The sequence below is a fragment of the Gasterosteus aculeatus genome, chromosome 16, assembly GCF_964276395.1.
Source record: "Gasterosteus aculeatus chromosome 16, fGasAcu3.hap1.1, whole genome shotgun sequence".
Taxonomy (NCBI): Eukaryota; Metazoa; Chordata; class Actinopteri; order Perciformes; family Gasterosteidae; genus Gasterosteus; species Gasterosteus aculeatus.
The window spans coordinates 9,416,709-9,538,127 of record NC_135704.1 but is presented as its reverse complement, the minus strand read 5'-3'; the positions used below and the strand labels follow the sequence as shown (position 1 = coordinate 9,538,127).

At 43.7% G+C, this 121,419-nt stretch overlaps 10 protein-coding genes across 23 annotated transcripts; 7 read left to right on the top strand and 3 right to left on the bottom strand.

Annotated features, from left to right (window-relative positions):
- Positions 1-5,343: 5,343 nt before the first annotated feature.
- Positions 5,344-22,351, bottom strand: LOC120833813 (rho GTPase-activating protein 6). 2 transcript variants are annotated; one of them, XM_040201333.2, is made up of 13 exons: positions 21,906-22,351; positions 12,546-12,705; positions 11,994-12,065; positions 10,849-11,102; positions 10,488-10,683; positions 10,323-10,378; positions 9,642-9,792; positions 9,378-9,526; positions 8,423-8,602; positions 7,653-7,750; positions 7,277-7,536; positions 6,964-7,038; positions 5,344-6,878 (listed from the first exon to the last, which is right to left on the bottom strand). In XM_040201333.2, the coding sequence occupies exons 1-13, from the start codon at positions 22,098-22,100 to the stop codon at positions 6,316-6,318; spliced, it is 2,409 nt and encodes an 802-aa protein (XP_040057267.2). In that variant the 5' UTR covers positions 22,101-22,351; the 3' UTR covers positions 5,344-6,315. The 2 variants fall into 2 exon arrangements, with proteins under 2 accessions (XP_040057267.2, XP_040057268.2); XM_040201334.2 differs by lacking the exon at positions 21,906-22,351 and adding an exon at positions 16,782-17,145.
- A 5,806-nt stretch (positions 22,352-28,157) lies between these two features.
- LOC120833809 (FERM and PDZ domain-containing protein 4) lies at positions 28,158-56,443 on the top strand. 7 transcript variants are annotated; one of them, XM_078090388.1, is made up of 17 exons: positions 28,158-28,459; positions 38,809-38,925; positions 44,595-44,755; positions 45,051-45,153; positions 45,667-45,712; positions 46,564-46,668; positions 47,987-48,094; positions 48,481-48,612; positions 49,191-49,310; positions 49,528-49,664; positions 49,965-50,091; positions 50,315-50,404; positions 50,534-50,716; positions 50,838-50,961; positions 51,048-52,028; positions 52,573-53,748; positions 54,713-56,443. In XM_078090388.1, the coding sequence occupies exons 1-17, from the start codon at positions 28,416-28,418 to the stop codon at positions 55,939-55,941; spliced, it is 4,983 nt and encodes a 1,660-aa protein (XP_077946514.1). In that variant the 5' UTR covers positions 28,158-28,415; the 3' UTR covers positions 55,942-56,443. The 7 variants fall into 7 exon arrangements, with proteins under 7 accessions (XP_077946514.1, XP_040057260.2, XP_077946513.1 ...); XM_040201326.2 differs by having other exon boundaries at positions 45,051-45,171; XM_078090387.1 differs by having other exon boundaries at positions 28,226-28,459; positions 44,598-44,755; positions 45,051-45,171.
- Positions 56,444-57,176: 733 nt separating this feature from the next.
- On the top strand, positions 57,177-61,715 carry LOC120833811 (toll-like receptor 7). Its single transcript, XM_040201331.2, has 2 exons — positions 57,177-57,356; positions 57,592-61,715. Exons 1-2 carry the CDS (start codon positions 57,342-57,344, stop codon positions 60,742-60,744), a joined length of 3,168 nt encoding a protein of 1,055 aa, XP_040057265.2. The 5' UTR covers positions 57,177-57,341; the 3' UTR covers positions 60,745-61,715.
- On the top strand, positions 57,275-65,813 carry tlr8a (toll-like receptor 8a). Of its 2 annotated transcripts, none has more exons than XM_078090390.1 (2): positions 57,275-57,356; positions 62,509-65,813. In XM_078090390.1, exons 1-2 carry the CDS (start codon positions 57,342-57,344, stop codon positions 65,587-65,589), a joined length of 3,096 nt encoding a protein of 1,031 aa, XP_077946516.1. In that variant the 5' UTR covers positions 57,275-57,341; the 3' UTR covers positions 65,590-65,813. The 2 variants fall into 2 exon arrangements, with proteins under 2 accessions (XP_077946516.1, XP_040057266.2); XM_040201332.2 differs by lacking the exon at positions 57,275-57,356 and adding an exon at positions 61,128-61,397.
- A 794-nt stretch (positions 65,814-66,607) lies between these two features.
- tmsb4x (thymosin beta 4 X-linked) lies at positions 66,608-67,986 on the top strand. Its single transcript, XM_040201335.2, has 3 exons — positions 66,608-66,741; positions 67,404-67,517; positions 67,604-67,986. The coding sequence occupies exons 2-3, from the start codon at positions 67,418-67,420 to the stop codon at positions 67,627-67,629; spliced, it is 126 nt and encodes a 41-aa protein (XP_040057269.1). The 5' UTR covers positions 66,608-66,741; positions 67,404-67,417; the 3' UTR covers positions 67,630-67,986.
- A 9,801-nt stretch (positions 67,987-77,787) lies between these two features.
- egfl6 (EGF-like-domain, multiple 6) lies at positions 77,788-85,148 on the top strand. 2 transcript variants are annotated; one of them, XM_040201310.2, is made up of 13 exons: positions 77,842-78,239; positions 79,377-79,483; positions 79,705-79,797; positions 79,972-80,091; positions 80,182-80,301; positions 81,174-81,308; positions 81,380-81,502; positions 81,908-81,970; positions 82,344-82,601; positions 83,848-83,922; positions 84,009-84,101; positions 84,189-84,451; positions 84,585-85,148. In XM_040201310.2, exons 1-13 carry the CDS (start codon positions 78,163-78,165, stop codon positions 84,690-84,692), a joined length of 1,635 nt encoding a protein of 544 aa, XP_040057244.2. In that variant the 5' UTR covers positions 77,842-78,162; the 3' UTR covers positions 84,693-85,148. The 2 variants fall into 2 exon arrangements, with proteins under 2 accessions (XP_040057245.2, XP_040057244.2); XM_040201311.2 differs by lacking the exon at positions 81,908-81,970 and having other exon boundaries at positions 77,788-78,239.
- A 1,215-nt stretch (positions 85,149-86,363) lies between these two features.
- On the top strand, positions 86,364-87,882 carry rab9a (RAB9A, member RAS oncogene family). The gene has a single exon (XM_040201320.2). It carries the CDS (start codon positions 86,364-86,366, stop codon positions 86,970-86,972), a length of 609 nt encoding a protein of 202 aa, XP_040057254.2. The 3' UTR covers positions 86,973-87,882.
- A 77-nt stretch (positions 87,883-87,959) lies between these two features.
- Positions 87,960-90,123, bottom strand: trappc2 (trafficking protein particle complex subunit 2). Of its 2 annotated transcripts, none has more exons than XM_078090385.1 (5): positions 89,767-90,123; positions 89,379-89,505; positions 89,017-89,159; positions 88,400-88,487; positions 87,960-88,298 (listed from the first exon to the last, which is right to left on the bottom strand). In XM_078090385.1, the coding sequence occupies exons 2-5, from the start codon at positions 89,469-89,471 to the stop codon at positions 88,200-88,202; spliced, it is 423 nt and encodes a 140-aa protein (XP_077946511.1). In that variant the 5' UTR covers positions 89,472-89,505; positions 89,767-90,123; the 3' UTR covers positions 87,960-88,199. The 2 variants fall into 2 exon arrangements, with proteins under 2 accessions (XP_077946511.1, XP_077946512.1); XM_078090386.1 differs by having other exon boundaries at positions 89,719-89,801.
- Positions 89,991-97,902, top strand: ofd1 (OFD1 centriole and centriolar satellite protein). Of its 3 annotated transcripts, none has more exons than XM_040201308.2 (23): positions 89,991-90,085; positions 90,302-90,423; positions 90,509-90,712; positions 90,821-90,889; positions 91,002-91,029; positions 91,120-91,227; positions 91,309-91,445; positions 91,737-91,910; positions 92,080-92,186; positions 92,284-92,403; positions 92,964-93,037; positions 93,114-93,205; positions 93,402-93,591; positions 94,049-94,179; positions 94,375-94,486; positions 94,730-95,443; positions 95,608-95,758; positions 95,857-95,948; positions 96,486-96,614; positions 96,817-96,968; positions 97,058-97,240; positions 97,372-97,442; positions 97,690-97,902. In XM_040201308.2, the coding sequence occupies exons 2-23, from the start codon at positions 90,328-90,330 to the stop codon at positions 97,736-97,738; spliced, it is 3,183 nt and encodes a 1,060-aa protein (XP_040057242.2). In that variant the 5' UTR covers positions 89,991-90,085; positions 90,302-90,327; the 3' UTR covers positions 97,739-97,902. The 3 variants fall into 3 exon arrangements, with proteins under 3 accessions (XP_040057242.2, XP_077946510.1, XP_077946509.1); XM_078090384.1 differs by having other exon boundaries at positions 89,995-90,081; positions 95,611-95,758; XM_078090383.1 differs by having other exon boundaries at positions 89,995-90,081.
- A 75-nt stretch (positions 97,903-97,977) lies between these two features.
- Positions 97,978-120,984, bottom strand: gpm6bb (glycoprotein M6Bb). Of its 2 annotated transcripts, none has more exons than XM_040201315.2 (7): positions 120,722-120,877; positions 103,776-103,962; positions 102,974-103,130; positions 102,684-102,852; positions 102,243-102,316; positions 102,062-102,127; positions 97,978-100,032 (listed from the first exon to the last, which is right to left on the bottom strand). In XM_040201315.2, the coding sequence occupies exons 1-7, from the start codon at positions 120,723-120,725 to the stop codon at positions 99,883-99,885; spliced, it is 807 nt and encodes a 268-aa protein (XP_040057249.1). In that variant the 5' UTR covers positions 120,726-120,877; the 3' UTR covers positions 97,978-99,882. The 2 variants fall into 2 exon arrangements, with proteins under 2 accessions (XP_040057249.1, XP_040057250.1); XM_040201316.2 differs by lacking the exon at positions 97,978-100,032 and adding an exon at positions 100,410-101,735 and having other exon boundaries at positions 120,722-120,984.
- Between the last annotated feature and the right edge of the window lie 435 nt (positions 120,985-121,419).

Below are 121,419 nucleotides of genomic sequence, written 5' to 3'. Positions count from 1 at the left end.
CATTGAGTTACCAGGCGTTCTGTTACTCCATTGAGCTACCCGGCGTTCAGTTACTCCACTGAGCTACCAGGCGTTCAGTTACTCCACTGAGCTACCAGGCGTTCAGTTACTCCACTGAGCTACCAGGCATTATGTTACTCCATTGAGTTACCAGGCGTTCAGTTACTCCACTAACTTACCAGGCATTCAGTTTCTCCACTAAGTTACCAGGCATTATGTTACTCCACTGAGCTACCAGGCGTTCTGTTACTCCACTGAGCTACCAGGCGTTCAGTTACTCCACTGAGTTACCAGGCATTATGTTACTCCATTGAGTTACCAGGCGTTCTGTTACTCCATTGAGCTACCCGGCGTTCAGTTACTCCACTAAGTTACCAGGCATTCAGTTACTCCACTAAGTTACCAGGCATTCAGTTACTCCACTAAGTTACCAGGCATTATGTTACTCCATTGAGCTACCAGGCGTTCAGTTACTCCACTAAGTTACCAGGCATTATGTTACTCCACTGAGCTACCAGGCGTTCAGTTACTCCACTAAGTTACCAGGCATTATGTTACTCCATTGAGTTACCAGACGTTCTGTTACTCCACTAAGTTACCAGGCATTCAGTTACTCCACTAAGTTACCAGGCGTTCAGTTACTCCACTGAGTAAAGACGAATTAAACAAGAGAGAATTGGTTTTCTCCACCCTAATGAGAATTCATCTTGCGAGATGGATGAGTCAGCGTGAAAACACTATTCCATACTTGCAATAATGAGATCATTTTTTAACGAATTGGGTGTTCATTCCTGGAGTGAAAAAAAGTCAAGGTTACCAAAAATTTTACTGAGGAATTCCCTCTTTTTCATCCCTAATGAAATAAAACGGTTATATATGAAGATTTATTGTGTCTGTGTGTCAGAATAACTTATGTGAGGCTGTACTAGTCACCGTGTTGGAAAGATTGCACGGACATAATCATTTATGGGGCGAGGCGTTTGAGTTCCGTGTCCGGGCAAGCATTAGCAAGCACTGAAATCTAACCCTAAAAATGGATTGGAGAGATGTAGAAATAGATTAAATCAACTTACTTGCACTGGATGTCGAATCAGAGTGAACCTCGCTGGTAGCAGTTTTTCTGTCCCTATATTAAAGGGCCACATTAAAGACGGTTCACACAGAAGTGCACTGGTGTTGCACTTTTGTTCAGCATCAGTGTTTGAATTATTCCGATAGCTGATCATTAGATAGATAGTCACTACCTTTTTAACATAGCTTTAATCTAAAGTATAGGGAAAGTTGCTGTCTACATATCATAAGAAAAACAAGGAGGGACTCGGGGGACTTTTTCCACACCTGTTATGGTGGGATGATTACACCTTGACAGCATGATTCATTAAGATGCGGTTTGATGACAGCACATTTCCCGCATAGCAAACCCCCACCATCGACCAGCAGCAGATGTTTGATGGGTCGGACTGAAAGGTTTGGGTGTGCAGAACTTTGACGCATTAACTACAAATCTGCATCATCAAATAATGTGCCACTAAGGGCCAGTAGTCTGAAATGTATGTGTCCAAAATGATTATGATAACAATATGAGAGAGGATACTGATGTGAATGAGATACAAAAACAATGATGCATCTATGCTTTGCATTTAACTTTTCATACAGAATTGAGTCGGCCAGTGTGAGATTTATGATACAGTGGAACATTTCCCAATCATTTGCTTTGAAGATCACAACAAATGTGTAGCCGACTGCAGACGAAATTGTTTGGCAATTTGTTCTTCTCTGAACACAAAGACGGAGAAAAAAGCTTTAGAAAAATCCCAGAAGGCCACAGCACCGTCACTTCTGAAGCATGCACTCAATTCTGTTTTTGTAATTTCATGCTCTTGGTGCCGGAAATGGAACGAGGACATCCATTCAAAGTCAAATAACGATGAAATCAACAAACCAAAACAATTGGTGTTTGTTGGTTATTCATGCAAACCCTGTGAGTGTTCGCTGCTGTGCTCTTGTGTTTGACCTCTGCAAAGTTACATTCGGTTAAGAAAAGGCAGCTTTTGAAACCTGCGCTCGTGTGAAGCTTGTGTGAACTTCTGAAAATCTAAAGATGTAATGGTTGATAATTACACAGGAATGTTTTCAACACTTTTTAACTGTGTTTGGTGTCCAAATGGTTGGGCTACTGTAACTACTAGCTTGATTACTATTCATTGCTTTTTAATTAAAGTATAAATTACAGATGGCACTTTAAAAACAGTTTTTTTTTATGATTTTAATTAGCTTTTTTAAAAGTTATCTGAGGCTGACACACAGGAGAGGGAGGGGCTCATGTAGAGCTAAGAACTAGAACTACACGGTTTCTTGTGTGGGTGTGTGACTGCCTGCTTTGCTCATTATTTGTGGTTGCTATGGCTACCTATAATATACAAATATCACTACTAATGAAAATCTCCCTTCATCTGTTGGGTAAAACCTTAAGAGAAGAGAGAATGGAGAAGTATGATGCGGCGTATTATGTGAATCTGCTAAATCAGCGTTTTTCTGAAAGCATTTCTGTTCTATTAAGAAGGGAATTAAGGCCAAACAGAGATAGCTGGAGGGGAACATCTGCCAGCAGGAGATTGGAGAGGAGAATGTTCAGAGGGAACTTCTAGTGCTGCTCACTGACTTCCTTGGAACAATGGTGTGACATTTTTCGTTTGCTGATAAAAACCTTTCCTCTCTCATGGGAACACAGTCGTGCTGCCAAAGAGTTTGTGTGTTTGCATTTTGAGTGCATAAGGCCGCCTTTCACTCTGTGATAATTACCTAGTTCGATCCTCTACTTAAGTATTAACTGCTGGCACTTTCTTTGAAGCTGAAAACCAGCATGATAACATGTTTGATGCTACGTGTTTCTCTTGCCGTCAGCGTTCAGAGGGGAATTTTAACAAAAATTGCCCGCAGCGCGCTAATGTTCTCTCCAAGAAATCAACAACTTGAAATATATTTAAACTATGGAACAAGTTTTCCATGTAAGTTCAGTCTCTTATCAGTTGCAAAGTGGACATTTTCAAACTTGACACCCTTATCCGAACACAACAGGAAACCCATTCACAGACAACACACGCACACAGACATGCGAAATGTACAAAATGAAAGCATCTGTATGTGTTCATAGCTGCCCCGTAAAATACGCTTGATAACAACCAGCTTCGATGGAAAACATCTGGATGCTTAAATTCAGTTGAATGGGAGATACATGGGAGTCATTGCTTCTGCAGCATAATGTGTTTGTTGCGCAAGTTTGTAGGTTGATTGAGCCTGCCTCCCACATCCATCTCTGAACCGTGTGGACTCAAGGAGGGAAGGGGGAACATTGCTGGCAACTTGAGCACTAAAAGTCACGGTGTAATAAGGGCAGAACAATGACACACTCTGTTTCATAGCCTTCTTGCATACCGATCAGTTGAACACAAACATCGAAATGCAACACGTTTGGGGACAATACGATCACCTTTTTATAAGGGAGAAACATTGATCAAATCAGAGTAGATTTTCTTCACAGCGGTTTTTCTTCAACACCTTCCAACGAATAGAAGGGAAGGGTTAAATATGGTCAAAAATTGCACCAACTTATTCTTGTCTCATCAGTGAAACACTCGGCATGTTATTGTTTATAAAATGTTGAACGTTCTTCTGAAATATCTTCCATGAAATAATGGCCATTGTGCACACTCGTCATGGACACGCTGTCCTTCACTACTATAGGCCTTGGATGCACATTTGCACATACAACGGAGCAAAAGTGCAATCATTAATCAGTGTGTAATGGATTATTGTCTAAGCTTTTGGAAATCTAAATGCGACACACAACACTAATGCAGCGATTGTGTTTGACTTGTTAAAGAAAATGTTGAATACAAGTTAAAGCCATGGAGCAAATCCTTCAGCACTTAAGATGACAGTATACATCAGATCACCACATTAAGCAGCTCAGAGTTGCTACCCAAAATAACGGAAATAGACTGATGCTTTCAAAGTGCCATGTGGCATAACCGACAGCTAAATGAGCTCTCACTCAGCCCCATTTTGTCCTTTGCAGAGATTTGTGTTTCCATCTCGACCTTGAAACACCGAGGGGCAGCGCTCCCCGGTTTCTGGACATTCAGCCTCACTTTCGTTGTGACCTTCCTCTGTCCTCCCTGCAGCTGCTCCTGATGCCAGCGAGCAGACTCAGACAGGACGGACTCCCTGTCGGGAACAGCCGCTGCTCTCTGCCAGAGGATCTACTTACATCCTCCAATGCTGCAGAGATAACATGTGAAATTAAATCTTTGATCTTGATTGTTTTGCTTTTGGGAGGCAGGTCAAAAATTAAGGGGGGGGGGGGGGGGGCAATCATCTCCAGGCCGTTTCTTTTTTTGTTTCTCAATGCTGCTTTCAGTGGGATACTGAATGCAAACTGCAATTTTGCATTTGCAGTGCAGATGCAGAAGGGTAGGAAAACGACACGTGTTCTGTAAAACACAACCAGACAGCCTGTTCTGTCTCTTCGGTCAGAACGGGATTGTGTGCTGGCCAAATGCAGCTTGGCGCACACGTGTGCAGCCAGATACGGCCTAGGAGGTTCAGCCACATGCCTCTGTGCTGAGCAAATCTCCAGGCTTTTCTTAACAAGGGAAGTGTTTATTATCAGGGAGATGATGCCTATTGTCAAAACATATTGGGAGTCCTTACTTTAAAACACAAACCTATAAACGCAATGTCTTGAATTCAATCAGTTACAACACTTTAGGGCAAATTAAAATACTGTTGTTTCCTCAAAACGGCATTCGCAGATTGTTATACACCACCGGTAATCTGTGCCACATTTCAATAGTGGCCATTTCCTGCATAATTGCATACTTCTGTGGGCACTTCTTGCAATTCCAGTAGTATAAAATGCCAAATGTTATTGTTATCGTCTCCGCTCAGATCTCTCTTTTTTTATTCATATGGAGCAAGATTGCTGCTGATAAAAGAGGTACTCTTCACTAGAGAGACAAGAGTGAAAGATTAGATCTTTACGTAAAAAGCAATCGTCCATAACACATGTAATCCCCGACATCCCGATCATAGGGTCCACTAAGAAAGAAACTGAACTAATAGCTTTTCAGTGTGTAATGAGTCATTAAAACCCAGTGCATACCCACATTGCATTACAATTAGGGGAAGAAAAGGAAATTGAAAACCATTTCCTGGTCTCATACTTCCCTCTTGTGGCCATTTCAGGTAATTGTTTCAATGTTTTATGACTAGACTCCATGAGATCTGTGTCATTTGCAAGTGCCTTCATCATTTCAAGTGTTTGACTGTAAAACAATTTTCTAAGTAAACATTTAATTTAACTTCATGTAAATTTCTGAATTAGATTCTATGTGAAAAGATCAAATTCTTATGTTCCCATGCATCAGAACACACAGTTGTTATAGGTATTCAATATGCACCCTGATTACTTTTACATCCTTTTCTACATTGTTGATTAGTTAGTTTGTGGCTGTGGACGATTTGAGATCAACTTGTAAGATATGGGTAATTACATGGCAATGGGCAAAAAGATTACGACAACTAACCCTCAAGGGAAGAGATGCCTCACTGAATATTAAACAATCTTACAAAAAAATGTATGTCCTGACCTCCACCACTTTGCAATCACTTATCCCATTATGTTACAATAGGATGGTCTCACACCATACCACAGAAATAAACTCCATGCAGCCAACTTCCTACGCGTATAATTTGTGTCAAAACTTTGGATGATATACAAAATCTGAAATTGCAGCAGCATTTCTACAAGTAGTTTATAGTTGGATTTAAACTGAATAAAACTAAATCTTAAAAGAAGCCAAGGTACCTTATACGGTACACATTTAAAGCAATATGACAATATAGGCATAATAGAGTTACATTCAGCTTAAAGACATTCATGTTTCAAATGAATACCTTTCAAGTCTAATTGTGACAATATGTCAGGTGTAAATAGAAGTTTTTCATGATTGTATTTCAAATAATCTCTGCGTTGATGGCGACAACTCATTCAAATATACACAAAAAAAATATAATTTATGTAATGATGACACATTAATATGAATATATAAACACTTACACAAGCGCCTTTGAAAAAATAACAGCAATATCACCACCATCTTAAGTGGTGGTCAATGAAAGGCCCATCTGTCCATCAATGAGACACATTAGCTAACACTGCATATACGGACCAACGGCGGCATTTTCGTCGACTGCTGCTGTGACAGGAGAATGACCCCTTGACCACGTTGTTCAACACAGTCACAGGGTGCATCAAACCAACGTCTCGGGCAGAGCGTCTGCATTGTCTTTTGACAGTATATTCCATATATGCCACCTCTCCGTCTGCCAGTTCGGTGTACCGAGGCGCTTTTGTAGTCCGGGCCCCGAGGCGTCTGCGCTACCTGCGGCCTGAGGGGCGGGGCTTTGCTGCTGCTGCTGCTGCTGCTGGGTTTGTGCGTCGGGCTGATGAGAGAAGAGAGAGGGCGTGGACCGAGACATGTGGGTCTCCCTCAGCCGCCCAGAGCAGCGAGGTCGAGACACACCGTCCGCCCCGACCTTAATCGATGCGCAGGCTCTCGTCTTTTCTGCCGGGCTTTCGGAGCTGAAGGCTGCTGATTGGCTGCTCGACCCCTGAGGTAATGACGTGGGTGGTCTCTGTCCTCTCTGGTCGTGAGGACCACTGCAGCTGCGAGTCACCGAGGGGTGTGGCCTTATTTCCATTACGCCCAATGGGGTTTGTGACTGTCTGACGGGCAGCTTGTTGTTACCTTGGTGACTGCTCAGCCCCTCTGAAGATCCGTCAGACTCACATTCCGACACGTCCCCGAGGGAGCCTGCGGGAAACCATTGGTTAACATGCAGCATCCATTTACACAGCTCGGAACCATCTGCAGCAACATGTACAAAACATTTATATACCAGTAAGATGATGGCCCGTAAAGTCCTTGCTGAATAGTTCGTGCCAGGTGTCCCAGAAATTGTCAGTTGAGGCCTCTGATAGGAAGAGAAAATGGTCACAATAGCAGTTTCAATAATTCGGTTTCTACTATACGTTTTCTTTTTTCGGAGCCCAACTATGTACATTTTACGTGTCACACCGCCGCCGTATTTACATGAGTGATAACTGAATTCCACAATTCTTTATATATATAAATATATATCAGCAAGAAACACAATTTTTCTTCTTTTTTTTTAATACCTAAAGTACATTTTGCAAAAGAAGGTAGTTCACCTTTATCTGTAGAAAGTGTAGGAGAGGCGCTGCCGGATCCGTCTTTACTACGGCTGCTGAGTTTGAACTGCCCAGAAAGTCTGGGGTCCCTTTCTGAGAGGCCGCTATCTTCGGGGTATTTACACAGCAGTCGATCAGACAGGACGGGAGAGTTGTTATCGTACGGAGACACCTCTCCACTAGACGCTTCGATGGAGTCGTTGGATACGCATCGCTCAGTCGGAGAGAAGGGATCCCCTGCACCGAGGAGGCCTGGCTCACTGCGGAGACAGGCAACATGTAATGCCGTCATCGTCACGTAGGGGGGATAATGTCATACATCTCAATGATTTGGAGGCTCGGGGATAGAAAGAGCGAGAGGAAGGTGGAAACTCACAAGTCCTGAGAGGCCTTCCTTCGCAGTAAGTAATCCACAACATCAGGGTCAGTTTCTTGCACACTCATTAGCACCTCGTTCTGAATGTCAGCAGGAACCTAGGAGAGAGCAACATTTCAAAAACTTTATCTATTACTCTACTTTATCTTTATCTATATTTATCACATTTCACTGCTATGAACTACTCTATTGAACCCAAAACAGATTATTGACTTCCCAGTTTATTTGGTTTATCCTGGGTGAGTGTACACAATGCGACTAGATACTCATGAAAGTAGTACTGTATCACCACAGAAGATAAAAAAAACACATCATGTTTGTGTTGAAGTGAAAACAATTAACATCCGTAAAGAAAGGCGGAACTAACGACGCAGAGCAAATGTGTGATGGGCTTTTTTTGCCCTCTGGCGCTCTAAAAAGATTGTTTTCAGACTCTTCAACTAAGTGCATCTGAACTTAATTTTGTGGTAACAAAAAAAAGCAGAAACGATAACAGATGAAGATCTTGCCCTCGCGCCCGATCGCGGTCTATAAAGCAAGCAGAAGCAGGAATGCCAGTTATTGACTTATCCGGTGAGGCATCTTACTTCCCACGCACTAAGAATATCCACTAAATATTCTTTTATATTAATATTATATTTTCTTCGTCTCAGAACGCAGAAAGCTGATGTTTACATTTCCTTTGGTTAAGCTCTGGAGAATACGTGAGTAATCCCATGGCTGTCTTCAGCTTCTTAGGATGCCTTTGTTTTGCAGTAAGGGTGGCTCACCATGAAAAGGTTATCATATGTATTGATCATCCTTTGGACCACGCTGATGACGGCTGAGCTCTCCTCCGCACGGGCAAAACTCTGGACCGCAAACTCTTTGTCGGAGTTTTTTTGCTTGTGCAAGAGGTTGGGTCCAAAGATGGTTGCCAGATTGAGTGATGTCATCTTGTTTCCTGTGATCTACACAAAACCGAGGGCAGAATTCATTTGTATGGACAGTCACACATTGACAAACACTAGTAAATATCTCACGCCCAAGGAACATTTTCTAATGTGATTACATAATTTGACCGCTGCATTCCCAAGATATATTTTCGAGACGTAACAGTATCTAAATTTAGCCTTGATCTTTTTTGAATCTGCCCACGGGCCTGCACACCGGAGTGAAACCTTTTACACAGAGTACTTTCGTTTCAGAGTCTTTTGTCGTGGTCGGACCCTCGTCGTCCTTGAAACGTTGGGAATGTGCGGCTGGCTCTTCTTTGACAATCAGACCACTTGTTCTCCGTGGCAGTATACGCGCTCGAGGGAGCGATGCCAAGAATAAGCTGGTTTCAGATCCGTGGGGGAAAAAAATCCTCTCCACTGCGAACTGCGAAATTTCTTCTCTTCGGTTGGTGCAAATATTGTAATTAGCTTTTTAAACGAGTGGTTGCACATAACTTACACTACTTTTGGTTTACACAAACTGTGGAGGGATGACGAAACAGTCAAATGTATGTAGAAGCACAGCTGCAGTGTTGTTTTGTATTTGTTGGTTGTGCTTCATTCCATCCAGAAACCCACGATGGATCATCGTGCATAAGTCGCCGCGCTTTGGCACTCACAGCAATGTTCCTCAAATAAAGAGGCTGCAGGAGCCTGTGATTACTGAATTCAGACTGGGTCTATCTCCATCACATTAGCTGGAACCGAATGAGCAGTTCTTTTACGTGGGGATGTGCAATTTCTTTACCCTCTCCCCGTCCTTTGTGAAGGTGTCGTCGGCGTGCGCGGCCACTGTGGACAGCAGGCGCAGGAGGCGCTGCAGCGTGTCGCTGTTACAGGGAGGAAGCAGAAACATCAGGAGCTGGATGGCGCTGTCTTGGTCCGAATCCTCCAGCACTGCAGAAGAAAAACGCAAACACATTGATGAAAAAAGAACAGCCACACAACTGGGAACTCTATCAAAACTGCAAACTGCTTTTTTTTTGGGGGGGGGGGGGGGTTTGCTCCTCACACATTGTGTTGATGAAGGCCGTGTAGAGTTCTCTTGTTAGCAGCGGGTCAGGCATGTCTCTGAGGAACTCTTTAAGCAACGCAGCTACATCATGGACGCTTTGATCCTCATCCAAATGCACCTCCCAGCCCTGGTCAAAATCCTTGCGCAGCTGGATGAAAGATTTTGATAATTATTACAGAAAATCGTTGCCCGTAGTTGACACAATTTAATCAACCCAGTCTCACAGCAAAACGTGTACTAGCTACGTTATGGAACGCGGTATTCTCACGAGAAAGTGACAATACAACGTTTTAGTTGCAACTAGGTCACGTGATGATCAACTTCCCCTCAGCTAAAAAAAGAAAACGGCGGACTGTCTATTATGTGTGAAAAACACAATATTTTAAGAAGGCATCAGCATTTGTATGCATTTCGATGGCATTTCTAGCGAGAAGTATGCGTTATATTTTCATAATCTTCTATCAGAGAATGTAGAAGACCTTCCGTTTATTAGTTTCTAGTGACGTAGTTGCAAGGCAATGTAAATGAACGGGCCGAAATAAAACGTGGTATTGTCACGATTTTGGGGATAAAGCGCGAGAATACCACGTTCCACAACGTAGCTACTACACGTTTTGCTGTGAGACTGGGTTGATTTAATCTAAATCAAAATGTCGGTTACAGCAAATGAAATTGTACCTGTCGCGCCCTCTTCTTGGAACTTCCAACACGGAAAATTCCAACCGTCTGCAGGCCTGTAAGCATCACATACTTTGAGTCATGTCCTTCCACAGAGAGAGTGGCTATTTTCCACACCATGTACTACGCACGGTCCTGTTAATGTTCAACTTTGATGATGCGTACCGTATTGTTCCAGGTGTCGGCAGCACAGATCCACCACCCTGGGCACCTGCCTGTAAATGGGGTTGAGGCTGAGTTTCTTGTCTCGTCGCTTCTCCCTGTTGCCGGCCGCCTCCGCCGGCAGAGAGAGCTGAAGGGCCTCCAAGAGCCGAGACTGGTTATCATCAAGGTCAGTGATGCAATCCACTGATACGCCACCCTGTCAAGCAGATGGGCGACAACCACACACTTTTTAATAGGCGATACAAGCGTAGTGCCACCCTCTGAACGAAAGAAAAAGAAAGAAAAATGTCACAAATCCCCTGACGAATTACATGCGCCAGTGTAATGTGACAGATTCAGGGGGGGGGGGGGGGACGCCTACCCGCCTGCGTGTCCGCGGGGCTGCGTCCGCTGTGCCGAGCCGAGGGGACTCATTGGGGGTCTCCGAGGTGGAGCTGAGGGACGAGCCGCTGCTGGACAGCTCCTTGTTGCCCCTTCTGAAGCTGTAGTTGAAGTTGAGGAAGGACAGCGTCAACTCGCCCTGCTCCCCCCGCGGGGGGTCGTGACGCTGCTTGCGCGCGCGGTCGTTGGATATGACCTGCAACAGAGGGATGCCGAACGCCTGGGGCACTGTCTCTGTGTGAGGAGAAAGGGCAGACTTTAAAAGTTCATCTCGTTGGCTCCACTGGGAGATGTCGAGTTAGATAAGAGACGTGTCAGTCACGTCGGCACGTTGTGGATGTCAGCCTTCGGGGGCTTAGATTTCCTGCACAGAGCACCAGTAACTTATCTCTGCGTTCAATAGTTTCGCCTTTTTAAGTGCTGCCGTTTATTGTTCTGTTCATATTCAAGGGGTTGAGGGGGAATGCGATAGAAATATTTGACAAACAAGCGTTGAGCGCCTGTCAAAATGTGAAAGTAAGAATAAAAAGCCTCGAACCGTAGTCTGCAGAGCAGTATTCACAGTCTCGGAGCGCATACTTTGTGAAGTGCCTCTGTAAACAGAAGGGGAAAGGAGGAAAGAGGAGAGGAGGAAAGCGGGGGCTGGCCGTGCTGGAGGACAGGCTGTAATGAATGAGCCACCACTTAAGATTGTTTTTGTTATTTCCCCGGACTGCCCGGCTGACAGAAAACATCCCTTTGCTGCCAGATTGTTGCGGCGGGCGGGGCGGCGCGGGGGCGGAAGATCACGGCTCCCCGTGAGACTTCTTTACCGTACTGCAGATTCGGATCGCTCCGCAGCTGAGCGTGTCTGCTTCAGTGAGTCAGTACGGCTTCAGCCAAAGGGGATCACAGAGTGTGTCTTCTTGGGTCTGGCGAGGCAGACCAGATTAGAAAGTGGAGGGGGATAAACTGACAGGACTCTCCCACAGACCTAAAAGCAGCTGTTTGTCTTCACTGGTTTGGAAAGGCGAACAATAATATAACTAAGTGGGGGTTAGATATTCTTATCTAAATGCAATTTCCAATGGGGAGCACTTCGATTCCCCTCACAGTAGGGAGTGTATCCGTTATATCCCACTATACCTTTGTCTTTACTCTTCTCCTTAGATAATGAATCTAACTTCCGCCTCAGTAACTTCTTGTGCTTGTGGCCATCTGAAAAGTGAAAAAAAAGAAGAAAGGACTAAAGTTAATATGCTCCACTTGACATGACATCCGGAATGTATGACCCTTACAGATGTGTACCTCACTTTGGCACCACTTTAGCATGTACAATGATATCATACCTTTTTAAAACACGATTTTGGTTTGACGATGTAGTTTGTGTTATATGTCAACAACGTATAGAATGTGCCGCAACCAGAATGACAGACTAATTCCTGAATAAATAAACATAGCATACGTCATTACAGAATGTTTAAGGAAGACAATCTCACTGCACGAAATCTATTAAGCCCCGAGAATGTTTTGCAATATATAGGGAGCACATGAAGGAAATACACCTTCTCATGTAAAATAAACAGAGAGAAAAACACTTTGTCGTTGTTTATCTAGTTTGCATGTGCTACAGAAGACACGTTGCTTATGACAGAACACAGAACAACTGGACCAATAGGGAACGGGGACTAGTAATACATTTAGGGATTGTGATGGGGCAGCCCGGGTCCCCGTCCCGCAGCAATCGTCTGAAGGCCACGTCCTGGAGACGAACCCTCTCCAACTCTGAGAGGCTTTGCAGAGGGACGGGCTTCAGGCCAACGTTACGTCCCGATACGCTGTTCCAGGTGAAGTCACCCTGAGGAGACACAAACGCACACAAACACACACGTCAGGTACATGTACCCTTGCTGTCACCTTCATCATTTTTCCTTTTGTGTGAACTGACAAAATACTTTTGCCGTGACAAAAACTGACCAAAATGTCCAAATGATATGAACTACTTGATGCTCGCTTGCAGCATTCAGCAGTACTTTTTGAATAACGTATTCTGACATGTTTCTTCATTTTCTGATTGTAGAAACGAGGACCGCGAGTTGTCGACGCTGGTAACCGTTTCCACCAGAACCTCTGTTCCCAGAATGGGGCCCGCCGCCTTATCAGAGCAAGGAGCAAGTACACAGATGATCCTATTTTACAAGTAGCAAGAACATTACTTATTAATAATGCAATCGCTATATCACAAGCTCCTGAATGCTAAATGCCTCATCTGAATTATGTCCCTGCACCGCTCAATAAAGTGAAACTGCATAGGTTATCCACAGATTAATGGATCATTTGTGGTCTAAATTAAAAACATTTTTATGAAATAAACCCTGTAGTAAACATTGCAAAGACGTTCTGAAGATTCCTTACTGTGGTAATGAGGGGACAAATAATCTGGTCTGAAAGCCTCAACCTTTGAGCATCTCAATGCTGGAGATTACGGCGCTTTGATCCAGTACGGTCAAGCCAATCATATGAGCCATGTTCCAAAGAGGCTTAGTCACTCATTATCAGGATAAGGCTTATACAGGATTGGCTCATGCACATTAAATGAGAATTAGGGCCGTGCGACAGTAGCGTACTGTTCTCTAGTGCAAATACAGTATGACAGAGTACAGAAAACGTGATAAGACGTGCAGGTTTTCTTTGGCCTAATGCCTTCTGTGCAAAGACAGCGGTCACTGGCCTGCAGCATTTCTGCATTTGGGAACCAAGTGGCGAATAATCATCGAATAATCAGCAATGGATGTTTTTTATTAGAGGAGAGTTGTTGGATTTAGTGAAGGGCACATACTGTAATGGCTAGAAAAAGGGTGTTAGTGTAAAATATATAACTACAGCAGATATGTTTGGTTTGCTGTCCATAGAATATATACTACGGTTACTTTTTGGTTTGATTACTCATTTTTAATAAAAAAAAGTAATAGTTCCAAAAGTCTGACTTGCAACATGCTTCTTTTTTCCTGTCAACAATCAGAAACCTCATTCTGAATTCACAGTTTCATACTATGGCAAAATAAAGTATAGCAAATCTTTCCCATTTTACTAGATGGAAGTATTAGTTTCAGTTTTATCTCACTAGTGACCTTTGAAGTTAAACAAGAACGCAGGACAATATCCTCTGAGCTAAAGAGATGGCGCCTTTATCAGGAAGGGAGGTTAGTGTGTCACTCAGCGATCTTTGAGTTTAACCGAGGTTTTCCTGTCAGGTTGCCATGGTGACCTAACCCGTGATCCAGATTCATGTTGTATGGATAAACTCCTCCTGAGCAGGTTAACTGTAAAGAATCAGATTAACAACCACAAACAGACAGGCACTGCCAAATAAATAGACAAATAATAAATATTATAAAGGAATATTATTTTGAACAGGAATCCTTTTCAAATTAAGATCTAAATGAGTCTTTATACTACCTACACACAATGATCGTGCTGCTTTTTAATTGTGCAAAGATCTTCCATGGTATGAAAGCAGTCCAACATGAACTTTTGCTTAAAATGTTTATCACAAATTAACAACGGTTTATTTATTATTAGACTAAAGAGCAAAACCAAACTCACCCTATACTTAAATGTAAGGCACTAATGTATAGCCTTACATTTAATATGATTTATCTCTTCCTCACTGAGAGCAAAACACACAAGATCCCGACTCTTTGCTGTCCTTGCTCCGAAATGGTGGAACGAGCTCTCTGAAGACACCAGGACCGCAGAGACTCTACCTCCACTAAAAGACTAACTAATTGTAGCACTTAAATTGTACTTAAAGTGCCACTTATCTATATCAAATTTGGCTTATTTGAGGAAATTGCACTTTCTTGTTCTTCTGAGTTTGTACCCCTGTGGTTGAATGCACTTATTGTAAGTCGCTTTGGATAAAAGCGTCAGCTAAATGACATGTAATGTAATTTATGTTTCGACTGCTTTGCAATAAGGCTTTTAATGAACTCAAATAGAATATAAATCTACAGAAGCTTGGGGATTGGACGGTGGGTGCTGGACGCACACAGGATGAAACTGTCGCAATTTCTGTTAATCCTATTTTATTTTTCTCTGGTTTTGCCTCATCACTTAAGCGCGACAACAGATCCTCAGGATGCAAGAATATAAGGAAATAACAGAGACAGTCTCTGCTGTGTGTCAATCTTTGTGTTGCAAAACCTCTGTAAAACTGCCAAATTGTCACGTTTGCAATTATCTACTCATGTCCAGACATTCCTCTTGTGTGACTCTCTGGGAGTGGAAACCTTTCCCCGTTCTGATGACGAGTGAGCTGGTTCCCACAGTTCACCTCTGTCGGGAGAGTGACGTTCTCAAATGACAGCTACTATAATTTTGTGCGAAATTCCATGAATTAGTTGGCCAGTCATTCTCAGACACTGATTCACGGCCCAAAGGTGAGTTGTAGGAGATTGGGTGGCGAAATAATTGAGCATAATTTCTTTTATATCCACAGCGGACATACGTGCAACACGCGGGAGCCTGAATGTTAGTATGGTGATGATAATTGAAGCCTACTTTTCACCATAAATATATTGAGAAAGGCTTGATTAAGAAAGGCTTGGGTACATAATGTCGGTTTTTATTGATATAAAGAGAGCATTTATAAAGTATTTGACTTCTAGGTTTTCAATGTCAAGTTAAACATATATGCAATTTGTCCAGTTTTCATCTCTTTGAAACCGTAGGTATTAAATATAATATAAAGGTAAAAATGGCAGTAAAAAGTCAATAATCAGTAATATTCATTGGCACAGAAATACGCTGTTATCATTATTTATAGATATTATGTTATTTAGACTATTGTGAGTTGGGACCAGATTGTTCATCATGTTTTTTTTAAAGTGGATACCCACAATGAAAGTTTGGTAAACAGTTTACTAAACATGCTTTTCCATAATCATCATTTGTTCATCCTCTCCAGAAGTTGAGTCCAGTTACTTTGGTACAATATTAAATCCTATTCATCCACTATTTATTTTCACCATAATTATCAAAAGATGCATGAGTGAAAATAGTATTTCTACATATTAATCCTAAATAATATTATATATTTTATTTTAAGCTGTGGATGACTAAAAAAAAAAAACACTTTTATAAGCTTTTCTATATTTGTGGGAGAAGGAAAGAAATTCAGATGTTCCTCGTTGTTACACAAACAGTCACTGATGAAGTTATTTTCTTATCCGACCTGAAGATCACAGTGATAAGTCCGTGCTTTATAGCCTAAAATGATTTGTATTCATCATTCATTCATACGGTAGTAACAAAGTCAGCATTAAAGTCAGCATTCTTATTGAAATGTTTCAACTCCTAATTTATCTCAGCACTCTGCTGTGCAAGTGCACACACGCAGCCATTTGGCTTTGTGCTAACTTCAATTTAAGACCTTGTTGTAACACAATGCTTTAGAGAGTGCCGACTGGAACACAATGAGAGGAACCGTGCAAGGTAGTTCCTACAATTCAGACAGATGCCAAAACCCAAATTGTATTGGCGTGTCCTTGACTGCTTGCAAATGACCAGAAACTGATTCAATCCTCACATCCTGCTATAAAATAACTAATTTGAACTCATAAATATGCTCTAATGAGTATTCGGGGGTGCATACGATTTTACTTTTAATGTCAACAACAATGAAAAAACTGTAGACCAGTTGGTTATGACCCACACTGCGTATGAGGAGTGGGGAGGAGAACTGATGGAGAACATAGTGTGCAAAAGGCCTTCTATCCCGATGAGCTGCTCGGGGAGAGGTTCAATCCAAATACATCGATCACTGTCAAAACAAATACACCAATTCACATCACCCTTTAATGTGAGGAATAAAACCGTTTGTCCCTCCACTTTTCTACACTATGTATCACACTGACAGCAGTGGGTACTCACGTGATGGGCGACGCATCGCTGGAGAGTTGGATCCCCCATCGCACAGAGACTCGATGTGTGTGTGTGTGTGTGTCCCACCTCTAACCCCCCCTCCAGCCCTTCAAACTTATCGGACCACCACTGAACGCGACTTCAGCCCTAAACGACTCCACGCAAAGCACGGGTCCGCGCGCTCACGCGCCGGGATCCCCAAAGAACGCAAAGAACGCGCGCTGATTCTGCGGCATCACGGTGACAGACGCGGTCCGGAGGAATAAAAAAAAGCCCAAATGTTGCTTGTGATCGGTGGATCGGGAGAGGCCGGGGAGGAAGGGTTGTGTCACAGCGGGGCGAGGGCGGTCGGGCACGAGTTCAGATAACCATCGCATTCACGTAACGCGATAGTTCCTTGAGTCGAGCGGGAGTACAGGGCTGTGATTGTGGTACTTGCAGAAGACAACGACCTGTGCTCTAAAAATCCACTTTCTTCTCAGAACGTTTTAGATTTGGAGATTGAACGCAAGGCTGCAATTAAAGTGCGTATCTCTTTTCTGTCGATGTATTCGGAAGCTTTGTCTTTTCAGTGCCAAAGAGACCACCGTGACACTAATCCTTTAAATCCCATGCTAGTGAGCATACTAATGCATTGAGGCAAATCTTTCAAAGGAGAAAGTCATTTACAAAGATATGGACAGGAAGAACTGGATTAATGTTTTGTCTACTAATTGAAAAGCAAATTGTAGTCGACAGCATGTGTATTTAATCCCATCTGCAGCTTTACACAGCTGCTGGTCTGCTTGCAATAAATTATACGATCATTTAAGCACCCAAGCTGCACTGCTGTCAAAGAGTTTTCTCGTGTGCCCCGGATTTGTATTCAAGCTGATTTAATTACATGAAGGATTAAGAATATTTGTTGAGTTTTATCTGTTCAATATCAATATCTGGTGAGGCATGCACACTATTTTGTACTGGACCTCTCTAAAATCTAAAGACACAGAGGCCGCTATCTGTATCTAAATGTATAAAACATGAAGCTACTCACATATTAATAATATGTTATACGTTAAACCATTTGTACCTGTTACAGACAGCTCATTGCTGAGCTTTACCATTTGGGAAGCCGAAGGCGCCGTTAGATTGAACGAGGATTTCTCCACCCAACATCGCCTTCCAAATGGTTTGTTTCTGTTGGATGTGCCGCTTCCTGTTTACCGTCTCCATGCCTAACAACCTCATTCAAGCCACTCAAAGCTCCTCCTGAGACGAATAGAAGAGGAAATTCCAAGCAGACAGAGGAAATTAATAGTATATAGTATCTTAATTTCTAAGACATCAACCGGAGGGAGGAAACTCCCTCTCCTCTTGTTGAGGAACGACATTATAGTTCTGGAATTCTGTAGTTTTATCAATAAATCTGCTGCCATTACTGTCTGACTATATAATCCATGCATGGTGCATTTTTCACTTACTCTGCCTAATAAGACTCTTATTACTTACTATCAGCACCGGTTGGATGATAGACTGTGACTCGATTGGCATCTCGGTCACTGTCTTGTCGCAACCAACTGAGGCCCCTAAATGGACCTCAGCCACCAGTGGCACCAATATCAAAAGCTCACTGGAATTTATTTTTTTTCTCTTTGATTTGCATGAGATTGAAGCTGCTTTGTTACAGAGAGAAGTTCTCCGTTTGCTCCACACTCGTTCTCCTTCAGGCCGTCTCTCCTCCATGGTGTTCTTTTCTTTCTCTGGATCATCAAATGATGCCACCAATATATTTAAGGGCCGATGACGGGACACCTTATTTCAAATGAGAATGCACAGCTAAATTACATCCTTTATGCGGAATTACATTCATAATCCAGTAACATGGTAATGGTTAAGAGAGATTTTCATACATATGAATTTCAAATATGTGGAACACGACCCATTGACGTTACATGCGGCATGTAGCAACGTGAATAGACATGTCCGTTTTATAAGACTTACAATTGTAAATTAAAGTTTTGCTTAAAACATGATGAGTGAGCACATGACAACAATCTACCTGCTGTTGAACCTTATTCACGGTTCTAGTGATGTGTTCCTTTATTTGAACACTGCATTACTGCAACAGAATAATGAATGGCTACCTCTAAAGGACGCGTCTGGCCCTGCAACTTACTGGCTTCCTTGGACATCCCGGAGCAGATGTGGACATATTTCATAGTTGAATATTTGTGATGGCTATTTAGAGTGACTTAGAAAGTAATTCCTCTGATGGGTTGTGCTTTTTATTAAACTACACGCCGCCTGGGGTTGTTTTTTTAAAACACCATTTTCCATGGACAAGATTTGAATTGTTAAAAGTTAGGTTTTTACAAAGGGGATTTAATCAAAGGGGAATATTTTCCAAAATCTCCCACGTTCTTCGTATCCATGTCCCAAATAAGCCCGAAATGAAAAGCGAAATCAGCATAAATTAATCCCCCACATGACTGTATCCAATGCAAGGCACTTATGTGGATCAGAGAAGGGCTCCACCAGTGATATTAAAACATAACAGACCTGCAGCGGAGCAGTCCGGCCATCTATCATGGCAGTGCAAGAGGTCCAAAACAATTTAAGATCAGTTCTGTTGTGCAATATACTGGCATGTACACAGGATGCAGATTACGGGTTGCTGTGAAACAGTTTGCTTGTGAAACATAATCAACTTGAGTGCATATTATAAGGATGCCTGTCTGTTTCTGTAGCTGTCTCAAAACCAACATAATCCCTAATGATCCTGACTCATTAAACCACTTCTGTGTCCTAAAAGTGTTTTATACAATATTCCGCACGCCAACACTTTCCGCCTGGCGTCGAGACACATGCTGGTTTCTCATAAGGACTAAATCATTTTGTTCAGTGCGGGCATCTTGCCGATGAGGCTGGGAATACCATTTCGACCAGAAGCGGATCATAAATTGACGTGAAGCATTAATTTACCATCCAAATCAGACACAAGGTGGATGCTGTGGGGCTGCTGGGTAAAGTCAGCAGGTTTGGTTGCAAACGGACCGTCTCCTGTGGGAAGAAATATGTGCCAGAGGGACCGTAGCCAGGATAAGGTCATGCTGCTCTACTGTGAGAAATAAGAGTGGAAGCCTTCTTCATGTAAGCCAGATGTCTCTGCGTTCCATCGCAGCACAAACTACCGAGACCCCGGGTGAGTACGACGCTAACAAGAGCACAACAATGTTCCACCTATGGAAAATACTGGGTCCCCTCGTACCGTAGATCAAAAATACCAAAGCGACACTGCTTTTCATACAGGGGATAGGATGTGTTCTCATGCCGAGATCAAGCTGCCATCGGTTATCGCTTTTAGAATAAGAGAATTATATGCATCCAAGACATATAATACCTTGATACGCTAGGACCAAACACATTACTACAATGTATTCCCAGGATTATAGACTCATCTTGAGGGTGCTGTGGCACCAGGTATGTCTTGCACATAACCGGTGGTTGCTGTGTTTCACTCTTTGCATCAGCACAATAACTGGATGGCATTTGAAAAAGAGAGGCCTGAACAGTCTGAGTTACAAGACAAGCAAGGCGCCGCCTCACTGTCGGTCTAAGCTGACAGCCTGATCATGTGAGTCCCCGGCTGGAGTTCTTCAGCATGTTGGAGCTACACAGTAGTAAAGATCTACTCTCTACATGTACCCTGTATGATATTAGTAGTAAAATATTGCCATTATGTGTCTGATTTTCAATATGTGTACATGGTTATCGTCTATAGTGGAGGGTGACTTTTACCATTTGATCAATGCTTCTTAAAAACCAGGCTTTAATGCAGCTCTCTGAGCATAATGGTGCACACAAGCACTCCCCAAAGTCCTAAATCACGTTAATGACACAGAGCTGTCTCCAATATTAATATTCTTCATTCAGATGTAGTGTGATTGCATTTTTAAGGGCTCTGGCTGTAGGATGTGGGTTGTTGTTGATGGCTGTCAAAGCTAACGGATACCTGGTATTTATTACACGCCTATTAAAATGTCAAGTCCCTATATTTCCGTTACATATAAAAAACACAGTGTCACCACGAGGACCAACTTTACAGCAGCACAAATCAGCTCAAATTATGAACCTGGGAGACTAGCGAGAACTACAACCCTCTAACTATAAAGCTATAGATTCCCAATGCATGCTGCTTCTCTTCACAGAGACAAACCCCATCGTCATTAATGATCAACGCTTGGGTGATTTGTTTCCTTTGGTGACAAAGAAAGGTTAGTATAAAATAAACTGTGAATTTACTGCAGTGCTACTGTCTGTTGCACAGCATGTTCATCTCTGAAGCAACTAATAAATAATACTGAATAACTTTGAGTGGAAACAATGAACTGTTTTGCCGAGGTGTACGGACCATTGGTGTTTTCAGGCTCATTGGGAATTAATGAATTAATACACATTGCACAGATTTTGGTAGACTGATATCATATGTCATTAGATGGCGTTTTGCTGTACGTATAAAGCTTCACTGCACAGGACATTTCTTAATCCACACAGCCCTTTCCAGACTGTTTGAAATATATTCGCTTCCCAGAACCCCACCTTAAAGTTTCTATTATAGTATGAGAAAATAAACTTTGTATTTGACCCGTGCCAATTGTGCCCGTTTTTTCCCCCATGTTCTCCAGACACACCTGGCAGCAGGTTGGCACAAGCGAAGGCTTCAAGCACCACTTCATCAAGAGGAATGAGTCATTGTTGTGTTAACGGTCCACACACAAAGCGAAAACAGAGACTTGTCATGGCACGTGTGTGTGTGGGGGCTCCTATGGTTTGACATTAAATGGGACTTGCAAAGTCTTTAGCTTCATCATCCTCAGGGAATTCCAGTCACTTCCGGATTCTGGACGCGGGCTTTACGCTGAGCTCAAGTTCGACCTCCTTGTAAGTTTTGCAACGTCCCAAATTTTGGAAACAAAATAGCGTTTTAAAAGGTCAAAGACACTCGCGACTCAGTCATTAATGCATTATCCGCATCATCAAAAGTCCTGCACATTTTGTGTTTTAACGCCAACAACAACGCGCGCACACGCGAACCCCGAATCGCCACTGACGTCACGCCTCCGCTCCACCACCACATCCAGCAGCTGGAATCACCTGCGCCGCCGAGCCGCCGGGCCGCCGCGAGCCTCCCGGGACGCCGACCTTCAGCGACGTCTCCTCCGCGTCGGTCCCGCAGTGCCTCGTCAGCGTCGAGTCCAAACTCCTGGTCTGTCGGAGGCTCCGTTTGGAGAGAGTTTTGGGGCTCAGCGAGCACGAGAACACGCTGCTCAGCAAGCCCTGCGCGGACATGACGTCTCCCCGAGCGCTGCTCCACTTGTGCCGAGGGCGAAGCGCGAGTCCTGCAGACAGAGCCGTGCGAGTCCCAACGGGTCCCAAGGAGCGTCACCGGGTTCCCAGCTGCGCCGCAGCGTCGCGCACTATGAGATCCTCTCCTGGTGAGGAGTCCCTGGAGGCCCACCTTCATCTCCTCCTCCTCCTCCTCCTCCCACGCACTCTGACTCAGTACTTCCTCCTTTCGGGGTTTTTAATAACGAACAACTGATGCTAAAGTTCCCCGAATCGACTGTTAACAAACAATGAGGCGGACTTGCGTGCGTCGGGGTGTCACCGTGTGCGCGTGTTTGTGTGAGTTGTGAAATAGTAGTACTACTTGATGAAAAAAAGGGTTCCAAAACTCAAGTAAAATCACCCACAAGTCCCTAATTCAGTTTATTTATCAGTGGAAACGCCTCGTTAGACAAGACATCACAAATTATCTGCATATAGTCAGTGTGAATGTTTTAATTCACAAAATTTAAAAGGCACACAAACTGAAGAGTTTATATTACCAAATAAGCATATTGTCCTCGGAAATGCTGCTTGTGTGAATCTTGTTATTTGACAAAACAAGTTTTAGGTATGGGTTGGTATTATTTTGATAGTGATATAATTCACTGTGGCAGTTTGTGGTCTGCGTGGATCCACAACATCTCTTTTAGTGGGGCTCTTTCTCAAACAACCCGTCACAACAAACTCCAAAACAACCTCATCTGCCCCTCTCTCTCGCGTGGAGTTGGACGGGGCCGTGCTAACGCATGGAAGCCGTTGAGCGAGGCCTTCCCCCACGGTGGACTCCTGAGCACGCCGTGCGCTTCCCTCGGCGTCAGGCGGTGGAGATATACGTGGCATGTAGTGCCCTGGGAACACGGCCTTCCTGTGGGAGCCCTTGGGAAGGGACCCGGTGATAAGATGACATGTAAACCAGCCCTGTGTGGACACGATAAGGATTCATCAGATGAGGGGTCCACCAAACAGACGGGGGGAAGCGGTGATAAGAGGGCGGCCTTAGCGTTTGATGCACATATTTGGTGGTGGCGAGGTTTGGAGAGATTCTCATCGCACTTCCCGTTATGTCATTTCTCGAGGGGGGCATAAGTTGAGCTTCGGGAGCTCACATCCACTTCCCAATTGAAGGATGTCAGAGAAAAACATTATTGTGTTCTATTTAGAATAACTTGCATAATAGTATTTATTTTCAGAGTCACTGCATTCATATTTTTTCTACTTATTTACTGGTACTACAGTTCAAATTCCTCCAGTTTCAGCGGACGTATGTGGGTGCTCACTTTTGCTCTTAATTTATTAGGTCAGTACTCTGGTAGGATTAGATTCTAAGGGGAACGGATGGAAACAAAGCTTCTTCTTTTGGGGGTATTTAGATTACCGTGCAGATTCCTCCATGTGAGGCTAAGATGACCACAGTGTTGGTCTGCACTGCAGGTGATCAAGTACAGACCAATCATTGCATATTTAAAAGCTAACACACCGGCTGCTGGCTGCAACAGACGTTTCACTTCAGGATGTAGTGGTTATTTGTGAAGGGCATTAAAAGGGAAGCACTGACTGTGTGTCGTTGACATGCTGTTAACGTCAATAAGCCAATAAAAAACTGTTTCCCATTGTGTTGACGAGCCCACCACGGAACGACGTGCCACTAGGTGGCGGTGGCACACACCCATTGCCTTCATGTATCAGCTGAGTCCGATTTTACACTAAATAAGACTGATCTGAAAAATGTACTTGGTTTGCTGCCATGAGCACATTTAGCTGCTCGGTTTCTCTTGAGCAAGGATGTATATGCTGAAAGCACATTAACTCTCCTCTTCCTGTAACAGTATTTATATGAAAGCAATGCACAGTACAGCCGCTGGTTTGCTGTCAGGTCATTTGATTAAACGAGGAATGATAAAATGTGAGACTTTGACACAGTTAGGCCAGAGGGCAGGACCTAGCTCAAGGTCGCTCTCATGCAACTGAGTAATGTAGTTGAGCGGTGTGTGATTAACATAGATCATATTGCTACGTGCTTTTTGGGGTGCCCTAGGTAATACAATGTCATCCTAAACTAAAGCAACAAACTCCCCCTCTGAGAGTCTTATATTATCTCAATTTAATTCACTGGGACATATATATACGTATCCAATGGTGCAAAATATAGAAATAAATCAGCCTGCGTCACTACCTTGTTTATAGAGAGAATTTGTCACTGCCCTTTAAGTTAAAGATAAGTGTTAAAAATGCCCAAATGCCATCTAAACAGTCTGCAGCCCTAAAAAGTGCTTTTATAATGACATCTCTGCATAAAACTGATGCTTTGCAAACAGAAAGGTAACATGGAGGAACGCTGCATTGTTAGACTAACTTAGTTTATCCTTAATCAAATGCAGTGGCTCCTTTCTTTCACTTGTCTGTGCTGGTGTGCTGTGACACTCGGATGTAGTGATAGCAGCCGGGGCGTCATCGTGTTCTGAACCTTTAATGATGCACCTTTAACATCTGTCCTGGTGTGAGACCTAAAGAGAGCTAAACCGCGCCTTTGGAGATGTTGCGTTTGCAATTCTGTTTATGACACCTCGAAGAAAAATCGTCCGGGTTCTGACTTAAATTATTGCTGTGAGTCGTAAAGATGGCCATTGTGGAGTCGGAATCGCCTCTTTGTGCTGCGTGTCTTCCTTTCTTTATTTAAGGTCTCAACACTTGTTAGGGTTCAGTTAAACACAGCAGAGATGCAACATAATTACTCGGTGAATCATCGCAGACACTCTATCACTTTTAGGGGACTGTACGGTCTGAGGATGCCTCTGAGAAAGGCTCACGTGTCTGCCTCCCTGCTGCAGACGCGTGCCACGCAGAAGTGAAAAACAACGCATTTGTCTTTTCAAATCTGGCCAAACGAGATTTACAATTCCTTCAGTAGAGTGCAACTACATCAAATGGGCGATTGCTATTATTAATTTGATTAGCGTCTTACATTTGATGCACATCTTCTCTATACTGACGGGGGGTAAATGGGAGTAATGGTGAGAGGAAAATGCAATCTGGATGTCAGACAAGCACAAGCAAACTGATCCTTCAAACATTACCGGCCACAAGGTATTGATTTTTCATTCCTCTCAATATCCCCTTGCCGTTAATAGCATTTACACCAGACTATCAATGTGTCAAGGAGGCCTCCCCCCCCCCTTACAGGACTGCTGGGATCATCCAACCCACAAGGAGGGCACATTATGCTTTCCTTCCATTAGCTCCACTTGGGAGCATCTACCTGAGAGAGAGAAGACATGGATATTGACAATTTAGGAAAACATAAAATTAGCTTGATCAGCAGTTTGGACCGAAAAACCAAGCAGCAGAGGTCAGTCTAAAGCTATTTCACTTCTTTATTCTTTATTCAATGATGAGCATTTTGGGATATTTATATATATATTGATGCAGATACATTTTCAAACAATACACTTTGTTTTTGCTGCTTTGGTTTTTTCAATACTCTTTGCCATCTTCATCTATATATATATATATATATATATATATATATATATATATATATATAAAATATAAAATATAATATAAATCCAATGTCTAACAATAAACACAGTTAACTAACATTCTGTGAAAAAAATCCTATTTTCAAATGAGCTGTATTAATAGTTGACTGAAATCTGAAATAATTTTCCATTCTACCGTGATCTTATGAAAAAAAAATCAATTATCATGCATATCGTCAGACTACTAATTATTGCAATCCGTGGCATTACAAGTGATGCGTATTCTCACAGATGTCGGCTGATGAGCCTGCAGCTTCTGATTCAGATGGCCACGTCGGCTCGGTGACCTTAGCAGCTTTCCATGGGCACATTGATTTTTCTCCCACGTTACAGATAATTGCTGGATGCTGTGAAATCTACCCTCCCAGGCCAGCAGGGAGGAGCTTCTGCAGTGTGTTGACACAAGAGCAGCTATCTGATTTGAGCAATGTGATATCCTGCAGTCTCATTGACTGGGAATGACTTCTGCGTACTTCCTGTCTACGGCGGGGGTGTTTTAGAGTTGTTTTTGTGCCTGTTGGGGTTTTTCGGTGTTCTATTTTCCTGACGGTTGATTGTGATTAAGAATATTAATGTACGTGTTGTATACACACACATATTTGATGAGCGCTGTTCTGAAAAAAAGTTTCTTTTTTTGCAGTTTTGTGTTAATGTTTGAGTAAACGGCAAGAAGACATTTCACACATTGAATTAATAATTTCTGTTTAACTCTGTTAATGGCATTCCAACTTTATTTATTATGCTGAATGACCTATTAGTAATCTTTGTGATGGCAAAGACATTTTGTGCGGCATTCGGGGCGGCTTTTAAAAATACATCTGTACCCTTTAGTGAGGGCCAAGAAGCAGCTCTTATTAATATGAGATTTGCTGTTCTGCATCGGGAAAATCTCATCATTTTATGCAAATGGTGGCATCTTCTGTTTGTTATGCTCCATAAAGTAATGAAAATGTCACTTCAAGCCTATTGTTATGTGAGGCACATATTTGCTTCAATGGACTGAAAATGAACTTGTATCTACGTGAAAGTACCAGCCCCTTTAGCTTTTGAATATTTGTTTCAGCCATTATTCATTCGCTTTTTTTTTTTTTGGAGCTCTTGGAATGTTTTTGAGACATATTTGACTAATTCATTAGAAATTGCAATGTTGCCGTCTTACAAGCTGTGGGAGAAACCCGCCAAGAAATACGCAGCGTCACATTGTTTCCAGGAAACAGCGAGCAGCACATTTAATCAGATGAGCACACACGCCGCCTATCACCACCATCTTAAGTCACCACTGTCTTCACCCCGGTACAACATGCTAAATGTGTCTCCCAGGCCGAGGGACACCGGGCCGGTTTATTCCACTGCGAACACCCCCCACCCCCCTCCCCATCTCTAAGTGGTGCGACCTGTGTGTCACGGAAAAACAGGCCACTGATGCAGCGCGCTGTGTCCCGGGGGCCAGTGTTAAGACCACATGATTAGATGGACGCACGTGCAGTATTTATCTTTTGGAATGGTCTGCTTCTTGTCTGACCTCACGCAGCGCTCCGTCGGGGGCCCACGTGGTCCTCGCAGAGGCCACCGTGCTGCATGCGCACGCGACTTGCGAACAGCGCGTTACTTTGCATAGCAAGGGGATGTCGTGGTGTCTTTTGCGTGTTGAGCGAAGCGGAACTTTCAGTCGTCGGAGGCATGGGATGTGTTACGCAAGCAGTTCTGTTTGCTCGCAGAGGCAAAGACACGTGCCTCGGTTCATAACTAATGGAAGACTGTGAATGCCATTCATGCATCAGAGAGCCTGCATGGTGCATACGATCCACCGTGAACTATCGTAATGTTAGACTGCCATGGCTTCGTGGGAGAATGCCTTTGAAAAACAACAAGAGAAGACTATAAAAATAGGAAATGTATTCATTATATTACAAAAACACAACGACAAGCTGCATCACATATTGACTGATGGGTTGCAATTATGAATAATAAAATAATACCTGATGCTGCTGTGTAACATTCAGGTTACGGTGTAATTTGGTGGTTTGTATAGGATTTAGGTTTGGCTCGGTTAAGGGTGACAGTTGGCAGATAACTGATAGCGTTTGGATTACGGTTGAAGCTTAATTTTTCAAGCTCTTGGTGGATGATAAAAACACATGGCACTTCCAAGGGATCGGATTAATATTTCAGATACTGCAATTGGGTTGTGTTCTCAAATCCTGTAAATACCATCAAGATAAAACTGTTTTGTTTCTGTTGGAAACACTCAAATATATATTTTATATATATTTTTGACTCCTCCGCCATAACCAGGAAATATGAAAACACCACAAGTGGATTTCTCCCGAACCGGACGTTGCTTTTTCCAATGTTTTTCCGTGAGAGCTTTGCTCACTGCGGCAGCCTCGACCAGCACAGCAGCCCATTCGGGTCCAGCTGTTCGACATTGATCCTTCTGTGTTTTCTGGTGCACTGGCCCGGAATGTGATGTAGTTTCATTACTGAGGCAGAGGCGACAACCTCGGTCTCCTCCCCCCGGGGGCATCGGCCACTCGCTTGGACAGGGCCACTGTGTGTGATCATAACCGAATGACTCAGTCGCACAGGCTCAGTTGCCTATGGAAAGTCCCAATCAAGCGGGGAGAAACTCGCGAGTGAAACGGAGGCACGGGAACGCTCATCGGTGGAGACGAGGCTTGAAGGGCCCGGACGGGGAGAACACAAACGAGTGTACTGCGTTTGAGACCTGTCGGCAGCAATGGAGCCGGACGACAATGAACTCGGCATCTTCACCGTCATTCAGTGAGTGGTGTGCTTACTTCGCAAATTCAGTCAGCGCTCATGGTGTCTCTCAGGGTGGAAGTTATTGCACAAAAACGATCGGATGGTCCGCGGCGTCGTATGTGTTTGAAAGCAGATTTTCGACTCATTTGCCATTTTAAAGAGTTGATAATTGGCTCAATTAAGGCTTTTGAAAAACTTGTTGTTGTTGTGAGTGCGAGTCTCGGGTAACTCAACCTATTCTTTACCACCGCACCGCAGCAGTGATGTACTCTGTGTTCCCGTGGCACAACTTTCACCAGAACTCTTTGTTCTACTTCTTCAGACTTCCGAGTGAGAGTAGCGTGCTGAAACCAACGTATGGCGTTTTCACGGCTCCATCTTAATACGTCATGGGAGGAAAGGCGCAGCTGTGACTAATAACTGTTGAGAACTGCAGTCTATTTGTATACACCTCAGATCCTCTTATTGTCTGTGCTCACAAACTGGCTCGGCTCTCTTAAATGGAGCTCTATCGGCACCCGTTATCATGCTGCTGAAGCAAGTTAAAAGTGTCTGCCGTGCAGTACGTCTGCACTCGCATGGTGCGCCAAATCCACGTTGCCATTACCATAAACTAATTAAATGATTAGCAAGTTGGAAGTGGGAAGAAGGAGAGTGTTCTTGAGCTGCAACAATTAGTTAAGTTAATCAATTAGAAGTGTAAATGTTTATGCTATTTGTGTATTCAAGCGGAAACAGAAACATTAGTAGTTTAGAAAACTGGAAAAACCCAGTTATTCTTGGTTTTAATGTCATTATGAATCGAATATTGTATCCTTTAGGAAAAACTGGATGACATTTTTCCTAATGGTTGCTGTTTTTGTGTGAACGATTTATTGATTAATCGGCAGATAGCTATATAATGAAAATAATATTTAGTCCACGGTGTACCTGGCCTTCTGCCCAGTGCATGCTGGGAGAAGCTTGAGCACAACGCAATCCTTAACAGGATAAGCGGATGTATAAAATGAATACAGGACGAATTTATCAATCGTGACACACATAACATTCTTTGATATCCATAGGGGTCGGATATCATGGCAGTATCCCCAATATTTACTTCTATTCACTGACAGTTATTGCCATCTATTACAGTTTTAAAAAAACTTCATCAGCAGGTGCAGTGAATCTGCCGAATGAAATCCCTAATCCCTTCAAAAGCACAGCGTTACTCAGCCAGGTAACACTTGGCTTTAAACTCCCCACTAAAGGCTGTTTAATTCGCAGAATAAATCAACCAATCAGTTTGCCGAACAGATCGGCAAAGTTCAGCCGCTGAGGCGTCGCATCGTTGTTGACAAACGCACACAATCACATGAAATGAGGACGGCACAGTTGAGTGTGGATTCTGACGGCGGTCTGCCGCTGTGGCCGCCGACGCAACTCTGACGGAGGTCCAGGGGCCACTAATGCTAAGTTGGGATCAGAGAGCAGTAAAAGCCACAAAGACACATAATCTCTTGACTGCACTGACGTGCGGTGCTACTTTACATGAAAGATGACCGTGGCCGTTTCCCATTAACCGTCTTCGCGCTTTGTTTTTGAGCAACGGCTGCATTTGTGCCCTCGCTCTCCGGCAAAGTTGGCAATTCACGCAAAGTGGTTATGCTCCGCTCATATCTGCTTTTCAAGGCAAATTTCAGCAGCGCTGGGCTTTAAATGGCCGAATATGCCAGAATGACTGAAATCTGCTGGAGAGAGAGAGAGAGAGAGAGAGAGAGAGAGAGAGAGAGAGAGAGATTGAGAGAGAGAAGCATGGCAGCTGGGTTTTATCGGTCAAAGCTTGAGCCATAGTCTCCTTAGATGGCGCTTCTCTCTGACCCTGAAATCCCCTGCCAGTCACGTCGGCCTGTGGGTGTTGGGCCACAAGCCCAAATGGACGAATACAACTGACGCTGAGTCCCTCCATGCTCCGTCATGGGACGCCACGGCTGCTTTGGGAGCTGTCGGACTTGTTCTTCCCGTGGGCCTGTTCCCTTCAAGCGATGTATCATCAGCCAAAACGCTTCAGAATGGGATTAACATAATGATTCTCTCTATGTCCTTCGTGTTCTATACAAGTAAAAACAAGTAAAAAATCCCGTTGCAGACAATCGTGAGCTTCACATTTTTTCCCCCCATCCAGTGGCATCTTTTCTGTTGCAGAAAACAAATCTGAGCCTGAGAGGAAGTGACAACATTCTTTATTGCATGCATCACTCTCAGCAAAGGCACATTGACTCACCCTGCAGAGCCTCACAAGTTGTGGCATTTTAATATGGGATTGTTGCAATTCGACTGTGGAAGCAGCAACAAATCGTAGCTTAAAATTCCTCAACTAGTATTTGTATTCCACGTGTGTTCGTGTTTATTTATCCATTAACGCCTGACATTTCTATTGATTAGAGTGTTTATCATTCTGTCAAGGCACTAGCACACTGAATATAAATAGGTGGAGGGATATCACCTTTTACCTGGTGTAAGTTGTATTACTTTGACTGAACAAGTACTGTTTGTTTCCAGCTATATTATGGATGACAGTACACAGCTTTATTCAACCAGCTGTGCGTTTCATGTTGCCACATCACACAGCAGGATTACAGAATGGCTGCTCTGTATGAAGTTCTTGCTATCAAAGCTGTCTAATCCACCTGAAGAAGTATGCAGCCTCCTTGGATCAGAGACGGGGCTAATTGTCTCTTGGAGGTGCCTCGCGTGGGGTGTTTGATTTATGAAGGGGGGATTCTTCCTCCTTAGAGATAATATACGCACGGAGATTCTTCATCTGGAGATGGCTTTGGAATCGAAAGTCACCCGTTGCGCAATTATGTCCGTTTTTTTAACATAGTCGCAGGATCCTCACGCTCGTTTATTCGCGTGCCATCATCCCACACGTGAAACAGGAACTCTGAAATGCATTGAAATTGCCCCACCATCTTAAACTAATCGGAGAAAGACAAGAACGTTCATGGGAATGCATTTCAATCTTTAAAAAATATAAAAAATAAAATATAAGAATATCCCAGATGAGATCACATACTTGAAGCATCCATTAACTTGCAGCTGACTACTTGAAGCCCCCCCACCGTCTCCCCTGAACCGCCCTGTTTTTTGGTATGGAACTGCAATCGGCCCGTAGCCATCTAACGATCCCGGTCTACTTCTCTGTGTTTGTTTGTGTCGGGCGGATTGCTGAAATGTTTTTTGGGAGGGTCGGGGAGCTCTAATGGATGCCCTCATTGAGGGAAAGCATTTAGCAGCTGAACTGGTTCTGAAAAAGGTCAAAACCAACGCACTGTACAGTACGGACATCCTAATGTGCAGCTGTGAGGCAGAGACCTCAGCTGGGGGAGGTGGGGGTGGTGGGGGGGACACATTAGGGTCCTCACGACTCTCCAGCTGCTCCGGCTGCCCCTCTCGTCACGGCGCACACCGAGCATGGTGTCTCTCCGCTGCTTTCTGCAAACACACCACGGTCTCGGGGATTGATGAGTCTCGCCTTTGGGGAATTCTTGGAAGCTTCTAGCTGCGTCCTTTGGTAGTAATTCTTGTGGCCCCTTGCTACCACACACACACACACACACACACATGCTCGAAACCCTCTCGCATTCCTCTTTCCTCTCTCATCTCTTGCAACCATCGCCACCCCTGTCCTCCCCCCAGCTCCCTCCCTCCCTCCCTCCCTCTGCTCCTGGCTCTTTCTGCCTCTCTCCAAAGCTGTTGTTACTGCGCGGCTCCCGCACATCATTCCACCGCGATGGAAATTAAATGAAGGTGGCTTAACGCAGCTAACAGAGGCATGCTTTGAAGGATGCAACCGGGGGAAGCAGCTCTGCCAGATCCTTTTCCACGGGCTGTGGATTTGCGCTGCTGAGGCGAGGACACAGCAATCACTCAGCCATGCAGAAGCCCAGACAACAGGACTAATCTCTCCACCTGACTTGTGGGAGCTCCACTTTTTTTTTTCTGCTGAATTATTTATTCCTTCGCCGCCAAAGACGGTGTGGTACGATGGAGCCGGAGTGAAGTAGATGGTACATGTGGTAGCTTTGATTGCAGTCTGCAGCACGCATGGATGTGTTCAGCTTTGTGAAGATGCCAAAGCTGTCAGGGTGAGTCTGATGGACGCCCCGATGTATTTGCCCGTCTGTGTATACATGTGCCGGTTGGTTCTCTGGTTGGTGGCGTTTTGCGTCACGTGTGGAGCGGGGTGATTAGAAAGGATGAGTTATTGATTGCTTAAGAGAGACAGTTGTGCAGTTATGCATGATGTGTAATGAATGAGCAAGTGAGGTGCATGGGAGTGGAGGTGGATGCAGAAGCAGATGCGGTTTATGCATCCAAACTGTCTGTATATACAAGTTCATAAATGAATCCTACTGCAGACAGTAGTTATGGTTTTCTTGCATCATGTGGTGTCATGAAACCTCACATGTTATGAAACGATACGAAGATGAACTGCAGTTGTTTTCAGATTTTAAATCACTTCAGGCAAAGGGCCTCGGGTGATGATTACCAATTCACAGTAGGTGTGAGTCATTTGGAAACATCCTATTTTGTTGGCGTGATGACAACAAATATTCTTCATAATCAAGCCTGATCTGTCCTTGGTCATTCGAATGGTTCATTATTCATGGTTAATTAAAATGGACGGTCAAGTTCACGTTTCTATCGCCAGAATAGGATGAATAATTTTTCATAGTTTGACAATATAAAAGAAAAAAAAAATCTAAAACTACATTGACATTTCCATTCTTATTCTTATTCTTATAACTGCTTTGAGTGTAAGAAAGAACTGTAATTTCGGTTTGTGTTTCTTTTTTTCTCTTTACAAAAAGCAAATGCAAGTTTTAGGTCTGCAACGTGTATGTTAAATTAACATTGAGGAATGAAATCACTGGCAGGGCAGACACCTCACCTTATGCACCCACGGGTCTGCTAGATGGACTTGATGCGCCCCAGTGCACAGTAATCCTCCGCGGGGATTTGGCTCCATCAGAAAGCGTACAGACGACTGGTGGTGGGAACAGCTGATCATAAACAGGAATAATTACAGCAGATACTGTGTGTCACAAGAACACACTTCAGTTCATTCCAATTATGAGTCACCAACAGACGGCATTGGCATTTATTTCATTAGTTTTCTTGATTAGATAGAAAGAACGAAAAACAGTTGTTGCAATTCATAGGAGAATTAAAGCATAATATTCCATGTCAGTATAATTGTAGCTTGTATGAAATTAATAAAATGTTAATGCATTGCATCCTTTTTTTTTAATCCTCCCTGCAATAAATGCGGCGTGGACAAATTGTTTTCACCAGATAATAGGACTGTTGTTTCCCTATTATCATCCGTCCACGGCAGCGTTTATGACGCAGCTCCCGGTGGACCACCGTCACTGACTCCTGTCACTGTTAATAACGCCCCAAACGCTGTCCCTGGCTATGAGCTACCACTGCTACACTGGTGTGTTTCTATGTTGCTTCCTCCCTCGGAGCTGCCAACAAGAATTCAAGTCAGCCGAATGCTGTTCGGCTAAAGCTACGGAGAGAGCCGCTATGTACGGAGGGATGTGCAAGAGAGGGAACGTTTACCCTCATTGCTTCTTCCTCTCGCCTCGCAACGCCCCCAGACGCGTGAGCCGTGACAAACAAAAGCACTCGCGCTTTCATTTTCCTCATTGTTCAAACCTAGCAAAAAAAAAAAGTCACGTTTGACTTTTCTTTTGTTGAAAGATAACAATACCCCCCCCTGTGTATGACAGCAAGTTTTGAGTCATTTAAGTCATAAGTCATTAACTCTATTTTGATCTCCTTTGGGTAAAACGTGGGCTTAACTTAGCTGGAAGTGCTGTTACACTTTAAGTACTTCCTGCTGCTGGTTTGTAAGCAAAAACATGTGTGGAGATTATGAGCAAGAAGATTAGTCACTATGGTGTAAAAGTGTCAATTACTACCCGAGCATAGTGATTGCCTGACTCAACGGGGCTGCTATACTTTGTGTATGTGTACATGTATCTTATTACTTAGCACGTCGACGTCTTTGGCGAGATTTGAACGTGAGCACGGTAGAGCCATTAACGCCAATTTAGTTGAACTGCGTGACTTCCTTCCTGGCTGTGTTTTTCTTTAAAAATCTATTATGCCCGCCTTTGTTCGACATGTTTTCACTGCAAACTTTTTGCACAGGAAATCACTGGTCTGGACACAGATTGATTAGCCTAAATGTTCATTCAGAGTACACAAAGACAGAAAGATCGGACGTTCTCAGCTGCTCAAATCGTAAACTCTCAGCGAAGAACAAATCAGAAATGGCTCAGGGTCAGAAATGCGAGTCAGCTGCCCTGTGCACGAGGTCTGTTTTGTCCCGTCCTTTAGAGCTTTTAGCATAAAAGCAGCGAGTAACACAATGACGTGAAGGGAGAATCCGGGTCTAGTTCAGTGCCCACAGGGTAAATTCCTCACTCTATTCTGTTGATGTTTTACACAGAGTACGGAGGAGCAGAGGAGGCCTGGGGAAAAAGGCAGAGTGATGAAATACTAACGAAAACACTGATGTCTTTTGAGTTGATACATGTGGTCTAATAAGAAATGCATTGTGCGTAGGTACATGCGCTCACACACAGTCATTTCTGCAATGGCTGCTGCAGCAGGCTTCACGGTGGTTTACAGGTAAACCAGGTTGAAAGGGAGGTTGACTTACACGCAGTAAAGTAGCGGGAGGATCATAGCGGGTCGCCAGCTTCCCATTTGCTGTTTTATTCCCACCCTGAGGAGATTTAACTAACCAAAACCCTTTCTATATCGAAGCACCAGAGTTACAGTGCAGTTGCCCATGGCAACAATATCCGGGCAAGACAAATGTAGATATTCAATATTCAGTCAAAACGGGCATAATAGACACTATTGTTCTCAAGTGAAAGGGCTTTCCTGCATATCAAAAATGTACCAATAAAATATAAGTAAAACAGAGTGTTTCTCTTCTCAAAAAACGGTCACACAATGGGCAAGAACAGTAGTATGAAAGTAATCGCTGGGCCTGAAGACCCAAGCAGCAGAGCCACGGTATTCGCTGAAGAAGTCAAGCAGAGGGCAGATGCTTTCTGAAGCGAAAGGCCGTGCCCCCCCTGCCCATCAATAAAAAAAGGAAGAGGTTGAGGAGTAAGGCCTTTAATCAGAGCGGTTCCTCTGTGTCTGAGCACTTCTCTGCTCACTCGCGGCTTCTTCTCAGGAGATGGGCATCTCATCTGGTGTTGAGGCTCCACCGGTCTCATATCCAAACACAATCACATTAGCGGAATGTCTCTGCATAAGTGTCGCTGTTTAATTCAAGAGCACTGACGAGCGTTTATTCACTCAGAACCGATTGGTAATGAAGTAGTAATACGGTAATGTAAAAACTAGGAATAAGTATTATTACTGATTTCACATGACATACAGTGGAATCAATACATTTAAATGATTCTTTCTTTAAATTAGTAAATTATTTTTTTGTGTTTATCTGTGTTTGCGTCGAACAGTGCTGAATGTTCAACAGATGAAAATAGTGTTTGCATCCAATCCTACGAGACTGCAGCCCGATATTCAATCTCACTCATGCCAAACCTGACAATAAAATGTCATATTTGATTAATGAGGGCATTTAAAGAACACGTTTAACTAATATGGCTCTCTGAACCTGTCCGAGACGTTTCTCCGCCCCTCGCCAAGTGCATTATGGGAAGGAAGTGCTGAGCACTTTGGCAATGAGCAGGTGAATTTGGGTAGAAATATTGCTGCCACCTACAAATAAGAGTTATTGAAGCGACCTCTTCACAAAGAATAACTAATCCGAATATATCTTGAAAAATGACTCTTGTTTAATTCTCAATATGCCGTAAAGAACATCAGGCCTGTGGCACCAGAGCTCCGTTATGCAGCCGGCCCTGATTTAAATAATTTAGCCTTGTGTCTGCGCTGCAATGTGCTCTTCTTAGCTGCGGCTTGTCCATAATGCAGAGTTACTCCCCACTTTGACAAGATTTCAGCCTTCACGACACACAAGAAGGCTTCGAAATAAGTACCGTGAATTCAAAGGAATGAAAGTGAACTACTGTGATAAAGCAAGGTTCACATTGTTCATGCAATCGTTGTGAAGGACTGAAAAGGAATATTTTCCTCATATCACTAGACAGCAACTTATATATTCCTCATTACTGATCAGGTTTGATGAAAGAAACTCCCAGTGTGACGCAGAAAAAGACTTTGAATAGAATTGTGTGTAGTCTCCCAGCAACCTTGATGTTAGTTGCCGTGGCAAATGTGGCTTCTACTTTCCTGTGGTTGCACATGACTTATTGACCTTTCTTTTTTTTAAACGACTGATTTAGATTAAGGTTTTGTGTAGTTTCAGTGCAATCACAGCTGACAGAAATTCAATTGGATTCTAACTCCCGGGTGTTATCGTCGTCCCTCTGACTCTTGGGTAACTGTTCATGAATTGTGCAGCACGGCTTGCCCACTTGGCGCTCGATTACTTAGTGCGATACGTCTGTGCAGGCATCATTTATTAATGCAAGCCGAGGATCAGTTTCACTGTCCACCAGTGCGAAACCTTTTCAGCTTCTCTGTTAGTCGGAGTGCTGCGACTCAATAGCATAATGCACCTCCCTCCTGCAGACAAAGGAAATCAAAGATCAACGAATCTATGGCTGTGCCGTTAATACAGGCGCGCTGTTGCTGAGAGACAGAAAATGGATTTTGTGGAAATCTTGAGTTCAGAAAAGATATTTTGAAGGCACTGCATCTGGAACTGTGAGTACAATATGCATAATTACCCTGCAGGCCTGTGGAGGAATAAATGGCCAAAGGAGTAACTCTCCACAAATAACCTCATTATAGAATCATATTCATATGCTACAGTTCTTTGACCTTTCATGCATGAAGCTCTTAACTGAAATGTGTAAAACAGCGACATCTAACACTGGTTATCTCAGAGGCTGAAATAGAGGGTCCAACAGGACTCGTCAATGAGGTGAACAAAAATGTCAGCCGGTATCCAGCTGTGTCCACACACATCTCTGGAGCTGCATGAAATGTGTTCTAAATATACACACGCGCGGCCTGCTCCCAGCTAATGTACTGTAGGTCAAATAAATCCATATCCATGCGGAAACACTAATATCCACCAAACACACCACCGCGTTGGGGGAGAAAGAACGATGACCTGCTGTGTTCAGAGCCCAGTTGAGGGAAGAAAGACACCGTTCTCAGGAGCAGCACGCGCTCTTTTATGAATTTATTACGATTGAATGCGCCCAGTATAGGTGGGCTTTGTTGAACCCAGAACACAATTCAGCTTAGGTTGCATTATTCTGTAACCAAATCCCTCCCTCTTTGCACTGAAGAGCTTTAGAATAGTTTGTAACCTTTCTCTCAGCTCACACATTGTGTTGATGAGTTGGCAATATTTTATTAATACCTCGCAGGATGGGACCATGAGCCCGTGCGGAGAGCCGGGTTTTGTGTGCCCGTCCACGCCAACCCACAGTCTCATGCAGGGACCGGCACCCTGCACAGAATTTATTCTCATCGGTACAGTAACTGGGGAAATGTTTAGAGGGAGAGAAAGAGGAGCTTTGAATAATGAATGCGAAGAGCCCTGTTACACGGCAGACAGGCCTTTGAAGCGACATAACTTACTGCCACCGCTTCCATAGCATCGCCGGCGTGCAGGCAGAGACGCAGACGAAGGGACGACAAGAGGGGGGGGGGCAAAAAGAGACAGAAAACACAGTTCTTCTAAATACCTTCAACTTGCCTACTGGTAGCACAAGGAAGGAGACAGGAAGAATTGTTTAAAGAAATAGTGCTCACAAATGAACTGTTTTGTTAAGCATTGATGTATCTGGTTCCGTCAAGTCGTCTTGGCGTTGAGACATTTAAATGACTACTTCATGAGAAAATTCCTCGGGGCGTCTTTTATAAATAACACATCTAGAAATAAAACCATTTTCATGCCCCTCGAAGCACAAGATTGAGGCATGACAACTCTGCCTGTGTGTCGAGCTCACGTAATTAATTGGACTTGTATTCACTGGGCGAACCGGAGTCATGGAACATTGTTTATCGCGCTGGAATCAGACGTTTCTCTTGTCATTTGGGTTGATTCGCTTCATATCTGCCCACGACTCAATTATCTCTATTAGGATTTAAATAACTAACTAATTACTTCAGAGTGAAATGACCTGATTCATCACATAAGGTCTGAGCTCGATGCTCCAGGTGTTACGCATGGTTTTTAATGAAACCGCACACACTCATTTTGAGTTGATTAATGATGAATTTCTCACCCTTTTTTTCCTCTACAGCCACAGGACCAAATCCTCTGGCTGGCCGCCCCCTTCAGGGACCTGGAGTGCATCGCAAGGACCCCCCAATGGATGGGACATGGGCACCAACAGAGAGGGGCGTGACTGCTACATCAAGTGAGTGCCCTGTGTTTAAAGGAACGGAGGGGGAGCTTTCTCCTCTCCCCAGATGTTTCAGACGCTTTGCCAACCTGTGATTATTCCAGCCACGTCACTGCCTCCACACTGTCTCTGTTCCCTGCACTGCTGCGCACACTCTGCTCCTGCCTACTCTCGCTCGCTCTCACACACCCACAACGCTCCTCGTGCAGTCTCCCCAATGCAGAAGAGGGCTTTTGGAGAGTGTGTGCACGCCGCCGCCTAGGAGCGAATTCACCCGTGCAGGGACCTGTTTTGAACTGAGAAGTCTGCACGTCCTCCAGAGGATGCTGGGTTATAGTGTGGCATCAGCGTAATTGATCCTTTGTGATTGGCACTTCTGGATATCTGTACAGGCAGGTAAAAAGAAACTGCGCTAGTTGTGTGTTGTGTGGATTCGAATGTGAGTGTAAGGAGATAATAAAAATGGGGGTTGAGGGTTAGGGGTTAGGGGTTAGGGTACCATTTTTGCTAATTGTATTGATCTGTTGAATCAGCTGGGCTTTCCTGTATCTTGTAATTTAAAATGTGTATTATGCATTCATAGCAGAAGAACACATATTGCTGCATTCATGAACCCCTGTGAATACCAGTCTCTAACTGTTATGTTAAAGGTTTTTCTCCTTTTATTTGCAAACAAGACACGTCACTTCTTCTTCATTATTCATTCATTATAACAAAACAACGTGCACGGCACTTTTATAAATAGATGCATCTCGCTAATACAAACAAAATCGATGTGCTAGCAGGGAATACGGACTTGGAGGTGAGTGCATGTCACACATGGGTTAGAGCACGAGAAGCGTGATGTCAGAGGAGTTATATAAGAAGCAGGGAGCGGTGAACGGGCTGCATGCAGAGAGTGTGTCTGGATGAGACAGATCATGGAGGCTGTTTTTGGCTTCATAGCTTTCTAAATTTAAGGAAGACTCATGAATAATCAAGTGTTTCTGTGACTGTCCACGGCAATCTGAGTTTGTCAAGGCTCCAGTGTGCTGATACTAAATTGTTGTGCTTCTCAGAACACATGTCTAGTCGGCGTGACAGGAGCACATGAATAAAGCAGAAGCTGTTCAATATTTACAGCGGGACACAAGGCTTTTAACAAAGATGTGTTTGAGTTTAGAGACTTTCAGATATTGTTCAGCAGAGGAGATAAGTATTGGAAAATTGACTGATTTAAAAGGGAATTCTTTGTCACGACAGACAATGCGATGGCCACATGACTCTTTCTTTTCGATTTTCAGAGGAAATGATCGGTGGTTCCATCGGTTCTTGAATTGATTCCACTAAGCCAAATTCACTAGGAAAGAACATCTATATTTTATAGGTTTAGACAATTCACAGCAGACGGTCCCCTAGAAGTAGGAGTGACCCAGCAAAAGAAATATGCCAACACAAACTAGCTGTCATTACATTGTTAAAAAAGAAAGAAAAAGGAAGACAAATAACCAGCAAGTTTTGAGCTGTGTCGGAGTTCTTTCAGAACGAGAGAAACGGAATATTGCTTTTAGCAACGGGCTCACTCCACTTTTTCCAAAACATGCTTTCAGAGAGCGTTGTGTTAACCGTGTAGCTCACAGTGTGGCTTGTGATTGCCGTGCAGAGTGTTGTGCAGACACGCATGCAGCTAATGAGCATGATTAGGGAACATTTAATGCATGGCTGTCTGCAGGATGGGACTTGTGCCATGTTTAGCAGGTGGCCGTGTACGGGAGGAGACAGAACTCTTCCTGAATGCACAGGACCATGTGGATCGGATATGTGCACAATATGTTGGGTTTCTCATTCGAGAGATGAAACTGAAACTTGAATCCAAACTGCGTCTTAGAAGGAACTCCAGAAAGGTAAAGTGACATTGGGAGCGAATACTTTTGATACTGAAATCTATATCTTGTTTTAATGTTGGGGTGACAAGATTGAGGACAAAACTATTGTAGTGTTGGAATTAAGTATACTTTTGAAATATATGTACATATATAATTATATATATCTTTAATTATATAGCTGACGGATACCTTTAAAAAACTTTGGTACAGTCAAATGTCTGATGGATCTGATGCATTTAATGAAAGAAGTAAAAAGCCATTTGTGGAAATGCCTAATAAACGCACCAACTAAAAAAACATAATATATTATATTCATCATATGAGTAATGGCTTATGACACACTGGTGTGTTGTTCTGTTTATGCCATGTTGCCAAACTGACCGTGGACAGACTGAAGTGGGTGTTTACTGAAGATTTGGCGACTCTCCAGCATTAATGCCTCTGGATATAATAATTATAATAATATATGCAGACGATATAAAAAAATCCCACATATACCCTGTAAACAAGTATACAAAAGCATTCCTGTATACAAAGTTGATACACTTGTGCTGAGCTTTTTAGCATTTCCCACCCACATTTCTTTAAACACACGCATACAGTTTTATCTCAAATGTAATTTCAAGACACAAATTCGACTTTTCTAATTTTGAGCCGCCAAAGGAAGCCTGTTTTAACTTTTTTGACACAAACACATTAGGATGATGGAACGCCTGCCAATGCCAACACTCCCATACTATTTAGTTCAGTAATCCATAATTGTCTAGTTTATCTCAATTACATATTGTGCACTATGCAGGACAACATGCTTTTCTGACTTATCTCCTCAATCCTGTGCAGACATATGATACATCGACTGAGCCATCCACAAAGGACATGCCTAATACATGACACGCCAGTTTAGTTTGGTTTAGGTAACACTGCTATTTGGTCACGTTTAGGTTCTGGTTCTACATTAAAATAAGTAGATTACATTGGTCCCATGTGGTTCGAAGGGGCTGTCTTGTCGTGAAGTGTTGTGTGACCTGTCAGACTGCGGTTAGATCCTTCTAGAAAAGAACAGAGCTCTTACTTTGATGAATGATTTTATTTTATTGTTTATATATCACAAAACACCAAAAAGAACATGAACGTATTTGGTGTATTTCTTGTCCTTCAGGAACCAGGCTATTAACAAACGAGAATTCAGCCAGCGAGCCACACATAAATACACCCGTATAACTAATTACAGTACATTGATGATAAATGCCAAAGAGGGCTACATTTTATGGCGCAGTATTACAACAAAGTAGCACTTCCCAATTGTATGTATACTGCATGCAAAGGTGCATACTTTGCAAGGGCAGCTACAGTAAGTATCGTGAAAAGAAGAATATGCAATTTGGAAGACAGCCTGTGTTTCCTCCGTGATGACCTCAGGGACAACCGACTCAGCTCATTATTTTCAATTAGCTGCACCTTTTTAGTCTCTTTACTGCAGGCTCTGCACATGCTGCTTTCAGTCTCTGTGCCTGCCCACACTACTGTGCCACGCCGCCGTGAAATTAGAGGCTTTTGTGTGGTTTTGACCATTTGTTCGATGCATTTTTAAATGGGTGACCCAAATTGTTGCTAAATGACTTCATTTCATGCCTTTCTTTCAAAGCGTGGTTCTTACTCTCAAAATGCATGTGTTGTTGTGAGAATGAGTGAAGGTTTGTGATTTATGAATGCAGTAAGTTATTGTGGTAAATATAATAATTTAATGACATTAAAGATTTAATGACAAAAACACCTCTACACAGTCTAAAATGTATTAGTTTTGCCTTTGGCTTTTTGGTCGCTATTTTCAAAGCTTTCCTTCAGGCGCTTTATGATGGAAGTAATCACAATGTGTTTGCAGAATTACTGAATTCTAAATATATAAATATATGTCCCACAATAAATACTTATACTAGCATATAGCTTTGTAGTTTATTATTTTTTACATTTATTTTAACCAAAGGCTTTGAAGAAAAGTCTGTGAAGAAAAAAAAACAGCATATAAACCGCAAGCTTTCTAATATTGTTATGCAGACAAAAACAAAAGATGTTTTTTATCATTTAATTATGCCCTAATCCAGATTTGTTTCTAAACTAAACATGACTTGTTGCGGTTTCCTTTTTAATTTCAAAGAGGATAATATCTTAATTTTAAATACAACACCTGTATAATACGCCCTGCAAAATACAAATTATAACAACTTGTGTGTATTGTCATATACGTTGTATCAGAACCACATTCCTTTTGAGTTGTTGATTTAATTAATGTACAGGCAAGATTATCAGCATCCGTGTGTCACAAATAAGCTTTTCTATGAGGATTTTAATTTTCTACTTTTTAATTAATATACAACTTTAGTCTTGTTACAAGTTATAATTTTCTCCCACTCATTCTCCCATCTTTTCACATGAGAGAAACCTTGTGCTTGTCACATGAAGCGGGCAGATTAATTAGAGTAAATAGTTTTCTTCATAAAAACCGTCAACAAGTGCAACAGTAAGAGCTCTTCAAATGAGAGAAATGTAAAACCGTCAACATGTATCTTCAGAGACGTTGTATTACCTTCTATAGCTTATTGCAACATCATTCATAACAGAATAGGTTGTTATTTGGCTTGAACAGAAAGCGCGTTGTGTTTTTACTGGAACAATTGATTTGTTTCATTTAGAGCGCGTTTGTACAGTTTGAAACCTCTAGACCTCTTTACCACCCTCCAAACAATAAAGGCCCAGTTTTGCTAGAACTACCTAGTAAAGTCTCGTGGTAACATTTCTATATATTTCAACATACATATAGAAGTCGCTGTAAAGGGTGAATGTGAAAATATCACAGATCGGTTCACTTCATATGACCACAAAAAAAGCTCACCACTGTTCTGTTCTTTTTTTCTGGGTTTTCTCTGGGAGGGAATTGTTGAGTCATCCTCCAAAATCTCAGTTGACAATCACTTAGCTTTGACCATCTTGTGGAACATTTTTTTTTTTTTGTAGTTGCAGGATTGCGATTGAAAGATCTCTCTGTGTCTTTGTGCAGTAGAAGCTTAATTGTTGGTATTTAGGGGTGAATAGTACACGTGTCATGAATAACTGTGAATTACACACTGTCTGCCCACAGCTTTAATTAACCAACATTGTTGGCACCAAACGGAGCTGCTTCTGCCTTTGCAAGCCAGAGAAAGTGGAGTAACGCTGTAAAACTGTGATCACGGAATATGTGAAAGCACATAGTGCCTGCTTCGACTTTTTAGGTCAAGCGCAGAATCATAACTGTGTTGGAAGGACAGAGAAAAATGAATTGATCTTAGTAATCGAGGGAGCAAATCACAAAACTGCACATTGTACCTGTCGTGGCAAATCAGGAAACCGATTCTATGACACATGACTGCATGAATACCGAAGAAAATTGCAACTGGTCTTTTGTAAAGCACACAGTCTCTGCAATGTGAGAACGCATTGGGTCCTGATTGCCATCGCCCACATGTTCTATTTTTGCAGCATTGCACTAGTTTCTTATTTCAAAACAACATCTTGCGTCTTGTCTTTAAACATTTTGGAGATTGAGGTAAACAAACCTTTTCGTGTACAGTGAGTGGTTACATCCTTCAACAGAAACCGACGTACATAGCTGCAGTTGTCATTGTCTCTTGAAGACACATTATTTTATTGGTTGTATTCCAATATGGTTTTCTCACTTACTTCATGAATCATTTGTACTTGTACAATGTCAAACAATTGCCTTAAATACCCACCACAACCGGCAGGGACGAAGGTAAAATATGTATTCTATCCGTCTCACAGCAGCGTCTCGCAGAGCAGCTCTCTGGATGAGGTCCGTCTGGACGGGGACAGGTTTGTGCCACCAGCGCCCAGGAAGGTGGAGATGAGACGAGACCCAGTGCTTGGCTTTGGATTTGTGGCCGGCAGTGAGAAACCTGTGGTGGTCCGCTCAGTCACACCAGGTACAGTGCCCCAGCGAACCAGTGAGCTCCATTAACACATTGACCCATCCCACCCATGGCTGTTTTATAACACGTTCCCCCGGAGCAGATGAAATCCCCCTCAGAATTGACAAAAAAAAAGGCCAGACGACGACCATTTCGGCCCATAATTTAGGCGCTCCATTGACTTTATCGGGGATCAACGAGTAAGCGTTCATTAGAGACCTGAGCCACGAAACCAAGCAAATGGAGAAAGACGGCATGACTGTGGTGCACAGCTTGCTCCACTCAACTCCTGTTTGATTTGTGTTGACAGGGGGTCCTTCAGAAGGCAGGCTGATCCCAGGAGACGAGATCATGATGATTAATGATGAGCCGGTCAGTTCAGCGCCCAGGGAGAGGGTCATTGACCTTGTCAGGTATGACAACACACTCAGGTGAGATGTCATTCGCCAGCTGTCGAACCTGTGGTTGATAATTGTGCAGTGCTGTTTAAAAACAGGTTGTTTTCATAACTTATTGTAAAATCACTGATCCATCAAAAAAAAAAAATCTTCCTATCCAGAATAAGCTTATAAGATCGAGTACGTTGTCGTAGCAACCTGTTGTATGCTGGTGTTGATGTCTTTCTTGTAGGACTGTAATAACATGAATAACACTAATACAGCGGAGGATTTGGTATGACCTGTTCGCCATGCGTGTGGCCACTCCTCCACCGCTCCTTTGGTCTTGAATGCGGCTGACCTCTGCAGTAAAACTGCACTTGGGAGGCGATGCGGTGCTGCTACAAAGGAGCATCACATGGACACAATGTTCCTGCTGCTACCGTCCACCACAACGTCTTAAGCGCAACAATTACAAGACGAAAACTGAGAGATTTGCCGATTTCCCTTAACCCCATGTTTGTTTTTTTCCCGTTTTTTTCTTGGCAGGAGCTGCAAGGAGTCCATATTGTTGAGCGTTGTTCAGCCGTACCCAGTGAGTTCTCAATTACCCATGAGTGACACGGAGTACATTCCCGACCGGCCATTTGTGTCTTTGTAACTGATTATTTTGTTGACTCGGTGAAAGCCAGTCGTTAATCGTGCCATATGCTTTGGTTGGCACCGTCTCAGTAATGCCTGAGCCGAGTGTTACAGCCCCGCTAAGTCAACGGGTCCCATTGCTGCAGTCATTTCAAGGCTTCCCATGTTGTAGCGTCAGATCCTCGCAAGACCTCAGATGAGCCGGCCGCATCAACATTTACTGGAGTCACGCAGCACCAGATGGTTTTGAACAACGCCGGCAGCATATATTCTGCCTTTTTATTTTTACGGTTGACAAAATAAGTCAGTAGAAATGCAAATGATGCTTGTAGTTCCTTCAAAAATGATGATTCTCTGCCCACTATCAGAATATATTTTGTATTTTTAAATACATCCATTCATTGTGCATTTAAATGAATCACTTTTTTAGTTTCATAGTGTTCAGAGGCGCATCATGATGAGCCATATGGTTCAATTTTAAAAAGGATTTAATTTGCAGGAAAAAAATATGTGGTGTAGAATCCCCAAGCGGCTCTTATAATCCAGCCTGTAATTGCTTCCGTTGACGAGGCGTTTCTTTGCAGCCTCAATGACACAGCGGCAGAGAGGGCATCCCCCTCTTTCGCCCTCACTCAGAGCCTCCCTCAGTGCATCAGCACTGAGTGGAGAAATGGGAAGTGGTGATATTTCAAGAAGGGAACATGTCCTTGAATTGTGTGGAGCTAAAAAAAAATACATGACTCATCTATAAAAGACATTGTTGTCAATTAAAGCTGTTTTTTCTTTTTTTTTCCCCTACAAAAGTCACCCAAATCGGCATTCATCAGCGCAGCCAAAAAGGCCAAGTTAAAGACTAATCCTGTTAAAGTACGCTTCGCCGAGGAGGTCATCATCAACGGCCAGGTCCCCGTAAGTCACAGTGTGCATTGTACATCGCGAGAACGAACGGCAGCATTACTTTAACTCTGAAAGTGTGTGTGGGGCAGAGTAATAATATCAGATACCACTGATGGTAAAATGAAGATATGGGTAAGCAAGAAATGATTTCTTCATTGCTGGAATGAAATAGAGAGCAAGTGGGTCTGATTGACAGAGAAAGGGGGGGCACACTCACAGCTTCCCTGATTTATTGGATTTGTCACACTGGGAGGAGGATCTTTAATGAGCAGCCACTTAGTGAGAAGACTATCAGGCAGCCTCGTACATAATACCAAGAAAGTTATTATTTGTTTAATCTGTGGAGGAACTTGTAAAAGAGGAAAAGTAGTGTTTTTACGTGGTATTTCTCGACTGGGCGAAGTTGAAGCCTTTTGTCGAATACGAAGGGCTGATTTGATTTTGTAGCCACTCTCTAGCCATCTCCCCCTTCTAAAGGTTTGTATGCTAACCAAAGCTAACCATCTCCTGGTTTTAGCTTCATAATTACGAGATATGAGATTATATTTACCCTCTTATTTAAACGAGAATGCAAAATGTGGCATCGCTGCTTTCATTTGACTTAATATGCAGCTCTTGAATATGCTGTTGTTTTCTCTCTCGTGCATTTTAAAGTGGTGATAGGCGGTTTAATTTTGTTGAAATTGGGCAAAAAGTCCAACTGTTACTACATGTGATCATTTAAGGGGTCTGAGAGAACTTCAGCTTGCGTATGTTTTCAGGCTGAAGAAATTCTGGGATAGTTATAAAGGGTCTTATAAGAAAATGATTCAACAGCAAGAAATCCTGCAGAAAAGTTACTGTTTCTGCATCGGCAACAATTTTCTACACTGCAAAGCAATTCAAAGATGGAAGATGGATCAATATTGGCAAGGCGTTTCAGAGATGGAGGGAGGATTTTTCCAATACTTTCGGATGCGGCTCATGCAGCTCACGACTATGTTTAGCAGAAAGCAAACTATTAACAATTTCTCTCCATCTCTCAACTGGCACCGTGTTCTCTTCTATTGTAGCCAGCTGAGAATCACAGCAAGGTTTTACAGGCGCACAAGCTTGCAAATGGAACAGGAATGGTTATTCTCATAGAATTTGTCTTTATTCGGGCAATTACAACCAATGTGTTTGATATGAGCGACTAGTACTCGCTTAGGACTAAGAGGGAAGGATGAGGGCTGCACATTTGAGCCCTTCTTTAATACTAACCACAAAATGATAAAAGGTTCTTCTGTATTTTTGTGCAAACCCCAGCTTTAACCACAGTATATAAATATCAAATGATTGTTATCCTCAGGAAACGATGAAGGACAACTCCCTTCTCTTCATGCCAAATGTTCTGAAGGTGTACCTGGAGAACGGGCAGACTAAATCATTTAAATTTGACAGCAGCACATCCATTAAGGTAAGTGTTGAGGAGAACCTCGCTTCACTGTGAAATGAAGTTGCGTAATCTAAAGTGATATTCGGTTTAAATGTTGAATGTTTCACGTTATAAAGTGCAAACCTTGACCACCGCCTTCAGAACCTGCACAGAAACATGACTAAAACACATTTTGAACTGAACCGACAGCTGAGTGCACAGAAAACCTGGTCAACAATTCACATTTACATTTCCTGTATTTCTTTTACACTGCAGTTGAAACTCTGATGGTATGTTACGCTCGATGTTTCTGCACGTGTTCAGCCGGGAAAATGATTGATGGTTTTGACATTAAGCTGAGCGCAAGCAGGCTGCAGCCTTTGCAGGGTTCTCATATTATATTAACTACAATTTTGCCTTGCCGAAAGGATGTCATCTTGACCCTGCAAGAAAAGCTATCCATTAAGAGTATCGAGCACTTCTCTCTGATGCTGGAACAAAGAGCTGAGGGGTCTGCCAGCAAACCTATGCTCCTGCATGAGCAGGAGATGCTTACTCAGGTGAGTCAGCTTTCCTCTCTTACTAAACAAGAGCGATGCAGTTCAATTATAGACTCAACAAAACAGAGGGAGGATACCAACCTTGTACTCAGATGAATGTTTTTTGTGCTCATGCTGTAGGACCAAAGGGGAACTGCAGGGTCTTTGTCAGCTTGACAGCTTTTACAGGAAAATGTTACATGTTACAACATTGTGGGAAATTGGCTTAATCAGTTTATTGCATTGACACATCACTGTTTTTACATAAAAACACTTTATTAAAGGGATAAAACATTTTACTTGGGATGTGCTATTGGGTGGATTTCTTCCCCTTTTGCACAGAGCAAGCTCGCCAGCTTCATTTATTGGACAGATTTGGGAGCGGCGTAGGTCTTCTCATATAATTCTCTGCAAGAAAGCGATGAGCTCATTTCCCAAAATGAGAGTCATCTATTTGTTGAATCACTTTGATTTAGTAATCCTGACAGGCCCCATGGTTTTAGATAGGCCTGATATCACATTTCTGCATGTATTCCTCCCTGTTTGCAGATACATACTGTAAACTTAGCTAACAGGTCCCTTTGTATCTTGTGCTCTAGGTGACGCAGAGGCCAGGGTCGCAAAAGATGAAGTGCTTTTTTCGCCTCACTTTTGTCCCGAAGGATCCCTTGGACCTCCTGAGGAGAGACGCTGTAGCATTTGAGTACCTCTATGTTCAGGTGAATGTCACCAGTTGATGACAGTCAAACACGCAGTGCGGCTTATGTTATGTTGAAAGTTTTAAAAGAATCACAGTATGCAAATCTAAAGCCACTTCAGCACCTTTCATTTTAGTCTGTAATAACCTTTCTTAGAAAACACACTATTCCTGTTTGAGTGTCGTTGTCTCAGGTTGACGGAATTGTAACCTGCCACTGTCCTCTCCCGCTCCTCCAGAGCTGCAATGATGTGGTATTGGAGAGATTTGGGTCGGAGCTGAAATACGACACGGCCCTTCATCTGGCTGCCTTGCAAATGTACATTCTAACCATCAACACCAAGCAGTCCCAGAAGGTTTCCTTAAAGTATATTGAGTGAGTAGATTTCCCACTGCGCACATGCATATATAACTACAGAGTCATTTTTCCTGGTTTGTTACTCAGTCTATAATGTTCTCACACATTAAAGCAACAATGATCTCCCCGGTGTTATGCAACAGCACTGGCAGAAGACGCACCCTTGCTCAGTAAATGATTCTGATTGCGTCCTTTACAGTTAATCAATGTACCACCTCAGAGTGAAGTCACTCCATCAGTGGTCACGAGTAATGACTTGACTGTTTATTGTAGCGACTGAGTGACCTCCTATAATCCTAACGGGTCGTGGGTCCGCAGGAAGGAGTGGGGTCTGGCGTTGTTCCTGCCTCCAGCCGTGCTGTCTAGCATGAAGGAGAAGAACATCAAAAAAGCCCTCACTCACATCCTCAAAACCAACCAGAACCTGGTGCCGCCTGGTAAAAAGGTGCAGTGTATTACCCCTTCTCACCATATGTCTTTCTCTCTCTGTATGTAATTCTCTTCATCTTTCTCTTCCACTACGTCTGAAAATACTGTTTACTGCCATCTAGTGGAGTGTTCAAAGTAATGGTGTTTTTTTTTAATGTTACATTCTGCTGTCAACACCTCATTTAAATAAGCTCAGCGTGTATTTCATCCTATGTGTCATGTTTCCTCCCCCATTCCAGCTGACAGCCTTGCAGGCAAAGGTCCATTATCTGAAGTATCTCAGCGATCTGCGGCTGTACGGAGGACGGGTTTTTAAATCCACGCTAATTGTGAGTGAAACCGTCTTCTCACATCATGTGCTGCTGCCAGCGCGCGACAGACAACACAACACCGTGTCACACGCTGCTCAAGTGCATGCAGAAAGTGACACGTGTGCTAACGCTCCCTTTACTTCGCAGCAAGGCGAGAAGCACACAGAAGTGACGTTGCTGGTGGGACCCAAGTATGGCATTAGTCATGTGATTAACACCAAAACAAACCTGGTGGCTCTCCTGGCCGATTTCAGTCACGTCAACCGCATTGAGATGTATACAGAAGATGACAACAGGGTTCGAGTGGAGCTTCATGTTCTGGACGTAAAGGTTAGCGGACCCTCTTCTTTCAACAGCACCAAATCTGTTTAGCAGCCACTACAACGTTATTCTCCCCACGATCCCATTTACTTTGCCCTCATTGCCTTCTGCTTATCTGCCTCGTTCACAGCCCATCACTCTCTTAATGGAGTCTGCTGATGCAATGAATCTCGCCTGTTTGACCGCCGGCTACTACAAACTCCTGGTGGACTCGAGGCGCTCCATCTTCAATGTGGCCAAAAACACAAACACGAGTAGGCCGGAAATGATCACGAGATGACTCATGAGATTTTGTGTGTTTTAAATAAACCTGCTAAATGTTTTTGGTTCCTCTTTGCAGGCCACGCGTCTAGAGTAAAGCAGCCCTACCAGGCCATTGAGTGTACATACAGCACACCCCACAAAGGACTCCAGGACAGAAACAACCAGAGATGCAGCCAAGATTATTCTGACCAGGAGTACCTTGAGCACGGGAAATTTGAAGGTCAACAAGTTTACATCACAGAGATCCACCAGGCCCAGCACTCAATTCACATGGCAGAGAGGGCGGAGTGCTGCAGGATCCCTTGCACCCAAACTTACCTCAACGTCCCGAGGCCCAAACCCCAAGACTCTTCCAGGGGCGCAAAGGTCTCCTTCATATTTGGAGATCCACCCTTTGACAGTGTAAACCCCCAAAATCTGGGCTACCAGAGACTGATGGATGAGACCCCAGAGATTTTAGACAGTCACGGCCACATGTATAGGCGTCTCGAAGAGGACTATAAGATGATGGACGCCATAGAAGACGGGGACGGTTACCAGTACTCCACCAAAATCTTTGGGCCTACTGAATGCATCGAGGAGCCGCTGCTGCACGACATCTGTTACGCGGAGACGACAGACGAGGCCGAGGACGAGGATGACATCAGCTGCGAGGAGGACATGGTGATGAGTGACATTGACAAGCCTACGTTGCTCTCGCTCTCGGGGTCCAGCGATGACATCATCGACTTGACTTCCCTCCCTCCCCCGCCGGAGGGGAACGACGAGGAGGACAACGACGTGCTGCTGCACTCTCTTAACTTGGCCATCGCTGCTCCTCCTCCCGGCTTCAGGGACAGCTCTGACGAGGAGGAGCAGCAGCAGCAGCAGGGGGCCGGGAATCGGGCACAGGGGGCCTGCAACGACATCCCGGTGTCTCTCATAGATTCGGTACCCAACCTCGGGGCTGAGGACCACGAGGAGCCTCTGAACGACGCAGTGGTGTCGACCTTACAGGCGCTCGAGGCCCTCGCTGCATCCGAGGAACAGAGTGCGGCACCGTCAGAGAGTAGCACAGGTTCTCCTTACACGATTGTAACATTCATTCATTAACACCAAACATGTTGCAGCCATTCGCTTTTAATTTGTTGTTGTCCTTTTTTCAATAAAGCCCATTTTGTTCTATGTTTTCATTTGTGTGTTTGAGTGTTTCTTCATTCATTTCATCATACAGACGGTTGTGTTCACCACAGTATCATTCATTTTGGCAAGACTTGTGTTTTTTTTATTGATCATTACATGTTGTTTTGATTTGCACACTGCCAAATATGTCAAATATTTGTGTCTAATATAGAAAAAAACTAAAAAGCAATCCATGGAATACCCATTTTGAAGTCTTGACTGTGACGTAGCAATATTTTAAGATTCCGTGATTTGATTGTTAATTATGTGATTATGATTTATGTTAATCATATTATTTTCCCATTCACCTATTCCACCCCTTCATGTTGAATTACATTTTTTTCACTACAGCTCCAGTTCACTCATCCCTCAATCTGCGATGGTTCCCCCGTGTCATTTGAATTCTTTAACAAAGTATTTTGTCTGTCTTTGGTACACAGGCGTAGAAATATCTCGTGCATTTAGTCCCGATTCCTCCGATTCTGGCAATGAGACAAACTCCTCTGAGATGACAGAGAGCTCCGAGCTGGCCACCGCTCAAAGACACTCAGAAAACCACCTGAGGATGCACGCAGCTGTGGCAGAAGGATACCACGCCGCGAACGAGGAAAAGACAAAGGCCGCAGCAGCACCTGGCGACGGTGCACCGGGAGCCGGGCGGCGCAACCCCCAGGAGCAGCAAGATGGCGAGGCGAAATCTTCTGCCGTCGCCTCCTCGCATATCCTGCACTCGGATGGCGGTGAAATGGAGCCAGAGACAATGGAAATGAAGTCAGTCAGCGAATACTTCACTAAGATGCACCTTGACTCGGTAATGAGCAGACAGGGAGGGAAACAGAGGGAGGCAGATACCTGTGAATCTTCTAACAGATCCGACGTGGCTCCTCGCGACTCGCCAAGAGACGAGTCCCCTCATCTTGTCGGGAAGTACAACGCTTTCACCGTGAGAGATTCCTACTACATGAATCAACTCGATCTCGGGCGGACTCACTTTAAAGACGGACATCAAAAATGGCAGCAGAGAGCGCCCGGAAACAAGATGGCCGACCATCTCGACCCACAGGCTTCCCACGCGGACAAGCTAACAGTGAAGGGAGAGAAACGTGACTCGAGCGAAGGAAGCCAACAGTCGAGCGACCGTCTCCGCTCTCCGTGCAAAGCGGCTGCGCTCGCAGAGGGAGAGGCCGCTTCCCAGGACAACGAGCAGCAGCAAATTAAGATCCCGCCGTCGGAGCGCGACGTCACCCAGTCGCGCGAGTACAAAGTGAGCAAGCGCATGTCGTCGATACAGAGCGAAGGCGCTCATCCTCTGCACGGCTCACAGTGTTCCTCCATAGACGCTGGTTGTAGCACAGGCAGCAGCAGCTGTGCGACTCCCATGGATTCTCCTCTTTGTGCCACAGACAATATGCATGTGCTTTCGGAGTCCTCACTCAAGGGGCTGAGTTATGCAACGGCCCAGGATAAGGCCTTTGGGCCCCCCGGCGAGGGGAGGGCCGGCCACTCCGTGGACCCCACCCTGCCGAGGAAGACCCATGCAGCAACCAGTGGCGAGCCCGGGTTCGGGACCACACGGGATGGCGGTCATCGGAAGCCCAAGATTAAAGAAACCACAGGTAAAGCTAAACAGGAGATTGCTCCTTCTTGTCCCTTTTTCTCTGTGACACAAAAAGGGACATTTACTTAAGTCTTTGCAGTCAGGCAAAACACAGGGTACATTTTGAATGGTCAGTTTGCATGAATAACTAAAACCTTTCCTACATCTACCTCGTCATATCTAACCTTTAATAGGTTTGACTGAAAAAGAAGGGTCAACCAGCCTGTCTTGCCGAAGTTGGCATGCTAACATACTGACATAGAAAGTGGTAACATGCTGACAATGTTAAAGCGAAAACTAGCAAGCATGTACGAGACCTACTGAAAACCACTAAATCTAGTGAGAAAGTTGCCACGGCAACACTCTGACAGCCGGTCCTTTCCCGCCTCCCTCCAAACCCACTCACCCGAAATTAGCATTATTAACGTAATGAATGTATACGACTGTCATGAAGTGCAGCAGTGTGCTTGAAGACGGAAATGATCGAAAGGGTTTATACAGTCATGGGGCAGACTTTATCTTCCTCCTTTTGTCAGAGCTTTTAAAGTCTTTATTTGCTGTCAGGATTTTCAACAAATCAATTCGAAGAAGATAAGTCTAGTTTTTAGAAAAAGAGTATTTTTTACCAAGGTCACCATTTAGGATTATATTTCTGTTTCAAATTTTTTTTATTTTATTTTTATTTCAATCTTTATTTAATTTTGAAAAAATCAAAAAGGAGAAAAACGAAAGCTGACAAGGAGGTTCCAAGTAGACAATGATGTTTATGGGGTTTTAAGCCAAAAACCTAACTTGGTCACCACTACTTTAAAAGAAAGGATTGTCATCTATTGCCCCTTTAGGAATTCAATTTTGCATATTCAAGGTAATATGCAAATCATCATGTTTGTGTAAATAGTACATACAAAGTATATTTGTCACTATTAATGTTACATGTGAAATGCTTAACAGTTCTCTCTGTTCTCCATCTACCCCTAGTGTAGCTTGCACACAGCTGGTGAAGGTTGGGAAAGAGTCATCTTTAGCTCTCTGTAAGGAGACCAGTATCACCACCACAACCACTTCACTGTCATCATTAAGAAGTAGCACAGAGCCCAGTGGGCTAACACTGGCCAGCCCAGAGCCCGTCCCACACGCCCAGGCTTTCCCCTCAAGCGGATCTCCGTGTGACCCTAAAACAAGCAGCCTCGGGAAGCCACGCAGGGACACGATGCCCAGGACCAGTTGGAGCACCATAATGCCGGTCTCCAGGAGCTTAGAAGCGCTGTTAGAAAAGACCACGGCCACACTCTCAAGAAAAAGTGGTGGTCGGAATTTCCAGTCACAAGCTCCCCCAAACGCACAGGGGATATTCTCGGCCAAAACCTTGCCCAAGAGCTTCTCCCAAGGTTCAGTCGCCTCCAATTTGTCTAGCAAAAGGCCGCTCAAGTCCTCCCTGCTGCCAGAGTCAACAGCTGCCAGGCTGGATGCACACAGGCCAATGTGGAGGCGCCGCGTGCCCTTCGGCCACTGCTTCCTGCGCAAAAAAAACCCCACTGATTGTGATGATGAAGACGGAAAGATGCCCTCACATGCTCCGTTCTCTGTCAACTCGGCTCCTGTCAATCGCAAGCGAAGCGCAGCCATGAAGTCGCAGCAGAGCAACGCGCTTTCAGCTGCGCGCGACACCAGCCTCGAAGCGAGGCTAGCTCGCGTGAATTCCATGAAGGGGAAAACCTACAGCCTGCAGGCGGGGTTCGCACTGGCGCGAAAGGATGCCATGGAGATGGTCGGCGTGTTGCGATCCGGTCCCGGGCGCCCGTCCCGCGGTGAGAAACGCGAGGTCAACGGGGACGGGGTGGAGACGTTCTCCCAGCTGCTGTCGGCGCAGGCCGAGGCGCTGAGCCGGGCGTGCGGTCAGATGGCCGTGGAGTACAGCAGCCCGGAGGAGTTACTGCTCACTCTGACGCACAGCTTCCACACACTGTGCTGCCTAGCGCAAGCCTGCATGTCACTCGCGGAAGGCCTGAGCCCCGAGAGCAAGCGGCGTGAGGTGGTGGCCAAAGTGGAGGAGGTCGCCGTGAACTACGTGCGTCTGCTGAAAGCGGCCGAGGCGGCTTCAGGAAGTTCCCCCTGTGACCAAAGTGTGAATGCACTGACACGTGACTCTTCCACCATGTCCGCTGTTATAGACGCACTGACTCACTCACTGAAAACACTGCTCTACAAATGAACTTTTGTCCTAATTATTGATTTTAAAGCCATACATAAGGGACATGGGTTTAACAACCAATGTGAACTGCTGTGAGAAAAAAACTTGCCTTGTAAATATAATATTTTGTTATGGAAAGTAAAAAATCTAAATCAAAAGAGTCAATAGTTTTAAATAGATTATAATAAGGCCTCCAGGAAGAAGCATATGACCCGGCTCTCTAGTATGTTATCTTATATCATATAAAAGGGAAGATGTTTTATGATTTATATGTTAAATTAGGGATTTAATATGTAGAGTAATACAACCTTATTGCTACTTTGTTTATACATTCTAAGAATATATATGTTAGAGAAATGCATACACTATACAGCTCTTGACAAATTATTGCACAGGACAAGACGTGTTCAATCAAGCAAGACCTTTTTTTTGCTAGATTCACCTCAATTTAATCATTACTTTACACACAAGCACTGAGTCCTTCCTGGGTTTTTGTCAACATCATTAAAACTCTTTAAATGTCCTCTCAAATTATTTGTGTCTGTTGTGTTTACCTCCCATACAGTTACGTATTTTGTATCTCTGCACTGGTATGTGAAAATTTCCCAATTTATACCAATTTTACAACTATGAATGATTTTACCATATAATCACGCCTGAGTGGTGGTAATGCTTTCTGCATTAATGATGATGATGTTTTTGTAGCGTGTTCACCATCTTAGTCCAGCTAGTTAGCATGCTAGCATTTGCTAGTGACCACAAAACTTCATTAGCACAGATGACGATGCTGAAAATTTTATTAGCAGTTATTTAAAAATGATCCAAAGCATTGTTCAAATCCAAATGTAAACAGATGCTACTAAATGAAAAGCTACATGATCATCAAATGAATATGGTGCATCCACAAATGTCTGTAGGCTATGTGCGCCGCAGTCCATCCTATAGCAGCTTAGCATAGCCACAAAGTCCTTGGCAAAGGACATGTTCACATGTAAGCTGCTCAGCCTAAACCAGAACTTGGGTTTCACTTTCTCATGCAGGCGAACCCGAAATGAAACAGCTCTTGGACCGCTGAATAACTCACAACCCATCCACCTCGCTGAACAAAGAGCGAGGGACTATAATCCCCTATAAAGGGAAGCTCTTTAGAGGAACCTTTCCGTGAAGCTTGTTTACTCTATTATGTAATCACACAAGATCAGTCAACCGTTATCAAACACACATTATAAAAGATGGAACATTCAGATGCGTGTGATTAGTTAAAAAAGAGGAAGTGATGCTGCCTAACTATACACACGTGGGCTTAACCGGCCACCTGTTACTTTCATCCCATCACCTTAGAGCTGAGCACCAACGTTGAGCTTCTTTTACTACGCCATCAAACACTCGTAGGAGGACCTCGCTCGACACTCTCAGGGACGATGTTCTTCCAACTGGTGAATATTATCTATCTTTGTTCATATACTGCCTTGCCTTATAATTTACAGTCATAAGTCGGGAGCTGGCTGGTTGTCTTTGACATCAGAAGGGCGGTAAAATTAACGTAAGAAGCAAGCATGTACCTGTTGCCATATCTGTTGTTTCTAGCGTGCGTTATATGTGCACTGCGTGTGTGTGTTTCCTTAGTTATGGTAACTGTATCATCAGTGAACCACCTGTGTTTCCATACAGATGTGTGTGGCACTGCTGGCAACGTGGTGTTGCCTCTCAATAACAACGGCCATTGTGTCTTACCCCAAAACTCTGCCATGTGACGTTGTCGAGGGCCACAATGGCAGCACGGTGACGGTCGACTGCACCGAGCGGAGCCTCAGAGGAATCCCCCGAGGCATCCCGAGAGACACGACCAATCTGACGCTCACCATCAATCACATTCCTAAGTTAAACTCCACCTCCTTTAGTGCTCTGGAGAACCTGAAAGAAATCGACATGAGGTGCAACTGTGTGCCCATTAAAATCGGGCCCAAGGATCGCATGTGCACTCAGAGTGTGATTATAGAGGAAAACACCTTTGCCAGTTTGAAGGAGCTGCGAGCGCTTTACCTAGATGGCAATCAGCTCTACACCATACCTAAGGGCCTCCCCCAAAGCCTGATCCTGCTCAGTTTGGAAGTGAATCACATTTATAATATTTCTAAAGTCAACCTCTCCGAGATTAGAAATATTCAGATGCTGTACCTGAGTCAAAACTGTTATTACCGTAACCCATGCAATGCCTCATATGCTATAGAGGATGGTGCATTTTTACAGCTAAACAATTTAACATTGCTGTGTCTTAAGTCAAATAACTTATCCTTCATTCCACATCAACTACCACCAAGTCTGAAGGAGTTGTACCTCTACAACAACAACATCCAAGTCGTCACGGGTGACGATTTCAAAAACCTCACTGAGCTTCAGATTCTGGACATAAGCGGAAACTGTCCACGATGTTACAACGCTCCTTTCCCATGTATCCCGTGCCCAAATAATTCCCCGCTAAATATCAGCAAGGCGGCTTTTAAAATGTTGACGAAGCTAACGACGCTGCGCCTGCACAGCAACTCGCTGACATGTGTGCAGTCCGAGTGGTTCGCCAGCACACCAGAGCTGCGAGAGCTGGATCTCTCTTCGAATTTTTTAGCGAGAGCGATAGGATTCACAGACTTCCCACGATATCTTGGGAAACTGGAGGAATTGGACCTTTCGTTTAATTACGAGCTTCAGAGGTACCCTGAAACACTGAGGCTGAGCTGCAGTTTCTCCTACCTGGAATCCCTGCGGATTCTCAGGCTGAAGGGCTTCGTGTTTCAGCAGCTGCAGTCGGAGAGCATCGCCCCGTTGAAACATCTCCCGAACTTAGAGGTCGTAGACCTTGGAACAAATTTTATTAAAATGACAAATTTAAGTATTCTGATGGAACTAAAAAGCTTTAAAATAATCAGTCTGTCCGACAACAAGATTTCATCCCCCTCCGACGGCCTGGATGGTGTGGGTTTTTCGGGTGGAGAGCCCTTGTACTGGTCGCCCATGTCGGCCTCAGCTCAGTACCAAAGTAAGGAAGTGAGAGAGATGCACTACTTCAGATACGATGAATACGCCCGCAGCTGCAAATACAAAGATAAAGAACTCGGAAAAATCACATTCTTTGTCAACAAGAATTGCAGTCAGTTCGGCAAAACCCTGGATGTGAGCAGAAACAACATATTCTTCTTGCATTCCAGATTTTTAAATCTCGGAGAGCTGCGATGCCTCAATCTGTCTGGTAATGCAATGAGCCAAAGTCTGAACGGCTCTGAGTTTACATATCTGACTAATTTACAATACCTAGATTTCTCCTACAATCGCTTGGATCTGCTGTACTCCACTGCCTTTCAAGAGCTGAAAAATCTGGTCATCTTGGATATAAGTTACAATAACCATTACTTTGAGTCAGAGGGCTTGACACATATGCTCAATTTTACTAGGAATTTGAAAAAACTCAAGGTATTGCTAATGAACAACAACAAGATCTCCACTTCCACCAACACGGAGCTGGAAAGTCAATCTCTGGAGAGGTTAGAGTTCAGAAATAACCGGTTAGATATGTTGTGGAGGGACGGGGACACCAGATATGTCAATTACTTCAAAAACTTACTCAATCTTACTGTCCTCGACATCTCTCAAAACAACCTCAATTTCATTCCACCCGAGGTGTTCAGCGGTTTGCCAGACAAGCTATCTGAGCTCTACCTCAAAAACAACCAATTAAAAGATGAATCCTTTAATTGGGAGAAACTGCAGCTTCTGCAGTCTTTGCAAGTCTTAGATCTCAGTGGAAACAGTTTGACTTCTGTCCCCCCCATGCTGTCAATCTGTTCCAAATCCCTAAAGAAGCTCCTTTTACATAAAAACCAAATTCTAAAACTCACGCCAGATTTCCTCAAGGATGCCCACAAGTTAGAATACCTGGATCTTAGTTACAACCACATCCAGCACATTGAGAAATCCAGCTTTCCAGATGACGTCGTTGACAAGATGCAAAAGCTGCTTCTGCACAACAACAGATTCCTGTGCACTTGCAACGCCACTTGGTTCATCACGTGGCTCAACAGGACCACAGTGACCATCCCCAGACTGGCCACGGATGTTACATGCGCTAGCCCGGGGGCTCAGAGGGGTCAATCTGTGATCTCAGTTGACCTGCTGGCCTGCCAGCACAGCTACCTGTCAATCACCCTCTACACCCTGATGACTTCCCTGGTCCTCAGCTTCCTCACACTGTCAATCTCCAGCCACCTCTTCCTGTGGGACGTCTGGTACATCTACCACTTCTGCAGGGCAAAGTTCAAAGGGTACAGACGCCTGCGCTCCCAAAGCTCCGCTTATGATGCCTTTGTGATGTACGACAAAGAGGACTCGGCGGTGACAGAGTGGGTGATGAAGGAAATGTGCGCTCATCTGGAGGAGCGCGGGGACCGCCGCCTGACGCTGTGTCTGGAGGAACGGGACTGGATCCCGGGCTGCCCCCTGATCGACAACCTCTCCCAGAGCATCCACAACAGCAAGAGGACCGTGTTCATTCTCACCAGCAGCTACCTCAAAAGCGGCAACTTCAAGACAGCTTTTTACATGGCCAACCAAAGGCTGATGGACGAAAAAAATGACGTTATTGTGCTGATCTTCTTGGAGAAAGTGGCCTGCAATTCAAAGTACCTGAGATTGAGGAAGAGACTGTTTAAGCGGTCGGTGCTGGAGTGGCCAACAAACCCTCAGGCCCAGCTGTACTTCTGGTTTAGCTTGAGAAGTGTTTTAGCAACTGAAAGTCACAAGCAGTACAACAATCTATTTAAAGAGACGCTGTGAAGGAAAAAGGCAATACACTGAAATACTTGGTTCCTCCTTTAATTTAGGATTGTTCTGAATATACTTCTGTAAATGAACAACCTAATCTTTGTCCCCCATCCCACCAGGAGTCCCCTCTGAGTCATATCTCAAAAGTGCTTTTTTCTGAGTGCAATTTTTTTAATCGATTTGTTTTCTAATGACTTCACGTCATTGCTTTTTATTATTATGCGTGCTTTTGAAATAATAATTCAAAATACAAGTGTACTGCAATGTATGTCCCATCATAGAGACTCTAGGCCATCTACACAGAAAACAATAGCTTTCAATTTGAGACGACAACAACAGCGCTAACACATGAAAAGGGGAACTGGAGGAGATTCACTTCTTCAATTCACATTTCATCATTTTGCAGAGAAGCACATTGTGAGCGCCAGCCAGTTTGTTCCCCTTGACTTCAGCAACAAGGTTTACTTGTATTTTAAAGGCTTTACAATTCCTAGAACCTAGTCTGAGGAGGATATCTTTACCTGCGGTAACTTCACGACACACAAGACGGACATTTTTTTACAGTTCATTTGCAATTTTACAAGAAAGATTGCACAGTGCCACGTCGCTTTTTTTAAGGGTTTTTCAAGTTTTTCATAAGAAATCTGAACAGTACAGGCACAATGGTGAGTTTTATTTGTACGTTTCTCTGGACTTCATTTGTAATATTGGCCCATTTTATAGCATGTATCTACTAAAAGTATACTAAATGTTCTGCTCAGACGTCATCAGGGTGCGTTATAGATTTTCTGGTTACCCTGATGTGCGTTTTCATTGAATGTGTAATGTAATTCGTAGTGATTTTGTGTTTTTGTCATTACTTTATGGCACTAGATCATACTTTAAGCAGCTGTGTATGCTTTGACACATTAAAAACTGTTCAATGGCATTTTTTCTACTGGTGTGTTACATTAAAATTTACTCACAACTTTGTGGAAAACAAACTATATCCAATCTTCTCTGTTCTTATCCGTATCCCTATTGCTAAGACAGTAACAGTGAAAGAGTGGACTTGTGATTATAAACTCATGCTGCAGAGCCAACCATCCTTCAAACCCACAGACCACATTTTAAACTGTAATTTCCAAAGATGAGGTGTCAGGTTGGTATCTTATTAGGAGGCTAAATGTAGATTATTTCCATGTTATCTATATATCCTTGACGGAAAAGATCACAGCCTCAGTAAAGAGCGCAAATAGTCACAGGCACAGAATATATATATATATATATATATATATATATATATATATATATATATATATATATATATATATATATATATATCTGATAGTGTCTCCCACTGTGAAACACTCTTAGCGATCTACAGCAGCTGATGGGGAATAAAAGGAAAAAGTGAGAATTTGTGGCTTTTTGGAGACGGAATGACGTACTTAGTTACATTGTCTGGTTTTAAGCGGGTTGACAGACTTCCATCTGCAAAGGGAAGTTATTTCAATTGAGAGATGGCTGGGAGGATATTCGACCTGCAGAGAGCTGCCACCTGCTGGTTACACATGGTACCATTTGGAAAAAGTCATTTTCACTGCGCTCATGGGTCGATTGACAATTTGTTAAGTCTGTCCAAAAACATTAGTCGGGTGCCCATATGAACATTGAAGCAGGTTTTGCTTTTGCTGTAATGATACCTTCTAACTATTACAATAACACTAAATGCCTGATGTAGTGTATGATATACATGTAATACTGGATTTCACTGTTTTTATTGTTCACCTACAGGCCGTCATACGATGGATGCACTTGCTGCTGTTCTCCCTGTGTACCCATCATGAGATCCAACCTGCTGCATGTAAACCTACATGGATGAGAGCACAGTTCCCTTGTGACGTCAGAGCCTACAATAACTCAGAGGTCCTATTTGACTGTCATGACCGTCGTCTGTATATGGTACCTCATGGGATAACCGCTAACGCAACTGAACTTAACTTGTCAAACAACAACATAGGGAATATTTGGGCTGATTCATTTTCCAACCTGTCGAATCTGACTCGACTCAATCTCGGCTGGGCAAACAAGAAAGAAAACAAAACTGTGACGATTGCTGCGAATGCTTTCAAAAATCTGACGAAACTTCAACACCTGATGCTGATGTGCATCGGTCTGACAGAGATTCCTAAGAATCTCCCTCTCAGCCTGGAAACCCTAGACCTGAGTGTTAACAAGATTACTTTGCCGGAAAATTGGAGCTTTAATGGCTTAAGAAATGTGACTCATTTGATGTTATCCAGAAACTGCTACAGCGGGAACCCTTGTGGGAAATCTGTCAGGATTAGGGAAGACAGTTTTGCAGTCATGCACAAACTGCAGCATCTGGACTTGTCTTCCAACAACTTAACAGAAGTTCCCGTTGGATTACCCAATTCATTAATCATGTTGAAGCTGGGTAAAAACCAAATCCAGGCCATATCTGGAGACGCTTTCCTGGGGCTACCAAATTTAGAAGTTCTGAAAATAGAAGGGAACTGTCCAAGATGTCAAAATGCTCCATTTCCATGTGTTCCTTGCCAAAATGGTTCTCTCAGTATCCATCTTAATGCTTTTCAGAATCTCACAAAGCTTAAAACTCTGAACTTGGGTGGAAACTCACTGGACCACCTGAATCCCTCCTGGTTTGAGAGTCTAAGCGAGCTTAAAGAGTTGTTCCTGTCCTTCAACTTCTTATTAAAAACAATAACTGGCGAGGCAACGTTTCTAAGACATCTTCCAAAATTAGAACTAGTTGATATTTCTTTCAACTTTGCATTAATGCTTTACCCTGTGACAATACATCTCTCAAAAGAGTTTTCAAAACTCTCAAATCTCAGAACTTTGCATTTGGAGGGTTTGGTCTTTCAGAATATTGGATCGCACACGCTCAAATCCCTGTACGGTCTCTACAACCTTTCTGCCCTGAACCTGGGGACTAACTTCATTATCCAATCTGATTCCAATATATTCAAACAATTTCGCCACCTGAAAATGTTATACCTCGCAGAAAACAGGCTGTATCCAATCCCAGGGAAAAATAGCTCACACCTAACTTACGGATACAATCAGGGGTCAGACCTCTTTATTCCACCGCTCACGTATCCCGAAAATAGAGATTTTGAACTGTCACACCTCCTTATCAAACAAGAGTGCTTTAACTCTGGACGAGTGCTAGTCCTCAGCTCAAATAATCTGTTCTTCATTTCTCGCGAGCAATTTCAGGGCTATGGGGATATCGCATGCCTCAACCTCTCCAGTAACGGATTCTCAGCCGCACTCAATGGAACAGAGTTCTCCTTGCTGCCAAATCTGACATACCTAGACCTTTCATTCAATAAGATTGATCTGGCCTATAACAACGCCTTCAAAGAACTAAAGCAACTACAAGTGCTGGACCTCAGTAACAATGACCACTACTTTAAGAAATTTGGGATAACGCTTAATTTAAATTTCATTAAAAATCTGCCGGTTCTCAGGGTGCTGAATATGAGTCACAATTCCATTTCCAGGTTGACAACAAAAAGGATGTACAGCAAATCACTAACAGAACTTCAGTTTTCACATAATTTACTCGGGACTCTTTGGAAAGAAGAATTTGGCAGCTACAAAATGCTTTTTACTAATCTTACTAATTTGACAATTTTAGATATATCACACAACTGCATAAAAAAGATTCCAGAAAATGTTTATGAATATTTGCCACCTAACCTCACCATGTTACACGTACATCACAATTTTCTGACTGATTTTAGATGGGACAAACTGATGCGTTTCCATCAGCTACAAATTTTAGACCTGAGCTTCAATAACATATATAATGTGACAGGTATAAACCTAAACATCTCTTTGACTTACCTTGACCTGAGTCATAATCACATTTTCCACTTGGAGAACGGGTTTCTGAAGGGCGCCAGGAGCCTCTCGACTCTGATCCTTAGCAACAACAAACTAACTACAATCAATGAATCCACCTTCCAATCCAGACCTGAATCACAGATTCAGACCTTGTTCTTGCAGGGAAACCCATTCCAGTGTACCTGTGATTCATTAGATTTCATTCTGTGGATTGAAAACAGTGATGTAAAGATCCCCAGACTGACCTCCAAGGTAACGTGCGACACACCAGCCAACATGAAGGGTAATGCTCTGATCTACTTTGGCATTGATCAGTGTGTAAATGACAGTGAGGCGTTCATGATCTACATCCTCACAAATTCCTTTATTATTGTTTTCATGTTTGTGGCAACACTTGCTCACTTATTTTACTGGGATGCTTCCTACGTGCTTCACTATATGAAAGCCAAGCTGAAAGGATACAAATCCTTGAACTCACCAGACAGTGTCTACGGTGTCTTCGTGATGTACGATACCAGAGATCCACATGTCTCTGAGTGGGTGATGACGAATCTGCGAGTAAAACTGGAGGAGGAAGGAGATATGTATCTTCCTCTGTGTCTGGAGGAGAGGGATTGGGCTCTTGGAGCCCCACTGGTGGAAAACCTCTCCCAGAGCATCCGGTACAGTAGCAAGACCCTGTTCGTCTTAACCGAGGCCTATGTTAAGACCGGGGTGTTCAAGCTGGCGATGTGTCTGGCCCACCAACGACTGCTTGATGAAAACAAGGACGTCATCGTCCTGCTGATGCTGGAACCCGTCCTGCAGAACTCTCACTTCCTGCGCCTGAGGAAGAGGATGTGCAGGAAAAGTGTCTTGGAGTGGCCGAAAACACCTGCCGCAGAGCCCTGGTTTTGGACCACTTTGAGGAACGTGGTCAAAGTGGACAACCAGGCGATATGCAACAAGACTTATAAAAAGTACTTCACCGTCAAGTGAACCAATGACCCTCGATGGGTTCAGTTCTGACTAAGATTTTGACCCTGTCTAAAACGCTTGTTCTATGTTCACTCTGATGTGGTCCTTTTACAACTTGTATCACTTTGTCGTGGGCTTAGCTGAAGACAAACAAAGACATTGATAATACTTTTGTTAATAGTTGTTAGTAGTAATAAATATATTGTGTGGAATAGATTATGTGAAATAAATTGATTTCATTTAAAGCTTGTATGGGGTTTGTTTTTTTGTTTTTACATATGTTTTTTCTCATCGTTCCCACCATAGTCAGCTTCTTCTTAAGCAGCTCATTTTGTTCCCCAAAATTGATGCATGTGATGTTGTGTTACGGTGTGTGGTCGTGTAAATGTGGTTTAAAATATATATTTATCATATAAAAGCCAAGATAAGTCTGTTTGAAAGAATAATGAATCATATTAATATAGTTTTGATAAAAAAGGAAAACGGGAACCACAGACCCGAACACCATACAAGCGTTAAAATCGGTGCTCTTTTTGCATTCCAGCCCATAAAAGGTTCAATCAACACAATTTTTGTAAAAGACTAACGTGTGCTGCGTTACCCTTCATTTGAAGTCACAGGCCTAATTCTAGTGTGTCAAGCCTCACTGTCAAGTCATTATGAGAGCCACAAGAAAATCCCCATCTATCTCCACTTCCTGGTTATACCTCTGCCTCACCGCAGGGAGGCGCCCTCAGATACACGTCTAATAGGACGCTTTGTGCAGATTAAAACTAAACAATACAATTTATTATACCGCTCTGGCCACACTGCGGGCTACATTTCTACCGGCTTTGTGGCACAAAAAAGGGGGAAATGTAAAAGGGATGGTGAGGCCACTCACTTAAATGCGAATTCCCGTGGTTGCAGTTCTTTTCCCTCACATGAATTCAAAAAGCATGCCTAATTTTAAAAGACGACTACTGTATAATCGGCGTTGGATAATTACATAAACGTTCAATCAAATCAGTATCAATTCAGTACACAAAAGCAGGCGTTTAGCGACAAAGGCCGTGACGTCAGACGGCTATTTGCATACGGCGCAGTATTTATTCAGCGATGCACGCTGCTCTCATCACTCCGCTCCTGTGCCCACGAGACGCGCATCGCTTCGTCACTACAGCGCAAACCCAGGTGAGTGCGCTTCCGGCGTCATGATTTGTTTTTTATTCAACCTTTTACCGATGATTGTTTGAGGGGGAGCCTTTCGCTCGCGCGGTCTAGGCTCCCCGCGAGCTGCTCGAGGTGTCTTCTAAAAGCCGCCGGAGTTAATTGGAAAAATCTCCCGATGGCGCGAGCTCCTCAAAGCGGCGCTGCAGAGGTAACTGCGCGTATTTGGGGTGAAAGGGTGTCCCAAACAAAACCGTCTCACGCTTGGGTGTTTGTCTCCCGACTCGTTCGTTTGGACTACCCATGCGACTCTTTTTCTTAGCCGGGTTTTTGTTCAGGAGGTGGGGGGATGTGCGTGTGCGTGTGTGTGTGTGTGTGGGGGGGGGTCGTCTAGTGAAAGCAGCGCACGTCTGGATCGCATTGAAGGGCGGTGTCCTCCTCAGCCTCACGCGTTCACTGTCTGGCTAAAGCATCTTCAACACTCGCACACGAGGCGTGTTTTTTCACATTAAAGGTACATCACATACTTTCTGGGTAAATTTTGGGTAAATTTGCAAGTAGATGGGACGGTTTTTATTTTCGAGCTCTTTATTCTGATCGGTGAACAGCTGCCAGTATTTTTTTTTTTTTTTTTTTTTTTTTTAATTGAAGGGCCACTCATTCGGGTTCCCATGTCTCGTTTTTAGAACCTTCTGCAGAAATGGCTGACAAACCTGACGTCTCGGAAGTCGCCAACTTCGACAAGACCAAGCTGAAGAAGACCGAAACCCAGGAGAAAAACACCCTGCCTACCAAAGAAAGTATGTGATGTACCTGCTGTAACCCCCTTTTGATTCTGCCGTGTCTGCCAACCTTCCAGTGACACTAACGTCTTCTTCTCTTCCAGCCATCGACCAGGAGAAGACTTCATAATGAAGCGCTGTGCATTGTACATTCCACAAGCCTTACTACTCTTCTGTCACTCTGTGTATTCCAACTGCGGTACTTAAAAACATGTCTGCCAAGCCGCTCGGCCGATGACCCTCTGCACAGTGAGGGAGTGTGGCTTGTCGGCATGGGTTCCTGCTAATCTGTTGCTGTGGATGCATCTTCACGTGTGGTGTTTGGGGGACGTGTCATGGAACACCTGTGGTGGTGGGGGGACGACTTGCCCAATCATTTGTAAACCGTCTGGCCACTGTGTGCATGCTCTCATGGCGAGCAGTGTCTTTTTGTAAGAATCTGGAATGCACAAGCTTGTTAAATACGCAGAATAAAAATGTATACTGACTTTGTGTCCTTGTGGTTTTACACGGATTGTCATAAATCCACCCTGGGCTCTCCGACACATTTGGCTAGTATTTTATTTTTTTAACCCCTCTCAAGCATGCTTTGCTCTCTTTTAGTTTCCATCACAGCAGCTGCTGATTGTGCACTTAGGCACATCCTTCAAAAGTAAAGGGTGAAGGGAAAAGTTTTATTTTGAAAAGGTTGCAATTCTGTAGCTACTCCAGAAGGAAATGCTCATGTGAGCTTTCTTGTGTTCTGAAACTAACCAAATGCTGGCTGTGCTGTGCAGACATCTTTGTCTCTGGCTGAAGAGAACCTTCTTTGCACACTGACTGGACGATTTGACCGCCTGCACAACTTATCATTTGATAAGAACAAATCTGTCCACTTGTGCTGCATCAGTAATGGCGTTCTTTGAGTAAACAGACGCCTCTGACCTCATTGACTGGAAACCACAGCTCTGCAGAGGCGATCGCCAAATCTGTTAACAGAGAACCTGTTCTAGCTTGTGTGGCACAGACCATTTCCTGTGGGGAGGGAAATTAAAGAACTGACAATAACCTCTCCGCTGTAATAAGGTCTGCAGAGGGATTGGAACAAGTTCAATTTCATCCTCGAGAGGCTGCATTTTTAGTGTGGGAAAAGTGACATGTCTGTTTTTCCGTAGTCCTTAAGGAGCACCAAAACAATCCATCACATCTGTGTTGCCAGCTGCCCCCCCTCCCCCCCCCTCCCTCTCATTTGCAATCTTGCCACACAACAGCTCCTCAGTGTCCTATAACAATGTGTTCCTTCGGAAAAACACTATTACACATTACGACACTGCCTTCTCCTGTTACTCTCCCCTCACTTTAAACTAAGTGATGTGTGTGTGTGTGTGCCGCCGCAGCCAATTTTCTCCTGGCAACCGCCATTTATGCTGCATCATGCACATGGACGCTCTTATGTGGAACTGCCCCAAGACCTGATAACGGCCTGTGGAAAGGGACGCAAATGACACCAAGGGCCGATTGGGGATGAACTTTGCTCGATGCACCAAGAGGCCACTTGCCGGTGTTGTGACGGGCGCCTCTGAACCGGCTGTGGTGGAGACTGACCGCAACCTACCAAACACCACACAGACGCCTAGACAGCGTATAACCATACATATACATAATGTGCTTTTAGAATGAAACCGCCCTGACTGGCTCGGAATAAAAGCTTGAGTGTAAAATCAGTCAGTAACTGTAAAGAGATGATTATTGATGATGATGATGATGATCATTCCTCATTACTCTTCTCGCGCATGCTCACTCATGACTCACTCGCTGTCATCTTTTGACATGACAGTCATGACATCAGCTGGTCTTATCAGCTGGTCGGCTTTAATCTGATAGCACAGTGACACGATTCCGCGGTTAGCCTATCTTCACACTAACGTCTGCTTTTAAAAAGAATGGTCTGGTACCTTGAGTGCGTTCATGTCCCTTCCGCTTCCCTATTCCCATCAAGTCTCTTGCAGATTCATCGTTTCATCGTTCTATCCGTCTCATCAGCCACCGGGGCTGGAGTCCAGTTTATTCCGAGGGCAGAAACTCCTCGGGTACGGATCAATCAAAGAAAATACTCTGTGAAAGCTTTATCATTACAGACCAGCCGTCAATATTAAACCATCCTTTCATCTATCTGACTTGTCTCCCCTGGTCAACTCACCGGGTCTTTGCCGCATAACGGAGGATGGCACAGCATAAACAACAGTGAAATGGAAATGTGGTGAAGAATACAAAACAGCAAACAATGCCGTACTATGAATTACAGTAATTAGTCGGGATGCTGCGATCTTATTGGCTATGAAACGTAGCATGAGGAAGGCTTAATGGCAACGGGCTGATTGTGGCCATGTTTGAGTTGAGACGGTTTGTACAGGATGTGAATAATCTTGCCGTCCGTGATGAGTTGCGGTGCAGCAATGAGTCACGATGTGAGAAGAAGGAATGATCAAGACCTCTTTTCTCACACTTCAATTTTTTTATTCTAAATATATAACATGAGATTCTGCTGATGCCAATAAACTGACTTCCAAGTGTGTCAGTGTCTTATGTTTTAAAACCAATACAATAAACATCAACCACAAAATGATAAACTTCTCTTCCTAATGGCAGCAAATCAAGTAATTTCCTATTTTCTTTCTTTAGCAGGAAATTCTGGGGGGGCAAAAACAATGGCTGTTTCCACATGTTGTTCTCGCATGCAGGAAGACGCGACAGGATCTCACAGCTGCTGTGGCAGCAATACGGTGAAACTCATCTCTGCTGCTTCCTCATGTTCAGACTAGAACCTGAACGCCTCGTCCACATTTCTCGTGTGGTGTTTCCATGGTAGCAGGCTGGAGATTTTAGCCCCCCCCCCAACGTCTCCCCGTCATCAGTAAGACTGCAGTGTTGTTCAGAGCGCTCGATCGATTCAATTGAGAAGGCGATTTTATGACTCGGATAACTGGTAATGAAACATTGTGGCTCACTATAAGTAGCCATTGACGTCCCCCCCTTTGATACCTTTTCCATAATTGTTCTGTTCTTCACATACTCTATATGAGTAAAACGGAATCCAACAGCGCTGATGGTTTTATGTGGGTGTGCCATCATTTATAATGAGATGTTGTTCTTCCGCTGTGGGGCTGAAGGATTGCGAGATAACTCATAAAAAATAGCTGCTGGGCAAAGTAGAACAAGCAAAACTTAACCAACCAGTAAACTATTTCCTGCTGGTTTGGTTCACAATGTGCTTTTCTTGAAACCAGGTTGGTGAAATGTTTAACTTCTTTTAATACACCCAGACAGGTTTCTCCTGGTCAGCCTGCCGGAAGGGAACCGTTGCACCTGTTTGAAAGCCCAAAGCACTTTCTGAATTATTAGAGTATTCATTCATTTTTTGTTACGGTTATGAAGACTTTGGCATTTGTTTGCCTTATATCAGTACATAGGAGCCAAGGCGGCAGATAAAGTGATCCAAATGTTTATTTAAGAGTGTATTTACAATGAATCCTATTGGTGCCAATGTGTCTAGTTCTGTTTTGTCAATAACATAACAGAATAATCACAAATAAGTATAGGTGGATCAGGAAGAGGAACATTATGGAACGCTATCATGAGAAATAAAAATACTATCAGTTATAGTAGATTATACTAGATATACTAGACTAGAAGCTTGGACTAAAGTGTTCATTCATCTGTAAGGGGAAGTTCAGCGTCTTTATGTCCTTGATTCAGGGTGAACCAAGAAAAGGACAATTCATCTTTGTCTTCATTATCAAACCCACGGTGGGAAAAAGCAGCGCTGCTATTGTGTGATAGGTAGACACAAAAGCTGAGGGTGTGAGCTGGCCAATCCTGTGACACACCATCGGTTTCACTATGTGTGACAAAAAAAACTCCCAGAAACGTGCTTGAGATCTGTGGCCGACGGGAGATGCTTCATGCATCTTGCTAACACACTGGACACACAAATATGAATCCGAGCGCAGGTTTTGATTGGAATCTCTAGAAAAAGGCCAGGTCCTTTTGCCTGAACCTTTTTTAATATGTGAGGGGCTGTTGACCTTTAGTTATTATAGTGACCACCACTTCCTGACTTAGCAGAGAATGCACCTGGAATGCACCTTACAGTCAGTCTTAAGGAATATAAGGAGGCAGCCTAAAGGAATATTATGTGAAAACTAATAATAATAATAACTGAATCCGACTGCATGACGCAGATTCCTAAAGAAAAGTGGTAAAAAAGTATCAGATAGCAAACAAAGTAAACACAAACACCTATGTATCCAAATCAGAGACATTAATAACAAAACCAAAAAACAATCAACATTCAGCTTCTGCACGATGAGTATGTCTTCTTTTAGTCTTGACTTGAAAGTCATGAAAACATGACGACATATGCAAAACACAGAACAACAAACAACAACTGCACTGAAATACAGGAACAGGCCAGCATCAAGCCTGGATCATAGCAATACTAAGGTTATGCGCCCGTGAGGAAGGTTATGGGTTTGTTTACACACAGGCAACCCATAAGTCCACGAAGAAAGAGCTCATTGGCTTACTGGACTACATTTAGTGCAATCTGAATTTTGAGGCAGACGTGTGCAGAGTGCGCTGACGGAGAGTGACTCAACGTGACACGTGCATGCAACCTTTCACCTTTCAGCTGCAAGAGCACCAGCTGTGAGCCCTAAATGTTTTTAACAACATATTTGATGGGTAAGTTGAGTGAAATATCTGACATCTAATGCTGGCGATGAGCCATCAAGGGATATATTCATCCAGAAATTGATATCCATCCATTTTTTTTGTATTGGGCTGTAAAGAATCTCTCAGTAGTTCTTTCATTGGCATTTGACCCGAACAGCTTGGTATAAATGAATGAACACAACCACTACAGATACACAGTTTCATGACAACATGGTGATGGTGACTTCGCAGAACAAACCAGGGCCTTCTCCATTATACTGGAGGTGTTTATTCTGTTGTGTCCTTTTCGACCGAGCCTTTGTTTACCACTGCAGTTCATACTATGTCACTATCTGAAACAAGTAACAAAAAGAAAGACAAGAAGGAACAAAAGAAAGACCACAACTAAATAAAACATCACTCCAGTTTTGTCACATGGTTAATATTACATGATTGACACATCATTGCATTGTCATTGGACACAGAGAACCAAAGCGCCCATTTTATATCAGTCATGCAATACGACTTTAGACAGGAAAATAAATGATAATTTTCATTAGTACATCAAATTCTTCACCTCTCACCTCAAACTACTTTGTCGCTGTAAGTGTCAGAAGCTTCTTTGTGAATTTGTCTGAAGCGGGTCCCAAAGGTGTGTAACAGGATGTGGTTAGAGAGCCGCAGCGCTGTACTGTCGAAGCAAACTTTTAATCAAATGAACTGGGCGAGTAACATGTTCATCATTTCAAGCACAAGTTAACAGATGATTTATATATATATATAAAACAACAATATACAAAAAAAAACTTTTTAAATGAAGAAAATGGTCATCAGGACCACGTTGTGTGTGTCCCAAGACTTCACACTGCTCCCGAGGAACCGCTTGTGCACATTGCTTAGAACAACAGGATTCATGTTTGGATCTGTTCAGAACTACTAATGCAAATGCATTTAACTTGCCCCTGAATGTTTCAGTGTTTGTAATGTTTTGCTACCACGTCCACTAGGGCAGCTTGTTGAGAATTGTCTGAGGAATGTGCTCAGATATCAGTCCATCAATTCCCCTGATCAGCATGTCCCGACTGGATGTTGCAGAATATTGGCCCAACTCAGGGATTTTACAGGTTAATCTTTTGTGTCGCCCCTGTGTTTACAGTTGTGCTAATTCCATGAAAGCCCACAAACCATGTTGCATTATTCTGCAAAACATGTTGTGAAACCAGGCATCTAACGATATGGCATTCAGATTGGGTGTGATTAGACCTACTATGGATAACCACTTTAAGATTTTTGATGAAAACTCAACGTGTGTGTGTGTGTGTGTGTGTGTGTGTGTGTGTGTGTGTGTGTGTGTGTGTGTGTGTGTGTGTGTGTGTGTGTGTGTGTGTGTGTGCGTGAGTGCTTGGTTGAACTGTAACTTCCGACTTCTCTGTGACATTTTCTCTCTTCCTTTTGTGGCAGACTTGTTTCTACTTCCTGTTATACACCGCTACAGAGGAACCTAGATTTAACATACAAGCCTTTTACATGTCTGCAGAGGTCTGCCTTTTTATCAACATCGTTATCGGGGAATATGTCATAATGTACCTGAATATAGTAAACCTTTACACCAAGAAACCTACAGTGCACTCTCATCTTAAAGTAAAATAATGTATATTTAATACAGTTAATTACTGCAGTTGAAAAGGGCATCCCTTTAGAGTCTCTTACCCCTGCATGTTGTTTCCCTGCAGCACTAAACACAAAGCTCATTTCTGCCAGAAACAGGAAATGAAAACTGCTTGTTCTCGTCTTGCTGAAGCACCGCACAAGTATGTAATAACAGCACAGTCATTTCGACATGTACCATCAGGAGCCTGTAATCTCCACATTAGTGCAGGCACATTAAAACACCCATGAGCACACATGGTCTGAGTTAAAGTGATGGCGCACCATGTCTTATCTGTTAGACATGCACTTTATGTGATTGCTGCACTAAGGTGAGATAAGTTCTCCTCTTGGGGGACATAGTTGCATAATTATACCAAGCATAAAACCTCCCCTGTTAAAAAAAAAAGAATAAAGGGCACGTCTGCTGACCCGGGGTTTCTGCCACTTTGAAAGGTCAAATGTCAGATCGAGGCACTGTGGACATCAAAGAACAATGCAACTTGCAGCTGAAGTACACAGAGTACGATAAGTATGTTTGAAATTATACTGAGAAAAGCACACACGGGCTGCCGGAATGCCGGAGCTGCTTGAGTAATTTGTGGCTTTGACTACAAAACTAGAAAGAAGCAAACATGATTAGCAAAGTGGAGCAACTGACAGAAGAGAAAGGTAACAGCCTTGTAAAGATGGATCATTTTGTTTAAAATCTTTAACAGCATCGTCTTAAAAGGAACTCAATAAAAAGAGACTGTGTGAAGGGGATGTGGATTTTGATACGGGAAGTGCACAGGGGAAGTCCACCCTAAGCTAACCACAGATTTGAAGAAATGGAAGTAAAAGAACACACAGAGGGTAGTCTTGTCCTTTGACGCTGCACCGGGGTCCAGCTCACAGCAAAGCGGCCGATGCAACGTCACTTCTTTGAGGCATCGTCATCAGCGCTGCAGCAGAGTGGTCACTGCATACAGTAAGGCCTTTGTCTGAGACCGTGACAGATTAAAGGGGCCACTGTAATGTCTCTGACCAGGCAAGCCCATTAATAAATAATGGAGAGCTACCCATCAAGCCTCTTGAGATGTCTGGTTCTTCCCCATCATTGCCGCCCTCCCAGCGGGGTACAGCTGCTGCATTATTAATGAGACGAGAGCGGGAGGTGTCCAGCTGGGGCCTGAGCCTGCGTTGGACACACCCGAACCCGTTACACCCGTCATGTTGAGGGACTAAAGTCTTTGTGTGATCTGGCAGACAGCCTGAATCCCCTTAGGTATGTCTCCCTGCTTGTACTGGGTTCCACCTCACTTAGCAGCAGTCTGTCATTGTGCAATCTGTGGACAGCAGATGTTCTAGAAAGACCACCTGATTTATGAGGATACTTCTTTCTGGGACCTACGGTTTCTTTGGGTCACGCAGAAGACACAGCAAAAGTGCAATGAGATGCACACAAAGAGATTTGAAGTGATTTGGACACTTTTCCCGTATAAAAAGTGTTTTTTTTTCTGCAGCAACACTGTGGCCCTCAAACACATGGATTGTTGTGATTCCTTTCAAATGCAACGATAGAGAGATGGGCGTGCACGAGAGTTGTGCACGCCCAGTCGAAAAAATGATCGGTGTTCGAAGGGGGAAGTTACACATCCCTCCCTGCACTGTTGCAGAGATCTTCCTGCAGTTATACACTATTGACCAGGTTTTTAGAAAGATCGCACCTAAATTGGACATTTGGGGATCTGATAGTAACAAGAACTAACTAGAAATAGTGTACCTCAATCTGAGGTAGGCCATTTTCACAGCAGTCAGTCTTTTGTGGCATTCATTGCTCATGTCATCTCCCACTCAGGGCAGGATGTGGTTGTATACGCACACCATTTTCAAAAAAAACGTCAACAGCCTTGTCTCTCCTTTTATAGTAAAAGCCTTGCTCATTGTTCTAGAGGCCAATGCAAAGGATGCTCAGTGGATTCGTACGTGTGGGCAACTCATTTCCTTTAAATTGCAAAGCTTACTGGGGTCTGCTAATACCAGTTACAGCTGCATTATCAAATTAGAAGTCTTTCGACTCTGCAGGCTTGGAGCCGAGTTAAGTGTGTGGAGAGCATTGGGCTGATCGAATGGCAGGAAGGGGAGAGGCTCACTTCCTGAAAGTTAGCTATGGCTCAACAAAGTGCTGCGCCTCTCGTAGCCAGTTGTAAAATCACAAGGAGACGACAAGATCAAGTTTAGATATTACACGTGCCTTAAAAAGACGCAGCTAAACCTGTAATGATCAGATCACTATGTTATGAGCCACAAGAAAAAGGCAAAGTAGACCGCTGACCCTTCAACAAGCAACCCTCTTGAACGGGCATCTTCTTGTTCTCAGGTTGATAAAGCTTACTGCAGTCAACAAACAAATATGATAGACAGGGAGAAGATAGAAACACACAATACATCACCAACACTGTTTAGGCATGTGGGAAAAAACACATTAAACAAACAGTGAGTTGGTCTACATGCTCAGTAAACTCCGGTCACTGTGAAATCTGCTATTCTAGTGAGAGGATAGTTTGATTTAACACAATTAAACTGTATAATTTGTGTGCAACACTTAACCTTTCGTCTGTTGCTTGTTCCTGTGTCAGCAGGTGCTGGACTGTGTCTCCCCCTGCAGGATGAAAAGGGAAACGATAAAAAGGGATTAAACTCATCTCTGTGGAAATTGTATTTACATTGGGAGCAAAGCAGACTGATTTTATTCTACAAAAAAGGTTAATGGTAAACTGCACATATCTGCATGTTTAAATACATATTTATTAATAGCAGCGCTAAAAATGCATCTAACGTGTCAGTATACGTAGGCTTTTGTTTAAACAACCAACAGCACAATGTTATTTTTCAGTCACTCAAGATATATTCGCATCCTTCAGCCAGGAAAAACATAAAAGCTACATCCTTACTTCAATTACAATTTAAGTTGGAGCCAGAGTTTCCTCCTGGACAGAAGGGGGGGCTGTTTGTCGCGAGCTTCACGCTCACTCAGCCGCCATAATGAGACCCGTTTGTGAGTTTTGAGTGGAGCGTCAGGCTGCAGATTAAAAACAGAAATTTAACAGCGGCTGATGATTGTACGGACTACGTCTGATGCCGGAACACAGTTGTGTAGCGAAGACAAACACAACTCTACACCAGCCACAGTTTTGTCGTCTAATTCCATCATTTTAGCTGCAAGGTTTCAGAAATTAAGTATAAAAAAGAAAGAAACGCTTGCTATGTCTGGTGAAACCGACTTTGTGACCAAAGCCTCTTAGGGGTAATAGAGTTACTCCGAGGAATGTAAAACTACCCGTGGGTTTTTTTTTTTATTAAAGATTTGCTCCACTATTAACAAATATCACAAGTTCTGCCAATGCCACAATTGAGTGCTGCATATTTGCGGCAACCACTGGCCGCTTACCAGCAACCACACTTCCTTCTGGATTTGCATTTAGGAAATTTAGGAAAGATTTTTTGTAAAGTAGTACGTGACTGCGGTTTGTTCTAGAGAAACACGTAATCGGAGCCATAACAGACCAAAATGAAACTTCTCCTTTCCATTTTTAAAGGCCGTGAGGATCAGGACCAGATGTGGGAGCAGACTTTGAAAGAGTGAGAACTCATTAAGCCTTTTTTTTAGCTGAACTTGGAATATTGTGCAAGAGCACGTGAGAGCAACGCTGCTACCTGTGAGTGAGACATCAAAGAGCACTGCAGCTGCTAATGACAGGCCCGTGCATGCCTCAGTTCCTAAATTAGCCAGCACAGCTAATTATCCCCCAAAAAGTACAGACCGTCAAGCAGAAAAATGCATCTAAAGCTCATTTTTATCTGAGAACCCCCCCCACACCCTTCTCCCAATGGGATCAATTGGTTGCCCTGCTTTTGACATTCATCGATCAGTAGGATTTCTTCAGGAACATTTGGTCTAGTATAGGGTTTCAGTGAAGAGAGGAGCACCCCTAAACATAATCCCCACCCGCCCCCTTGCAAACCCACCCCTACCCCCTCAAAGTCCCAACCTAACCCTCACAGTGCTGCGTTAACCCACCTCTGGAATTTCAAAGAGGAAGGAACATTGGGACATAGAGTGTAGCTGCACCACTGAAAAGAATTCAAAAGAGAGGCTTCCCCCCCGCCCCCCCCACCTCTTCGAAGGAGAACACAGCTTTGTGCTCTGGAAATACATGAAAACTGGCAAGCCTCGGACCAAAGACCCCGTTCCTGCCTGAAGCCTTTAAATGAGCGTCAGCCCCCAGGAGGAATAGTCGGAACTCACCAGTCAGCCCTGTGGGAAGCAGAGCTCTCCGGCATGCAGCTGCTCACCTTGCACCTCGCCGCTCTTTATTTCATTGTCCACATCTCCTCTGCAAGCGGGGGAGTCCATAGGTAAGTCAATGATCAAGAACATAAGGGGGGATTTCATGCATGCTATGTTTTCATCTGGGAGACCTGCAACAGGTGTGAACTTATATTTACTTGAATCATCAAGAATTATAAAGACCTTCCAAGATAATGTCAGATATAGTAGAGAATCTTATTGCACCGGCACCAATAACAAACCAAAAGTGCCACCGACTCATTTAGCCCACCTACTGTTGCCAAAAGGGGAACTACTCCCATTTTAACCTCCACAGGATTTTTAAAGTGCACCTTTATGTTTAAAACAAACACCCCTCTTTGACAGAATTATTCCCTTTAAATCTTAACTGGGAAAGCTGTAGCATCGATGGTATGGCCAGTATGACAGTGTGTCGGCTAAATGTGGCACAGCAGCTGTTGATAAGTGAAGAGCACCTGTCGCTCTAAGGAGCCGCTCTACGGGCTATTCTGGTTGATTTCTATAAAGTCTCAGATTCTCTCAGTCCAACTGGAGCAGAGGCTGTTTATAGGATGCTATCTGTGGGACACCTCAACATCTGGGACATTAGACCGTGGCCCTGCGCTTGAAAGTAGAATAAAATGTTTGGATGTGTAATTTTGACATAAACTTAGTTATATACAAAGTCAAAGTCAAACGGCATCTTAATTTAATTAACGGGTTAAAAATAGACGTGCAATGTAATCTATATGTACTGCAGGTTATTTTGAATGCAATGCAACTGAGAATAAATTAACCATGCGTCTCATCTGACTCCAGGAATTTGAGTGAGGTGAAGATCAAGGTACAGTGGAAAAAAAGAAGACACATGCACATAAAGTATCATTGTGCAGCGCAGGAAGTGTCTGATTAGTGTGTTTATTTTCTCCATCTGCAGCCAACATCCTGTCAGCTGCCTATTACTCCACAGGGAGCTCTCTTTTATCACTAAAAAAAGCCCTTGAGGGGAAATATTTAGGTCGGGGGGGGGTTGTCACACAACTGCCGATTTTTGTAATAATATGTCCTTAATTTTTCATCGTTGTTCGCTTAGAGGTAATGATTTGCCTTCTGATGTTCCACGTGTGAACTATGTGGGGCTATAAATTGATGTGAGACAGTGAAATGACATATCTTACCTTCTGTGGCTCTCTTCCTCTATGAAGACCCTCCCGACAAGTCCTCACTGGAAACCAACCAGGTGTTTGTCGCTATGGCAGGAGGCTGGAGTGTTGCTACGGCTGGAAGAAAAACAGTAAAGGACAGTGTGAAGGTAAGAGCTTATTCATATATAATCTAATTTACTGCCCCAGTGCACAGCGAACTAACAATTGTTTCTTTTTCTCGCGAACAAGCTATTTTCCAAACCCAAAACATGTGCAGGGCAGTCTAGATTACAAAACCCCCAGAAATGTGTGGTTTTACTTGAATCTGTCATGCTCAAACCACTGATATTTCTGGTGTTTTTTCTCCTCATGTTAAATGTTTTACCAGCTCAGTGTGACCACGGCTGCAAGCACGGAGAGTGCGTTGGCCCCAACAAATGCAAGTGTTTCCCAGGGCACAGCGGGAAGACGTGCAATCAAGGTTCGTAGTTTGGGGTCTGGACAACATGGTTGCAGGATAATGACATTTTAAATTGATAAGCTTTACTAGCTAGTTCTGGACACTTGTGTTCTTTTGTGTTTCAATAAAAAAGTCCATGTTCTACATTTTAGAAGGTGTTGCGGGTATAAAAATGAGGGCAACTCTTATTTCCAGATCTGAACGAGTGCGGCCTGAAACCTCGTCCATGTGAGCATCGCTGCATGAACACCTACGGCAGTTACAAATGCTACTGCCTCAACGGTTACACCGTAATGCCTGATGGATCGTGCGCAAGTGAGTCCTATTGTGCCACTATCAGCGCACACAAAGGTTTCCTAGTCTGAATACTTAGAAAACGTGTGCTTTTTGTATGCCGACATGAAGATTCCAGGACCTGCTCTGCGGCTCACTGTCAGTACGGTTGTGAGGAAGTTCAGGAGGAGATTCGCTGCCTCTGCCCGTCTGCAGGGCTGCAGCTGGGACAGGATCGGAGGACATGTATAGGTGACACACACACACACACACATTATATTACATTAAATGGATGTTTCTATGCATATGGTGTCAAACAAGTAAAACATTAAACGTGATAAACAATTAGAGACAAGAAAAATGTAAGAAGAATTAAGTAGCTTGATGGAGCCGTTATCTATTAAAAGAATACAGCATATTTATGGGTGGACATTTAGGTTTAGGTATTTGTATTTGAACAGAATTGTTCTCAGAAACTCAGAATCCGCAGCCTTCCTAGACTTGAAAGGATTGTGAGTTTTGGGGAGCAATTGTGTTCAGATTCTATTACATGGTTTTTGCATGCTTGGCTAAATACCAAAACTTATATTTCCACCCACAAATATGCTTGATCTGTGAAAGCAACAGTCTGGCATACGCAGCACACGGTTATTTAACAGTTCTCAAGCATCAACAAAACTTACAAAACACTTTTATTTTAATTAAATTACTGACGTGACTCAATAAAAGAATGTAGGTAAATTCTTTAATTACAGGATTTTCTCTGTGCCGCTTAGGCTGACCAATCCAATTATTTGGCAATGTTATTGAAAAGCTTTATTGAGGTGAGGTTGCCATCATTGCATCCACAACTAAATCTATGGCTTCCTTACCGCACTGCTTCCAACCCCTGTGATGTTGTAATGGACAAAGTAATTGATGTGAACCATAGGAATCACGGTCGATCTACGAAACAATAGTCAGCAGTAAGAGTCAAGAGTCACGGAGCAGTGGAAATAAGTCGTTTCCCAAATAAATGGCCCAATAACAAAAATAGTGGGCCGGGGGGGTTCGCAATATTACTTAATGTGATGTACATAAAATGAAACGCTCTTTCATTTCTCCCGTCTTCTGTCTCCCCTCAGATATTGATGAATGTGTAACGGGGAATAACCTCTGCCCGTACAACCGGCAATGTGTGAACACCTTTGGAAGCTACTTCTGCAAATGCCGGAGTGGCTACGACTTGAAATACGTTGAGGGCAAATACGACTGCGTGGGTAAGGTACACGGCTTCACAAGATAAATCCTGCTACTAGATTGATACTAACAGCCTTCCTCCAAATTCCAGACCTTGATGAGTGTGCATCCAGCACCCACAAGTGCAGCCACCACGCTGTCTGTGCCAACACTCGAGGATCCTACAAGTGCAGCTGCAAGTCTGGCTTCAGGGGCAACGGCTTTGAATGCTCTGGTGAGACGCAGGAACGGCAACATAGTGAATATACTCGTTTCAGGGATGGCTTTTGATATGTAATAAAAATTTCAGCAACTCGCGTCTCAAGCCTTTTACCAGGTGGCAGTAGTCAGTCAGAAGTTTTACAGCTCCCATATTTTATTGACTCAGAAAACAGGCCAAGGCCAGTTTCCTGTTTTTACTCCATACCTCTTTGCAGATGTTAGCCAGGGAGAGCCACAGATCGAATACACACCTGTCTAAATATTGTACGGCAGCCAAGCCAGCTGAAAAAGAAGTGGAAAGACGGGTAGTGTTGTGCTCTTTAAACCAGGCCCGGATAATAACAGGTGGAGCCTCGCGATGCCAAATTACAGAGGCAGCGGTTTTAGCATAAATGAGAGCTTCCTTTATCTTCCATAGCTAAGCCGTTTTATCAGAGGTCGTGGGATGGAGACAAAGGCAGCGCAGATGAGTTCCTCAATGGTGAGATTGTGTGAAATCCAAGACCGCTTTCACTGTCCACTCCCCCGCCCTGCAACCCCATCCATTCCCTCCTCCGGGCAAACCCTCCACCATGCTCGTGCCTGAAAATGCTGCACGTCTTGACACACGGCTTGATACGAGACCTGGAATCCTCAGCATGGCTTCTAAAATACAGAAGTGTGTGACAAAATGCTTGCGTAAACTAATTAAAGGTTATGTGCAATGGATGTTTTGCTGTAATGCTCCATCTGCATGGAGTAGGACGGGAGCAGCAGCTGCAGAATACATGACAACAAACGCATCTGAAGCCCGCCAGCAAAACTCATGATTGCAGTTCCAAATGTCTAATTTGAACTCCTCTTCCTTCCTGCAGTCATCCAGGACTCCCAAGTGAAGCCCGGGATTCTGGGAGGCACTCTGGACAACGATGACATCAAAAACATAATCACTGAACCGGTTGCAACGCCGGCTCCCAACATCCATCAGCAGCCTTTTGACTATGATGGAGAGGTCTACATTGGCCCCGGGACCGACCAGGGACAGGTGGATGAAATTCCTGAGGAAGAAGAAGAGGAGGAGGAGAAGGAAGAAGAGGAAAACAACCAGCTTAATCCCAGAGGAGACGTTTTCAGTAAGTGCCCTTTTGTTAGGCAGTGATTCTGGGTGGTCCACAAGGTATTAAGCTAACACAGACTAAACAAACTCAGTTTCCACACAGACTTTGCTCTCATGTGCACACTGCATCGGAATACAATTATTGATTTTTCAGTAAGCAGCTGCTATAAGTATTAAATTGCAGGTCAGGCCACAGACATTGACCAGAGAACAAGGGGCCTGTTGCTTCATGCTCCTGGGGGCCCACAGCCTCCTGCTCCAAGAACCATGAGTATCGTCACTGTCATGCTGTCATGTTCCTTCGGCATAGTAAGAAACCGGATGACCAACGCAATCAGACATCTAGCACGTCATTCACGCCCGATTTTAAGTGTATATTTTTACACTTTTATCAGTCAAAAGGAGGCGAGTGGGCAGTGAGAAAGCCCGTGCATGAGGTTACCTTTCACAACGTGCAGCTTGAGCTGCATGGAAAACCCCCCCATGGCCTGTGCAAGAGCTCCGGAAGCAAGAGGAGACAGGCCCCGAGACATCCATCACCTCCAGGGAGGAATTTGACTCTGTCGGCACGAGGGACCCCAGGGGTTGAACTCATCCCACTTCCCACCTCTCTGGTAGGCGGGTGAGGAAGGGAGGGAGGTTACTTAGCCTCCAAGCCTTTTATTATGTTTTCCCCAAAACAGCTGTTGTGCAAACAGACTTGACTCCGTGTTGGAAAGTCTGTCATCAGCACTCTGGACCTCTTAACGCGAGCCCACTCTAGCCGAGCAGGTCCAATGACCCCAGCTGTCACTCGTCTGGCTCGCCATGGGGGAGGTTGGCTGCAAGCGCTTTCAAATACTTGAAGATTCACCTTCAAGACACGACCGACAGACGGGCAGGTCCTCACCTGTTGGCTGGAAGGCACTTTCTTTCCTTTGTTTTACTGTGGAAATTCTCTTTGCAGCATCATTGTGGAATGTTTTTGTATCACATATTTTAGGAATTTGAAGACAAACGTTCTTTCTGTGCGGCAAAAATGGAAGGGGCATATTTTTTATAATTACAATACAGGTGTGTCTGCTTTTACTTACTGATTAGGTGCAAATTCCTAGCTTGCGTTTGTTTTGGGACCTTAATAAAACTCGAGTTTGTTGCAGGACTGTTTGAATTGTATAGTTTAAGGTACTATTTTACGTGCACCTAATAAACTGGAAAGTGGTCTTATATCCAACTGATAATGTATATGACAAAAAAAATGTTTCTCTTTTAACAATTAACAGTATCAGAGGAGTTTGAATCCGTGTTTGGCCCTGCCACAGAAGTCAAAGAATTCCACATAACACCCGTTCAGGAAGGTAATCTAATATCGGTTGTTCCATCTTACTTAACGACTCTTTATGAGACTTTTTACCTGATCTGATCCTTCGGTTTTACTCTCTAGAGTTCATCATCGATTGCAACTTTGATCAGGGAGCATGTGAGTGGGTCCAAGACAAGGCTGATGACATGGACTGGAGCGTCGCCTACCATAACAGTAACAAACTCATTAATACATATATATATAGCACTTTTCAGAACATTAGAATGTAGATGCATTTACTTATGCTACGAACTCGTCCAGGTGCAGAATACTACATGGCCATGAGCGGGCTCCTAGGGGAGTCGGAGGATACGGCCAAGCTGAAGTTGCTTCTCAGTGACAAGGCCCAGCAGGGCAGCTTCTGCCTCACCTTTGACTACCGCGTGGTGGGCCGTAACGTGGGGACCCTCAGGGTGCTGCTAGGTAACAGCGCTTACCCCGTATGGGAGCAGAGCCAAAGCAGAGACCAAGGCTGGCAGACGGAGCTGCTCACTGTGGCCTGGAAGGAGGAAGCGCCGCAGTCTGTGAGTCACTTTGTAGCTTTACAACACTTACTTTTGTTGTCTTTTCAACTGATTGAATATTGCGTCAGAAGTCTATGCAGCTTTTTTGTAACTGTAAACTGAAAACATCATGGTGCCTTTGAACGTCTTTCAGGTCGTCTTTGAAGCTCAGCGCGGGAAAGAGGTCGGAGGAGAGATTGGACTGGACAATGTTGTGCTGACCTCAGGGCCCTGTCAAGATGATGTCAGCCCATTCGTTTAACAAAGTCCATCCCCGGATTTACAGTTTGAGAAATTAAGACACATGTTCGTCGGTATGTTGGTTTGCAGTTACAAACTGTCTTGCGAGACATTCACATATGTACTATCAGTGCACGTATGTTTACTTAATTGCCATGCGGCCACATCGGTGCTTTCGGCTTCCCTTTCGATTTTTGTGATTTTCAAAGCGGCATGACCCAGATCTCAGGAATAGGTGGAAATGCTCACTTTGTCTCTTACTTAACGTAGATGTAACAGTATTGTGCCTAGTCCTTTGCTGTGTATGTGTTTTCAGAAGTTAACAGGAAGTAATCTATGACATGTGATGTAAATCAAATCTAAAATTCAATGATAAATGAATAACTTTATGAAGTCTGGTTAAAGGATAAAAGTATCAGTATGTAACTGCTGTAAATTTTGCTTTATTATATTGTACTATTACAATAAATCTGTTTTTCTAATTCTGTCTTCCATTTCTTTTCCTTGATTGTATGCAGAACAATGCAAGACTTTTGAAGACGATTCTGATAATGGAAGTGAATGAACTAGTGCTACAGTGTGAAATAAAGAAAACTGCATGTTACCTCAGGGCTACTCGCTTTAAATCTATTGCTTTTTCCATGAGGTCGAGTGAAACTGCAGATCGTACCATGTCAAATATCGCTCTCTCACGGTTGATCCTGGCTAATACAGATGAAAGACGAGCATCACAGTGACGGCTTAAAATGAATTTGCACTACAACACACGTGTTGATTGTCTTTTTAGAGTTGAATCATAGAATTTGCAACCCTGCGGACACTATCGTACGTATGAACGCCACGCACGGTCCACGGTCGCGAGGGCTTCTGACGTTTCCTCCCCTGGTTTACTTCCGCCTGACTCGATCACATGACCCGAGGCGCCCATGTATCGCTAGTTTGTTAGCAGCTAGCTGCGTTAGCATCGAGCCTTTTTCTGGGAGGGGGGTCACCAGAAAACGGTGTGACCTGACGTTATCTGTCAAACACGGGCTTTAATATTGGTGTTACGTGTTCTCTTTCTTGTTGACTCCGTAGCTGTCTGGCCATAACTGTAAGGTACGTTCCTATCCATCTCGCGTGCAGCTAAGCTAGCGGCTGTAATTAGTGCTGCAAATTTCGAGAAGCTAACCCCAGCTGGGCTCCCTTGTTTTCCCCTTTTCACATTAGCTTAGCTTAGCTAACACCTAACACTAACCAGCTGATGCACCCAAAATTCAGATTTTGCTCTACTTTCGTGCTAACATGCTTCATCATTTGGTATATTGGTGTGTGCGTTTACATAACCAGCTAATAGTTATACATGGTACGATTGCTCACAGACGTTTTGTTGGGCCCGACTGTTAATCAGGAAACTACTGTTTTACAGCTGGTTAAACGTCAACGTCACCCTACGTCACGCGGCTGTGCATAGCGACACGAAACATAAGAGCATGTGACCAAGGACCAGGGTCTACAGCACATGATCTGGACGAGTGAAAGAGGACAAAATCTTATCAGGGGTGAGATAAAAAGGCGCAACATTTCTAGTGTGTCTGGATTGTTTTATTCAGAAGGAGATTATAGTGTCATACAGGTAATAAAAATGTCCCTTACACATTGCATCTCCCCATCAGGTAAATATCTTAAAGCGGTCGATCGGGATTGAGTAGCCATGACGACAAAGACGTCCCTACTGAAGATCATCCTGCTGGGAGACGGCGGCGTGGGAAAGAGCTCCATCATGAATCGTTACGTCACCAACAAGTTTGATGCACACCTTTTCCACACTATTGGCGTGGAGTTCCTCAACAAGGAACTGGAGGTCGACGGCCACCAGGTGACCCTACAGATCTGGGACACGGCCGGCCAAGAGCGCTTCCGCAGCTTGAGGACTCCTTTCTATCGGGGCTCTGACTGCTGCCTGCTCACCTTCAGCGTGGATGACAGCCAGAGTTTTCTCAATCTAGGCAACTGGAGGAAGGAGTTCATCTACTACGCCGACGTCAAGGAGCCAGAGAAGTTTCCATTCGTGGTCTTGGGCAACAAACTGGATGTGACGGAGAGGCAGGTGTCATCTGAGGAGGCTAAGCAGTGGTGCCAGGAGAATGGGGATTTCCCCTATTACGAGACCAGTGCCAAGGATGCCACCAACGTGGCGGTGGCGTTTGAGGAGGCAGTGCGTAGAGTGTTGGCATTGGATGAAAGAACGGACCATCTCATCCCCACAGACACAGTGAAGCTCCACAGAAAGCCTCGCTCCGCTGCCACTTGTTGTTCATAGCATCCAGGACCTATCATTAACATTACATTGCTGTTCTGCCAGTTATGTCGATGAGGCTGTAGGTTAACAATGCTGTAGTGACAACTTATTTAAACCAATTATACCACTAGCTTTATGATTTGTTGTACTGGTGAAGTTTGATTGTGCTAATAGTTGCACTTCTGTTCGAAGAGAGGAGGGGAAACATCAAATGCATCTCCAATTAAAAATAATTTTGAAATCACTGAAGCATTCACATAGCTCTGCCAAATTCAAAGGGCAGGATTTGTCACAGGAAGTCACAGAAAAATGAACTACATTCTGTGTTGTCAAGTTTACCTCTGGGGAACTAAAAGTACATCCTGATAGACCAGTGGAAACCGCTTTGAAAAGTTTAACTTCCCTCTCCATTCCGTTATTGAAGGCAAATGATGTGACATAAATGCTATACTACCTTACTACCGTGGGAATTTCTGGGAATTGTGAAGTCACTACTATGTATAACTAACAAATTGAAGTTTATTGTGATGAATGCACCTTCTGCTTAGTGACTAGATTATGGCTGTGGGACAAGATCCCCTACATTAAGATAAATATTGCTGCAAAGTTAACATGCATGGCCTAGGGTGTGATTACATTTCTGGAAACAGTTGAATTTTTGTAAACCATTTATACCTTGATCAATAATGCCTTGAGGAAAGTGTAATGAAAGAGGTGTCCTGATGGAGTAAGCTGTTGGGTTTATTGTTTTAAATGATTTTCTCTTGAAAGCACTCTTAACATTTTTTTAACAGTTTGAGGGCTTTTCCGCAGCTTAATATTTAAAAATGAACAATTCATTTACCTCAACTATTTGTCATTTATATCTGATTTACATTGAAAGTTGTACTACTAGTATGCCAAATGACAAATAAACTCCAAGAAAAATGTCTCTTATAGCATGTTTTGTACCCTTCTAACTGACGTCACGCTTCAGGTTTGTGTCGATTTATCAAAGTTAACATTTAGTCTTTGTTGGTCAAGTTTAATCTAAATGATAAACAATACATCATTCATACTTTGAGTCCATAGAGAAAGGAACAATACCATTACCTTAAGAACAACACCAGACAAGAATTTTTTTTAGAAAACTGTTGAATACTTTACATGTGTGAAAGGGGAAAAGACAGATACAACATAACACATATGTTAGGTATGTATACCACAAACAGACAAGCACATGCACTAAATCCTTTGCATGTGACCAGATTAACTCAGGAGATGTTTCTTTCCAAGAAACTGTACCTTCCTCTCAAAAGCTGTCGAGCGGATTGGGGCATTGATTTCATAGAATGGATTCATTGCAAACTGGAAGACAAAATAAAAGATTATTTTTAACAAAGAAGGCATAAAACAGACCAAAGGTTACCTAATGCTAAATGTTTGTAATTATATGGAAAACAACTCACCTTGATGTATAGATCATAGACGTCATTAAAAAAGTTTTTGATTCCATCTTCTTGTCGCACATCATGCAGCATGATGAATCTTATATGTAGGGCAAATAATTAAAGAAAATAAAGCAGTGCCAGTGAAATGACGATGCCTCTCAACAATATGACTGACTATATACTGCAAACTAATATGTTAGATAATGACAGTGGGGTTTTAGCCAACAATTATTTTTAATGTCAATCAGTATGATTATTAAATTGTGTGATCTATGAAAATGCAGAAGAACAAAGAAAAACGGTCATCACAACTTCCTACAACCTAAGAGACGTTTTTACTTTAGTTCATTCCAAAACTCAAAGATATCCCATTTACAATAATTTAATTACTGGGCTGTTACATTGATTGCAATAATGGAATCGTTAATTAAATCTGGTCATTGGGATGGATTTTAAGAATCGTTGGCATGCTTTGATGTCGATTGGTCTGGGTTTTGTCTTTTCAGTCAGTAAACTACTACACAGCAATGTGTGATCAGTTTTGGATCGTGATTCCTGCCATTTATGAATCATTTTGTATAGTGTTCTATGTGGGAATACAAAGGGAAGAATCTAATGCTGTACAAAGGATATGTCCTGCAGTGACGAATGCAGAAACAAACCACTCGTTGAACTTGTCCACGGTTTTCAAGTACATGTTGTTGGACAGCCACATGTTTTCATCCACCAAATCCAGGGCAGCGTGTGCAATGAACTGGTTCAAGTGACGGTGGTCATCCTGTGGTCAATAACACAAAACTTATCAAACAGAATAACACAATAACAGACACTCTGGTTTCATTCAAATAACTGTAAAGGCCTCCTACCAACTAGCACAGCAACATATTGTATCCTGACAGTAATCAGTAGTATATGGCTTGGCTAATAAATAACATTTGCTTACTACTGTTCAGCACTGGTAACGAAATGGATACTTGTGTTATTAATAAAGTGTTACCTTTGATTCAGGCTTCCCTGCTGGCAAGAACTCCATCTCAAACACAGGATTGTCCTGATGACCAACCATGACAAAATAAAAACTTCCAGACATCTTTTTTCCTTCGTCTGAGCAAAGTCAATCTGCCCTAAAAACAATTCAAACCAAACGAAACGGGTTAAACAATGTAAACTTTCCAACTATCAGCACCAACATCATTCAACTGACTATGATCCTTTCAGCTAGCAAGCTAACGTAAGCTGATGTGCTCCACAGACGCATGACAGCGTTAAAGTCTTCAAGGGATTCTTGTTAGACTAAAATAAAACGCGTCTTGAAAGTGGATAAGAACACCACTTACACACATAAAAGAAAGATGATGTCTTTGGTACGATCGACTTTTGTTTACCTGTTTATTTGCTTCCTGGAGAGAAGCGATCACCGACGCATAAAGATGACGACATGGTCAAACAGCACGATATATTTACCAGTTATCTGATGTAAAACGGTTAGGCAATATCTGCTTTAAGCTTAGTTTTACACAGATAGCGTGGAATATTGAACTAAATGTATAAAACATTATTAAATAATAATAATATATACATTGCTGATTTTTCTCTTCACGTCATAACTATGCGCCCGGAGACGAAATATCCGTTGACGGATTTAAATGCTAGAGGCACAGCGTCTCTAAAGGGACGCCCGAACGCTCTCTGGTTGTCAGGCAGGTAACTAACGTTACTATTATTACTGAACTATTCTCTTTACCAGACCTGCGGTTGCACAAGCTGTTAAGAATACAGCGTGATAACAGTCAGACAGTAGATATTAAAATACTTTGTAAAAGTGTTCAGAACTAAGCTTGTTGTTAAAGAGCGCGCGGTGGCAGCTTTGCCCTTCTGCTGTCTAACGTTAGCGTCCCTTTGTTTTTATTCTTCTCTCAGGACCCGCAAAACAACCCTCCATCGGTATGACTACGGCCAAAGAAGACACGTTATCCCCAGATGAGCTGAGGAAAAGACTCTATCAGACTTTTAAAAGTAAAGGAGTGCTTGATACACTGAAGGTACGTCGTGCTGATGCAGTCTGACGTCTCTTGTAGTCTATGAGGTAACGTCTTCATTCCTTTTTGCTCTTCTGCTCTCGTTCAGACTCAGCTAAGGAATCAGCTCATCCAGGAGTTGAAACACCCGCCTTTGACTGGAGGAGAACCAGTTCCCAGACCGGTACATGTGAAATGTGAGCCCCGCCTGGTCTCAGCCTGTAACAGCATCGTGGCTGATCATCTCCGCAGCTCGGGGTACGAGTACACCCTCTCTGTGTTCTACCCTGAATGTGGCCTGGCCAAAGACCAGGTAAGCACCAGCCTCGGTCTGATCAAGTACCGGAGGTGAACGTGTGAAGAACCTGCATAGCGGGTTACTACCCAGTGACTATTTTGGTCTCTAATCCATGTTGTCCAGGTTGTCATGACTGAGGACCTTCTTCAGCTCCTTCGCATTAATCCCGAATCAGCACTTTACAGATCCCTGGTAACGATTCATATATTAAGCATGTAGAATATCAAAAATAAAAATAGTGATGGCATGTTGTTCGTAATAATAATAATAATAATAATATTTTTATGATTTTTTATTGTTTCAGTCTTCGAACAAAGGCACCAGTGATAAAGGTCTGTGCAGCATAGTGTTCCTTTTGGAGGACAGTACTCCTGCACCCGTGGAGCTGTCCTTGATGGGTGTTTTTCCTCTTTTTCTCTCAGGGTTCCTGATCAGCCTCCTAACACAGCTAACGCACTTTTATTCTCACAGCCTGCGCCATGATGCTGATACTCAGACCACCAGCGGAGCGAGTCATGGAGAATCTCTTGGTATGATGGCGCCAAGCACCAAACATTCCTTTCAACGGAAATGTCTTGATGGTTTTCTTTTCTTTTGCCTTCCACGCACAGTTGAGAAGATGAAAGTAATTGATCAGGAATACGAGCGCTTCAATTACAGTGGGGACAAATGGTTTTCCGTTCAATCTAAACTGGATGCATATAGAAGAGAAATTGATGCGCAGATGCAAGAAGAAATGAACACAAAGGTTTGTGCATTTTACTCCAACGTTAATGAATCCAAAACTGTATGAAGCACATCTGCACAGCTACATTCACTCAGCCTTAGACACAAATGCATCTTAGGTTGCTTACCATGAAAGTATTCATTTTTCTACAATAGCATTATACTCATATCTGCAACAAAGACTGTTGTAAACGGTTGTAAATGTTTTACGATGTTAATGTATGATACGAAGTGCTTTATGTTTTATGATTCTCTGATATGTGATCATGTTGTATATTCCTGCTGGCCTCAATAGTGTGTTTTGTTTCTCCAGATGCAACATTTTAAAGATGTTGAAATTGCAACAGTGAGGATGGAAGAAAAAAAACAGTTTCATAAAGAATTTGATAAGCTGAAGCAAGACTTGGAAAGGACTTACGAGATGAAGGCAAAGGCGTTGATGGAGCGCGAGAAAAATGCCATTGATCGATTACAAAAACAACAAGAGGTAGATTCCTGATAATTCCATGCTGTATTTTGTTTTTTTCTCTCAAGATACACCAGAGCGAATCTGGATTTCTATAAAGTTAATTTATAAAAGACTCTCCACATCACAATATATGTTGTATCATTTTAAAGTGCTCATTTAATGCTTTTGATTTTCCTCTTCTTTTTAGATTGAAGAAAAAAACGTGTATATGCAGAGACAATCAGTCCTGAAAGAAATTGAAACTGTGCGAAACAGAGAGAATGAGCTTAGGATGAGAGTGGAGGCGTTTGAAAAGTAAGTCCTTTTATACCATTCATGTGAGTAAGGCGATGCCACTTTGTTGTGACTATACTCGTGCACAGAGAATGGAAATGTATTTGTATGTTGATAGGACATGTCAAATCCACGAGGACAAGGTCAAGACCGCTGAGGAGCTGCTGAGGAGCAGAGAACTAGCAGTGAAGACCATGGAGGAAACACACGACCAAAGGCTGAGGAATGAACTTTCCAGGTATTAGTCATAGCAGGTTCGCTCACATCGTCACCACCAATTAGACCCATTCAGCTGGTAGCACACGTGGAGTCTCTCTTCTCTAAGTTCACTTTATCTGTCGAAGTGTTCGGGTTATTGCCATTTTGTGACCAGAGGATGTCACTGTTTTGAAGGTTTAAAGGAACAACGGTATCCTAGAACGGTCATTGTTTTTTTTAAATCCACAGTAAAAATAGTTTTGGACCAACTGTTTGAATGGTACCTGTCAGTCTCACAGGCCATTGCTTTTTTTTTTTAATCGATCAAAATTGCACAGATTTTTTTTTTAGATTTAGATCCCAAAGTCTTAAAAAGTCAGTTGCCGTGTTAGTTTCCTCATCAATTGTTATTAAACCACCGGTTGGCCGTCTATCAGCTGCTACGACTACAGAGTGACTTGCAATAGAGGACCTGTCTGCATGGCCGCTGCTTTGGTTTATTCATCGGTATCCTTCTGTAATAGGAAAAGGCTGCATGGTTTTCCATGGTTTTACAAAGCACATTATTATTCATATTATCAAATGTATGCATACAATTAGGTATCAGCTGGAGTTGAAGGATGAATTTCTCAAGAGAACAGAAAAACTAACCGAGAATGAGAACAGAATCAAAGGTGAGATTTTCGATCATTGCAAGATTATCATTGGCCTCGTTCCGGTTTGATTCCCTCCATTCATTTGTTTTCTCAGTGGAAGCTGTTCGTATCCAGAAGGAGTCGGCTATAATTGATGGCAAATTAGAGGAGCACTGCAGAGCGTCTTCAGAGCTGAGACGGCTGCAGGTAACAGGACACAGTCGCGTGAACCACTAAATGCTGCATAACAGAAAGCTTGTATTTAGACCAAACTTTCAATCATTCCCTGGGAAGTGACCATCACCTACTAGTAATTAGATGGGACACAATGTAAAAGATGAACCAGATCTCCGGCTTAATGTTGCATGCTCTTCCTGTGTCTCCTCCTTGTCGTCTCATCCAGGTCGAACTGGACACGGCACAGCAGCAGATTTCTCTGCTGACGCAACAGAAGGAGCTTTTGAGGGAAAGACTGGACACCATGAGCGACTACGCCAGCTTGAAAGGGGAGAAAGCCGAGCTGCAGGGGCAGCAGCGGCTGCTGAAGAAACAGCTGGAGGAGGCCCAAGAGGAGAACCGGCTTCTCCATGCAGGTGAGGATTTGCTTGGGTTGGATTAAAGGTTCTTCTTTTTTTGCAGTAATACACAACTGATTCCCGTGAGACTCGTACATCCAATGTGCCGAGAGTTAGGCGTCTTCTTGCCATGTTCGTGCATTCAAGCCTTTTACACGGCTTCTGGCTCGGCTCAGTCTTTCTTTAATATAGTCCTGCTGGTGGGGCCTCTGAAAAAAACATAAAAACAGTGGGGATGTGAAGGGGAGCAAGGACAGAATGGCTGAGAACCAAACGCCTACCTCTCTCTGAGGGGACGCGGCTTTCCTCCCGTTTTGAGCACCGGGGGCCGGGAGCAGTGCACCTCTTGTCTCACTAACACGAGGCAGGGACATGTCCTGTCCTCTCATTTGGTCAGATCCAAAAACTTTGATGACTGGCATTTTTCCAATCTTTTTTTTTTATTTTTTAACTTTAATAATAACCCCTCTCTCAGATTCCGGCAAGCCGTCCAAGCAGCAGTTGGCCTTGCAGATGGAGCTGCGCAGGCTGCAGAGCGCTCGCAGCCTCGACGAGGAAGAGTTTGACAACCAGAAACAGGTGCTTCAGGCACAGCTCCAGAGCGAGGTCAGTCACATAGCAGCCCCCGAGTGTGGGAAAATATGTGCAAAGCTTCTTTTTTTAACTTATTTTTCACACGCGGTTTAGGCTCACCTCGGGGAACTTCTCGTGTAATTTGTTTTTTTTTTTTCCCCCGGAGATGCACAGACCGTATACGGTGTGTGCAAAGAATAACTCCCCGCCCAACGTACTGTTCTGCAGGTGGAGCGGGGGGCTCAGCTCAAGGCTCAGTTGATAGAGTGCGAGGAGAGGTCACGGTGGATGAATAACCACATTGAGGAAATAAAGATGCAGCTTCGCCAAACTCAACAAGGTACATTTTACTGGACAGTCATTAATGTAACAATTAATCAAGCTGACTTCATTTCTTTCTTGGTAATACTTACATTACATATACCTCAAACATTAACTCTAAAAAAAGTTGCAAATTCATGTAAAACTACCAACCCTTTTTTTAGATTTGTACTCTTTTATGGTGGGTGGTCTTCTGTATCAGTGTTCAACGCTCTTCTTCCTTTCCTCCCATTATTTTGTGTAATCCATGTAACGATGGCAGCTCTTGAAAACGAGGTGCTGCGCAACCCCAAGCCGTCCCTGGTCGATCGCTCCATACTGGAGCTCAGCGCTGACCAGCTGCTGCCCCCTGACATCTATGTGGACAGAGCTCTGCTGAGGGCCACGGGGGGCTACGACGAGTTTCGCCACGCAGGGGGGGCCTTGCGAGGGCGCAAGTCGCCTCGGAGTGACTCTCCAGACTCCGACCTGGATCTGGTGGCAGAAGCAAAAGCTCGGATCCAGGAGCTGCAGGAGGAGGCGGAGACTCTGGAGGAAGCCTACAGGAACTACCATCAGAGGGCAGTGCGCTCCACCATCTCACCCACGCTTCCCCCGGGACCTCGTTGCCCGCAGCGAGCACGTCCTCCCCGCCGTCCCGGGTCCCCTCTGAGAAAGCAAGCCGCTCGCCGTTCGCACCTCCGCTCGCCGAACGGACCCAAGGTCTCACAGAGGCCGCTGTCTCCGCGTGCTACCAGAACACTCTCCCCTGCTCCTTACGACACAAGAAGCACGCCACGCGTCCAACCGAGAGTGACCTTCCTGAGAGACACCGACCAACCCCGGTCCGCAGAGTTGTCTGACCACAGTCTCCAGTCATTGACTGAAAATCTAAGAGACGGACGAGCCCAGGCCGCAAACAGCCCTCCCCCCAGACGCCTGTCCTCCACAACGCACTCGTCCTCCGGCAATACGCTCCAAAGAGAGAACGCAGAAGGTACCTTAAAAAGAAGACGCTTTATCCCTTAGATGAAGACGCATCAGCCGCTTTTAACTGTCAAGCAATGAAGAGTGAAATAGTTTTATATCGTCAGCGTCCAAAAACTGCATATCTTGATAATAAAGGGTTTTGCCTGACACACTGTCTTTTAAATTGGACAGAAGCAGTCGGGTCGCCGATGGCGCTTCCAGAGTTGTCGTTTGACAGGCGGGTCCCCCCCCACAACGATTTGGCCCCCCGAGGTGACTTTTCCCCGGAGCTCAGTCCACCTTGCAGTCCTCAGCTCAAGAGCACGACGCGGGACCAATCCAGGTACCATCTGGCCTCACTTTGGCCAGCAACATGAAACCACTTGTTCACGTGCAGACAGTGAATACTAATCCCATCATTTTGACCCCTGTTGCTGTCAGTCCACCAAAGTTGCAGCCTGTGTTCTCCAGCTCAGACTCTTCCCCACAGCCTGAGAAGATAAGCCTCGATGATCTCACAGCAGTTATGTCAGGTACTCTAAACTAGTATTTATTTATTCCTTTTATTATTGTTGCAACTGCATAATGTTGTCTATCTGCATATGCAACACGGTAGGGAGATTTATACTGGAAACTGCTTATTTGCCTGATTGCGTTTGAGTGTAATTATTTGATTCCATCTGGAATGTTAAATTTGCCGTACTACACTTCCTACAGTTTCATGTGGTTTTACTTTCTGGAAGACAGCAGGGATTTTCTGTTGTGCCCAAAGGTTTCACTGTTTCCCGGGTGGAACAGCCATACATCATTATTCATTTATTTTTCTTGAATTCCATTATCGATAATATGAATGAAATCCCAGTAACAAAATGGAGGACATCCGCTGTGGCGGTTTAGGATTTGGGAATGGCTGCTTTTAATGAGTGTGTGACTTGGCCTCCAAAGTGCCTTTTCAGTTTCGCACAATGGTGAAGATGAAGGGCGTCTGATTATGTATTCTGTGCCGGTCCTCTGGCCCTTTTGCATTATGGTGGAGCATAAAAGATCTCTTTGTGCGTGTCTCCCTCCAGAGCCCGGCCACATTCCAGAGCTTCTCCTGGACACTGCCATCCCTCTCTGTGTGGAGGCCCCTGACAGCCCCGCTGTCCCCCGCCCACTGGACCTCCCAGAAGACCCAATGGACTTGCAGGGCCAGGCGGGTGAGTCCCCCAACCCCCTTTTTTTCATTGACCCCTAAACTCGGTTGACCCCAAACGACGAGAACGGCCACCTTCTACTGTACACCATCAGTGTAACCGGATGAATATCTCATATGTTGTGGCCGCTCCGGGTGTCATTGCCCCTGGTTACGATGGCCAGACAATTTTTTTTTCTCTCCCGTCTCCGTATGTTTTATGAAAGTCCCACAAGCATCCGGTGAAGTTGTTATGGAAGAAGAAGAGGAGGAAAGGTGGGAAACAGAGCGAAGGGAGAGACTAGAGGAAAGGCAAAGGAAGCAAGAGGAAGCCAGAGAGCGGGAGCTGCAAGAACTTGAGAGACTGGAGAAAGAGATGGTGATTATGCTACAATAAGTTCAGTTAGAACTTTATCAAGAAAGGGCGGCCCGGTAAAACGAATGTTGACCGTATTTATGTCTAACCAGCTTTTGCAAGAGATGGAGCAAACGGAAGTGAAGAAAGAAGAGGAAGGAGGAACGCAGATTAAGAAAAGGGATGAAGAGCAGACACAAGGGGCTGATAATGACGGGGAGGAGCCTAAGAGTGAAAATCCATTAGAGAAATACATGGCGCTGGTCCTGGAAGCCAGAGAGAAGCAGCCCGCCCAGGTGAGTTTCACAAACTCTTGCAAAACGTTGCTTTTCGGATTTCACATGGAGCAGCTGTGTGTTAAACCAAGTGTGTGTGTGTGTGTGTGTGTGTGTGTGTGTGTGTGTGTGTGTGTGTGTGTGTGTTTCAGAGTCCTGGAAGAGAAGAAGCAGGACGTGTGAGCCCAGAGGCTAAGAGTTTGTCAGAGGAGAAAGATAACAGGTAACTAGATTCATGGCGTTGTTTATAAATTATATCAACCACAGTTTTATAATTCAAAAGCTAATCTGTTGCTAGTTTAATAAATGTAAAAGCCTACAAAATTCTCTTCTGAAGCACTATTGTTCTTTTTCATGTTTTTTGTTCTGGAATTCTGTTATCTTGTTAATTGAAACATGCACTATTTTGTTTTTTTACCTCTTTCTGTCCCTCAAGGCTTTCAGTAATTTACTTGATATTGTGTTTCCAGCGTTGCAGCATTTTCACACAAGGATGAAGATGACGATGATTTCTGGTGAGCTGCTTGTTTTTCCGGACACCGATGAGTTACACAACTCTCTGCAGCCGTGTGGGGTTTTCAACAAGCAATTGTTTAGTTTAGGATTTTTCTTTTTGGTATGTGTGTTTGTTACAATTTGTACAAGTGTCTGTGTTTGAATAAATCATTTTGGGTTTTTTATTATTTTCTGGGATTGACTGTACACCATAAAACAAGATATGTATTTCACACAAAAGAAAAGACAACCTCACAACAGTATTTCTTTTTATTTGTATTTTTTTATTTTCATAAAAACAGTCATCAGGCCAGTTAGGTAATGTCGTAAAGGGGTTTCCAGTCAGACAGGCTGCTGGATTGTTGTCCTCCTGGTGATTGACAGGTAGCCTTTATTCTTTTAGTTTTTGGTTAATTCAACAGGAAACACCGGAGCATCCGGAGATGAGATGGGACGCACATCAGCTCCATGTTGTACATCTGACATCTATCTCCTTAGCCTCTGTGCACCTGTGGCTTTTAGTCCTGCAGAGAACTATGCAGGTTTTGTCCAGTGACATCTCCCAGATAGTCACAATGACATTTATACTTTGGATAAATTTACCCTACAATTTTATAAATGACCGGTGTTGCAACTCACTTTGATTTGAAAGTTGAATAAAAAGTTGAGCATCAGTAAGTCACAAAGAAGCCCTTGACATTCATAGAAAATACAGTTATGCCATGAAGCAAAACATTATATGAGACCCATGTACCTGGGACTTGAAGAATAAAAACACTATAACTAATTATACACAAAACGGATTAATTTGACTGCATTTAGAATAAAAAGGAAACAGGCAAACACTGCCTACTACTGATGTCAGTATACATGACCGCACATCACGTGTCACTGCAGAAACAGTTGTCTTCATGCAACAAGTAAACTTATCCTGGTAACTCAACTAATAGAAAATAGAAGATTACATGAGTAATTATGTCAACATTATGACAATTTCACATCAAAAACCGGTGCAATAATGGAAAATGAAGAACAAAACTAATTTTATCTTTCAAAATAACAAAAAAATACCTACGAACCTGACAAGTTAACTTTTTTCACACCTTAAGTTCTGTAGGTTTTTCAATAATATCAATGACATAGTTACACCTGCTTTATAAGTAAGTCAATTTGTATCATATAGTACAGTATATGGTGAGCTATTACAATAGATAATGAGCTAAAAAGCTGCCTTGATTTTTTTTTCATTTGCCTGAATGAACATACACGAACCACATTTTTTTATTAATTGAACTCATTTTTGTCTGATTATTGTCTACGGTTACATTGAGCAAGGATAGCATTGTTTGGAAAGGTTAGATGTTGAGGAGCTCCCGGTGCGTTTGATGATGTCAGGGATTTAAAACCATAGTTTTAGTGGTGTTTGTTCCAGTTAAATTGATCCATAGGCTCTGGTGCAAACCTGGGGTAGTGTTCATGGAGGCCATGAACATTCTGCGTGACTTTTAATTCGCTGCACAGCGGAAATTAGAACGTGGAGCCAATTATCAACATTAAGATGAGATTGAATGAGTGAATTAAAGCAGTGTCTTTTGACACAGTCCGGTGTCAGTACTTTATAATGTAATGGTTCTTTTTACGTGCTGTATGGACATAACACACCAACTCTGAATGTAAGGCCTTTCATCTTGTGTATGATTAATCTGCATTTTTTTTAAAAGAGCAAAGAAAAAGGTTACATTCCCTTGTTGAAAACCGCAGCTCATAAAAAAGACAAAGCAAGAAGGGAAAACAACATTAAGAATAGTGCAATGTCTCAAGCTTTGATTGAAAAAAATAAAAGGGTAAGAGAAAAATCAAACACTAACATGAATGTAAGAATTCAAACCTGTGGTTTATCCTTGGAAAAAATAAAAAGCATGAACAAAAATGTAAGTAGTAGTTCTGAAACACTTCTCGGTGAGTTAGTGCAGAAAGCAGCACCGATGCGTTAGTTTGTTAGGAGCCTGGTTAGTAGCGCACGGAGCCACGGCAGTGGGCAGAGTATTTAAGCAGAGCGCTGTCGTGGTCCAAAGTGGTTGGCTGCAGTGTCAATGTGTCTTTGAACGTGTGTGTGTGTGTGTGTGTGTGTGTGTGTGTGTGGTCGTATGGTTTGGGAGTGTGTATCCTTATGTGTAGGAATTGAGGCATTCCTTTGAGCGTGACGTGATGTCCTGCAGCTCCCGCTCTTCCTTCATTTTGATGTCTTGGTAGGCATGCATTTGACTGGCATCCTTAAGGTAGGCCCAGTTTGCTGAGAGAATCATGAGGAAGTGGATCTGGAAGAGAAGGGTGAGGTGGATGGCCGGTGAGCATGTCAAAGATGCAAAGCAAGCTACAGTAGTCGCAGCTACAGTGTGTACATCACGGACGTACGCGAACATAAAGGCAAGTCCCTTAAAAGACTCCACAAGACGACGAAAGACAAATGACTGAAAACAATACGTTACTATCTTGCTACGCACGATACTACAGAGGTGACCCGTTTGCGGCGCTAGGATCGGTGAAGAGGAAGAGAGCCACAGGTCGGGCGTGTGAGTTGTATGAAGCAGCAGAAGCTTGAGGTTAGTGCAAAGCATGAGATTTTGTGAATCTGACCCTGTTTATAATTGCATCTCGCTGTAGGATTTATAAGAAATAGACCAAGTGGGAATGCTTTTGTAAACAAAGATTGTTTATTTTATATAGAAAGTAAAAGCTACAGAAAATTAAATATATGAAATATGGAGCATAAGTAGCTATAAACAGATCAAAGTATCTGAAGAATGTAAGCAGGCAGGCTCAGTGTAAAGATAACGAACAGCTCGTAAAAGGAAAATGTAGGAACCCAAACGTCAACTTCATAGCTGAGGCTCTTCCAGCATCAGCCCTCAAGGAAGAAAACATATTTATTCTACTCTAAAATAGGATAACTTCTCATTTATTTATAAAATACATGAAATTAAAATGCGGCTTAGGGCTTCATGCAGATGGTACTGGCCTAACCCTTCATAGTGTGCTGCGCGAGGTGTGTGTTACTTTGAAATCTACAATAAAACACAACTGATCACCATCATATTCATCAGCAGAATACAGTTGATGAGAGGGTTTTAGTTCAGTTTAAGAATCTAACTTGTGACAAAAGAAATAATACTGAATATTGTTTCTGTGCAACACTTGGTGGTTTCACGGGTCGGTGCCAACATCGTAAGGCTAAGGAGAGAAACCAAAGGAAGGTAAGGACAAGGCACGTTGCCTCGGTAACTGGTCCTTTTTCAGATGTGGCACATCCCGACCAAAACTGAAAATCTGCCATTCAAAAACAAAGCGCGACAACCCATTTGATATTTATCATCAGACTTGGGCTCAGTGCAGTGTTGATGGCCTCTTGTTCATCTTGGATCACATGTATGATTGTGTCTTACGGCCTGTTCAAAACTCCTACACAGAGTCCCAGAAGTGCTGCAAGATGTTGCATTTCTGCACGGCCGGGGCTTGACTGATGCTCGTCCAGTAAGGCTACAAGCTGAATACTGTGAGGTTCTGCGCAGGTCAAAATCAGCTGCAAGCATGAGAAATATGAAGAAAAAAAGAACTGTTCTGGATTTCTAGCCGTGCACATTTCTGTCAAATGTGATGGTAACAAATTCCTATATGTGAGTGCCAAAGAAAGCAGAACCAAGCAGCCAACAACCCCCACCCTCCCAATCTGGAAAACCATGTCAGTCGTCCTCAGACAATCAATATCCCCGGGTACCAAATACTAAAGGAAGCCTACACTGAGCTATTTAAACTTCATGTGATTACTAATGGAGAAATGTTGGTTTTCCTATTTTCAGGTTGTTGTTTTTTTAGTTCAACTCTTGTCAGTGGTAACTGCCTCTATGGAGTACAGCCTCAAATGTTGTGCTCGTAAAACAGTTTAAAACTTAGTGCAGCAGTCTTCTCGACTTTTAAACTTCAAAACAGCAAAGTTATAAGTGGTAGCCATCATGTAGATCAGCTGGTGGAAGAGAACAGAAAAGGTTGTAAGAGAACATGCCGGTGACCACCGTGTCACTATTCCTCCAAGTCAGTGAAATGACCATATTATATTCCAGCTTTAAAAATTAAAGTATCATTTTACAAAAAAACATATTCGTGATTCGAGCTTCAAACTATTCTTTGTGATTTTTTTTACAGCACAAAAATGGGAGCTGAGGAAAAGCCTGTGCGTAATCGTCCTTGGTTTGGGAATGAGAAGAGGAGCACTTGACTCATGATCTGGCGATACAAACCGTGCAGAGATGGACTTTAAGGAGAGGATGAAGAGACCGGAGGGAAGCTTACCAGAGCGATCACAGTGGCTCCTGCGCCGGCGCACGCTACGATGTATAGGTGATAAGACAGGTAGAACTGCAACAAGAAATAATGAAAACACAATTTCCCTTATAAGTACCGCTGCCGTCATTTTCTGAGGTACCTGTGGCCGCTCGTGAGAATGTGTTTGGTTATAAAAACGGCCTCTTACCTCGCTGGTTGCACAGATGTCCCCTAGCGTTGATCCACAGGCCTTGCCAGGCACGGCGTTCCATGGGATAATTCCTGTAGCCGTGAAATTCTCGTTTTATTATTAGTTTTTTACATGCTAAATATCTGATGATAATGAAAAACAGGCGGGACTCAACCAATCGTATACATTAGGATCATTCTTTATTCTAATGGAAATCCACTGAAGTCAGGATGCATTCCAGCAAGTGTAGGATCCAGTGTTTCAGACATGACTAAATGATTAGATGGCGGCTGCCTGTGATTGAACAATTATTTAAATAAAAACAACGGGGGAGTCGGGGGGAGGATATTTAACCTGTCACACCTGGCTGACATGCAACAGGGGGGAGTGAGGGCTTAGAAGTGGACATCGCTGTTTTCAGTGACATCACTGATAAAAGAGGTAAGAGAGAGCGTTTACCATACTGACGGACATCCACGCAGATGGAGTTGACGTCGGTGAGGTTGACCGTGGGAGACCTCATGGTGGCACAGGAAGACCACATGTTGTAGAAGAGGAAGACCGGCACGGCGGAGAAGCCGAACACGCCGAGCCAGGCCACGCCCAGGATGTATGTGAGGAACACAAACTGAGGACGCACAAACACGACACGGTGTTATTGCTGCTATATTTTAAAAAGAACACTTTTTTTCATGTAGTCTGTGTTTCAAAATTCGGTGGGCGACGGCAGTGTGGTTGCACCGACGCACCATTCCACTGATGCAGCGTCCACAGATGGTGGTCTTGAACTCGCTGTGCAGTTCTTTGACTGCACTGGTTGTGTAGAAGCCCTCCGCCAGCAGGATGATCCCGTACAGGAAGAAAAACGAAGCGATGCCGTAGATGACATACTGCATCAGCTGTATTCTGTTAGAGAGCAATGTCACACATGAGCTTTGCCTGTAAAGGTGCAATGGGTTAAAAACAAAGTCAGCAAAAATAGAGAGCTAACTGAGACCCGCTGCAACGTACGAGGTAATATCGAAATATCTGTTTGAAATAATTTATAACATGCATTCAGCCTTTAAAACATGAGTAAACCTGGGCCGGCTTACTAATCATAAACAGAGGCTCATGATTAAGACAGCGAACCGGCGTCCATGGAAGAGAGAGGCTAAGCCCAAACATGCAGATAACAGCTGATGCATGTATCTGCCAGGAGATAGACTTCCCCAGCAGACATCTTAAATTAAACAGTGTACTTTACGGCAACGTAAAACATATGTGCAGTCCTCTCCCTTGTAACTCCTTTTTTTTTTATTGTCCCGACTGATGGATCCACTTAAATATAAAATAAAAAAGAGCCATATTAGGACTGTTCTCCAGGATGAGGTGACTGTGGGAGAAGCGGTCAGCTAAAAATAGCCTACATAATGTCAACCCCATTAAAAGAGGGATCTATCTCACTCTTAAACCTCTCTTTGTTGTGGTTCTCTGAGTGAATTGTGTAACAGGATCCCACTGTGACATTTGGTAACCGTCCGCACGCCACCGTACCGGGGGTCCACTTACACGTCAGTCAGCATGGCGTGATCACTGGTGACTGTGGAGAAGTGGGTCTCCAGGATGGTCAGGGTGCCGGTGAGAGCCACGTGGCCGCACCCACAGAACAGGGCGACGCCGGAGAAGCAGAGGATGGTCGCCACCAGCGACGCATACGGCACCCCGCCCAAACATTTGATGCAGCACTCGAAGCAGCCTGTAGAAAAGAGACAGACAAACAGGGTCAAACGGGTTTGTGATAAACTTGCAGGCGGGCAAGTTATCTGTCAGGACTCAATAAAGAACCGCAACAAAGGATTTTCATTTGTACTCTCAAGAACAAAAGGAAGTGAGGGAATAAAGAGCAGAAAAAGGTCTGTTTCAGGATAAGTTTCCAGAAAAGATGTTTCCTTTCAGGACTGCAGCTGCGTAAACCACCAGTCTGCATTCGCCAAACGATTCATCGCCCCACGCTGAGGGCACTGACGGCCATCCGGCAGGTCAGAGCGGTGGACGTCCGCCAGGCTGCAACGGAAATCAATGGCAGATTGCAACGAGGGAATGAAGTGACCCAGATGGATCTGCCTCGTCCACGCTGTGGTCTTATGCCTCGCGAAATGGAGCCAGTCGCCACAGCGCCGTGTCTGTGGATGCACGCAAAAACAAACCGCAGCGTGCCTCCAATCAGACCCACATGTGTCCGACAGGACGTTGTTGAGTCATAGGACATCCAGGCCGTTGTTTATGCTCCGCAGAGACCTCGCATAGGCCTAACGTCGCACGAAAACTAACGTTTCTAAAGCTGCTTTCATTTATATTTTACATTAACGATGACTCTTTTTCTTTATTTTTTTATCTCTGCTGTTCCTTGTATGTGGTAGGAAATGGAAAATGCCAGGCTGGCATTATCTCAACACTTTTCCTGAGGACAGACAGACCAACATTTTGACCTGCTTGCTTCATCCATGAGACGGGGGTCCTGAAAGTTCATCTGTGTTTGTGCTCTTTGCCTTAACAAAAGGAAATCAAAGCAGATATACCGCTGCTGGCTCCACACTTGTGCACTCAGACGCTTCACCGGGACTGTTTGTGTAGCACAGGGAGATAAAACATTTTTTGTCCCGTGGTGGGTGAATAGGAGTTGCCATGGCAGCATGTTAACCACAACTCGACGAGCGAGCCCACAGCAGAGTTGCTAACTTCTACCGCAGTCCACATTGCTCTGATGAACATGTTGAGGGAGGGTGGGGAGGGGGGGGGGGGTTTAGAGCGCAGAGCTCCACAGGATATTGAGCCCAGCTGCAAAGCAAATACAGCGCTAGTGGTGGATGTCCCTGTCAGGTTGTCGCGGTCCAGCAGCTGACTGAATATTTGCCTTAAATGCTCCAGCGCTCTGATGACGAATAGAAATGTCTACACATGAAAGTCTCCCTGCTACTAAATCTCTTGTGTTTAATGTGCCAGGGGCAGTCACACGTCCCACTGGTTCAGTGTCAATTCATTTCATTGTTACCAACTGGGACACGTCGTAGATGAAAAGCGGCATTGACTGCCCAACTCATTATGTGTCAGTTTGTCTTCAAACCCTGTCTTGATATGAGTCCCATCTAATCATTTGTGCATAAGTTGATAGAATGCTGCTGGACGCCATGATATCTGTCCGTCAGCCGCGAGATCTGGATCTGAAAACGAGTAAAAACCATCACGGACTGGGATGGCTGCAGCTAAAAAAACAAAAAACGTATGTGAAAAGCTTTAAAATGCCACGCTGACCGCTGCACCGCCCTCCCCTGGAGCCGCTCACAGGCAAGGTCAGACCGACATGTTTGCATCTGTCATCCTCGTCTAACTCGGAGCACTTAGGAAGAGACAACATACTTCGATCTATAAGCCATCTGTTTGATTAGTGTCCATTCCACAGTGGTGGCTTGCTTTTAAAACATCCGTCCCCGCGGACAGAGAATAGAATATTGACACATCAGACCTCTCTCTCCCTCAATGGATGAACCATGTGTCACTTCCTAGTTTCTGTCCTCAATAACACGCATCATGCATGTTATTCAGGGGTTTTTTCAACCGCTGGGCTGAACACGTCGGCCTGTTAGCAGAACTCTGTTATGTTTGAGGAAAGACTCACAGACGGGGTTCAACCAGCAGCAGCTTCACCTGCTCTGTTCACAAAGCGCATGTGTGGAAGCTTTAGTCTTGTTGTTGGACGTCAGCAGAGAGGGAAGCTATCAAAGCCCAAAATGCACATTTAAGCAGCACCACGGGGGCGGCGGTCGGCACCAGAGTAGAATCATTGCTCTCCGAGTGATAAATTCACAATGAGGTGAATATTGGTGGAAAACGTTGGGTCTGTGAGATATTACGCCATCCTTCACCCTCAATAAACTCCTTCCCACTAAATCTGCCGTCCTCATGTTTCAGGATCCGCTCTTGAGCTCATCAGCTTTGTGCACTTCCCTTCTTTTTTTTGTTGGAGGTAAAAGGAATATATCAGCGTTTTGGGAAAATCCCCCAAAAATAAAAAAATATGAAAAAAAAACTTTCATTTGGCAATTATACATCTCTATTGAGATTATTTAGATCATTTGGATTCATCCAGTTACAAAAAACGACGATGGATTATGCAATTTTATTGACAAAATTTCACACCGAAAGTTGTGATGTCCATTGTAGAGTTATGAAAAACAGCTGCAGCATCAGTAAATCTACCACAAAGAACAGAGTGTACCGCGTGGGATTTTAATATCGGGCGGGGCGACTTTAGTTCAAATCACCCTCCTGCACAGGGGACAATAACAGTCGGAGCCGGCGACTCTGAATGGATCCCGCTGGCTTTTTTCCGAGTGGAGCCCTCACACACGCAAATGAAAATCACGTTGGGCCTTTTCCCTGTGATGACTTGCTCACATGCTCCCAGCCCCTGACTAATGCTGCTGGTTGGACTTACCACAAAGTAGGATCTCCACTCCCCATCTCATCTCTACAGTACGCCAATAAGAGCAGGACAGTCAGCCACTGTTGGTGATGACAATGCCGGGCCTTAAAAGCAGAGGCTACATTTGCCACATCAGGGTCACGAGGAGGGAGGGGGAAAAAGACGCTTGTGTGTGTGTCTGTGTGTGTGTGTGAGTGTGTGCATTTATGACATTGTGTGAGGGACATAAAAAATCCAAGAGTCCAAGAAAGCCGGATACAAAGAGCTAGTGTGTGCAGTGTCCAGTGTCCATCACGCTGGACTCTCAGGGGCCTTTTCAGAATCGCAGTGAACCACGTCCCCCCGCTCTTCCGGCCCGCCGGCGCGAGGCCCAGGACAAGCCCACCGCTGAGCTCCATCCTGTGTGCCGCCCCCAGCACTTCACGCTGCTCGGACACATCGGGCCACAGCGGCCACTTCGCGCTCCAGGACGGTCCTGTTTGTCCAAGCGCCTCATGTCGACCAATGAATGACGCTCAATGAGACTGACCGCCGCGGGCTGGAAAACACACAGCGCCAGGAAATAGGTGCTACTTCAGCAGTTAGAGCTGCGTTGATTGGTCCAAGTCATTGGTTTTAATTGAATGGTCTTAATAGGAAGACCAGGAATACGAAGGAACAGGAGGAAAAGTTGTTATCTGGGTTTATCCTGACAAGTAAGCGGCCATGTGGGCTGTGTGTATTCTTAATGGGTACCGGGGGGGAACAAGGGGCCCCAACGAGCTGCTCTCCCCAGTTTCTCCAAACAGGTTAAGGCATCCATACTTCTAATTACAGTTTGCTTGAGCCCAGACTCCTCACATTACCCCCGCAGCTGGCTCCGCTTCTTCACCCCCATCACCTCCCTCCGTCATCCTGCGGACGTCCTGTGAACACGGCTTGTCACATCGCACAGCGGAAAACTCCCAACAGCTGGGAGCCTCGACGGAAAGAGGAAGGGTATCCTCGATGGAGAAATGCAGCGGACGTTTAAAAAAACATTTAAATTCCACACCATAACATGCCCACCTAAGAAAGAACCACATGTGTTTAGTATGTTTATCTCATAAGCATAAATCCCACTCTCACAAATGAGCAAACAATCTGAGGTGATCCTTCTCATCCCTGAGCCCCGAACAACCGAAACCAATGGAGCCAATACACTTTTAATCTTGCATTCAGTGTCATTGCTCACAGATGTTTCTGTTTACAGCTAATTCTTCAGTATTGTTATATGTTGCCTGGCTGGGGCGAGCTGCCAAAACACCATTTATGAGAAACATTCTCATTTTCCACACCCTCCACTTTGAGGAGAGACTTGGAGAAATGCCATAACGGCGATAATGGCCATTCTCAAGGGGACAGGGAGACCCGACCCTGCCAATACGTCAAAAAGTCTTCCCAGAGTTCTAACAAGGGAGGCTAATAGCTGGTTGACTGCAGCTCACCCATTGCTGTGTCTGAATGGATGAGTGTGAAATGTGTGGATGCACTCAATGACAGTAAGAGGCCGGGACGGGAGTAATGGCTCATTAAGTGTTTGTCTGTTAGAGCAGTTCATTTGTGAACATGAACCGTGTGAAATTGAAGCGAATGATGTTGCCGAGTCAGGTCAACTCTTTTTATAGGCCAATATCACATACAGGTTCCCGACCCAGACTCAGCTCCAGGAACAGCTCCTTTTAAAAAGGTCCACAATATTTCATGTCATTTCAGAATGTTTGACAGTGAACAATTGTTGATACACCAAAACAAATCATTGACAGCAATTATTTTAATGAAGTTGTCAAGCAACAGGTTCCATCCTCTTAAACACAATCATTTTCAGCTTTTTTTCTTTTTTTTCACAGTAAATGGAGCACTAAGAGGTCGGACAAAACTAACTTGGACTATGTGCAGCTGTGAGGGACGTTGACTCTATTATCTGACATATTAACAGTTATCTTTAATTGCTGAACCAGTGACTGTGACTCTGACAACATTGTCATTGCTTGTTGAATTTCTTATCTAAATTAACAATATCTTATCTAAAAATATACTGAAATATATTTAGGATAAAGAGTAATATACAAATCAATCTTTCTCTCTCCTCAGTGCACACTCTCCTTACGGCTGTCCATTTGTGAGACTGGTAATGACCGGTCAATTTATCCTTGTCCTTGCCAGCCTCTGATCCACCTCATTAATCATCCAACCCTCCCGAGAGAACAAGTCAAACAAACCCTGAGGTTTGATTGATCTGCTGTTGATTCCGCAACAGGCTCATTGTCCTTGTGACACCAGCCCGATGACGACCGGCGGCATTATAAGAAATACCTCCTGCTGCAGGAGGACTGTCTGATGAAAATATCCCACATACTTAAATTAACTCGATCATAAACCAAGTAAAACGACGGCAACATGAGAGGAACAGGTCAAAGCCCAAGTAAACGCACAGTGAAAAGAACTGAACCGTCTCTTTGTGAGCGTACATTGGTACCTCTGGTCTTGGTTTTCTTCTGATGGAGTTTCCATGGTTGTTTTTCACCCATTCAACAAAGATGCTTCCTTTCAGCACATTCTCTCTCCATTCCTCCCTCCTCGCTCGCTCTCCTTCCTGCACGATTCTGTTTTCTCCCCCCCCCCCCTCTCTCTGTCTCTGTCTCTGTTTGCACCCCGTTCGCTCTTTTCATCTCGCCCTGCCTCACCGCGGCACCGCTCGACTCCAGAATCACAGTTCTTATCATAAGAGATTTAGTCGAGCCCCAGTCAGACGTCTCGCAAAATTTTCCTTGTGTTCATCGCCCATGAATTTGTCCTCTGAATGACAAACAAATCCCCGTTGGTGCCCTTTGCACACTCCCTCCTCTCAACTTCACCCGTCTGAGAAACCGGAGTCCAACTCTGAATATCAATCCGATGGAAAAAAGGCTTTTGGGTGAGTGAGGACTCCTTCTTTGGAGCCACTCCTCTGTTGTACAGGCCGGGACAGAGAACATACATGCACACAATCGCCTCTCTCTCTTTCACATCTGAACACAATTTGATGAAAGTCTGTGCGCGTTGGTGTGGCTGGTGGGGGGGGGGGGGGGAGTTTAGCCCTTCATCTTTTGATTGGCACCTCATGCCCTCTGCTCCTGCTGCATACATTAGCAGCCTCTGACCGCTGACTTCCCTCCATCTGGTGGCTTCTAACTCGCACAGGAACGAAAGGCCAATCTAGGTTTCCTACACAAGGACACAAAGTGCACTGTGGGCCGACGAAAAACAGAGGGGGAAGGAAAAAGAAAAGCTGATGAAAGGAGGGAGAAAACGCTCGGAGGAGGATGATAATGAGAAACAACGTGTTAAAAAAACGAGTGAGAGATGACTGGCGAAAAACAGACAGCGAGGGAGACAGGAAAGGAGATCTTGGCTGTGTTTGTTTGGCAACAGCAGGCCAAGGAGCCCCAGAGGCATGCTAATGAGGAGAAGGCCTTTCAGCAGCGGGGGGGGGGGGGGCTGCCTGCTGGAGTGGGGTCTTCTCACGGATACCGGACCTCTGAGAGGAGGGGGGGACCAGCAGGGTAGGGGAGCCTCAGGGGTCAGGGAAGTGAACTTAGCGGGGATCCCACAACAACAAATGGCCAACTAATCTTCAAGCTTTTTCACCAGCAGCCTTGTAAAACTCCAGGAGCACTGACATGCCTGTGATGTGGGGAAGGGAGCTTTCGGCCCAGCAATGAAGATGGTGCTTTGGGTTCTACAGCTGGTTTTGTGGAAGTTCTGCTCGTGATTTCCCCATTAATTGTGAAGTTTTGAAATAAAAGCAGCTGATGCACAAAAGTAATTGCGTTACACACTTAACCACACAGAGGCAGATCTATATTACTGAGTAAAACAAGCCTTTTCTAACTGTAAATGGACACCGAAACAATGAACACACACATGCAAAAGGAAATGTGATTAGGTCAAATCAGACTGTAATGTCTTCTATTAAATAGACATATGCTTTTTATTGGAAATAAAGGCAAATTTACTCTGCATTTAAAATGGGCTTACGTAGAAACCAAAAGTTAACAAGGAGTTCTTTGACAGAAGAAAAGTCATGAGCTGACAGGTGAAACACAAACACAAACCAAAATTCAGCATGATACCCGTGCTTCAACATTTGTTCTGAAAATAAAATAATACACCTTTTTCAATCTGCTAATCATATCAAATAGTGATTGTTTATTTTTGCATTACCAGTCAGCTAGCCTATCAGCCAATGATCGAGCCAGTGAATGTGAAGCACGCACAACCCCGGCTAATTAACCCATTTCCAGGAATCAAATGTACAATATGACGTCTACTTTGTGTTCAATAGAACTCATTTAGAGTTCTGGCTTATGCAACGTTCACGATGCTCTAAAGTCCATCTACTCTGCAGATAAATATCTTTCCTCTTTATTAGTTAGATGTTGAAGTTTAGATGCGTATTTTTGTTCTTCTGTTGCAGGAAACAGCTGCCTGCTGGTGGCAACGGGGCGGATTTTCATGTGAGAAACGGAGTAACGCAGTAAATGTACTGCCCTTCAATCAAAAACAATGAGCTAAAAAGAGAAGCTTAAACGTCACAAATGAATGAAGCAAGAAATGTATTGTTAGACACATAAAGAGCAACAGACTGATTGGAGCTTTACCAAAAACACTGTGACAGCCTGTGTGCCTGTGGGAATTATCATGTGAACGGCAGAAATACCTCTGACTATTTTTCTGCTCCAATGGAAAAAGCTGTAACATTTATTGTAGCGATTGTTGGAAAAAAGAAAAAAGAGATTCTCGTAAACCCTGTTTAGTTAAATTGTTGGAGTTAGTGAAATCCATTCCAATGTACTGTGGTGGCATTACTGTCCTAGATTTAAATGCAGGCCATTTTCAAAGGTCAATCTGCCTTTGTTTGTCTGCCTTCGTTCATGCTGAATCTAAGGCATTGATTGGTTTACAAAAGCAGCCCACCACCAGACCGTTAAACAGATACATGCACTTGGTTGCTGACCCATCTTCCTCTGGGAAAATCTAAATCAAAACATGCATTCGAAATGCTGTACGGATTTTGCAATTCGGACATGAAATATGATTATTTGTAACAGTCAATGCATGAAAAATGCATGTCTCAAAATGACTCTTTAAGGTTATGAGTTGCCTTTAACTTTTCTAAGGCCAGTTTCTCTTTGCAATGGAAAGGAATGAATGCAAACTGTCCTCCTCTATTATAGAAAAAAATGTGGATTGTGAGACGGGAAACCACAGGGTCTGTAACACCGCATGATTCGTCAGCACCAACTGATGCTGACTCTTGAAACTTGAGGTAATGTTCCCCAGAAAAGGTTAAAAAGTTAAAAAAGGGGAAGTACTACATTGAAAAGGCAGCAATCCAGCTGTGCTATTCAATTTCAGCCTCTTCTTATTGATACATTATATTTGTTTTTCTTTCCATTGTAGAATGTCCAGTTAGAACTCTTCTCTACGGTGTCATTCCAAGTGTTTGACCAAACAATGCCCACAGTATCTGACTCATTACTCCTCTAATTGCATGTTTGTGATACTATATCGTGTACGGTTTGAAAATGGACCCAAATACTCATTTGAGGTTGCCTGGCAGCCATTTCTTTCTTCTAAAAAAGACTTCACAAATTCTGGCACCTGAACGGCCGCTGTGGTTTAGGCCTAAGTGTGTTGCATGGAGAGTGAGAGACACAGATGCTTCCTATTATCCAGCCCACGTAGCTCGCACTACTTTGGAAACTGCCACTAATGCTTGGACGGAAAGAAAGCCGATGCGATGTCAGAACCTTCAGACTGAGAATTTTAGAGTTTCATCTGGAGTCAAAATCAACGCCAGGAAACAAAAACCTGGAAGAGAGCAAAAGAGAGAGATATGTCATTTATACGGGTTGTACCCCTCCATCTCCCATAAGCGCCGTGAACGTCTGCTATTTTGTAGAGAAGTAAAGGTCTTCACATGTGTGCATTTTCTCTTTCAGCGTGCAGTAAATATTTGAATGATGCATCCGGTCTGAAACAGGCTTTTTTTTTTTGCCATCTTACAAAATGCAGCCAATGAAATAGCCAAAAGATACTGCAAGCAAACAGCTCTCCGATCTCTTGTCTCATCAGTCTGTATTGTAATAATACTTTGCCAAAGTGGAAGGAAATACTCTGCAACTCCTGAAAAGAAGAAAAAAATAAGGGGTTTAAAGAACTTGTTTCTCTCCAGAGTAAAAGACCTGAAGAGACTATTCAAAGAGAACGATTCACTGAAAACACCCACAAATCTCCCAAAACGAAAAGCAATGAGCTGACAGACGCTTTATTAACTGCAGCCAGGTGTTAATTGTCCTGTGGATTTGTCACCGATCGACTCCTTACACATGCAATAGTTATCTGCATGTGGAATACTTTCTTTCAGTCAATCTTTTCTGCACACACATAACCTGAAAACTACGACCCCCCAAAATCCATTTTAAATATTAAACTGTAAAAGACCACTAAACTGCGTTTCATAAGACACGATTGACCGCAGAGCAGTCACTTTGAGTCTTATGGTAGTTGCTGATATTGAGTGAAAATAACATCCTAAACAACCGGCTTTAGTAAAAGGTATTTCTACATTTCACTGCTCACTAAAAAGAGCACATCAAAATTAACACTGGATTTATCAGGATGTTTCTAAGAGAAGTCTCGAATGTGTTGCTATGAGACCCAGAAACTGTGTGAAAGCTAAATATTCCTACAGGTGTCATTCCTCCTCTGATGAGAATCTCCACAGCTCAAATATTCTCACAGCGACTGAGGTGGCAAATAACGCCGGGCTCGATTCTTTCATTTTCCCACGTGTTGCAAAGAGCAAAAGCATGTGAACACACACACACACACACACACACACGCACACAATAGATGCATAATGAAACACGGAGACATTGGGGGACATTAGACGAGACCGTGGAGCTAATCTTGGGGTTGCATGAACAGCCCCCACCCACTCTGTCTGTCCCAGCTGCTGGGATTTCTCTTCCCTGCGTGTCTCCCGCCAATCTCATTGTCCTCCGCCTCACGCTGCCAACCTCTCACCCTTGACCCCAGACTTTAGCCTTTTCAACCCCCCCCCCCCTCCTCATTAGAAAGGAGTAGAAACCCCCTCCTTTCATCCCCAGCTATGTGTGACCGACTAGCCACTTGGACTCCACCGTGTCAGGATTCATCGCCAGCGCTATGACAACAGAGCAGATGACACGGAGATCGCTTTAATGACATTGTTCCACGAGGCTCTTCCGTGTCTCTGGATTCTGGGAGGACAGGGGGGAGACGGGGGGGAGTCGGCTGTAACCTGAACCTGACACTTCCACACCCGCGGGGATGCGTCTGTCCTCGGTTTCATGATGGAAGCGGTTTAGACGTGGACTAAGTGCTTAACAATAAGTGGCCGACTTTTTCAAAAGAGAAAGATGGGAGTTAATCTCCCTCGTGGTTGGTACGGACTCTCCTCCGAGTGACTCAACCAGTGACTTCATTGCTTTAAGTGCTGAGAGTCCATCGTACTGGACACGTTAAACTTTCTAATTGTAAAACCAATGCATGTGACGCAGCCAGCACATCACTATTAGTGTCAAAACATCTGCACGTCCGTGCACACTTGATGGAACCACTGGTCTGATAATACAAAGATAATTTTCTATGCAAATGCAAGTGTCATAACTGTTTACTTGGTTTGTTTCTTGCGTAGCTTTAATTGCAGAAGGGAAACAGGATGAGTCAGTGCCTCAAATTCAAATTACTTTGATCGCAATAAATACAGAGAATTATGTTCATATATTGTCTTGGAAAATTTTAGAATCTAAATCTGCCTGGCAACAACAAACACAAGGCGGTCAAAAGCAACTCTGAATCCAGACGGTTCTGTCCACCGGTCTCTCTCTCTCTCTCTCTCTCTCTCTAACACAAACACATACAAACACGCACACACAAACGCACACAAACTATGTGCTCAGTTGCAAAAAGCTTTCTCTGTACATTCCAGATGCTCGGTTTCCTTCACAACAATATTTTCCCATTTTCATCATCCGTGGTTACTGCAGTACGTTTTTTTCTCCCATAGTGTGGAGGTCAAAAGCTAAGATGACTTATGAGACCTCTCGGTGGTGTAAATGTAACGATCAAACTGCTAACCGGTCCATCCGCTGGTCTGCGTGTGGTTCACGGGTCAAGCTGTTTTTCAGACAGTAAACATCTGGGATTTCCTCTCCCCTGAAGCTGCTGTTAGCTACGTTTCTCATTTCCTCTCATGCAGTGAACCTGCATCCAGTTCTAAGAAAACACCTGTATGCGGTACTGAGCCCCACAAAATGAGAGTCTAAATATAATTCCATAAACACTGTGAAAATGATCAATCCCTTAAATGTTGTGTCACTATGTGATGAAAAGCCTGTGGGTGTGAATGGTAGAAGCAAGTCACATTACTATAAGATATTTTCTTCTCCAAAACCGTTTTTTTTTTGGTAAAAATCTAAAATTCATCTTCTTAAAGCCCAAAACCGTCTGCCAGAAGAAAAAGCCCCCTCAAACATTACGCCTCAGCTATAGGGTTTCCCTGCAGCTGCTGCTTTCTAAAAGCTCAGCGACTGCAGACTTTCTGTTTGGCAGAAGTGCCCCCTCCTGCATATCAAGACATTCCATGAAGGATAGTCAGCAGATAATGACTCTTAACTTTGTAACCTTTTCCTTGGCAAGGAAAATGATTCCTGGCCGGCGAGAGAGAGACCGAGTGTGTGTGTGTGTGCGTCAAGCGGCCTCAAACTGGTTTCATTGCGTCACGTGCAGCACCACATCACGACAACATGGAGGAGTCACGTGTGTTTCCTTCCACTGGTTTGATAAGCAACAAAAAAGTCTTCGAAAGGTTCATTTTGATGACGGTTTCATCAAAAAGAACAACTTTTGGATATCTGAATGGGATTTCACAAATAATACGAATATAGGGGCAAAGAAAGACTGCGCGGGGACTCACAGGTATTCATTTAAACTCCCGCCTTAATTCCCCGCTAGCAGAGCATTTGGCTGTACGGCAGAAGTCTTCACATGGTGAAAAGTTCTCGCTGGTGCGCCGGGGTACCCCAGATGCTTTTGTCTTAGGGTTGTTTAGCAGCTGTGAAAAAAGCAGGCGAGGACAAAGACGTATCTGTGGAGGGTTGAATACGCTCAGCGGGCACACAGCCAACAGCTCAACCCTACAGACTCCTACAGCTGAAAAGCAGACTAATGCAGTCTGCTCTCACTCCTCACAGATGATCTTGCAGGGGAATTAGCCAGAGGCCCTATTATTTCTTCTCGTTTCCCCTGTCACATCTGCACTGCAGTCACGTCTAAGTGCCAAATAAGCATCTAACACAGAAGCTTTAGCACCTTTGAAATAATACCAACATTGATGCACTTTACCGTAAAATAGGAAGAATTAATTCATTGTGTTAAAGAACACAAAGAAGACATCTTAGCTGACCGACACACAGTGTGGATCCATATTCACGTTACGTATTTGACAATACGGGTGTCTGAAGGGAGATTTGAAAGCCCGGATTTGCATTCACTGCTTGGAAGTAAGGTTTTTATATTGGAACAAGGGGAAAGCCTTGATGAAAATGGGTCAAGCACCACTTACTTCTGAAGAAAGTTAAGAGGAGATATTTTAATGGCCTCAAAACCCTCCACATACCAAGGACTGACAACACAGGGACTACATACCATACATTTTGCAGATCGGTTCAACAAACACAGGACTTTCACCCAGGAGACTGTTCATGTTAGATGTGAAACAAAAAGTCAACACTGACATTTGTCACATTTACCATGCTGGAAAGTCTCTAGAAAGGATGAAAAATGAGTGAAAGATTAATGGGTAAGCACCTTTAATAAAAGCTTTGCTAAAAGTTAACATAAACCACAATTGTTTTCTTTCACCGGAGTCATTGAGTTTTGTTTTTTTCCCAAAACTAACTTCCTATGAGGACGAGTTTGACTTTGAAAAGACGCTTGTAGCGAGCATTAATTACCACGTCCCTGACGCATCTAAAACTAGACGCTGGAGGACGTAGAGTGTCATAGTTTCGGGCCACCGACCAAGACATAGTATTTGTCAAGTTAGGAGCGAGAATATGTTGTCAGAGTAGAATTATTAGTTTAGCCCCTAACCTTGATTATCATCTATTTACTTGTTGACCAAATACTGGACAAGGAAAATAGGTCATTCTGTGAAAACATTATTGATTGTTAATCAATGTCCCCTGCTGATGGAATTTGGAGAGAGTGAATGAAGGCATAACGGAATTTATTTTGCTGCTGTAGAACAGTTTATCTAATATTTCCCTCAGACCTTCTATTACCCGACTCAACAAAAAACTGATACAGATTGCAGATTTACCATTAAATATCCCCTCTGCACCATATGCACAGGCACTGGTACACAAATGTTATAATAAACCAATGAAAGAAAGAAAAGATGCATGTATTTGACACTTTAACCCTGGCAATCTTGGAGGTACAATAAAGACCAGATGGTATCTTTGTCATATTGTAGTGTACCACACCAAAGCCTGCGGCGTTTTGCATATAAGGACTATTTTCACAGATGTAAATGCCATCCTGTTCTTACCATGTGGCCGTTTGACTGTGACATCCGTCTAACAAGGACAAACACGCGTGCACGCACACACAAGCGCGCGCACACACGTACACAGAGTCACCCACGCAACCACTTTCATCTCTTCTGTTCAACTGTGAATAGGCTTTTAGTAGAAGTGACAGCCAAGGCCCATGCTTCAACAAGCATTCGCACTCAGGAACTCCTATTCCTATCATTTCATGTCACAATACTCAATGGCCCCCTTTGTAGTCGGAGGAGTTATTACGCTCAACAAATTATCATGACTGCTCTGGCAGAGCTGCGGGGCTGGAGGGAAACAAACAAATGATAAAGGCGGAGGAAAGCAGTGATGAGAGAGGAAAGGAAACCCAGACCGAGCAGTAGATGAATGAGGTCTTGATTGAACTAACTGGTTCTCTTTTACTTTCTGTTTTTGAGCTGCTCATTTGCAAAAAGTTTTGTATGGGCCTCATCTGCTGTATAATTCCCAAATAGGCTCGGTTGTGTCTTATGCCAAATGGAAAGAAGCCCAGAAATCACGTAACTCTTGACAGCAACTACCTCATTATGGAGGATTTTCACTGTTATGAATGATTGCAAACCCATGACAAAATGCAATTTATGTATTACTGATGGTGATATAAAAATATTGGGACCAGTCGTTAAAAAAAATGATTTTTAGCGCCTCCTTTAATTGGATTGAAATCAGATACATTCATGACGGGAATCTCTTTGGAGTTAGGAACAGAACGCTTTGAATGAAACAAACAAAAACAAAACAGGAAAGTTCCATTTCGCCCTCAGGACCCTGTGACTCACCCCCCCCCCCCACATGTATCTCTTGGAAACAGAAGCAGGCCTGCAACATGCCTCTGAGGAGCCTTTCGTTCATGACTCAACTAAAAGCAGGGGGAATATATATATCTGACTCTCTGTTGTTGATTCGGCTCGGCGTTAGCAGTCATGGGCCCTTCCTCTCCTCAGCCTCGGGATGCAGAGTCACAGCACATGTGCCATGGGACAAAGAGCACTGCTGATGTGTGGGATAAATAATCGGACGCTTTCCGGACATCCCAGTTCAGAGGGAGGAGGAATAGACGCTGAAGAGCACGAGACAGCCGACGCATTGGAGACACATGTAAAAAATCATTATGAAGGACAACGTTCGACCCCAAATCATTGAAGAACAGAATCAGTCCAAAAAAAGGTCTTCACCATTAAAAGAGACTAACATTTGACATCAGCATCCCATGTGTCGGTTACAGTTAACAGCGAGATATTTAACTGTCAACTTTTTTTTCTGGAAATACTCAAAACACTTCTGGTCTGGTTTGCATCCTCACCCCTGTGACCTTTTCCACAAGACCACCGCGCTGGATACAAAACATTCTGACTAGATGGGTGCGTGAGTTTCCACAAGGAAAAACAAGTTTCCATCTTCTGCTACTTTATTTTTTGCAATCACAATCTGGCTCCAGGAAGAACAGACATACTTTTTGTAATTTGCTGTTTTTGAGTAGTTGAATCTTCTGTTATAAGACATCTTTAAATGCCAAGTCTTCCACGCTAAGCTGTTTTCCATTGTGAAAAATGAAATGCATGAACTGAAGCTAAAGACAAACTGTTGGGCTTTCTATGTGGTGCTGCTTTACTTGGCAAAATGAGTATGATTTTCACACCCATTTTTGTCTTCATGGCTATTCTCTGCAGATGTTTGGTTCAAAAACAAAACATCTACGAAGAACCGAAGCCACGATTCTTTCCAGTGTGTTTGGTTATCAAGTAACTCTTGGTAACCAAACACTCTTTGGTGAGTAACGGTCACAGAAACACCGAGAACCTAAAAAAGGTATTTGTGGAAACAGACTTGCTGTCTCCCTCTTAGCGGAGCACAGTGGAGCGAGGCCAAGCCGTCCTCCCACGTCCCCCCGCACAGGCCGATGCACTGTTACACAGAGGAGAACGTCTCCTGCAAACATGTGGCCCCTTCTGCGAGGTGAAGGTTACTGTGAAACTGAATCAGACGTAGGTTCTACAGCTTCTGAACGACGTCGTCACTGCTCGCCTCCAAACACAGTCGGCGTCCAGACGTCCTGTTTGTTTGGGGCCGGACGGACTCACGGACAATCCATTTTCTATCGTCAAAGCTGTTTCACGTGAAGCGGCAAATCACCGCACGGCAGAATGTGCTCACTTTCTCCGACTCAACAAAAGGAAAACTCTACAGCAAATAGCAATTTAAAAAAAAGAAGATTCTTCTCCCCCCCCAACGAAAAGCTGCTTTTCCTGAAAGGGTGATGGAAAATGTTTGAGTTCAAAAATGGGGGTTTTAGCAAGTGGACATGCAGGGTTTATTGTCATGCAGAGTTATATCCTCCGGGCAGACAGGGATAGAGAGGGTCTCTCGGGAATTAGTTCACATGGCATCTGCTCGGGAAACTTGCAGTGCTGTGAACTTCTCCCTCTACATTAAGAGCCCACTGAAGTCGCACAAAGGAGCAGCTCCAAATTAGAGGCACAAAGACGCCTCTGTGAGCGCTTCAGAGCGAATTAATGAGCATTGATACACATTCGAACACGGCGTCCTTTGCTGGCCTCAGCTGTGCCTCGGCAAAGAAACACAAGCCAATGAATACTTCCAACAAAAAATCTCAGATGCTCAAATTATTGGATGAGTTATTTTTACTGCGAACCCCATGGCGAGATGAGGCCTTTTCCATGTCAACTACCCCATCTGCTCCATAGTTTATCACTCTTCCAAAGTTAAAGCTGGCGAGAAGTTACACACAAAGCCCGCAGGCTTCAGCCATGGAGCATCTGACTGACACAATGTGTTGCCAGTTCGTTTTGTTTTTCCATTCGTTACCAGCGGAGCATGCTGTGCAGTTTGTTTTTTGGTTTTAAATACCTTTTTTTTTTTTATTACAGTCCTTATCAAAACGCATCAACACGACCCACCACTGCTGGCCAACAATGAGCACAGAGCAAAGTCCTGTTTTCATCAAACTGCTCGTGCGTCCTGAGCACAGAGGCCCGGCTGAAAGCAACAGTGGAGGAGGCGCATTGATCTGGATTTAACACCTTCCGCAGACTCGCGCAGAATGCCGGCGGATTTAATCTCTCTAATCGCTTTTGCTCAGGTTGCTTCGGGCAGGCTTGTCCCGAGGTCCAGTAAACAGCTTCTCTGCAGCCCGACCGCGAACTACAATAATCGGCGTGGCCAGAAAAAGTTTGTGCGACAGCAACAAAGTGTGAAAACAATGCCGCGATTATGAAGGAACAAAAAAAAAAGAAAGAAGAATGAAAAACGGCGAGAGTGAATTCCGTATACGAGCTACCGGAGCATTTTGAGGTTAAAACAAGTAGATAGCAACGTACCCATTGTTGTTAGTTTCCCAAAGTGTCCGAAGTGAAGCGATCAGAGGAACGATGAGCCCCTGATGTTGCGTCCCGGGATGAACACTGGCCGAACGCACGACGCCGCGCGACGCTTTGGAGACAGCCAGGGTGACGTCACTCCGGACGGGGATTACTGATGGGAGGACGCCCCCCCCCCCCCCCCCCTCACCTCCCCCCTCCCTTCGACCACCAAGACCCTCATCCTTTTTTCACTGGTCCCGATTAGACACGAGAGACAATGCGCGGATTATCGTGAACATTATCAGGGAGTTGATCAGATGAGCTGATTTCGATAAAGACGATTGCTCTTACTATGAATGCGATTGATCTCTACGAATAGCAGGGCCAATGTCGAGGTGTTGTCAAGTCATTTGTTGTCAGATCAGGGTGTCAGATAGCACTCATTATATTGCAAAATCAGGAATGATTCTAATCATCACACCTCAGTCCGACTTGAGTAGTGGTTTCTCAGAAAAATAGATCACCAAGAATGTTAAACAACACAGTGCTTTTCTGAAGGAATATTTCCAGATCCTAAAAACCATCTAACCATCTGGAATTAAAAAAAACATCCTAATAAAAACATTTTAACCTGTCAGGAAAAATATGAAGACGTTATTTTCAATAAGTAAAAAAAAAAAAAAATAAAAAAAAAAAATAAAAAATATATATATATA

Excerpts from the sequence above, each read along its gene's own strand:
- rab9a (XM_040201320.2), top strand. The coding sequence starts at position 86,364 with ATGACGACAAAGACGTCCCTACTGAAGATCATCCTGCTGGGAGACGGC.
- tmsb4x (XM_040201335.2), top strand. The coding sequence starts at position 67,418 with ATGGCTGACAAACCTGACGTCTCGGAAGTCGCCAACTTCGACAAGACC. Across the intron at positions 67,518-67,603 it reads CACCCTGCCTACCAAAGAAA|CCATCGACCAGGAGAAGACT; the intron begins GTATGTGATGTA and ends CTTCTCTTCCAG.
- LOC120833813 (XM_040201333.2), bottom strand. The coding sequence starts at position 22,100 with ATGTCCGCGCAGGGCTTGCTGAGCAGCGTGTTCTCGTGCTCGCTGAGC. Across the intron at positions 10,379-10,487 it reads CCGACACCTGGAACAATACG|GCCTGCAGACGGTTGGAATT; the intron begins GTACGCATCATC and ends TGATGCTTACAG. Across the intron at positions 9,527-9,641 it reads GGCCTTCATCAACACAATGT|TGCTGGAGGATTCGGACCAA; the intron begins GTGAGGAGCAAA and ends TTTCTTCTGCAG.
- trappc2 (XM_078090385.1), bottom strand. The coding sequence starts at position 89,471 with ATGTCTGGAAGTTTTTATTTTGTCATGGTTGGTCATCAGGACAATCCT. Across the intron at positions 88,488-89,016 it reads TCTGCATTCGTCACTGCAGG|ACATATAAGATTCATCATGC; the intron begins ACATATCCTTTG and ends ATTATTTGCCCT. Across the intron at positions 88,299-88,399 it reads TCTATGATCTATACATCAAG|TTTGCAATGAATCCATTCTA; the intron begins GTGAGTTGTTTT and ends TTTGTCTTCCAG.
- ofd1 (XM_040201308.2), top strand. The coding sequence starts at position 90,328 with ATGACTACGGCCAAAGAAGACACGTTATCCCCAGATGAGCTGAGGAAA. Across the intron at positions 92,187-92,283 it reads AGAGTGGAGGCGTTTGAAAA|GACATGTCAAATCCACGAGG; the intron begins GTAAGTCCTTTT and ends GTATGTTGATAG. Across the intron at positions 93,038-93,113 it reads GAATGAGAACAGAATCAAAG|TGGAAGCTGTTCGTATCCAG; the intron begins GTGAGATTTTCG and ends TTGTTTTCTCAG.
- gpm6bb (XM_040201315.2), bottom strand. Across the intron at positions 103,131-103,775 it reads CACGCCATGCTGACTGACGT|AATACAGCTGATGCAGTATG; the intron begins GTAAGTGGACCC and ends GCTCTCTAACAG. Across the intron at positions 102,128-102,242 it reads ACATCTGTGCAACCAGCGAG|TTCTACCTGTCTTATCACCT; the intron begins GTAAGAGGCCGT and ends TTCTTGTTGCAG.
- LOC120833809 (XM_040201326.2), top strand. The coding sequence starts at position 28,416 with ATGGAGCCGGACGACAATGAACTCGGCATCTTCACCGTCATTCA. Across the intron at positions 46,669-47,986 it reads TCATCAACGGCCAGGTCCCC|GAAACGATGAAGGACAACTC; the intron begins GTAAGTCACAGT and ends TGTTATCCTCAG. Across the intron at positions 53,749-54,712 it reads CAAGATTAAAGAAACCACAG|CTTGCACACAGCTGGTGAAG; the intron begins GTAAAGCTAAAC and ends CCCCTAGTGTAG.
- egfl6 (XM_040201310.2), top strand. The coding sequence starts at position 78,163 with ATGCAGCTGCTCACCTTGCACCTCGCCGCTCTTTATTTCATTGTCCAC. Across the intron at positions 79,484-79,704 it reads CAGTAAAGGACAGTGTGAAG|CTCAGTGTGACCACGGCTGC; the intron begins GTAAGAGCTTAT and ends ATGTTTTACCAG. Across the intron at positions 84,102-84,188 it reads GAGCGTCGCCTACCATAACA|GTGCAGAATACTACATGGCC; the intron begins GTAACAAACTCA and ends GAACTCGTCCAG.